This window comes from Aythya ferina (genome assembly GCF_964211825.1).
Source record: "Aythya ferina genome assembly, chromosome: 15".
Taxonomy (NCBI): Eukaryota; Metazoa; Chordata; class Aves; order Anseriformes; family Anatidae; genus Aythya; species Aythya ferina.
The window spans coordinates 5,429,624-5,548,284 of record NC_140314.1 but is presented as its reverse complement, the minus strand read 5'-3'; the positions used below and the strand labels follow the sequence as shown (position 1 = coordinate 5,548,284).

Here is a 118,661-nt window from a genome sequence, read left to right as displayed (position 1 = left end):
CTCCTCCAGCAAGCCCGGGGTGCACCTGGAGCAGCCAGAAGCAGAGCTCCTGGCTCTCATCCTGCTCCCTCCCTGAAGCCACGAGGCTTTCAGCTTCAAAGGAAGCAAGCTCAGGGCTTCCCAGGGAAGATTCAGAGGGAACATGTCCTCAGAGCAGGTTCTTTGGCTGCTGGAGGAGGTGCAGGGCTAATCCCAGTGCTGTCCCTTCCAAGGGTGAGAGCAGTCCCACGTGTCCTGCACACGATTCCTTCTGCTCCAGCCTGCCCCACTTTACCACCCTCGAAGAGGGCCAGGATGGGCACCACTCCTGGGGGATGCTCATGCACGATTCCCCTCGAGGACTAAGCTAACCAGCCACTGGATGTCATTATTGCTCCAAACAAATACATTGAAGAATCTATTCCAGACCTCCAAAAACACGACTTTCTCAGCATTCGGTGGGGAAAGCTTGAAACATGCTTCATAAGAGGTTTGGGCTGGTTTCTGACACAATAAACCAAGGGGGAAGAATTTGGGTCGGGTCACCCCCTTTCCTCTACCTTCATTGTTCAGCTGGAGACCACAGCTGTCAGAAATGTTTCCTGCCTTCTCTCTGCCTCACTTCTAAGGTGAGGTCTGGTTTTCAAAGAAAACCAAAACCACAGCAGAAAGCCTAAATGCAAGAGGGCAACGCTTCCCTGCTGCCTCCCTCCTGTAGGGATTTTCCTTGCAAGTTTGCCAAATTCAGCCTGATTTCCCCCACGATTTTGCTTCTTGGATTGTGGGTTTACTGGCTGGTTTGATATTTACTGGTCCCACTGTGCCCAGTGCAATGGCAGAGCTGCTAGAGGCAGGGGACCCAGGCACAGCCTGACCCTCCTGTCCCCGAGCTGCTCACAGGCTCTGTCCCAGTGCTCCCCGAGGTGGCTGTGCCACCACAGCCCCCGTGAGCTCTTCCTATCCCTCGGGGATGGGCTCTTCCCAACACACTGGTGAGTCTCAGGCATCCTCTTTTGCTGCTCAGGACAGTTTGGGGAGTGAAGAACAAGGTGGAAGAGGCAGCGGGGAGGAGAGCAGGCAGCCCTTTGGGAAGCGCTGGGCAGAGCTCCCATGCAGCCTCACTCATTGCTCCCCTTTCATCTTTGTGCTCCTTCTTCTAACTTAGCCCATTCTGCTTAAACCCCTTTCATCGGCTTTTCGCGTTCCACCCCAGCCATAAAAGCAGGCGGGGGAGCACCGGCTGCTGAGATCCTGCTGGAGAGGACTCATCCAGGACAGGCAGAGCTGCAGCTCCAGCACCACCTTGGCTCCCACGAACGGCTCCGGCCGGCACCAGCAGCTGCCAACACGTCCATTGCACAGCGCTGCAAGCAGCCACAGCCCAAGGCAAAATATATATATATATAAAATAATTAATTTTGCTCAGTCTTGCCTTTCAGCTCGTGCAAGGAGAGCTGGGGACAGGCCTCGGGTGCGCGGGGGCAGAAGGGAAGCACTCGGCATGTGCCTGTGCTCCCTGCTTGTTTTGCCTTGTGTGCGAACCTTTGCAATCACAACGATGCAGCAATCCCAATCAATCCCGTCGCTCCAGGCAGGTGTAATTCAAGCTCTGGCTGCAGACGGCTCTCATTTAATTAACGAGGAAGGAGCCAAAACTCTGTGTAAGGCTGAGGAAGGTGAAGGGAAGAGCCTAAGGGGGGCTTGTGATGATCACGAGCCGAGGATGCCAGCAGACTTGCTCAGAGTTCAGCTCTTCCTACAAATGGGTAACGCTGACATTTATTCCCTGCATCACAGGCAGGGATGTGTTGCTTGCTGAGCTGTGGTAGGCAGCACAGTTATCCCCTTATTTCAGTTCAGGGTGTGGGGAATGACTCGAGGACAGCACCAAGGGAAGCCCCACACCAATCTCCTCCTGGTGCTGGTACCAGCTCTAGGAATTCACAGGCTCTGAGCCCCCTTATCGCTGCTCTCTGCAGCTTTTCAGCTCTTCCCCAGCAGCTCCTGGCCCTCCCTGGCCCTGCTCAGCCCTGGTGTGAGCAGCCACAGCTCTCCTTGGTCCATGAGGCAGAACAACCCTTGGATGGGGCAGAATTTGGCCCCGTCACGCTCCCTGTGCAGCTGCTGCCTTGCCAACAGTAATATTTCTTTGCAGTTGGCTGTGCCCTGTGCATGCCTCTGCCTTCCCCCTTTCCAGCCCGGATTTTCAATTTTCTGAATCTAAAATGAAATTAAGAGGTCCTGTTACTGCAGCAGGGGAAGCGGTGCGCAGCAAAGGAAGTGCTTCGGTCCTGCCTATCGTGGGCAAACGGGCTGTGTTTGGGAACTGGTTTGGATAGCTCGTGCCCTGGCCTTGTGATGCTTCACCTCCTGAGGCTGCTGCCCTGCGAGGCTCTCCCTCTTCTTGCTCCTGCAGCAGAGAGGCCTCAGCACGTTGCTGTACCTGCACCCAGAGCTCCCCTCTGAGGAAGGGAAACTGAGGCACGCACCTGGAAATACCACCTGGGAAATCACTGCATCATGTCGGAGTTCTGGGCTCATCCAGCCTTTATGAAATAACTAAGCAAAGGGGGAAAATAAAGCTGCAAGCAGCTGGGTAAGCCCAGAGAAAGACTCAAAGAGTTTTGTGTCCCTGCTCCTGCTCGTATGGCACCATCCCTCTGCACACCACCACCATGCCTGAGCAGAACACACACTGCAGAGCCAAGGCCAGCTCCACCGAGCCACCCTCGGTGTCCCACCTGCTGTGTCCCCTCCTGCCTTCAGGCTCCAGAGCCACGGGGCCTCGTAGTCTTTTAATTTACTCCTGTCTCAGCAAATGGCTGGGAAGCTAAGAACCAAGTTTTGGAGAGAAGGGAGATGAAAATCCAGAGGAAATTGCTGGTTTCCTGCAGTGCTGACTCTGAGCTGTTTGATATTCTCTCTTTTTTAAGGTTTGCTTGTTTTAAAGCAACATTAATTGGAAAGATGCTGGAGTGTCAAATAGAAACCACTCCCTGAATAACCTTGCTAATGAGCATGTTATTAAAGCAGGGTTAGGAGCTCCCTAGAGGGCTCTCTCTGGATAGGATTAAATTAAAAAAAAAAAATCTAAAAAAATCATCTAAACTAAAGAGAAAATCTCTGTTAGTCTGCAGTGATGAATTTAGAGAAGTCCAATGAAAAATGGCTTTGAAAGGTTTAAGCATACGTCTTCCTATGTGGGACTAGTCTCCATCCCTCAGGGCGCACTCAGGCAGGAAAGAAGGTTTTAATGAAGCCGAGGGCGGAGGAGCTGCAGCTCAGAGCCCAGCAAGCAATTCTCCAGGTGGTCGGGTCTGTGTGTCCCTAGTGCTCAGCCCTGTAGGCTGGGAAGTGCAATCCCTGGGGCCACCTGGATGGGGAGCAGCTCCATCCACTTGTGGGGGGCACAGGTTGGCACAGAGGGGGCTGTGGAGCCCAGGAGGTATGGGTGTGCTGCTCTTTGACCACTTTAATCCTTTGTGGTGCTGAGCAGTGGCTCCCTGTTCATCCAGCTCCCCCGCAGGTCTGGAGGCACCTCTGGGAGCAAGGAGCCAGTGGCAGGTCGGGGGCGGATGGGGCTGTGGGATGGGGTCACTGATGGCAGCGTGAGCTTGGGCAGGGATGTTGGTGCCATCCCTGTGGGATGCTGCGCCCAACCTCACCTCTGTGGGATGCTGCTTCACATCCTGCCTCTGCCTCCGGGCAGCCACGAGCACTGGTTGCTGCAGCAGCTTCGTGGAGAGACTCAGAAGGAGCAGCTTCATGGCCCTTGGTCCCCTCCCTCCTCCTGGAGAGGATGTGGGAGGATTTAGGGCAGGGAAGCGGTTCTCATACCATCTGAAGACAGGCATGAAATCCTTTAGCAAAGCTTCCCTGCGGGCGATGATGACTTCCAGAGGAAGCCCAGCCTTGCCGTGCCCTGCCCCTGCCTCCCATGCGGAGAGGACGGGCAGCAGGGAGGGATGTCCAGGGCTGGCTGCGGGGCTGATTTACTGCTCCTGCAGCCCAGGAGCTCAGCAGCCCGAGGCCATCCTTTGCCTGCATTACGGTGGATCACATTCCCAGGGCAAGCTTGGCTGCCTGGCCCGCTCCTGCCCAGATATTTGGACTGTGCAGGCACGAGCATCTCCTCGGAGAGGATTTTGTCCGTGTGCAGAAGGAGGTGTGTTGCCTGCCTTTGCAAAGCACTGTCTGACAGCCTGATGTAAAACATGCCAGCACCAAGCTGTGACTCTAAACAAAGAGAGGGAAAACACTGTATTTTTATTTTCCCTTGCTGCAGTGAGTTGGATTTTTTTTTTCTGATTTTTTTTTTTTCTTTCTGCTTTCTCTTTGCCTGAGACAGGTATTTGAATGCTCTGTCCTCCCCAAACTCTTCCCCAGGCTGTCGCCAGCAATCAGACAGAGTGACAGCTCTGAAACTCTCCAAGTTAACAAGTTCAAGTGCTGATGATTAACTAGATTCACAAAGTTGATTGGAAAAAAATAGGGATATAAATAAATATTCCTGGAGATATTCCACCCCCTGTAGTCATGAACTTTGAATAATTGGAGGGAATTATGCTGAGTACTAATCAAAAGGTGTTTTTTTTTTTTTCTTTAATTTGCTAATTACTGCTGGGTTTCATCAGTGTCAGACTCTAATCATCTCAAGACATGTTAATTGACCCTTGGGAGTTGTTTATCTGATGCCGAAAGTTTTAGAGGGGGTCATACAAAGAAACGCAATCACCGAGGTTACTTCTTGCCTGCCTCGCCTGCCACTCAGCCGGAGGGAAGAGTTAAGGAGACGCGGGGCCACGTGGAGCTGTGCACTCCTTGCACCTCTCCTGCTGCTGGGACGCTTTTCTGTCTTGTCCTAGGCATTGTGTGCCCTCTCTTTTTGTTATATATGCAGATATCAGCCTCAGGGACCCCGTCCAGTGAGCACTGAGTGACGTCCCCCCGTCTGCAGGTGGGAATTAGTGGGGTATAAGGAGATGCAGTGTGCAGCAGGGAAGCACCAGGCAAAGGGCTGATGGTGCACCGAGATCCTCAAAGGCAGGTTTCGGGAACAGCAAGGTTTTCATCATATAATGTTTTAATTAATGACCTCAGTACAAAAATTAGTCTTATGCTAATGACATACTCTGGAGATGCAATGCTGGGAAGTATCCTCAACGCAGCGGCACGTAATATCATAGCCGAAGACCTGGGTGATCTCGACACGAGTAGAAGTGATTAAACCTCCGAGAGCCAGTGGAGCAAGGTCATACACGTAAGGACAGATAACACGGACTTCTGCTGCCGGCTGGGAACTGAGCAGCAGCTGAGGAAAATGTCCAAACGCCCCAGTTAATGATGGGTGACTACCACTGCGGTACTGCAGCCCGGCCCGTAGGTCAGCTCTGTTGTGTCCATCACAGCCCCGTGGCCAGGAGAGGATGCGATTCCACACAGGAGGCAGAGGAGTGTGCTACCCCCATGGCACGGCGGGGTGAAGTCCCTATCCTGGTGCTGTGCTGGGGACAATCAGCAAGATGCTTGGTTGGTATTCTGTAGTTAGAGTCCCACCATGGGTGAGATGATTTTACCTCCAGGGGCTTTATGCTGATCTGGTTCTTCTCTTTCCCTGTGGGAAGAGAAGAGTGGGTACAAAGCACCTCTGATGGCATCTCATATCCATGGAAGGAGAAGCTCTCAGGCAGGATCTTGTTCCTGGGAGAACAGAAATGGTGTTTCTGATCTACAATGGCTTGCTGGGGATGGTAGGAGGCCGAGGAGCAGGGCCAAGCAGCCCGCTGAAAGCTCCCACGTGGCCCTTTAACACACACGCTTGTGAAGCACAGGGGTCTGCCTTGGGGAACGGATGGGACTGTCAGAAAGATGCCACGGGGAGAGGGCGTGGAGACACTTGGAGGCCGGGCTCCACACATCTGCTGGAGCCGCCACTTCCCGGTGACAGTGATGGAAGGAGCCGCGCTCCCCTTCCTGACTGATAATATTTCACCACCTCTCTCTTGTCCCCATTTTCATTTTGATTCCGGGATAATTTGTATCAGCTTATGAAATGTGGCCATTCCCTCATCACAGAGAAACACAAACCCAGCCACGGCATCTAGGTGTTATTGACTTAAGGCATATATATCCGCGTGTTTTTATTCGATCAGCTTCATTATTCTAATTTTCTCCTCCCTGTTTTCTTTTCCCTCTTTATTACATTGTAGGGTGACAGAGGCCCTTGAAATAGGAAAACATTCTAGGTAATATTTCTTAATAAAAAACATCATCTATTACTCTTCCTCCCTACCAGCAAATGCCAGGCTCCCTCTCTCATTTGCTATAAGCCTGGTTTACCATCTCTGCTGCGAGGCTGGGGCAGGCAAGAAGACAATATAAGATAATATAAAACAAGGTGTGTAGGCCCTTCCCCTCCCCTTTGCTTAAACAGCTCATCTGCACGTAGAGGTGGAGATGTCTCCAGAAGACACCCGAGCTGTTGTTTACCGTATTGCTGTTCCGAGGAAAAGCCTTTTCAGATAAATACACAAAAATAACTAATGACATTAATATAAACACATACTTTACCTGCTGTTTAAAGCTGTCACTGGGTTAAGAAAAAAAAAAAAAAAAGAAAAAAAAAGAATGGTGCTGCATCCCAAACACAGGTAATTATGTGGCGGATCTCTTTATTACAGGCTGTCAATCAGGGGATGATGTAGCTGCAAGTGAAATCGCTTTGTGGCTCCACTGGTATTCCCAGCACGGAGCAGCGAGCTCTCTCCTCCCCGCGATGCTCCAGGGGGTTGGAGTGAGTGTGCCCGGTGCCTCTGGCTACGAAGTGGCCACAGGAGGAGAACTGGGCACAGCACCCACGGCTGGCTCTTCAGGAAGGAAATGGCAAAGTGTGTCTGTCTTCCTGTGCTGCAGGGAAAACAAAAATACTTCTCCTAATTGTGTGCATTGCCAGGTGATGCTCACTGTATCCTCATACTTCAGTGTCCAGGTGGTTCATGCAGGTGCTGGTTCTGCTTTTGCTGGCTCTCCAGCTGTAGCTGTCCTCATCCGCATTCCTGGGATTCAGCCCCACACATCCCAGCAAAGCCAGGGATGAAGTGAAGAGGATGCTGCCAGGAGGCAGGTCAGGGTGGCCCTGGTTAGTTCTGCAGAGCTAGGGTCTCTAGAGGGCGGATTATTTGGATTTTGGGTTTAGAGGCTACAGGGTTTGCTGCTCAGTCTCATGTCTGAACCCAAGAAAGAGTCTGTGTTTCCCATCAGAGGTGTGTACCCATCAATCCTCCTCGTTCTGGGCTGGGAGCTGGGGAACAGAGGCCAGCACCTGGGATTGAATGGGAGGGTGAGGAGCACAGGTATTTCCCCACCTGGTAAAAGGATTTCATTTTGTTTTCTCCTGCTCGTGCTGTGGTCTGCTAGGATCTGCCTGCAGGAGGGATCCTCAGGGAGAGACATCACCCATCCTCCACACGTGGTGCCCTGGTCAGTGGGACTCATTTCTCATTTGTGAGGGCCCGAGGAGTCAAGGACATGTTTTTTTTGGTCCAAATCGCCCCTTTCTCCCACCCAGAAGCGGGGTGGGGGCTGCCTCACCATTGCTTCCCATCAGGGCCTGAGTTTCAGTGGCTCTCAGAGGGCATGATAGCAAATCACTCTGGGAGCCGTTTGTGATAAAGCTACAATACAAACAGATAATATCATCATACTCCACTATTAACAGGCTTAAAGCCCAAGGATAGGGAGAAGCTCCTGTGGAGAGCAGAGCTATCTCTCAGACACTTCTGCTGCAATTTAAAAGCACTCCCTAGCCTGGCAAGGCTAATTTCACATCTCTTTTTTTTTATTTTTCTCCAGGGGATAGATCTGGGTTTCTCCCTGCATGAAGCCAGAGCCCTCTGTGGCTGATTGCATTGATCTGGGGGGTTGGGATCTCGCTGTGCGTGGGTCCCGATGGAGCAGGATGTGGGTGACCAGATGGACTGCGTCCCACACCCCGACCTGCCCGTGTCCCCTTGGTGGGGACAGAGCAGGAATATGGTGGCATTTTGCCTCCTGCCCTCAAGTCCCGCTCTGATGGGGTGATTTAAGCCACCTCTATGTGATGGGGTGGATGAGGCCAGCTGTGATGCCCAGAGTGGCATGGGGAGGAACAGCTCATGGGCTGTGCCTCTTGGAGCAGGCACTGTGACAGCTGGGTGATCCCTGCCTGTGGTTGTGTGTTACTGCTGCCATGGTCTTTGCCTGGGATAGATAGTGTCGTGGGCAAGGCAGGAGAGTCAGAAAATTAAAGTGGAAAAGGAGAAAAGGATGAAAGGCAGAAATCTTTCTCCTAATTAAGCCAAATGTCTCACCCTTTCATTTTGCTTTGAGTGCTGACGATTGCTTTCCCAAGTTATTTCTCTTTGCTGCAAAGGTGGCATTCATACCCAGGTGTTGCTGACAGGGATGGTGTAGCTGGCCTTTTTCATTTTGGTGGTGCTCCTGGAAAAGCCACATTTCCCACTTGAGTTTTGGTTTCTGCTTTGAACCCCCAAAACCTCAGGCTGGGACCCCACCGCGCAGCCGGGGAGGCAACGGGGATGCTGGGGACGGAGTGTGGGTATGGGCATATCCTAAGGGAGAAATAGGGGTGGAGAGGGCTGGGTAGCTACTGCTACAGCCCTGGAGAGCCTTCAGGACAGCAGGACCATCATTTGTCCTCACTGTTTGCTTTCCCACAGCCAGCAGATCAATGCATCAGCTGGGCCCTGTTCAGACCCTGCTTGGTTCTGGTTTTAAGTCACCACCTTTCCCTTCACCATTTCTTTCACAGTGGGGGCTTTTCCCCCACTCGGCGTCATTTCCCTGCTCATCTCCGGTGCAGACAAGGCAGGAAACGTATTTTCAATGTATTAATTAAAATGTCTTTGCAGCAGAACATCTGCATGGAGAGCGATAGATCACCGAAGTGTGTGTGCGCGCGCGTGTGCGCGCGGTGCAGGCTCCCAGATAACGCATTGCTTTGCATAATTTATTCCAGCCAGCACAGCAATAATTTTCATAGCCTGTGATCTTCAAGTGTGTGGTTATAAATCTGAGACCCGGCTCCGCGTGGCCCAAACATGAGATTATCAGCAGAGGAACCCCTCGGAGGTGCTGGACGCTCGGGTCCCCAGCAGTCCCTGCCGAATTGGCTGTGTGGGCTGAGATCAAACACGTTGTGTTCCATCCCCCCGTGCTGGAGCCATCGGTCTTCTCGGTTATTCGTCACTGTCAGCTATTTAGAGAGAGGATGGTCTTTGCCAATGATGCTATTCAATTTCCTGATTGTACAGTTCATATAGGTTTAGCTTGAAAGATAATAAGATAAAAAACAGAGACTTTCCAGTCAATAAAAGGAAACCTCAGAGGCTTTTTCCATCTTGCATCTGTCATAGTTTGTTGATATTTTAGCTGCAGAGCACTTGACAGCTGGTTGTAAAACTCATGTTGCCTCCTTTGAGAGAATTACATGACGAACATTTCATTTATCCCGTGGAGGTTTCCCCAGGTGACCACGAAAGAGGCCCCTTCCTGGCAGCTGGACCGAAACTGGAGGAATTTGGAGCTCTCTCCAGTTGGGGGGGATATAAGATCTCATTCCCTCTTCCCTTTCTCTTTTCACCTCCACACCAACTCTGTGCTCTTGTTGAGGGCCACAGGTTGCCTCTGGCACCACAGGACCAACGCTGGTGCTGCTGGGGGCAAACAAAATTGCCTAAGTGGAAGTCTCAGTGCAGGATTGCACTGGGGACCACCCATCCCTGGGCACTGGTGCGACTGGGAATGGCAACTGGGAGCAATTCCCTTGTGACAGGCACATGGTGTCTCCCTAGGGGCTGCTACCTGCTGCATCCCAGCCCTTTTAGCAGGTCAGGACATCAAGGGGCTAATGGTTAATGTTATTAACCAATATCAGGAAAAAGCTCCCATAGCTGTGCCAAGGGCAGGCTGCTGCTCAGAGCAGCACAATAATTATGTATAGCCCGAGTAATTATTTTTGTCACATCTTCCTGGCAGGAGAAGACCATTTGTGGGATGGGTTTAGCTACCTTCAGCAACACGCCTATGTCTTATTTATCCAGAACAATACACTCAGCAGGATTTTTCTGTCTCCTTTCTTCCTTTTAACGTCGTTCCCAGCCCACACTGCTTTTAATTCGGCGAGGCAAATCAAGATTTGGGAGGGAGGCTGCAGAAATCCTCTGAGCTCCCATTCGCTGAGAAAAAAAAGAAGAAAAAAAAAAAAAAAAAAAAACAAAAAAAAAAACAACAAAAACCATTCCCCTGGGGTCTGACAGCATCGCTAGCGGTGTGAATGGCAGGTCCTGCCCTTCCCCAAGTGGGGGCTCGGGGTCTCAGCGGAGGGAGAAAGATATTTGGGATGGTGGGCATCACGGCACAGCCGGGGCTCACCGTGGGATGCGCTTGCAGCCTCGCAGCCTCTCTCCTGCCTTACCTTGGTGCCTCTGAGTCAGCGGCCCCGCGTGCCCAGCAATTCCAAACGCCGTGCCAATAAAAAGGGAAAATTGCCCCAGAGCTGCCATCAGAGCCCCGTGGCCGTGGGTTTGTGGAGATGCAGAGAGGAGCTCCCCGTGCTCTCCTTCCGAGGCGGCGCTCAGCCTGCCTGGGGCCACGTGAAGAACGGGGATGGTGCGGAGGTCTCCGCTGCCTGCATCCTGGGGGGGAAATTGGGGAACGGAGGCGCAGCATGTGAGTCATTGCCAGCGCCTTCCTCGGTCTCCTCTGGAGTACGCTCGTGTTTGGCTCCTTCTCAGCCTTACAATAAGGGAGGAAGCTGAGATGATGTCACCAATCCCTGATTTAGTACAGGGGGTAGCTGGATTCCCAGCTGAACTTCCAGTTTGTCCATAGCTTCACCCAGCTTACAGGTTTTTTTTCTGCTTTTTGGAGTCAAAAAGTTTAAGTCCCAACAGCTGTGACCTAGCCTATCCTGCCTTGTTGCTTCACCTTCACATCTCAGTTATTCTCCCCTTTTTCCCCCTTTCTCCCTTTGGTCTGAAACACAAAAAAACCCTACAATAGTGGGGTGGCCATGCATAGGAACCTGCAGTCAGTCTCCACGGCGGCACTCAGGTCATCCCACTGCCATGTCCCCTGGCCTGTGCTCTTTGTAATCATCTTGGAAACACACCTTGGAGGTCCCATCGAGGTTTCCCATTCTGGATTTAGCAACCCTTATGCGTTGTACTCACGGTGGAGTTGCACAGCCTTGAAAAACACATGCTATTTTGCACAGGGACAACCTCCGAGGCTATTTAATACATGAGTGCTCACTCAAAGGTGTCCTTTCATTTACTGCTTCCACCATCAGCAATCTATAAAAGCTGAAGGTGCCTTAGGGAATTGCACAGGAACGTGTTTGCCTCGGCAGCAGAGCAGCTGCTCCTGGAGCCAGCCCGTGCCTCCGGCCGTGCCAGAGCATTGCCTGTCCTCCCAGCTTGGCTTCCTCCCTCCTCTTCCTCTTTCTCCTCCTCCTCCTCTGGGTCTACTTGCAAAGTGTTTGCTGTAACCACTGAAATGGAGATAGTGGCAGTTTGGGGAGAAGATGCTGTTTAAAGCTCTTTAATTTAAGGGATGCTAATTCGCGCTGCTCCAGCCTTGGATGAGTTATCCAGATACGTGGAACCTCCTCTTCCCCATGTGTCAAAGGGTGACCTACCTCAGTATTTAGAGACCTCACTGAGCCTGTTTGGGGTTGTGATGCTGGCTGCAGAAGGGGACAGTGCAATGGGAGAGGTGACAGCTGTGGAATCTGGAAGTTGGGCGCTGGAAGAAATGAAGGGGCGCTCAGGGCTGGGACTGGGATGGAGAGGGGGGAGCCAGCATGGTCCTCCAGCCACATCCCTCCTCAAGGACAGGCAGCATCGATGTCCCTGCTGCCTGGGACCTCAGCACGGCAGGAAACTGGAGCAGGGCTGTGTGACAGCAGAGGTGTTCAGGCAGCTCCGGGGAGCAACAAGAAACTTGGTTACAGATCCCCGCAGCACAGCCGCTGCCGGCTTGGCAGGCCGGGTACCAAAGGGCCGTGGCCAAACCACTTGAAAAATCGGCTGGAGACCTCACTGCAAACCAGCTGCTGACTCCAAGGCAAGATGGATAAATAACTCTCCGAGGCAGCTCCAGTGAGAAGCCAAAGGGTAATTCCTGGTGTTTAAAAGACCCCCCTGCCACCACCCCCAATTATTCTTGCACACAGCACAGCTCCACAGGATGGCCGCTGCCCCCACACAACCCCTCTGCAACCCCCCCATGCGATATCATGGGATATTCCACCGCATTAGCAAGTCGAATTTGTTTTTACTGCCCAGTGTCTCTCTGTGCAATATTTCACTGTCTCACTGGCTATTATCCTGGCGGCACAAAGTCCCATTGAAATTCATGGTGCAAGTCGCCCATTTGTTTCCTTTGAGCTTTGCAGGGCTGTTCTGTGCAGCTTTATGCATATCATTTTTGCTATGCAAAGTGAGGGTAATGACTTTACCTGCTCTCTTTCAAAGCACTGAACAAAGCCTGTCCCCACGCCGTAGACTGATTTTGGAGTTATTTGTTCTAGGGTTGGGGAAGGATGAATCAGAGCTCTTAGGGAGTGTGCAATCTGATGCTCTGTAAATAAAAAGAAAGTCATGCTGCATCTGCATGTCTCCGAGGCAGGCATGTGCTCCCTGCCAACCTTTCTTGCCAGGGTTTGGCTTCAGGGGCAGCTCTGGTGAAGCTGAGGAGCTCCAACTCAGTGACAGCCCTGGAGCAGCATCGCTTGGTCTGGCCAAAGCCACCAAGGAGCCTTGAACCAGCTCTGCCTCGTGAGGGGCAGATGAGGTCCCTCGTGATGAGGGGAGGCTCCTTGAGCAAAGGGGCACTGGAGAGGTGCTCAGGTGGACACCAGGAGTGGAAAAATTTTGCTGTGAAACTCTTCAGATCCAAGCTGACTAACCTTCACCACCATTCCCCAAAAGGCTAAACCTTGGCTACCGGCAGCATACTATGAACATCTCAAATGAGGCCCCGAGCTTGGCATCCACTTGTGAAGATGGGTGTCATACAGTCTGTTCTGGGGCCTCTGCAGTGCCAGAAAGGCAGAGAGAAGTGTTTTCTCTGCACCCACTGGTGCCTGGAGGTGGCGAGGTGGGCTGGGTGCCCTTGGTGCTTTGCCCTAGGACGCACAGTTTGAAACATGTGGCTGTTCTGGGCTGTGACTCAAATCACAACTTGGAGATCTGACGGCAGATTCGCCTTGTGGGTTTGAAAGTAACCACAAGCCAAGAGTTATTCACCAAAGAGGTTTGTGAATAACGCCACGCATGTGCACTGGGGAATTTCTCATTCTCCTCGTGGACAATGTGTGTATGAGAGGGGAAAAAAAAAAGAAAAAAAAAAAAAGACCAAACCAGTCCTGGATGTCTCTGCATCTGCAGGTAGGAGGCTCTAAGCAGAGCAATTCTTGAGCACAACCACACTGCCCCTGGGTGTGGGCTAGCACAAAGCCCCTGTCCCCACTGCTGATACCTTTTGCTGACACAAAATTGACTTTTTCAAAGTTTCAAAGGCAAAAATGAAAAAATAAAAGAAAATCAGAACAAATGGGAATCTGTAAAAACGCATCCAAGCTGCCAAGTCTATAGCATGTAGGATTTGCAATGGATGAGGTATTAACACCCTGAAAAATTGGGGTAATGATGTGCAGTAATATTTGTCATCACCAAGGCTGAGTAGGTTAAACAAAAATGTTCTAAAATACTGCCTGAGCCCGGTAGGTCGGTAACTCAATCCCAGATGTAAATCTTGCTGTTGTTTCCCCGTCATTCTTTAAATACCGTGAGGCCTTCGTCCACTCACGGCACTAACAGCCCGTAAAATGTCATTTTTTGTTTTCTAATTAGCCTGATGATTTTTAGATAGGATCTGACAACAACAGCTAAAAAGCATCTCGGCCTGCAAAAAAAAATGATCCTTTGGACAACATCACCCAGAGCTGCCCCAGTGCTTTGCTGGGAACCGGAGCAGCTCTGCTCCCCCCGTTTGCAGGGTGGAAAGTCTCACTCCCCCTTGGTGCTGTGGGGCCAGGCTGCAGGGACATGGTGGGAAGGGGGTCCTGCCCTTCCCACAGGGAGCACTTCTACCTTTTTTTTGGTCAGAGCTCCTGGTCACGGCTTGTTTTTGATGCACCAGTGGCGGGAGCAGAGAGCTGCAGGCAGGGCCCTCGCCGGAGCCCAGTTTGGCTTTCACCCGCTGTCCACAGGGGGTCGTGGCTGCGATGGGCTCACTGGGATGGTTCAGGAGCTTCTGATTTTTAAGGCATTTGAAACCACTTGGTTTGATGGGAAAATATGGTGTAACTGAGCAAAGGACCCCAAACCTCCATCCTTTGCCCTGCATGGGGTGCCATGAAGGTGTGATGGGGAGGCCTGCCCAGACCCTGCAGGAGGCAGTGTTGAGGATGTCACACTGCCACCTCTCCCTCCTGGACTAGCCTGTTTTGGGGAATGCCTTCCTCTCTTTGAAGACAGCAGGTTGCCACTATTGCAGGCTACTGTCACACTGACTGAATCCCCGTTTGAGCCTTGCTGCTGTGGGCACCTCCCTGGGGACAGCCCAGACCCTGCCCCGAGCAAGGCCAGGAGGGATCTCGCTTGCCCAAGGTCACACAGTTTGGAGTCATTTACATCCTTAATTAACTTAATACCTCATGTTTTACATGGACAAGCAGAGTGCTGCCCACTCTGTGCATTGCCCAGCGTTTCCCTTCCAGGTGATGCTACAACAGGCAGCAGAGGAGCCCTCGTTCCCATGCCTCCTCCTTGTCACCAGGAGAAGCAGACGGTCCTTTATTAACCATCCTCTCCCCCCTGTTACCGCTGGCTAAACTGGGTTAGGACTTCTTGAACCTGCTGTGCCGGTCATCTTCTGCTGCTGGTAGAGGGGAACAGCCACCCGAGGCTGTCCTGACCCGAGACACCTTTCTCACAGCATTCCTCCCGCGCCTGGCGTAAATAGAGCAGTCATCCGAGCACAGCTACATCTTCTTTTACTCCTTCCTGTCTTTAATAATATTATCAATGTCTGGTTTAGATTTTTACTAAATATAGGGCTAGAGGCTGGGGTGGCGTCACTTCCTCCCAGACGAATTGGAGCAGCTTGCCTAGAAGTACTTCTTTTATTCGTTTATCTGGGTTGGTAAAGTTTGACTGCACGAAGTCATTCCACCTCGGGTTGGCCTGGCAGCTCAGATGCTGCTGCTTTAAAGCTTGTTGTCTTTGATCCGTGGGTGAGTCTGGAGGTCTGGGGGGCTGCCTCCCCCCAGTCAGCCCCAGGGTGCTGAGCTAGGAGTTGCAAAGAGCCTTCTGCAAACCTTCCCTGCCCTCCCTGCTGGTGTCCATGGGTGACACCTGCAGCACAGCACAGCCTTGGTGGCATCCCTGTCCCCCACAGGTGATTCTTCCTCCAGCTGCCAGAGCCCCCTGGGTATAAAGCCCCCCAGGATCAGTGTCACTCCCTGCTCCCCAAGCACCCCCCTCCTGCAGCCAGGGGGCTGGCAGGTGCCGTGTCCCTGCCCAGGAAGGGAGGTGACAGCTTGGTGATGCTCGAGAGCCTTCTCCAGCACAGGCAGAGGAGGGTTGGGACCCGTTATCTCCAGCCTCACTGCTGGCAGCCTGCCCGTGTGTTTATTAATTCAGAGCAATTTCAAGAGGACCCCATGACTTCAGGGCAGCCCATGGGACATGGGAGAAAGGGGATGGAGGACCCCCTGTGCTTCGGGGACATGAGCCCAGCTGGTGGCAGGGAAGGGGAAGAGGAACCCCAGAGCACAGAGCTCACACAGAGACCGAGTCCTGCAGCCCCCCGGCGGGTCAGAGGCCAGGTGGGGGCTGCAGAGCAGGAGATGCTGGAGTGCTTCCCCCTGCCCCATCCCTCCCCATCCCGCAGGGTTTTCTCTTGCCTTTCGGCGAGTGCTTCCCCGGGGCTGTGTGCCCAAACACAGGCGAGCGCCGCGCCAGGTTGCCAGCTGCCGTTTGGAGAGGGGCCACGGCCTGCCTGTTCCCCAGCTGTCTCCCGGCTCCATCGCTCCACGCTTCAGGTTTTTTGGCTGCTTTGCTGTTGTTGTTGTTGCTATTAAGCTGAACATTTCGCTGCTGCACCCCACCTTCTGTGTCTCCCCTGCCACATCCCTGCAGGGCTGTGAAAGGGATTTGCAGGCTTGGGTTTGGACACCCCGGGACATCATGAGAAATGTCATGGCCAGCCCTTACCCCAGTGACAGCACTAGGAGGGAAAAGCACTTTTATTCCAGGGGCCAGCCACACTTTAGTCACTCTAAGTTTTGTGTTGTGTTGCTAAACAGCATCAAAAGAGGCCCCAGGGGGATGGAAGGGCAGCCTCTGGGGCAGGCAGGGGATGGTCTTGGGGCAGGATGGTGCCTGGGCAGGGCTGAACACGGGGTGCACTGGCTGCAGCCAGGACTGGGGCCACCCAGAGGGCTCCAGGAGATGTGGGCAGGGGTCCTGGAGCAGCCCCATTGCTGCTCAGCTCCCCACCTGCTTGCCCTCAACCCCGTGCTCCCCCCATTGCCTGGCTGGGCTGGGCCCAGTTTGACCCACAGAGCTTGGGGCCGGGTGACACATGGAGACATTCACACGTGCATGCACACACACGGGTGCACCTACAGCACCACACACACGGTCTCACTGTCACACACGTGCAGGTACCCCCGGCACACACATTTGTGCTCACACACCCTGAGACACGCACCCCCATCACACACGAGCACACACACATCCACACGGGTGCACACACACCATATAAAAGAGTGCACACCCAATATACACACACACACACCCCATATACATGCACACAGACCCCATATACACTAGTGCACACCCCATATGCACGCACACAGACCCCATATACACGCACACCCCCCCCTATACACGCACACTCACACACACACGCCATCCACACGCACCCCCCCAGCTCCCCCCTCTCTCCCCGCTACCAGCCCGGCTCTCCCGGCCAAGCCGCTTATCGCTCCGAGTCGTGACAACCCGGCCACGCCGAGCCGAGCCGTGCCGAGCCCAGCCGGGTCGCACCCAGCCCGGGCGAGCTGCGCTGAACCCAACCCGATCGGACCGAGCCGCGCCGTGCCAAACCGAGCCGAGCCGAGCCGAACCGGACCGTGCTAGGCCGAGCCGTGCCGAGCCGTGCCGCGCCCCCCGCCCTGCCCGCGTCTCCCTGCTTCTCTCCGAGCCGATCCGAGCCGATCCGAGCCGTGCCAGGCGGGGCCGAGCCGTGCCGAGCCGTGCCGATGGGAGCCCCCCGGGCCTGGCAGCGCTGCCCGGCGCCGCCTGCACGGGCAGGGCTCTCCGCCTGACGCAGTGAGGAGCTGCAGCCCTGCTCTTCTCGGAGGCCGGCTCCAGCGCTGGGATTTGCTCGGCTCCGGCTGCGTTTCCCTGCCCGCCTCCTGCCCCCGGCCCGCCCGCCTGGAGGGGGCTCGGGGAGCCGCAGCCAGGGCTGCGCCCATCACCGCGCCTCGGGGCTGCCGCTGCCGGGCGCCCGCAGCCGCCGCCGGAGCAGGTAGGTGCCCCCGCAGCATCCCCCCGATTCCGGCTCCCACCCTTCCCCAGCTGAGCCCCCCCTCCCGCTATTCCTGTGCCCCCCGGCCGGTGCCGGCTGCCGGGACCCCCCCGGTGGCCGCTCCGTGTCGCCAAACTTTTCGCCGCCGCAGCCCGGCGTGGGACTCGGATGGGGATGATGGGGATGCCGCGGGGCAGGCGGCGTGGGGGGGAGCCCGGAGCCCTCCCCGCCGCCACCCGGGGGTCCCCCGGTTTGGCTGGAGCCGCTCCCGGTCCCCTGTGCCCCCGGGGAAGTCGTGGCCGGAGCGGGTTGGGGGCGCGGGGGGGGGTCCCGGCAGCCGCCCCCGCCGCACGCCCCCTGCCCGTTGGGGTGCCCCACGTCGGGGCCGCCCCAGCGCTATGGGGTGAGGAGAGGTCCGGGGTGTGTGTGGGGTTCCTGCTGCAACCGGTGGCTCCGGGAAGCCCCCGTGTCCCGGGGGGGCAGCAGGTGCTAGCAGCATCCCCTGGGGTACGGGGGTGTCCGTTCGCATCCCGTCCCCGCAGCGCGCAGGGGGGGCTCTCCTCGAGCACCCCGAGTGACCCCATCCCCCGGGGGCTATGGGATGAGTGGGGTGGGGGCTGCGGAAGAGCCGCTCCCGGTCAGCATCCCCCCCCCCCCCCCCGCATTCCCACGCCGGTAATTTGGACGTGCCTCCCCCTCCCCACATGCTCTCCTTCGGCGGCTATTTCCGTCCTGGCGAAACGTGCCGCACTTAGTGCTTTAATTAAAAAAAAATAATGGGGGAGGGCGGTGGTGGCTGGGGGAGGTGGGGGGGGGGACGGGGACACCGCATCCAGCCGGGGGCTGCTCCCCGGGACGGCCCCGGCCCCAAGTCCCCGCCCGGTGCCGCTGCCGGAGGGCTCGGGGCGGGGATAGGGAGGGGGGGCAGGTGCCCACCTATGAGTTTGAGACCCCCCCAAAAATTAAAAATAAGGTGCCGACGGAGGAAGGGGAGCGTGATCCCGCTCGGTGGCCGCGGTGCGGCTTTGATGGCAGTGCCAGATGTTGCCGTAAAGTTCCGGCTCAGTTTCCAAATTCCGGCTGAGCCCGAAGGACGGGGGCACTTGCCGGGCGGGGAGCACGCGTGGAGCCGCGGCCGGAGCTGCCGAAGAAATTTCTTGCTTGCATTTTAATGAAGAGCAGATAACGACCTGGGGGGGCGGAGGGGCGTGAGGAGGGGATCCCCGGGGGGGTCCCTGCTGAGCCAAGCGCCTGCCATTGCGGGTGAGGAGCTGCCCTTGCGCCGGGGCTGTCAGGATAGGGGGGGAGCCCGGCCCCCGGGGGTCCTCAGCCTCATAGGGTGCCCCCCACCCATCCCTGGGCCCCCCGCATCCCTGCTCAGCCCTGCCGTCCCCGGTCCGAGGAGCCCAGGGGAAGCAGGTCCTGGCTGCGATTTGCAGCCCCAGGGATGCTCAGCGGATTGAGGGGGGCCCGGTATCAACAGGCCCCCCCGGAGCAGAGGCTTGGAGGCCGGAGGCAGCCCCGCGCCCCTTCCCCAGCCCTCTCGCAGCAGCTCCGGGCGTGCCGGGGCCGGTTTGCGCTGGATGAAATATTTACAAGTTTGCGGTGAATAAAAGCGGGCGCTGAGAGAGATCGATGGCAACGCTTCCAAGGGGGTGGCACCGCCCGTGCAAACGGCCCGGCTCCCCGGTGAGCGGGCGGGGCCCTTCGGGCAGCGTTTTAGGTGGTTTTATACCCCAAATTAAGGGGTTCGGCGCTCTGGCAGCGCCCAAATCTGCCCATTTCCCGCGGCGTCTAAAGGGGAAAAAGCAGCTCTGCCTGGCTGGGAAGTCGTTCCCCCCGTGCCTGTGCGGAGAGGAGGCAATCCGCCTGAAGTTTAGCACCTAAAAAAGCCCCCCCTGCACCCCCATACCCGCCCGGCCCCCTCCCCAAACTGCCCGGCATGGTCGGGGGCAGCGGGATGCCGTCGAGGGGGGGGCTGTGGGGGGCAGCCAGCCCCTTCCCCACCAAGTTGCAGCAGTGGGGAGGCAGCAATGAGCCCCCCCCTCCTCGTCCTGGGGAAGGCTGGGGCAATGGGAGGCTTTGCCGGGCACCCAGAGGTGCGAGGAGCAGCGGGTGGCACAGGGGGGTGACACGGGGGGGACACTTGGGGGGGGGGGAAGCTCCGCGTGGCTCCGGCAGCTCCGGGCTGCGATCGTGCAGCGGATCCCGAGGTGGGTGGGGGGGGACACCGAAAAGGTGAGGGGTCCCCGGGCGACCCGACACCGCGGTGATGGGCACCGGAGGAAACCTTTTTGTGTCGTCCCCCCCCCCCCCCCCACGAGGCCCACGCCCCTTAAACCTGCCCCTCCCGGCTCTGGGGGGAGGCTCCCACGGGCTGGGCTGCCCACGCGTGTCCGTGTCCCCCCCCTCACCCCCCCCCCCTCCGCCCCGGGGCTGGGGCGCTTTGTGCCAGCAGAAAGTGGCTGGAAAGGGGCGAGGCGTCACACGCTCTGCCTCCGGGAGGCAGGGAAACGCTGGGGGCCCGATGGGAAGGCATGAATGAATGAATCTCCATAAAGAGCCCCGAGCAGCAGGGAGAGGGAGAGAGGAGGAGGAGGAGGAGGAAGGAGGAGAGGAAGAGCCGGAGCAGGGCAGGCAGCAGACGGGAGAGCGGCAGGTAAGGGGGTGCCGGCAGCCGCACGGCTCCACGGTGCCAGGGATGCTCCGGGGGGGCTCAGCACGGGGAGGGGGGCACAGGAGCCGCCGGGACCCCACGGGGGTTTGGGGGCTTTCTTTTTTTTTTTTTTTTTTTTTTTAACGCCCCCCTCCCCCTGTGTTTTATTCCCGCTTCCCTCCAAAATCTGGGATTCCCTAAAGTTCCCCGGCACCACAAGGCGCTGAGGTTTTGGGGTGGGACCGGGGGGGCTCCGGGGCAGAGCCCCTTCCCCAGGGGAGCCGAGCTGGAGGCAGCTCCCCCCGCGGGGACCGGCACCAGTGGCCGGATCCTGCCCCGCAGCGCACCGGGGGGGAGCCCAGAGCTGCCCCGAGCAGGGCCCAGCACACCCAGTAGCCATCTAGATCCCCCCCTCTCCACCGAAGGGGGGCACCCAGCTTCTGCTCCAGGCCCCTTTTGGTTTTGGGGGGCTCGTCTCCCCCTGGTCTCGGTGCCCCTTCCCCACCACGGCCCTGCTGCGGTTACATAAGGAGCACGGAGCCAGCGCCGACGCGGGCCAAAAGCACCGGGAGCTCACCCAGAATCGAGCCCAGCCCCGGCCCGGTGCCCCGTCTCCTCTGCTGCCTTCTGCCCAGAGGGAGGCTGCTAGGGGGTCCTGCAGCTTGGTGCTGGGGGCACAGCATCACCCACGGACACACACACACCCCAATCCCCTGCCCTGCTCACGCACGGAGCTGCCCCACACCAGCACCGTGTAGATGTGTGCATCGCTGCCGTGCACACACTCGTTGTAGCAGCTCCGAGGCGATGCACGCTGCAAGGTGCCGCACACCAAGGCGCACGGCGGCAGGTGAGAAGCGAATGTAGCTCTCACCCACCCCTGGGTGCCCGCTGGTGCCAGCACAGGGCGATGAGTGCCTGCTCACCCGAGCCATGCGCACCCACCGGGGACTTGTGCTGGACCCAGCCCTGCTCTGTGGCTGCCCCTGATTTTCCCCTCCGTGGCCGAGGTGCCCCAAGCTGGGATTGATAACGCCTTCTTCATGGGCTTCGGGTCCCTGTTCAAAGTAGTCGCTGCGTTAGGACTTGATTTTTTTTCCCCCTTTGACTCCCGGCCAGATGAGATTGTGAATTTGGCTGATTTCAAGCAACTGGGGGAGGGAAGAGTCATACAGCGAGCGGGAGAGAACTGAAATATCCTACAGGATCCCCTGGAGGGGAGAGAAATCAGGTCTAGATAAGAGCTTGTTCTCCCTGTCTGGCGGATGCTTTCCCGTTTGATGATCAGAAAACACGAGATCTAACCTCTCACCAGGACAGCCTCGCTAGGAAAGGTCAGGCTTTTGGCTTATTCAAGGTGTAATGCTAATTATTACGAGCTATGGATTATTTATTTCGCTATCACACGCTAAATATAGGACCGCACAAGGCGTACAAACAGAAGGACGCGGACAGCGCTTCGGAGGTTTCCGAGCTGGGCTCCAGACCTAACGCTGGGCTCGGAGGGGTTGTGACAGGGATAGGACTCTGCTTGTAAATCCTCAGCCCCATCCTCGGGCAATATTTCCCAGGGCTTATTTTCCTTGTGCATGAGTTGGGGACCAGCAAGCGGCTGTGGGTTATGTTGGTGAAGCCCCGTGTCCCCACGGGACGCAGAGAGCAGCAGCCGGGCACAGTCCAGGGCTGGAATTTCACTGAAAAAAAAGGAGGAAAAAAAAAACACAAAACAGGATCACGGCAGCACCCAGTCCCAGCTGCTGGCACTTGGCCGTGAATTGGCGTTAGCCCCAGGTGTAAGGCAGCCTGGGATTACTCAGCAAAGGGCACCGTGGAGCAGAGGGGCTTGAAAAGAGCCGCTGCAGGGCAGGGTGAGGCCCTGGAGGAGAGGATGCTGGTGGTTTGCTGCAGGTAGGCTGTGCTGGGGTGTGGGGGGTATTTGAGGTGGATGGGGATGCTCCAGAGGGGATGTGGAGGGGTGTGAGCAGGGTGTACAGCCCTCCAGGGTGGCTGGTGTGGCTGCTGGGGAAAAATAAGCTTTTATTTTTATTTTATTTATTTTTTTAGTGTTACGATCCTAGGGTCTGAGACTGTGGATGGCACTGGGGCTTTGTGTGGTGGTGATTTCTGGCATGGTGTGAGGGAGGTGTGGGGTCAGCAGCAATGTGGGGCTGGTGGAGGGGAGAGGCTGGGGCTTGGTGAGGTGGCCCCAAAGCGCAGGTAAGAAGGGAGGCAGGGCTGTGAAGCAGGTCTGTGAAGACCTCAGGGAGAAGGGGCTGGAGCAGAGACCTTGAGTGGCCCTCTGTCTTCCATACCCTGAGGAGCACGGTGGTGTGGAAGGAAGAGGAGGAAGAACATAAAATAATACCTCAGGTACAACTTGGCCACTGAGGCAGTGACCATACGTATGGCCCCTAGCACAGGAGCCCTCTGGTTCTCTGAGACATGCCTGTAATAGAAATAAACAAGAAATATCCTAAAAAAAGGAGCTGCAAGGGGACCTGGAGCTTCCTCGCACCAAGAGGAGCTGGGGCAGGAGGGTCTGGGATGACAAGGGGGATATCAGCTTGTGTAAGGGGGCTGGAGGGACACTGGAGGACATGGATGTGGAGCTGGTGAAGTTATAACAGCAGAGAAAAAGCTGTGAGCTTTTTTAAACTCAAACAAAGTGAAGAGGAAAACTCCAATATTTTTTTCCTCCCCCATTACAGCATTTCTTTAGGAGCTGGACAAGAGCAGTCTGTGCAGCTCGCTCGTATTTTTAAATCAGGAGGAAGAAATGTATAGAAATGTGTGTTTTACTGTATCAGCTGCTATCAGCTTTTAGCTTTATTACAGTAAGTGCAGAGTTTTTTTTGTGGGCCAAACTCATTCATTGGATTTAATGGAGTTAAACTGCAGGCAGGTTTGTCGACGTGTTTCTCTGTAGATCTTTGTGAAACGGACAGGCAGAGATAATAAAATTTTACACTGTATACGGCATCTTTGGGGGAAAAGTCTTCCAGTATGTTTTATAAACAGCATGCATGTTTTGCTACAATATATGCTTACACCTAAGTGTCAGATGCTGTAATGCTGCTGCTTTCCCCCCTTCTTAGAGCTATGTGTGTGTGAGCTCAGCTATGCCTGTGTTACTTTTGCGTGATGCCTTCCTTGAAAGCGTCTTTAGACTTTTTTAAGCAATTTATTTCCTTTTGGTGTATTTGTCTGTATCTCTTCCTGGAAACCCAGGTGTAAAAAAAAAAAAACAAAAAAAAAAAAAACAAACAAAAAAAACCACACAACAAAAAAACAAAAAAAACTGTAAGCCTCACTGTGAAGGGCTCAGAAGGGGGGAGAATAACGTATGTAAAACCTATAACTAAATACCCAAAGCACTAGTGAACTGTCCCATTTGCAAATATAATTATCTCAGGACCTTCTGCAGGTATGGATATCTGCTGTGCAACCTTTGAGGGGCTGATATTTCCCCCTTTTCCCTGGGATGGTGCTTCCTCCACGTTTTCAGGCTGCGATGACACCGTTTGGCCGACCTGTTCTGGGTCAGGCTCAGATCCTGCTCGTGTGGGGCCCTTTGCAGTGAAGTGACACTTGAGGCTGCTGGAGGAAAACATTTCCAGAAACTGGGTTTGTTTGTTAATGAAGCATTTGACATTTTTCCAGGCTCTAGACAAATTAGACCCAGACCTCTGGCTACCGGGCAGAGAGAGGGAAAGTGGCTGAAGAGCTGAACTAATTCATTACACGGCTCTGACTTATCACACGGCCATCCACCGCCCCATATGTGTGGCTAAAACTGGGGGGAAAGAATATAGATATACAGGATAAATACCAAACAATGGTGAGTGACAAGGACATAAATAAATCTGGAGATTCTGGTGACATTAAAATAAATTGCGAGTAGTGAGGCGTGAGATATGGGATGTCAGAGGAGCCCTACGATGTATTTTTACCCCTTCTTGGTATTTTCTAGGGTTTCTAAATAATGCATTAATTCAATTACACATTCTTAATTAGTGTTTGCTCAAATTAGAGCAACATCATTAATTTACTTTTACTGCCTCTTATTTTTATTTTTGCTTGTTTTGTGGATTTAATTTTTCTGCTTCTTTCCCCTCTCTGAGAGTGGTAGCACGCAGCTGTGGTGCTCACACCACGAACTGCAGCCTCTTCGGTACAGCTTTATGTGCTGTGAATAGTTTTGTGCTCGCAAGCTGCACAGCGCTGACCCGGCCCCATAACTGGAGGAAAAAGGAGAAATAGGGGCCCAGATGTGAAGTGTCTCCTTCCCAGTGCTCAGCACCATCCCCTCCTAGGGGAGCAGGGCGCTTGGCAGCAGAGCAGGGTGAGATCTGGGGGATGTAACTTTAGGATGCCCCAAGCAGGGGGATTGCTGTGTGCATGGAATTGCTTTTTTCCCTCCCCTGCAGGGGGGAGAAGCAGCTAGTAGGGCTGATCTCCCCGGAGCAGCACCCCTGTAGGGGATGTGTCCCGTGTGTGTGGCAGGAGGTGGCTGTGACTTTTGGGGACAAGCAGTGGGGAGGTGTTGGGGTGAGGGCTGTGCTGGGCTTCCCGTGGAGGGGAGCAGCACCCATGGCAGCTGCAGGGATGGGTGCTGGTGCTCCCTGTCCTAATCCCACAGGTTTGGGATGAGTAAGGGGGTAATGCCTGCAGTGCTGTGCCCTTCCTTGACGTTTCTCGAAGGAACACATGCCTGTGGTACGAGGTGGTTGCTTTTTTTCCCCTCCTGGAAAGGGAAGCAGTGCCTCCCCTTGCTGGGTAAGGGCACACGTGCGGGGCAGAAGCTGGCAGCTTGGTCTCCACAAGGCAGATGTGGGGCTATTGATTACTAAATAAACTGTCCAATATTTTAATTACAAATATAAGATGACAAATATCAGATCAGGGAGACTAACACAAGCCAAGGCTGCTCCCTCAAAGCCATGCCTCCCGGCAGTGGGGAAACGCTTGTCCGAAGCTTGCAGTGAGCAGACTGGGCTTTTCCCTTCCCCTCCCTGTTTCTTCCTTTTAAATTCTTTTGCTTTTCCCTTCTCCACCCTCTGCCCACACTCTGCTCTTGCTCGGAGCTGAGCGATGCCATCTCGAAAGCCCCATTCATCACCGCCCGCTTGCGAGGCGCTAGCAGCCGCCGCTCAATTGATGGACTGTGGTGGTGAGTGAATTTAAAATCATTACGCTCCTGAGACAGCTTTTAAATATGACGAGATGAAAATCAAATCTGTAAGAAGCTCTGGGATGGGGTGTCTCCGGCCAGAGAATCCCGTGTGGCCTTGGGTGCTGTTTGGGTCCTGGGGAGACCCTGGTGCCTGTGGGATGGGAACGGGCAGGCAGCTGCTGGCAGGGGATTAGGCAGAAATATTTCACCTTGCAGAAAAGACTATTGTATAAAGCTGTCCATCTGCTGTCTACCTAATGCTCTGCATGAATTAATGAGCTGATTGATTAGGAAAAGCTTGCAACAGCTGGGGGAGGTAGGTGGTTCTTGTCCTTGTGTTACAGGTGGGGGGAGTTGGAGGCACAGAGGTTGGGATTCAGGCTTCCAAGTTTCTCATGTTAGTGAATGCTACGATTAAGACATTTGTTTGTGTCTTGTTTTGCTGATTGATCAGTTTGATTTTTTTGGATGCTTTTTGGCTCTGAGAGCAGCTGTGAGAGCTCAGTGTGGCTGAAAGTCAGCCCTGCAGAGCCTCAGCTGGGGATCCGATCTCTGCAACTTGCTCCGTCTTCCAGCCTGTTTGTGGCAAACCCGAGCAGTCTGCTGTGGCTCTTGGCTGTGAATGTTTATAACTGACAATCTGTGGATGAGATAAACTCACCATTTCTTACAACATTGGCTGTTTAATGCACCTTCCTCTCCATGCAGCCTTTCCCAGGCAGGGCTTTCTGTGAGCATCCCCACGTTCCTCGCAGCAACTCTCCCAATCACCTGTGGCTTGCAGAAAGTCTGGCTGCCGGATGCCTCTCTCCTCACTAAGACAAGCACGGCTTTTCAGGAACGGTGCATTGAGCAAATGTCACTCCGCAGCCCCAAAATCTATCACACAAAATGACAGCAGCCGTAAGCATTAATCATCTGGTATCATCAAAATAAAGTCATTGCAACAGCGCATTGTCAAAGGATAAGTGTCTCGACTTCAGAGCTGGCCGTGTTGTGATGCTGCTGGCTCACCAAGGTATTCCGGCAGGAGAGGATAACTGTGTGGCCTGAATGCTCACTTTCTGATGTTATTAATTAACTCTTTCCCCACCAGGCTGGGCAGTCTGAGCACAAGGCAGAAGCCTGGGATGGTTGAGGAGCTCAAGCAGTTTCTCTTTAGCTCCCTGCTCAGAGTCATGCTGAGGAGTTTGTGCTTGAGCAGCTAGTTTGGGGTATAAAAATGCCTGCTTCTGTTTTATCTGAACCAGCCCTGCCCTACAACATGGCTTGGAAACCAAAGCCATAACCCTTGTGCTCGTCTGGCCTCTGGTTAGGGCACAGGAGGTACAAGAGCAGATGTAGGAAGGGAGAGAGATGGGGCCTGTGGGATGAGAGATGTGATTGCTGGTATTGCTGCACCAATTAGCTCCTGCTAATTGTGGTGGGGACTGCAATTGTCACTCTCAGATGTCTTCTCTTGGGAAAGCCGTGCTGAGCAGTGAATTGCAGGGCCTGGTGTGTGGCCTGAGGGATGGAGAGCTACTGCCTGCTCTGCAACTCTGCAAGCAGCTTGCTGCCGAAAATCCAGGAGGTCAGCAGTGCCATAAAACACAAGGGATCATCAGTCTGAACTTTTACCCTGTCTGGGTTTCAGGCTGTCCCTGGAAGGTGTGGGAGGAGGCTGTGTGTTTTTTTTTTTTGTTTTCTTTTTTTTTGAAGAGCTGGGGATGTGTGGATGGGGACGACAGCTGAGGAGCCTGTCCTGCCCTGGTCCTGGTGTGCTGGAGGCTTCACTTTGTCCTCCCAGCTGGCCTCAGCCCTCTGGAGAGCTCCCTGGGGGCCTCAGAGCACACATCTCTTTGTGCATGTGGTTTCTGGATGGGGCTGTGCTGCTCACTTGGCCTGGGTCCTGGTCACCCTGCCTGGAGAGATGCTGGAGTGTGGGCGCAGGAATAACACGACTGCTTCTGGAGAACATCCTCCACAGGAGGAGTAAAAGGAAAGCTTCAATAAGCCAACATGTCTCAACAGCTGTCCCAATTCACAAAGGAGCAGCAATCCGGCTGTGGTGTTTGTGCAACAGCTTCACATTTAAGGGAAGGAGAAAAAAATCTGTGGGATGCGGCTCTTAGAGCTTCCCGACAAACACTCACAGTGAATGTCACCACCAGATCCATGTGGAGTTTGTTCATTCATTTGCTGTGTGGGTCAATCTGCTAATCTTAAACTTCACTTGTGGTTTAGCAGGAGAGTTTTCCTTTTTGTTAAAATCCTCTCCTACTGTGGACTCATTTTTAGGTTCTCTTAATCACATTTTGGCTATAAGAAAATCCAGACTTCCTGCATGGCTTCTCCAATCCCAGTGAAGAATTACTAGGTCCTGTTCTGATTTTATTTTTAATTTTCCTTATCTTTATAACAGAACAGCCCCAATGCAGTACTCTGTTGTATAGCCCTTGGGCCAACACCCCCTCTTTTTGCACTGGATCCCTGACTTGTGATGGTGGGCAGAGTAATTCCCTTTTCATTTCAATTAGCTCTGGCTGGGCTGGGAAATGAGTGCATTTCACTTATTGATCTTGCTTTGCTCCCCGTTTATTGTGAAGTGCTGTTGTCTTTATTTCCAGCAGGCAAAATCCTGGCTGCAAATCCTGAGTTTCTTCAGCGGGTGAGGCTCTGGGTGGCTCCTTAGGACCCCTGTAACCCCCTTGGAGCTGCTGAGTTGTGGTGCTCCCCTTGTCTGTAATTGTGCATAAATGGCTGTCCATGGGGACTGAATGGAAATCAGCCTCCAGCCCTGGTCCTCTCTTCTGTGGGCATCTGGGAGCCCCTTATGGCAGTCAGGGTATCCTGCCTGGGGAGCTGGTGGCTCCAGGAGACCTGGAGGTGAAGTGACATGCCCAGGGTTATCTGGTGCTGGAGCCTGTGCTGAGACTGGATCCTCCAACACCTGCTTCCGCTTCAACCATAGGACTTATTTCCCTTCTTTGTCCCCACTTTTTGCAGTGTGAGGAGATTTGAGCTTAATTTTAAATGTTCTCCTAAATCTTGGTGACGGCAGATTGACGTAAGCATGTGCTGGATCAGGGCCTGTTCTCTAATGCATATGGATGTGCACACAGCTGTAAGCGTTTTCCATCTTTAGGCTCCTGCAGCCCCAGTAAGATCTTTCTTTCCTGTCCATGAAAGTATCTTCTCCCCCTTTGTGCCATCAGCAGCAGAGTTGGATCTCCTGGCCTCCAGGGTGAGGACAAGGGGGAGAACTGAGTGTGGATCTGCTCTTCCTTGGCACATGGAGGACACCCATAACCCAGTCAGGTACCAGTGATATGCTTTCCTCTTCTGAGGAGCAGACATGAGAGCTAAAGGCTTGCTCATCACTGCTATGTTCATCCCAGGTCCTGGAAAAAAGAGGCATTACCCACTGGGGGTGGCTTTGCCATGCAGAATACTGGGTGTGAGGAGGTGGTGGAGGGCTGAGAGGTTTCCTCTTTGGGCAGGAGGGTGAGATGAAGAGAAGAGCTGAGATCAGAGCCTATGGCAAAGAGTTCTGGGGCTCTTCATATCAAAAGGATGTGATGGCCTGTGTGCCCTAAGTGTGCTGAGGCCAGAGCAATAAATTCAATCTGCAGCAAGTGAAGTTTGGGCAGTTTTTCTCATTGCTTTTTCATCCATCAAATAGTACAGAGCCTGTTTGCTGCAAAGCCTTTGCCCGTGGGCAGCCTCCAGGGATGCTGGGGAGCTGGGCATGGTGGTGGGCTGTATGCCCTCTGGCAGGTGATATCCCTTCAGCTGCACCTGGACCCAGATGCCTGCTCAGAAGACTAAAAGATGCTTCCTTAACACTCTGCAGGATTTTAGCTTTGCTGGAGCTCTCCCTTCCATTTCCCAGCCTGGGCTGTGCTTCTGAACCTCTCACATCCACCTGGGTGGTGGCCTGCAGTGATGAAACTGCAAGTGGAGGATTAAAAAAAAAAAAAAGCTGTGGGAAGATCAAGTCAGTTGATAGCAATTCCAACTTATTTAAATTAAAAGGGATGGTGATGTATAAATCACTTAATATTTAACTTGTGGAAGAGCTCTGAATGAGCAGGTACTGCACATGCATGTGTAATGAGTGAGTGGCGGAGGCTGAATGGGGCTGGATTATATCTGGGGGAAGTGGCCATGCCCTCTCCCACCCCCAGACTTTCTGGGGGGCAGTGTTTGAAGTGTTATATTTAAATGATTAATGCTACCTTCTAGCCAGTTGAAATTATTGGTGTCTGAGGATCCCAAGGTGAGGGTGACTCCAAAAGATGCTCAGAACAGCCCCATGTGAGAGCTGTGCCTGTACAATCCCTGTTCACAAGGTCACTGGTGTAACTGGCAGGAGAGTTTGTCCTTCCACCTTTATTTAAATAATAATTACATAAAAAACGGTGTTTTCTCCAGAAGAACCTTGCTCGGGTGGGATCATGTGGTCAAACCAGGGTCTTACCCAGTGGGACAGTGTGCTGGGACACCCTCACTCCCAGTTAATCCAATTTCTAAGCCACAATTTTCTCTAGAAATGAGCCAAAATGGGCAGATCTGTGTGGGTTTCTTCTTCCTCCTGAAATATTTAATTTCCTGACTTATAGCCAGGTGTTTAAGTAGATGTTCCCTCTGCAGAAAATGCTCTGATATCACTAAATAGGATTCTGCAATCTCCAGCAGCTAAAGTGCTTAGTTAGGGTCCGAGGGTGGTTTTTTATCCCGATTTGGTCCGTCCTTACCAAGTGCAGGGTTTGTAGCAGTGAGTGATTCAGGGCTTATCGCTGTGCTGTGGTAGGAACTGCCGTGAATGCCAGACCCGTGCTTACACGGGCAGGGAAATGCATGAATTTTTCCACATCAGTGGGAGCCGAAAATTTTGCTAGAGGTGCCTGCAGCTTCCAGGGGTGAGATACGGCTATGCCAAACAGCTTTGTGGGGCAGAAACCAGGATAGAAAACTTAAATGTGGATTTTATGCCATGGAAAGCTGTATATGAAAGGCATCCCAGGTGCTGGTCTGCTGTTGGTTGTGCAACAGGTGATGTTGGGCTCTCTGGCTGGTGGTCAGGCTGTGGCTCTCCCGAATTCTCCAATTTGATACTAGAGAGATGAATTGGAGAGCCCTGTGTGGGTTGTTGGCTGTGCTTGGAGGGCTGCAGCAAACCCTCAGCTGCTGGTAGGGCAGCATTAGCCTCTGTGGGTCAGTGTGGGGTCTGGATGAGGTGGCTGTCTACATCTCCTGTGCAAAATCCCCATTAAAAAATCCCCATTAAAGACTGGGATGCTATGGTAACGCCACCTGCAGAGGAACAGGAGTCATGATGACCGTGGTCGGGACAAAGTTACCTTCCCAATTACAGCCTCTGGCAGCATGTCCTAAAGGAGAAGGAAAGGCAATAAGGGAAACAAGCTTCTGTTTATCGTCCTGAAGGTCTGTCTGTTAGCTAACGAGGCAGATGGCTCAGCCTCTTATTAAATGATGCTACTTAGCACTTTTGTAGAGTTATAGGTAGTAACTCATTTAAACCGGGGCTCTGGGTCGACGAGGGGCTTGAAATAGCACCTCCTGCCTGGGATTTGGTTTCGGTGGAGGTTGGGCAGGTTGGTGCAGAGGACAGGAGCAAACCCAGCCTGCAGGAGCTGGGCTCAGCCCTCAGGTGGTGTGGATCTGTAAGGCAATACCTTGGCACTGCCTAGCCAAAAACCAGGCTGCATTGTACCACGGGCAGCAACAATGATGGAAGTGATATTTAATCCAGGAAAATACATGATACATAGTCTAGTATTCCTTGTTTATCCATCACATAATGCAGTTTGCAGGGATTAAATATCCCTCCTGTAAAGTTGTTTGAGATCAGTGTTATTTGTTTTGCAAATGATCCTGACAGGGATGCTGAGTGCTATTGATTACCAATGGCTCTTTAAAAATTACTATTATGCTGCAAATTATGAAGCTTGGGGGTATCCAGTTATATGATAATGGAAAGGCATTGGTGTGTAATGACATATGCATCATAATAAATTTGCTCTTCCTATGTAATGGAGATTGAAAGGGACAAGACTTAACTGATAGCGTTAGCTGTCTGCAATGGTGTGTCCAAGGGAACATGATGGAATTGCCTGGTTGTTCACTGTGGCAAAATGTAATAATGATTGGGAAAGCAATTTAGGAAAAAAATAATAATGAAGAAAGCCCTTGTTCTGAGCAAAATCTCCTCCATCTTCCTGTTAAAATATGTAAGACACTCCTCTAATTCATAAATACCTAAAATCCCTCATTGCTCTGCTCCAGGAGTACCTACAAAGCATTGGCCAGGTGACAGCCCTGCTGATGGTCCCAGGGAGCTGCTGGGCTTGCTTGGAAAGCCTTTGTTGGTGCCACAGCCGTGATAACAGGCCGAACAGGAGCCCTAAATCAATGGGAATTTCAGTGGGTCAGTGCCCTTGAAGCCAACAGAGGACACTTGTGTCAGGTTGTGCGCTCCCGTTCCTGATGATGGATGTGAGATAACACAACTGCTCATCGTCCAGGCTCTCCTGGCATTCCCCAGCTCCATTCCAAGGTCTTCAGCCCCTTGTGTCAGGGAGGAGCTGAAGGGCTGCTCTGCACCATGGTGGCTTGAGCAGTGTCACAGGGACCTTTCCACCTTGGGGACAGTGACAAGGACCTTGCCCTGGCTGCTCTCTGAGCAGCCACAAGCTGCTCCCGATGGCCTTTCCATCGCAGGATGGCACAGAGGGCAGGAGGGGAGGACTTGATGCTGGTCTGTGATGGGCAGTGTGTGGGGAAGGTGTGTGGTGTGAAGGTTAAATCAGACACCTCTTACCGTGGCTTTTCTGTGCTCCTGGCATCCTGCTTCAAACACCAAGTGACTGCAATGCAAATAAGTCTCTTCCTCATCATGCTGCTGATCTACAGGAGAGCCCCCAGACAGCAACCGCCTGAGTCTGTGCTTCTATATTATCACAGTCAGCAGCAGCTGAGCATGGAGAAATACATGTCCAGGAGCCAGTGCCAGCAGAAGAGTTTAAATCTAAAGGAAGAAGGGGAAAAAAAATCCCCTTCTTCCTCCGGCACCTTCTCAGCATTCTTTATGATAAAATCAGGTGTTCACCAAGCTGCTGGCATGGAGCCCCTGTGCTGTCCTTCTGGCCACCCAGCGAGGAGGTGTCCAGGGCAGGAGAGCATGGATCCTGATCAATTTTCCCTCCTGTCGTTTTGTTTTGCTGGGCTGCAGTGGGGATGCTCACACAGCAGCTCCAATTCCTTTAGAGACACTCCGCACCTGTTAATGTGGCACTTAGATGAGGGAAGGAGGAGGCGTGGGCTTATTTAGGTATTATTTTGTGAGCTGTGAGATACTTCCTAAAGATCCAGCACCAGCCTCCCACGAATCCTGCTTGAAAACGGGGTGGAGGAAGGCTGAAATCCCAAAAGGCTGGTGGGAGATCAGAGCTCAAATACACTGGAGGCTGGGTGCATGCTGACCACGAGCAGGACTGTCCCTTGGAAGGGGCTGGAGTGGCTGAATAGCCACAGGGACAGGGAGCAGGAGCTCCTCGAGGCAGCACTGTGGGAGCAGTGCTCAGTATGAACACCAGTGCGGAGTAAATAAACCCCCCTTCTCTCTCCCCTTGCAAGGATGCTATCAGTGGAAATGCTCTGCCCCTTGACTTGCAGTAATGTAATTATTTATCGTGATGTTCTTGGGCCAAGTCCTCTGCAGGTTGCCGTGTGCTCTACCCCGTCTTGTGACCTGTTTGTAGCTGTGCTGTGATCCAGGAGCAGGCGACAGCTGCAGAGATGCTGGTGGTTATTAGGGGAGGGCTAAGCACCAAGGAGAGGGACAGCAGCAGCATTGGTTTTGCAATACAAATAAAATCATGGGGGTTTTGTCAGTGCTTCAGGTGAGGCATTCTCTGCTTAAAGCATCAAGGGATTGAGAACTTTTTTGGATGAATTGCAGTCTCCAGATTGTAGAGGACGGTGATTCTGGGAGGGGGGAGTGCAGGAATGGGTACAGAGCCCAGGAGATGGGGGACAGGGTGGGGTGAATGGTGTCTGCATCCCAGGAATGACGTCTCAGTTCAAGGCAAATGGGGATGTCTGGGGTTTATTGCAAGCAGATCTCTGTTCATTGTCATTATTCCCAGCTGAAGCTGGGTCAATGTGCAGAGCTGCAGAGGAGGTGCCTGTATCAGGACACATGCTTGACTTCTGTGGAGATGTGTCCAGGTGTGAACATGCTGGAAAACAAGGTTTTCTCCAGCGTTACCTTTGTGGATGCCCTAACCTGATGTCTGAGATCCAAACCATCCCAGGGGAGAGAGCTCTCTTCTAAGAGCTCTTTGAGTAGCAAACACTTCACAGTGACCCAGAAGAGGCTGGGTGGGGAAGAAAAGAGTCCGTGTCTGTCCCTGTTGCTCATGTGGACCTAAAGGCAGCAGGCGAGTGCCACTGATGCTTTCATTGCCCTACTGCTTTATGGAACAGCCATAGATGATGTCATGTGTATAGGATCTTGGATGTCTCTTGATCCAACATTGCATTACATCTTATGATTTTAAAAAATAAAAATCAGCTGTTGTGATCGGAGCAGTGTCCTTTGGCTGAGCAAATAAGCCAGTCATTTTTCACAGGAGCAAAGGCAGTGAGGAGTTGAGGGGGATCTGAGTGGCACAGGGACCACACTTGTGCAAAGCAGGCTGGCTGGGGTGAGGGTGGGGAGGGCTCTTGACACTCCAGCTGACCACCCTCAGAGGGCTTGGGGTTGTTGCATGAAGGTCAGCCATGTGCTCACACAGGGTTTGCTTCTTTCTGGAAGGGTTTATCTGGAAAATGTAGATGCAAAAGTGTCACCACCTGAGCTGTTGCCAGTCCTGACGTGAGCCCTGTTGTGCCAAGTAACACCTGCCAGCCCCGTAGCATCCCCCTTGGTGGGGGAGAGCAAGATGAGCAAACGGCCATGGCTTAGAGATTTATCGGAGGTTTGATCCTGGCTTAGAAAAACTTTGTCTGTGCTAGTGTTGATTTTCAATTTGTTGTTTTTCCTGCTGTTGTTAATGGAAATCCAAGTGCAATGGTGCTGCAGAGATCCTGACATTGGGAAGCAGCAGCCCGTGTGTCCTGTTCCTCTGGAAAAAGGGATCTATCAAAAACAGTTTCTTTTTTTCATGCTCTAATTTTTGCCACTGTTGGTTTATTTTTGTTTTTGGCTTCTTTTTTCCCCACTGTATTCTTAAAACTTCCCTTTCAGGGCTTAACAGCTTAACCATTTCAAAGTCATGCCAAGCGGAAATGTAGCATACGATTTTCTCACTAAACATTGTGCTGATCTCTCAAATGTATTCTGGATTTGTAGAGAAGCTGCAAAAAAAGCTGGGCTGAAAGAGGGTGAGAATTAGCACTCAGCTGAGGAGCCAGGCCTTTGGATGCTTAGGGAAGATCTGGGTAAGCAAATGTAGCTCCTTGCTGCCTGGTTTGCAGTGCTGGCATGGCATGGGGCTGGTGGGCAGGAGGGTGCCCACATCTCCATCCTGAGGACAGCGGTGTTTAACCTGTCCTTACATGTGGGTCTTGGTCCCTGAGATCCGAGTTATGCTCCAGGCTTTGCAGCCAGATCCCTCTGGATTTCAGCAGCTCCTTAAGCCTCTTGTGCATCCCTCCTTTGCCCAAAAAGAAAGGGATGACTGTACCCAAAAGAGCCTATTTTCAAAGGAGAGGTGCTTTGAGTCTCTCCATAAAATGCCTTTTCCCCCTTATTTTGCCAAGTAAAGTACAACAGAAGTGATTCACCACCAATGCCATTTGTGCCAGATCTTGCAAGGAAATATTACTTGTGATGCACAAAGGATGCTCTGCCCTTCCGACACCCTGAGCTTTTGCTGGGGTTGTTGGCTGCCTGCTCTGCCTGTCCTGCTGAGATGCTGCTGGGTTTGGACCAGAAACGGCCTCTCTCCCAATTCATCCTCCCTGTGCTGATGGAGCACCTCTGATGGGAGCACGTGCTGCCTGTGGGAGCTGAGCTATCTGACTGCAGGGACAGCCCTGCGCTGTGGGAGCTTGTTGCTGAAGGGACTCCAGTGACTTTTGCTTGGCTCGTGCTCCCACGAGACTGAAAATAACTGGATTTTCCCTGGGAGGAAGAGAGCAATGAGCATTTTCAGGAAATGCAGGCCTTCCCTTACTGCTAAAATGGGTCATCACTGTCTAATGACTGCTGTGACAGAGGTCTCTGTGCAAACCTGGGCTCAGGGTGATACGGGTACAGCCCAGGATGCAAGGAAACAATTTGGTATAGCAGAGCTGGGAGGTTGGTGCAAGTCCTTCTTCCTGAAGCCATAGATCAGAGCTATTTTTCTGCTATCCTTGGCTTTTTATGATTGTTCACAGCAGAAGACCTTTGAGGTTCCTTACCAGCTGCAGAAAATGCCTGCGGCCATGAGCTGGGCTCCGGATCGCAGCAGCCTCCGTTCGAGATGCTCAGAGCTGGAATTTGCTCTTTCATTATAGCTTGCAGGGTGAAGTGAGAGACAGCTCATGATTATTAGTAGCTTTAAAATTAATAATGCTCTTTCTAATCTTCGTCTTTCATTATTAATAAACATACAGCATGCTGTGTTATAGCTAGACCAAGGAGTGCCCAGCATTCCCCGGTGTCGGTGCAGTTCAGAGAGCTCCACATGGCTGTGAGCAAAGGGTTCCCAAAACCAGGTGCCTTGTGGGTTTGGTCTGAGGTTGTGTGGGCAAAGGCTGTTTGATTTCTGAGAGTTTCACCTGTGTAGATCCTAGCAGGGGGGGACAGGCTGGATCCTGTGCCCTGCCAGGGCCATGTGCCTTTGAAGCTGCTTTGAGTCCCTGCTTGCATCGCTGAGACCAAGGGCAGAGTGTGGTCCTGGGACTTATTTATAACACTCCTAGGGCAAAGGGAGGGTGTGTGAAGGTGTCTGCGCTGCAGGCAGAGGTAAAGAGTGCTGCACTGAGCAAAACCATGCAATGGCAGTGCAGGCTGCAGGCACCAGAGGGGTGGAGGGAGTGTGTGCTTGCTGCTTGCTACACCTCTGGCTGTTTGGGTGCAGGTAAAGGGAGCTGGGAGAAGAGGGGTTCCCCAGATTTTTCCCTCTCCTAGGCAAATCGTGCTGGTGGATGGGGTCTGTGCGTGTGGAACAGTGTGCCTTGGTGCTTTAGGGGGTGGTCTGTGCCAATGGGAGACTCTGCCCAGAACTGGGAGCACTGAGGAAGCTGGGGGGCAAAATCCCTTGCTGCGAGATTTGGGGAAAAGATTTGGGGAACAGTGGTGAGGAGCTAAATAATATCACTGTGATATTGTTTATGCTGTAGGAAATCTCCTTTCTCTCCTTTTCAGTTAATAACTATCAGGAGGGAGATGCTTCCCTAGCTTGCAGGGGAACCAAACTAAAGAAGCCAGTTGCAGTCATGTCGCTGGAGAGTGCCTGGCTCCACTTGAGTTTGTTTTCCCACTATTTGGGTAAATAAAGTTAAGACAACGAGGAGGGCTGCTGAGATGGTTGGCAGTGCTCTGAATCCCCTGGGAGATCAGGGCAGCGTTGTTTATTGGGGGGAGCTGCCTGAGCATGAGGGGTCAGCCTTGCAGCAATGTAGAGAGAAGGGAAACAAACGCGCTCTGTTTTAGCACCGGATTCATTGCAAGGAGATGTGCCAAGGATCATTAGTGCCACAGCCATCATTATCTTTTTGCTCGGATTAGTTTTTTTCCATTTTTCTCTTTTTTTAAGGGCAAAAAAAAAAATATAATGGCTTGTTCCTGTTAGATCAGATAGAGACAAAATAATAGCAGTATCACAAAGATTGAGGTCTGTGAGATTAAATTTGAAAAGGGAAGAGAAATGAGAGCTTCGGCCCTGCTTGCTGTTACACCAGCCGCACAGATAAATGACTCCATATGCAGATAAGCAGGGTCAAAAGAAAAGGAAGGCTGAGGAAGAGACGGCAAGAAAAATAGGAACTAATCAGCAGATTCAACCACTGTAATGCAGTAAACATGGAAAATTGCATTATATTAGCTCCTCGGCTTCTCATTGTATGTATTAGCCACAAAGTCATCGATAGGCAATTTACCGTGGAGATGCAGTGCTGCAGACCGGTATCGGAGCTCTGCCCTCACAGGAAAAGGCGTTTGCAGTGCGAAAAGGGAAAAGTTGTCTTCTAAACTGCATAAGGAAGAAGTGGCTGATGTTGAGCATGAGAAATGCCCGCAGTTCTCAGTTAGAAATGTGCTCTCAGGACGAGTACAGCAGCTCTATTTGTCCCCGGTGCCTGGGCAGCAGTTGCTTGCTGAGGCGAGGTTTCATTGCAGTCCTGGGACATTCCCCTCGAGCAGGAGGAAATTGGTCTGCTGCGAATTTCTCTTGATTTTTTTTTTCTATATATTATTTTTACCATTGAACTCAATTTCTCTGTTGTTCAATTTCTCACGACGAATGGCAAGTAGCCACTGCCTCTCCCCTCAGGTTCGGGTGAAATCGGCACAGCACATTATTTGCAAATCAGCTTCATCCTCCTGACTGCTGGTTAAACTCAGGATGGCTTGAACCTGGGTCCTTCCCAAAATATCCACTTAGGCCACGTAATGATTCTAGCTATCTCATGCATAGTAGATAAAATAAATTGCAGATCTTTTTAAAGCTTTGAACCAAAAACTTGGGCAATCATAGAAAAAGGATTTAAAAACAACCTCCTGATGATACAAAGCTGGGAGAGATGTAGCCCTAAACCTCGCAGTAAAACCCTGTTTCTCTGCATTTCTATCAACAGCTCCACCCATGATTGGTGCATAAATCCACCTTCAGCACAGGATGCTGGAAAACTACCAAGGGACAGGAATGTCATCACGGCTGCTTGGTGACAAGGGAAGGATGCACCTCCAGGTAGGGCTGGGACCTGGTGTTCATCCTCTGTCCCCATCCATCATTTGAATTGTGCTAAACCTGCTTGTTGCATGGATTGGAGGGGGAGAAATAAGATTTTTGCAACAGGAGGACCTCAGAATAGTTTCTTTAAACTTGTCTCAAGCCATGAATAAGTTGTTTGGGACCTGCTGTGCACCCAGTGGCTCTGGGATCTGTCTGACCAGGCAGATGGTGGCATTTTTTCCTACTTTTGCTGTTGGTTTTCATCTACCTTGTGGAAGTTTGTTACATGAGTTTGGCAGAGCTAGGGCAGCTCTGCCCCCACTCCCTGCAGCAGCGCTCTAACATTACCCCTCCCAGGGTCAACCCTAACATCATCTGTGACACTGCCCCTTCCTAAATGCTGTGGCTGCTTCTCAGGGCTTGCAGGAATGGCTGAGCAGGATGAAGCTGTGTTGGCTGCTGCTGCCGAGCAGCCTTTTCTGCGTGGGAGCAGAGCTAGGCACTCCTACCAGACTCTGCTAATCCAGCCTTGATCCACGCACTTCAAACAGGAGCCTTGATTTAGGGATGTGCTGAGCACTTGTCTCTCCCAATAGGCTGCTGCAGTGCCTGTGAGGACAGCAGTGCGCCCATAACCCTGCTGGTTTTACTTTGTGCTGAAGGGACTGGGATTGTTCCCTGGGCAGCTGCTGAGCAGGGGCAGGCTGGAGAGGAGCAGCGATGCTGGTGGGAGGCTGGTGGCTTTCTGAATTTGGGGTTTGTGGCTGTCTGACACCATTGAGCTGAGCCCTGACAAAGCCGCTGTCCCCAGAAGGCCAGCCCAGTGTGGTAACTGGATTACAGTCCTTACAGCCATCTTCTTAGGGAGAAAAAAGGGGTTTTCAGTCACACAGGATAGCTTTAAACTCTGTTTAAAGTGCTGCTGGACTTTCCTAAATAAGTGATGTGGTCCCAGAGCAAACAAGGCTCTAGAAGCTGGGTAATTCTTGGCAACAGCTGTGGTGCAGGTGGGGAGTTCTCTCTGACACCCATTTCTGTGTTGATGGCTTTTGTGTTTTGTCTCCTGAGCAAGTGGTTAGAGGCAATATCATCAATTAGCCTTCTTATCCCCAAGTGCTAATACCAGTGAGCAGTCAGACTTGTTGCCTCCACTGCAGCCCTTTCTTTTCATGGTGTCGGTCATCCCAATCTGCACTTCTCCCTCAGCATACTTAACGTTTGTTTCCTGCTTGTGGTGGACAGATTGCTCTTGCTGGGGCTGGTTTCCAACTGGGGTTTCCTGAGAGATGGCTGTGTGGAAGGGTTGGGGTCTCTGGTGTGCAATGTGGGGAGGAAAGCTGTGGTGGGAGCTGTGGGACCTGGTATCCTGACATCTGTGCTGGAGTGTGGCCATGCCAATGGCTAAACTGGGCAGAGTGAGGTGTGCTGGGGGCTGGAAGGAGCTGTGTATTTCACTGTTCGAGTAGGTCTTTCATGAACATGTGTTGGCACCAGGGCTTCCTCACCCCCAGGAGGAGCTGGGTATCTTGGTGAGGCAGCTTAGGTTGAGTTGAGACCACTGAGGTCTCTTGGAGCTGGAGCAGTGGCACAAGTACTTGTGTTTTCCAATGGGAAAAATCAGGAGGTAAAAGGGAGGGGGGGGCAGGCATTATAAGAGGGGTGGGTGGCAGAGCTGCTCTCCTGACCCTTGGTAACTTGTGCTGATGCTTCCCAGCTCCCTGCCACTTGTCTGCAGAACCCTGTGAAGTGGCTGGTGGCACCTGCTGCCTGTGCTGGTGCTCCATCAGCACGTTTCTCTATGGCAAGAGTTCCTCCATGGCCAGATCTGACTTCAGCTTTCCCCTCTACTTAAACACTCATGCAGACCTGTTGGAGCCTGGCACCACAAGCCCAGTGATGTGCAGCCGTGGGCTTTGCTCCCTGCAGCCTGTGCGCCCTGGGAGAGCTCCAGCACCCTGCTGAGCCCTGGGGAGATGTGTTCCACCCCCTTCCTTCCAATTTTATACATGACTGCTTGTTCTGCAGCACAACCCATGGGCTGTGTGCCCCCTCGTGCTGGGGAGCCCCCGTGTTAAGGTTGGGAAGCGTCGGGCACTGCTGTGTGTTCAGTAGCTCAGTCCTTCAGAGCAAGGCAAGGGCTGAGTGTAACGCCTTCTAATGTTCCCACTTCCAATTATCCTCTTAATTACTCAATGAAATGCCCAATAAAACAAATCACTATAATTTCTATTTTATTCTCTGCCTTTCTCCATTTACTTAAGAGCACAGGACCCATTAAGGAGGCCCCCTCTCATCAGGGAATACTTTCCGATAGATCATACTTACCAAATGGCTTTATGTTCCTATCCTGCCTCTCGTCCTCGCTTCCTGTGCCAGTTTGCTAATTGCCAGAGACACCAGAGGCTGGGAAGCGCTGCCTCCCTCGCTGCCCATCCTGCTGAAGTCACAGTGCTGAGTTAGTGACATCCCCATGGCAATAAGTTTGTGACATCCCCATGACAACGGCCTGTGATGTCACTGCCCGAGATTACAACTTTTTGGAGCATTCAGGCAGCAGGGCTGAAATTCCTGGGCTCTCTCATGTCTTTAAATAGAGAGGGAGGGATTAAAATGCAGGGAAGCCTTTAAAATTGCTTTAGATTTCCCTTTTTATTTTTTGTTTTTCCCAAGGGAGTGGGGATGGGGATTGCAGGGCTGCCACGAGCAGTCCCTTTCCCTGTCCTGCAGCAAGCCCAGCTCCATCCCACAAATCTGGGAGCTTGCTTATGAGGAGCTGAGCCTATGCCAAAGGCAACTCCTGTGTGGGGGTCATCCCTCCAGTGTCCCTGGGGGCTGCAGGTGTCCCCTGCCCTGTGCATCTCCCTCTGGCTCTGCTTTGTGATGCTGTGAACCCAAAGCAAACCTGGGGTCTGCAGCCTCTGCTCTGCCCCAGACTGGTGTCTGCACTGGCTTCCTTTAGTGCTGTTGTCTAATATTCATAACATAATGTGGTGCTGCTCAGACATAGCTGGGGAGGGAGGGAGATTTGGGTGCACGCTTCTCTAGCAGCAGGGAAATCACCTTAAAAATCCAGCTCACGCAGTGAGGATGCACAAACCACATCCATGCTGGCAGCCCCAAAACTTGCCTGGGGAAGCCACCTCACTGGTATTTCACTAACTCATTTAGCCAGCAAAGCAAATCAAGCAGCGGAAGAATCAATCTCTTTTTATTTTAGTTTTTGTAAGGTGGGAATAAAAATGATGTTTCAAAGGCTGGCGTGTCTCGGCTGAGTGGCAGTGGGGAGCAGCCAGCACCGCAGAACATACTGTCCTGTCTCCCAGCTTCTCACATCGTAACTTCTAAGCTGGGTTCAATAGAAATAAATGTTCAGTAGTTCCAGTGGTGGCCTTTGGAAATGGAGCTAATGGAACAAGGCAAAAAAAAAAATCATTACACCGTTTTGACAAGCACTTAAATATTTAATACTGTGCACGGCCTCATTGCAGGGAGCTTGGGGCGCACCTGCAGGAAGTGGTGCCCCTCATTAGCGAGGGGGAGTCCTCCTGCAAATTAAGCAAATGAGATCTGAGCTGTGTGCTGGTAAACGAGCTGAGGGCGGCTCTGCTGGTGCTTCCCGGGATGGGAGCGTGGCAGCCGGCCAGTTCTTGGATAGAGCCGGGAGGAGAAGGCAGACTGCTGCCCCAAGCCGAGGAGGCTGCGGTGATTAAATAGGATCTGCTGAAATCCTTCCAAAGCGGGCTTAGGAATTAAGAGCTGTCAATGTCATGTTGAGGGTCACTCGCTGCAGGACACCTCCGGCCTCCCCCTGTGCTTCTGTTTAGCCCTGTCTGGGCATTAGGAAAGGCATCCTTCGTTTTGGAGCTCTTCCCCTCTGCCGTGGTAAGGTGAAATCTTGCCAAGGAGAGCTTCTGAAAAAGTTGCTTGGTGGAGGGTGAGGATGGGACCATTCACACCGGGCCTGGAGTTGCCTGAATTCAGGCACCGTGAGGAAGGTACCCTGCCAGAGGAGGGTGTTTTCCCCTCTGCCTTCCTCCTCATTTTTCTCAGCCAGGAAGCGCTGGTTGCAGCAGGGAGATTTTCACACCTAATTAAAGCAGAGTGTCCAGCTCCAGGCAGCCATCAACCCCAATCAGAGCGATTTAAAAGGCTGCACTTCCTTTAATCATCCGGAGATGCTCGGGTTTGGTGGTGGGAACAGAAGGCTCCCGTATGAAGGGGATGGAGCCGCTGAAATGATGCTGACGTGAGACCCGTGGCATCAAAAAGCAGCAGCTCCTCACCTGTTTGCTGGCCCAAGAGCAGACCTGGAGGTTTAAATCTGTCCTTCATTTGCTGTCTCATTTCCCTCTGTGAGAAGTGCATGGTCGTGGACCTGTGACTGCATGAGCAGCTCTGAGATGTACAGGCACAAAATACCTCAGAAATAACAATAGCTGCAGCCAGAGCCCCATGTGCTGAGCCATGTAAGCACTTTGTGACCATGTTCATGCTGTACGTTCTCCTAACCATCTACAACCATAACGCCTCCCTTGGCCACCTTCTAGCCCTGCATCAGACCCACATGCTGCAGACATCACATGTGGGGAGGGCAAACACATGAGAAACAAACATCCCAAAGTCACACACGTGTTGTCTGCAGAAGGCGTCTCCTTCTCAAACATCCTGCACATACAGAGGTGCTTTCACGGTGCCCACAGCTCAGCTTCCAAGGGTATGACTTTTCCGGGGCAGCTTCATAAAGTGTCATTGTTTCTTATCAGAATCTCCTATGGTGGACTTCAGGTTTTAATTGAAGGAACTTATTTTAAAAAATAAAGTTTTTTTTCTAAGAAAGCAATTTTTTTTTTTTTTTTCCTGGGCAGGAGGAGCCCACCCCCATTTTTCAGTACCCCGTCACGTCTTTTGGCTGCCAGGTTGCTGGGCACAGGCTGTACCCCCAGGGCTGGTGTGCCCCACATGTGTTTGTGCCGGCAGCCGTGCCATGGGACCCATGTGTGCAAAGCCCCTACAGCCCTCACCAGCACCCGCCAGGCAGCGTTGGCCACAGTTCTGCTAAAGGTTTCCAAAACCAGGGGCAATGTAGGCAAAGGATCTCAGCAATTTTGTCATTCAAGTCTGAGAGCTACAGACCTTATGCTTGCGAAGCAATTAGGTTGGTGTTCTGCCCTAACTGCTGCTCATTAGAGATCAATGGGGCCAAAGGCAACAGAGTAAGTGGCAGCCAGGACGTCCTTCTGGGCTTCGATTTGATCTCTGCCTTTCATGGTCGTCCCTTTTGTTCTTGATCATTGGTTTTAAAAGTGGATCTTTGACTGGAACGTGACAAAAATTTCACTTAAGCAGAGGGGATTTTGGCAAAAAGAGTTGGCATTTTGGAGCTGCCCTCATCTGTTGGGCGAATGTGAAATGATTGTCCCTGACTGGAACGGATCCTCTGGAGCCGTGTTATTCCACCGGGAGGAGGTATTTTCACCCTTTTTCAACATGGATTATTTCTGTGACTGACTGTAATAGTTTCTTTGGCGGTATTAGGACTTGTTATGTCAGGATTTATTTCGGCATGAAGTGATTGTGCGGGCTGTAGGCCCGTAACTTGTCTTTGTGTGCTGAAACCCGGGAGGCCATCGCCTCCTGCGTCCTCCACGGATGTGGTGGAAGCAGCCTCTGCACAGCTGGGCCCGTGTCCCCAGGCCAGCTGTCACCCAATGCCTCTAACAGAGCAAATTTAAGGGAAAAAAGTTACTATGAAAAGTTACTATGAAAGACATGGAAAAAAAAAAAGTCCTGTAGGTCAAATTTTATATAGAGAAGCCTCTTAGGAAGAGCAGAGGACCACAAAGAGAGTTTGCACCTTCTGAGGAGTGGAGCAAGCACTGGGATCTCCCTGGTGTTAACAGCAGAAAATGCACATGTGGTTTGTACTGCCGTGATCCTGAGGTATCTAAGAAAGGGCTTTATTTGTCCTAAAACAAATGGTGTTGCTTGTGATGAAGCAGCGAAGCAGTAAGTTGATTAGCTAAGGCAATGTGTTGTGGCAGCTGGTACCTCTGGGAGCCTTCGGAGTTATGAATTGGTAGACCTGCTCCTCAATGCTGCAAGTGACGGGGATTTTGGCAGCCACTCCCCCATCAAACACTCCTTGTGCTCCACCAGATTTTGGAGGAAAAGGTTCACTTAAAGCCCTGTGGTGCTGTCCCATGCCAGTTAAAAATAAATTCATAATACTGGCATTAAACCAGTTGCAGTTCTTCCAGGTCTGTGAATATCTTGCCAGTCATCCAGGACCTCTGGTTTGTGGTGTTCCTGTCTTACTGGGGTTCAGAAAGGATTCATTTCATGAATTTTGGTCTGTTCTGAGCAGGGGCTCCTCCAGCCTATACAGTCAGCCAGTCTTGAGGCCTTCTTGGTTTTCCACTCTTAGCTGATGATCTCCATGGGGCAAAGACCAAAGATGGTAGAGGTGATCGGAGCAGCTTGCATCAACTGAGATGTCCAAGGCATGGAAAATAGGATGTTGTGCGTCCTAAAATCCTGTCATGCTCAGTGTAGGGTGACAGGCAGCTCTGAACTCCTGAATCTGAAGTCTGGATCACGTCCTTAGGAATGTGACACGACAAGCAAGGCAGTCCTTTCATCCCACGTGTGACAACAGGGCTCCTGGAGGACCACGAGCAAAGGTCTGAGATAGGAGGCAGGCTGGCAGTCCATCCTTGTCTACTGCACGAGCCCAAGTTAGCCTCAGCTACTTTTTGGCAGCCAGATTCCCTGCTCCGGCAAGTGCTGGGCAGCTTGGGAGGTGGTAGGGAGAGGAACGCTCTGTTCAGCAGCTGCACATTCCATTAATTTAATGAGTTTTTTCCTTTTTTTTTTTTTTTTTTTTTTTTTTACAAGGCAGATGGTAAAATAGCTATTTTCTGTTGTCTAATAAATACCATCAGCAAGGCAGAAAATGTGCAATCTCGCCAAGTCTTTTCTGATTCTTTGCCCTCCTGTACCGATGCATTCCCCATTCTCTGATGGGAGCCAATGGGGGTGGCTGGTGGGATGGGAGGGAGATGGGACGCTCAAGACAAGTCCGAAATTGCTGGCAGGACCCGCACAATAAAACTGCAGCTCGGCCTGATTGGGCAGAGCCTCTGTGTCCTGCTGGGAGAGCTGCACTCTGGCAGCCTTTGCCGATCCAATTCTCACTTCATCTGATTGCAGTAATAACAACTCACACAAATTTCCTGCCTCAACCTGAAATCTTCCAGCTCTGCAATGCAAATAATATAATGTGTGATGAGGAGCCCGATGACGGGGATAATAATAATAATAGTGATGATGCCTTTATTCAATGAATGAGTGAATCAAGCAAGCAAAAATAAATGGTATTCAGAGCTTGAAAATCAATAGGAAGAGAAATCAGGAGGAAATGCAGGGGGAATTGCATCTCTGGGGGAGTGCTGTCTTTAGGAATGGCATGAAGAAGCGATGAGCAAAGCCCTTTTGGGCTGGGTACTCCTTTTCAGCCTGTATTGCTCCTGGGCTCTCTCTTCTCCTGTGATTATGTTGCATTTGCTGAGCTTGCTGCTGCTCCGTGCCTGGTCCTAGGCTCCCTGTGATCTCTTTGGCCCCTTTGATTTATGGCTCTCGTGGGCTCTCTGATTGTGTCTAAGCAGTTGGCAGGCTACAGACCTGACCCAGGGTTGGTTAATAACTTGTCTTTTGTCCCATGCCCAGGAGGTTGGTCTTTAAAAAAAAAAAAAAAAAAAAAAAAAAAAAAAAAAAAAGCTCCAGACATCAATTTTCCTCTCCACCAGGATGGAATTGCAAAATGATGAGATGGTCTTTGCCCTCATTTATCTCCTCTTTCCCTTTCTCTTCCTCTTTTCATCTTTTTTTTTCTCCTTACCCTACTCTCATTGCTTTCTTCTTCACCCCCTTCTACTATCTGTTCCATCATTTATCAATCTCCCTTCCCTCTGTACATCTCTGCTTCTCCTCTCTCCCCTTCTTGCTCTCTTCTGCCTCATTTTTCTATGCATTTCTGTCCCATCTCAGATGCGCCATGCTTTTTCTTGCTGTGCATAGCAGTTTGATATCCTCACCTGTAATAGCTTGCTAATGCAGTAACTCTACAAGAGACCCTTTAAAAACCCAAAGCCTTGACAAGCAGTGAAACTCACCTTTTAACTTGGCTTCCTCTTTATCGGGGATTCATTTCAGGCAGGATTTCCATGTGCACAGTTCTGTCTCTCTGTTAGTTTTTTATTTCTTTTTAAAAAGGCTTAATTCCTGCAACAGGTGAATATGTTTCACAGCTCCGATGAGGCGGATATATTTCCCACTTCCTGCAGGTTTATGGGAGATTTAATCAGCTAACACTTCTCTTTGCTGAGTGTGTGTTTAAAGGGTTGTGTTACATACCTGTGTGCACGCAGATCTCCTGTGGAATGCCCTCATTCACCAGTGGGGTATTCCCAGGAAACCTTTGCAGTATCCAAGGGATTTTTCCTCTCTGGAGGGAGGCTGCGTAGGATTGGAGCTGATATCCTGCTCTCTCAGGTGGTGCTGGCATGGTTGAGGTGACTAAATAATCTATCCTAGTGTCACCAGTGCCAGTCCCTGCCCCAGGTATCTCAGATGTTTGTGCCTGGCTCGTGGACTCTCCCAGCCCTCCTGTCTGCTCCTCCAAGCAGAGCTTGCTCAGGCAGTGCCCCTTCTCTGGGCTCTGAGTGGTGTCTTCCATAATCATAAAGAAAAAGTGCCACTTCCAGCACCTCCAGCAAGACCTGCTGTAAGGAAACACCAACCTCCTAAAGCACTCCCTATCCCCACTGCCATAAGGGCCTGGGGATGGGGAGAATGAAGAAACCAGGCTATTCTACCAGACTGCAAGTGTTGCAGAAGGACAAACCTTCCTTGGGCCCTTCCATCATCACCCTGCTGGTCTCCAGGTGTGGTTGGGATGGGCAGTGCTGGATGTGGTGTGCAGTGTCTGCAGGAAGAGCAGGGGTGGTGTGGTGCCTCGGGGGGGACGTGCAGTGGGGTGCAATAGGCAGCGATCAGCCCTCAAAGCCAGTCCAAGGAGAGCAAGCAGCAAGAAACGGGCTGCCAGCTCCTGGTTTGGGATTGCCAGCTAATCCCAGGATGGAGAGCCCAAGTTTCATCCTTGCTGAGCAATGGCAGGGAGCGGGGAGATGTGACTTGCAAATCTTCCTGGCAGGCTCTTTTCTGGGCAGCGGTAATCTGGAATAATTCCCCTTGACAGGTCGCCAGGTTTAGTCTCAGAGGATGGGGCAGGGGATAATACAGCATGGCCAGTGCCAGGTATTGAAGGAACTCTAAACACATTGCAAGCATGGAGCTCTTTCCATTTCACACACAGGAAGGCTGTGGCCCTGAGAAGTGAAGTTTCTATACAAATCACCCCAGGGACCATAGTTCAGGTTTATATTTACAAAGCTCTGAGGCAATGGTTAGCTCCACTTCCGTGGTAAAGCAGTAGAAATTGTCTTTTCTAAGAGAATGATCCAAAAAGCAATGAGGTCAAGGGCCAGCCCTTGCCGTGATTGCAGTAGTTTTGGCATTCTGCTTGTGAAAGAACAAAAATACTTGATTTAGGAATTTAGTATTCAGATGCTGCAGAACCCTTTAGGAGCAAACAGAATCCATAGGGCCTGAACTTCAGCCCTTCAGCTTCCTTGAGACTCTTGGCCAGGCTCTTGATCCAACAGAGATTTTGCTCAGGACCAGGTAAACCTCAACACGATGGCATTTTTCAACAGCAAAAGCTAGCCAGCTCTGTGTAAATCAAGGTCTTCAGCAAAAAAAGATGGCCAGAGGAAGAGGAGAGAGTCTGCAGATAGAAAGAAAAAGGTATCAAAAGATTGTGGTGAGACGTATTACCTTGCTCGCTGAGTTGTGGGGTGTCCTTCATGCGTTGCCGAGTGCAGCAGTAGTTGCCATCTGGCCCATCTTCATCATCTTAATGATCCTCACCAAAACAGGTATGAAGGGTCAGAGATCCCTGTTAGAGGGACAGGTTTCTGGGCAGAAAATGGCCCAAGGAAGTCTGCAGCCTGCTTTGTAGTTTAGTGTGGTGTCCAAATTCCCTTCACCAGCAGTGTCAGACCAGAATTCAGGGCATTCAGAAGCTCTGCATCCTGTTGACCAGCAGGATCCAGGTGTGGATGCCAGCATTAAATAACTACAGCTGCTTGGACAGACCTTGCAAAAACAATAGAGCCAAACTCTTTGCAATAGTGGCAGCCAGCCTAATGGGGGGCAGTGGGCATGAGAGCAGCTTGGGAGGTTCAGGATGGTCCTGCACAAAGAAATATGCACTAGGAGTGTGGTGCAGCAGAAGATGCCGAAGAGATGGTGAGATCTCCCACTCTGGGGATCTCCAGGACTCATCCACACTAAGCTGTGGTTGGTCTAATGTTAGAGATGATCATGGAGATAACTCAGAAGGGAGCTCGCTCTCACATCTGAAGGACAAGGAGGTGACTTTTCCTGCCCTGGTCCCCAGCGGCATGGCTGGATCAGACTTGCCAGCCCAAGCCGTTGTGTGCCTGAGTGTTGAGAAGAGAGCCAGGCTTGAAATGTCACCTGATTATAGCTGATAAGTGAGGTTTGTTGCAGCAAAGCAGGTCTGTCTGTCTCTTTGTTCCCCAGAGAGACAAGTTCTTCAGCAAAAATGAGCAGGTATGGCTAGGGGAATGGAGTTAACCGAAACGTCCGCCAGGGAGCCAAGGTGTTGGCATTTAGCTGGAGAGGAGGAAACATCTAGTTTTCTTCTGGGAGAAAACATACACACACAAGAAAACAGTACTTTCTCAGGCTGGAAGCCAGAAGCTCCTGCAACACTGGATTCTGTTGGTCAGGGCTGTGGCAGATGGGCTGGTGCTTTCCTTTCGAGGAGGATAGCCTGGAAAATTTGAGGATGTGACATCAGTTCCCTATTAGCAGGGAATATATTTTATTCCAGAGATGATGAGGGCTGATGTGTGAGGTGGTGGTGGCTGCTCTCCCTCGAGCAAGAGGAATGGGTGGCTCTCAATAAATACAGCTGGGGAGTCCCACTAGTGTCTATCAGAAATGGCACTGCCTTTAGCTCCCTGCTGGGAGAGGGACTCCCGTGTTTTGGTTAGCTGGCTGTGGCCCATTTTACGGAGGCAGCAGGCAGTGCTAGCGCAGCAAACCCCAATTAGTTCTGGAAGCAGCGTGCACAGCATTAAACTCGCTGCTGTTTCCCTCCCCAAGGCAACAGCAGGGAAACCAGGCTTGAAAATGGGCTGATTCCCTGGGCGGGCACCGAGCACACAGTCCTTCGGCTGGTGTCTGTGGATTTCTGGAGAGGAGCAGAGGCTCCATCCTGCCCTGGGAGGATGTTTCATTGCTAGTTCAAGAGCCCAGAGCTGGCAGCACTGGGCTGCGATAACTCCACGGTGGTGCTGTGGATGCCAGCCACTTCTGGAGCTTGAAACCCCAGTCAGGTCCTAAACTGTCTCTAGCAAGCTCCGTCCTCTTCCAGATGCAAGCACTAAAGTCCTCATTCCCAACTGCATTCCCACCTTTACCAGCTTTCTTCTAGATGGGTTGATAGCAGCTGGGTAGCACATCCGTATTGGCCAAAAAGCCATTTTAAAGCAGGTTTTACTGTGGATACCGAGGTGCTCACCTGCTTCACTTGCTGCTGGGTTATCCAGGATTGTGCTGGACCTGTCCATGAGAGCTGCATGGCTTCAGGACTGGCACTTTCCTCCACCCTTAGCCATCAGTCTTCCCCTTCTGTTGCCTGGATGTGAAACCCTTCCTCCAAATCAGCTTCTGGGCTGCAATGAGGAACGGATGGAGCAGAGGGGATGCTTAGCTATCAAAGGAATCCTTTACTGGGAGGCAGATTCAGGCGTGAGTGAGATTTCAGCAAATTGCACCACATTTCTGTATAGAGCAGCATCACCCGATGAGGGATGTTTTGCTGCAGATGCTCCTTCCCTGCAGCAGTGGGGCCCCCTGAGCAAAGTGCTGGCCCAGCAGCGTCCCTGCCTTCCAGCTCCCTGCTCTGGGGATTTGCCTCATTAGCTTCCTGATAAGTTGAGAGTCCATCGCTGACTCTTAAGAAATCAGCAGCAATGCCAACCCTTCATACAAGAGTAAAAATAGCCCTAATAATTTAGGCAATTAGTTAATTAGCCTCATTTACTTGAAAGCACAGTGTGGCGTGGGAAGATTTTGCCACTGTTTTTGTTAAGCTTTTTCCCGTTCGCTTTGTTTGCTTTTCCCTTGCCATTTTTTTCCTGCTCCCTGACATAGATATAGGGACCCGAGATGATGTGATGTGGTGTGCGCAGGGAGGTGAATGCAGGCCGGGGCAGGATGCTGCCCGGAGCTGGGGCAGGGCTGGTCCTGGTCCCCAGGCTCAGTGTGGTCTTGTCTCATATTGGAAGCACTTTTTAGGGCTTTTTACATCTCAAAGAGGAATGTTACCAAGAAAAGGCAGTCACTGCTAGGGTTGTGGTCCTAGAGGAGCACTGACTGATTTGGCTGCCACTTTTTGACCGTTGCCTTTCGTGCTATAGCTGAGTGTCTCTGCTCCTCCTGTTGTTAGCCGTGTTTTGGCACACCCTGTCCCTTTCCCATTGAATACAATTTTTAGCCTCCCACTTGGCTAAACCAGCATGGGGTCTCCAGAGCAGGCTGGAGCTCCCATCCTCTGCCTGAGGCCACACTCTGCACTGAGCCATTCGTAGCACCCCCTGCTTGCTCCCAGCTTGACCGGTCCGTATTGGTCCTTGTTTAGTCCTTAGACTAGAACCGACAGGGAAAAGAGGCAAGAAAAAGAAGGCATTTTTCGGGGGGAACAAAGATGCTACAGTAGCAGAGAGGTCAAGGCAGGGGGACCAGAACGATCCCTGCACAAGCAATCCCTGTGCCAGTCCTCCCTCTCCCAGGCAAGCGCCTGCCACCAGAGCAGGACGGAGTGGTAATGCTCTCCCAGGTAACTGTCACGCTTAATCCCAGGAACAAGCACAAGCAGATGCTTGAAAAGAGCTTGACAGCCTGAATGGCTCAGAATTCATTTTTTAAGGCAGGGGACTCTGTGTTAAGCAGGGAAGAAGAGAGATTTGTGCTGCTGAAGGAGCAAGAGGCAGGGAAGTGTGGAAATCAGCCCTGCGAGCCAGTCCCTGAGAGCCATGGGAGCGATGTGCCATGCTTGCTAGCAGAGGAGAGGATTTTGGTTAGCTTACTGTTGGGTGGAGGACACTGAGGAAGATTTTACATCTCCAGATCCTGTAACCTGCACAAGTCTTGTCCCCTGGCAGCTCTCTGGGGCTGCCAGCACCAAGTTCCCCAGGGTGAGCAGGACGTTGCTGCTGTGCACAGAAGGCGGTGGCATCCATCTCTGTCCTGGCAGGGGCAGGTGACTGCAGATCCTTGTTCATTGCCAAATATTTGAAGCCTCTGGAGGCATTCAGAAAATGGCCATTTCATTCTGATTTAGCAGGTCGAGACATCATTAGGGATGAAAACTGTCCTGGTGATTAGGGGAGATGGGGCAGGGCGATAGAAGGCTATCTGCCAGCTCTGTGGTGACCACGTCTCTGCATCCTCATTGCCCCCACCCAGCCCCTGTGGACCACATGTGGTCTCCAGGAAGAGCTGCTGGAAACCTTCATCTTTGCCCCTTGCTTGGCCACAGCAGGTTTGGGGAGAGCTGGTGGTCAGATCCCCGCTGTCCTCCCCTGCCTCTGCCTCACGCGAGTCGCGTCTGCTCTCGTTATCCACAGGGGGAGCTGAATGAAATGTCTTCCTGAATTATTTCTGAAGATATTAGATCTCCTCAGATTGTTCATCTTCCCCAGAAATGACAGCTCCCAGGCACCTGGGAATAAATGGTGCCTTGGAACAATTTCATTGTTTCTATTCCGGGCAACAGGAATTCCTCAGATCTCGACATCAGTCCTCAAACCCTGGTGTGTTAGCATAACCTCCAGACAGCTACGAGTTTCTTGACCCAGAAAAAGGCTGGGATTTATTGTGAACCCTGGGAGACCAGTGTGCCTGCAGCCCGTGTGCCCTACCGGTGTGCGGCGTTTTGTGTGCTCCTCCAGCGGAACCGGCTGGAGTTCCCTTGTCAAAGCCGCTCTCCGTCAGCAAATGCCACTTCCACGGAAGGGGCTTTTGTGTGTGAAATCAAATCAGCGTTGATTAATTTTCGTTTTGGAAAAGAGGACAAAAAAGACCTGTTAAAAATGTCAAGATGCCTTCTTTTTCATTCTTGCAAGAAGAGCTTCGTTTTTTTTCTCTTAATGACCTTTTGTTTAAAGCCTTTGTGTTTTATAAGAAGTATTCAAAAAGAGATGAAGCAAAATGAAGTGTTAAGTATCTTTTGAAGCAAAATTTGTCCATTTCCATGATTTTATTTTGCACTTAATGAGAGGAATTGCATTTCATTTCTCTCTGAATTTTTGTCCTAAGCCAAGCCTGCTTCCCAAACTCTGCCCTGGCTGACACATGCCAGCCTCTCCCCCTACATCGTGAGCTGCAGGGACAGCTCTGACTGCTGCCTTGACCCTGCTCACATTGCCCAAACCCCCTCCAGCTGATGGGGCTGGAGCCGAGAGCGGGGTCAACCCTTTTAGCCCTGCTCAGGGCCAACGCTGCTCTTGTCAGGGTCAGAGCCATAGTGGTGACCTGCAGTCGAATCCCTTCTCTTCTTCTGGAGGTGCTACGTGTGTGTTTTCTCAGCTTTTTTATTTTCCTTGCCACGCTGAGGAGCTGTGTTGAGCTGTGATGCCGGCATCTCCTCCCTCCCGCTGCCACCTTCACGAGGACGTTGTCTCACGCTGAGCGCTGCATTCCCCGGCAAGTCGACCTCATCACAAAACTTACAAAAAACTGCCTTGGCTGCTCATTACTTTTTTTTAATGAGTGTCTCGTATGGCTGGCTAAATTGGACCAGAGTCTGGCGTAAAGGATGCTCTGCCCTGCAAGCCAGGGGTGGTGCAGCAGCAGGGGGGTACAACACAGAGCATTCCTTGTTAGGTGATGCAGGAGCATGGGATCACATGGTGAGGGATGTCCTCATGGAGAGAAGGCATCAGCCTTCAACCCCACAACAGTTTCACTGTATGCAGTTGTGCAAAGTGAGTGTAAATCATCCCCGACCCTCGTGTAGCCCTGGTTGTGCAGCACAGTGTGCCCTGTGCACTCTTTAGCTGCGGGGTGGAAGCAGGAGAAGGGGGCAGCGATGTGCAGGCCACTGGGGCAAAGCTTTCACCACCTATTTTTAGAGCTGTTCCACATTGTTTCACACACATTAAGTTTCTTTTTTCTTTTTTTTTTCTTTTTTTTTTCTTTTTTTTTTTTAATCCTGGCAAAAAGGTTTTTTGACCCACATAAAAGGGTTTGCATAAAGCTTTTGCATCCTTCAAAATCGTTCATAAAACATAAAAAAAAAATAATAAAAAAAATTGTCTCCAGTTACTTGTTACTCAAATCTAATGGAAAAAAAAAAAAAAGTTCCCTCTCTTTTTGTTAGTTTTCCTCCCCTCATTTCCCTTTTTTCTCACTCTGAGTAAAAAGCATGGTAGTGGGAGGGAAAGGAGAGAGCAGTCATTAAAGAAAGCCGAATATTTCTCCTTTCCACTTGAAAGAACCAGAGCTGAACTGGATGATGTTCTTTCAACGTTAAAAAGAAATCAGGAGAAAGTTTTGTCTGAAGAGGAAAACACAAGCGTTTCCAGTGAAACTGCTTTGAGGGAAGAGCATCATTTCTCTTCCCCATCCCCAAAGGATGCTCTCAGTGGTACAATGGTAGCACGAGCAGCACAGGTCGCAGCAGCGAGTGTCTGGGCACCTCCCTGGGGCTGTGACTTCCCTGCCGGTGCTCGGGGAATCACACAGCACACAGGGGATATGGAGCTGAACTTGGAATCAGGCACGTCTGTGCTGCTGGAGTAACGAACCCACACGGACAGCGTTACCCTCTGGAGCTGGAACTGTGCCCATCAGCGGGGCGTGAGCACTTGCTCCCCCGGTTAATGAAATCTCCTGCCTTAATTGAGGTTACGAGGGACAGTTTCAAAGTCATCAAGCCTCGATTAACGCTGTCTCTCTTCCCCTTGCACGGAGCAGAGCTCTCTGGTTTTGGTTTCCCTGGCAGTGTGTCCCTCTCTGCCTTCTCCCACGTATGTCTCTGGCTGGGATTCCTCCTCCCAGCGCTCGGGGGGCTGAGCAGGGCTCGTCTGCCTCCAACAAGTCACTGCCGAGCCCGAGGAAGGCATTAGCTGCCTGACCTGGTTCCAGCCAGGTGTGAAAAGATCCGGTGGCTCTGGCTCCGCTCCACCTTCCCCGGCCGTGTGAGGAGAGGCAGAAGGCTTCTCTTCTCTCCACCAGTTCGCGTCATCCAGGTCTATTAAAAAAAAAAAAAAAAAAAGAGGGGAGAGGAGAGGATAGACAGGAGAGAACCATTCATGGGGAAAGCTGGGCAGATTAAAAGGCATTTGCAGGGCTGCAAGAAAGTAAAACCCTTCAATTAGCTGTCTGCCCGAGGAGCTGAGCAGGAAGGGATAAAAGCTGAGATGCTCTTGCAGATGCAAGAGGAAATTCTTCTGCTTCTTGGGGACTTCTGCAGTCCTAAATTAGCGCTCGGAGCATGGGAGCTTTGCCATGGCGAGGGCTGGTGCTCATCATGGAGCACGTCCTGGGGAGGTGATGGGGCTGTGGGGCAGCTCAGGAGGGCTCATACCCCAATCCTCGTCCTCCAGAGCCCATCCCATACCTGCACCTCCCATCTATCAGCACACAGTCCCCCCACACCAGTGCTTTGGGGTGCTTGTCACCTTTTTGTGCAACAAATGGGGCACCTGGGAAGGGAAGGAGCAGCTGCTCTGCCTCCCCGGGGCTGCAAGCATCCGCTCCTCACGCACACGCACACAGGCTCCTTTTACCTAACAAACAATTATTTAACAAAGTATGCAAATAATATAATTACTGTTATTTGTTTAGCTGTTATGAGTGTTTGAAATGTAAATGTCAACTTTGGGATTTTTGCAGGGTACGTGTGTGTTGTTGTTGGCTTTCTCTCTCTCTCTCTCTCTCGTGTGTTCTCCCTGGGTTGCAATTTGATGAATTTCTCCTTGTCCTAGGAAAAAAAAAAAAAAGCTAATGTGATTTCTCTGCGATTACAGCAGAAGACGCCAAAGCGGGGATTACTCACAGTAACTTCTCTTACTTAGCAGCTCTGAGTGGGAGGCAGGATTCATTACACCGAGCAGAGAGACAAAGAGGAAGCGTCGCGCAGCCGGCTGCTTGTGTCTGCCGCGGCGACGTCCTCGCCGGTGCCAGGGCTTCCCTCCTGGGCAGGCACGGGGTCAGCAGGCAGCAGCGGCGATGCCAGGACCTTTGCAGAAGGTTTTCAGGGTCCTCCTGTCTTGCTGCAACCCTGCTGTGCGGTCTGAAACATGGTTTTTGAGGAGGTGATGTTTTCTGTGCAGGAGGCTGGAGGAGCAGGTATCACCTACAGCTGCCCCCGTATGGATTTACCTCGAGCATGTTTTGCTAGGCTGTTTTCCTAGGATATATCCCACCATCTGGGCTGGGGTTTTGGTGTAAGTCGAATGCTGAGGTGGTCATCCATAGGTCACTGCCTGCAGTTCGGGCAATCGATCCAAGGCTTGTTACCGTCACCGGCACAGGGCTCGGGGAACCCGTCAATGCTGTCGATGCTATCGAGCAGTTTTTGCAGCCCAGGCTCAGCTGCTGGTCTGTTCCAGGAAGGCTGCTCCAGACAGGGCAGGGCCCCTGGGACTGCAGCACCTCTGCTGCTGGCTCGCAGCATCCCAAAAACGCCAGCAGGGACCGGATCATCCCTGGGCTTGTGACCTCTCCCAGCTGCACAGCTCCAGGAGGAATCCAGTTGGATGCATCAGCCGGCAGCAGGCCTGGCTCCAGCTCTCTGCTCGCTTGGCTCAGATAACAACCTGGATGCTTGGAATAAAACAGAAAGGCTGCGGTGCTGCCCTGTGTGCCACCCAGCATCCCCTTCAGGGTGATCGTGGGTTTTGTGTGAACCCCACAGCAGGAGAGGGATGAGGGGCTTCCATCCCTGGTGTAATCCAGGGGAACTGGGTGGAACATGAGAGTGGGGCCGTGGGGTGGAGCCAGCATAGCTGCTTGTTTCTTAATTGCAAAGACAGGAATCCAGTGACCTTCGGCGAATTTCATAGCCCAGCAGGCTCGTGTAATTGAAGCCGGTGATAATTTGTCATGGCTCTAGGCTCTCCCTATCTATTCCACTCCCGCTCGCTCCCTCTGTCTCCTACTCCCCATTTCTCTTTCCTTCCCCAGGATCTTATTACCTCTGTGCCTCTCTTTTACTCTCAGCTATAGCCCTTCCTGGCACGAGGAGGCACCCTGGGATCTATTCATCTTTGAGGGATTTAGGTTTGGCCTGTTGCGGTACTGTCCCCACATCCATTATCCAAGACAATCTCTTTCCTCCTGTGGCCAGGAGTCCTGCACCCACCAGAAGATTCTAGCTCCAAAAGCGATCATAAATAATGCATTGCTGCTGTCAATAAATACCCCCAGAGCAGCACTGAGCTCCCAAACCCGACTTCCCACCCCCGTCAGGTGAAGGTTGAAGCAACATTATCATTTTTATTTAAATTCCCTCGTAGGTGGCAGGTTCAATGCTATTAACATATTTCAATTCAAGCCATTCTTATTTTAATTAGCCTTAAGTAATTAGTTCTAATTCATCGCCATTTTTTGCTCTGCATATTTTGGGTTATTTACTTCCCTTGCTAAGTAACAATTTGATGTAATTATGTGCTACTCATTCTTTCTATTTACATATGCTCGCTCACTCAGATTTCCTCGTTGAAATTTCAACAGATCCTTTGAATTCCCTCTTGAATTGTTTTCTGAGTTGTCAGCGGTGTGGAAATTGTGGGGTGGCGAGAGAATCGATCCTCTTCTGTGGACATCCCCGGTGCCAAAGGCAGTGACAGCGCGTGGGAGCACCTGGGCTGGCAGCAGGCTGCTCTTGGCAGGGGAGGTTCATTGCCAGGCTTTGTTTCTGGGAGTCTGGATTCACATAGGAGAGGACTTTGGGCACCGTATCCAGCACTCTCTGTCTTCCTCTTCGGCTGCTTTAGCCCTAATGCCAAGGGGACCAGTCGCTGCTGCTGCTTCCCTTCATTTTCTCTGCACAGCCAAATATGCTTGCAAATGGCCTGGTTTCCAGCAGCACCGTGCCTCCATCCCCCAAAACTACACCTTATAAAATGCTGCATTTTTTAGATATTTTGAGTACTTTGAGCAAATTTGCCATGTTTTTATACATCACTTTCTTATCTGGAATGTACTTTTATCTCGGAAGCCATTTTCCTGAGTCCTCCCAAGGACCGCACTCTTGTCTACATCCTCTCTCCTCAAGGGTTGCCCTTCTCTTAGCACCTTCTCCATAGCCGAGACTCTCAGAGGATCACAGTTCATCCATCTGAGGCTTTTTGCTGCTCAGCTGGTCTGAAATCACCTCCTTTACTTCTTCTGAGATTGATTCTGAGAGGCCTTAATGTGGCTTCCTGCAAAAATGTGGATTTTTTGCTCAGGGAGTGTGTGCATACATGTGTGTGCACCCCTAGCAGCTTTTAAGTGCTTTGCCCAATTCCAGCCGAATTTGATGGAGTTTGGCGGGCTCGCAAACAGCAAGTTCCCTCAAGGTTTGAGCAGACGGGCAGAGGTAGAAGAGAGATGCCCTACTTCTGCTGAGGAAAAAACTGCCATGTTGTACAGAGCCTTTATGGGATGCTGGTGAATCCATTCGGGAGACAGCTCACATCTTAGCACCCCACCCAGAGGACTTCAATCAGCACACACACCTGCTCTGGTGCCCGTGTCAGTCAAGCTGAAGGAAAGCTGGATTTCCTAGTTCTGGTGCTCGTGGAGCTGCTTGTTTTTTCAACTAGCTTTCCCACGAAAGTCTTATCAGCCCCTGGAATCCATGTCCCATTAGCGAACGCTGCTTGCTTCATGAATATGCACGATCACGACGTGTAGCATCGGCTTAACCACTCCCATAGAAGTTGATAATAAAACTCCTGCTGACTTCAAAGAGAATCGAGGCAGGCAGTGCCGAGCGCTTTGGAAAATCCCACCCCTGGTTGTTATTTTATTTTTAACACATTTACTCAGGAGCTGTGGGATGGAACTAAATACTCAAGAATGAGGAATGAGGAGAAAAAAAAAGATCAAACAGCTGAAAATGAAAACTCGGATTCCGAAGTAAATATTTAACAGCCTGTCCTTGGATCTAAGGTTCACAGTGGGAGCAATTCTGCTCTTGTGTGAGGGATGGTCACCGGCTGCTGCCATCAGGTATGAGAGGTTCGCACACCTCAGCCCGGCCTCTATCCGTGATCTGCTCACAGAGGCCACCAGTGGATGTGGAGGTCTGAAAAACACAAAGCCTGGGACCTTCAAACTTCTAATCCATGTCCACAGATTGCAGTGGAATTGCTCCCTTGATTTCTGCCTCCACACTTGGGTTTTCCAAGTCTAGAAAGTTTCAGAGATGGATTTGTCCCCTCTGCAGGCACCAGGACAAGGCTAAGAATCAAAGCATCCAACGAGCTCTCAACTCTGCGAACCATCAGGCCACAAATCTCTTCGATCCCATCTTCAATGCTCCATTCTTCCACTCCTCTCTCATTTTGTGCTTTGCAGGAAAAAGACAACGCTGAGTTTTACAGCTCTTCAGCTTTTTTTTCAGATTAATTCTGCTCTTGGGTCCCCATTTGCCCCATGCCTGGTGCCACAACTTCTGAAGTGCCATGGGGAGGTGGCAGGATCCCCACTGCCAGCCAAGGCAGAAGGGCACTAAAACCACATGCATCCAGCTGCCTCCAGGGAGGTGTAAGCACGTGCTTAAAACCCTAACACGTGTGCGTGATTTCACCTGGGAGAGCTCCCGTGTATTTACCTGGTCTGCTGAATCAGGGCATGTTCTCCTTGCAGGGACTTTGTGTTTTAGTGCTAGCTATTTTGGTATCTTCTTCTCCTAAGATTATTTCCAGTGGAGAGAACACAATATTTTTCATTCCAGCAGTATTTTTGGTAACAGTTACTATTTCCTGACAATATGTCTGTATTTTAGGACAAAACCAAATTACATGTTGGAAGCTCCTCTCCCCACTGCAGTTTCTCCAGCGCTACTCACGAGTCAGTAACATCAAGACCATAATCTGGAAAAAGCACAATAGAAGCTATATTAAGTTTTATACAGCCTTGCCATCAAATTACATGCAATAGCTACTTGATCAAGTTATTTTACCAATCCATTTTTGCCAGTGTGAAGGCAGTTGCTTCTTTCTTGATGGCTAATTTTTTTAACTCAGACTTTGCAGGGGTTTTACCTATAGTTTTTGCCTGATAATAGCAAAATTCCCCAGCTCAGATATGTTACAATGCAACATGATTTTGTAGTTGTAAAGTTGCATAATAAGGGGTATAGGCAAAGAGGGCCCTCTCACTGTTACTCATTTTAATTGCTTTTTTTTTTTTTTTTTTTTTTTTTCCTTTTATTATCTGTTCCTTGAAATTAAGTCTATAAAAATCTTGACAGCAGTTAGGTCTCGATGCTGTCACGAAGTCATGCTAAATGCACTGACAAATATTTTCTTCTTTTGCTCTCCTGCCTGTCACCACGCTCCACAAGTCTGTAAATTTACAATCCAACTTCTGCGGAGTTAAAACCTGTCTTTTCAGCTCAGTAGATCGCAGCTAAAATCTGACTCTGTGACTACACCATGTAATCATTATTAGAGCACAAATCCTATGTACTTTGTGTAATGTCTTCTTCTAGGCTGTTTTCCTGATGATCAAGTGCTTTAGGAGAAAATAGGAGGATCATAATTGTGGAAAATTGTATTATCTTGTATCTTGTGACCTTTTTTTTTTTTTAGAAAAGAGTTCATTTTCCCTTGCTTTATACCTTGTACAAACTTTGCACTGATATAATTAACTCCATTTGGTATAGGTCAGCACAAGCCTAGTGTTGTCTTATATGACAGATTTTTCTTGTGGACAGATTCCTTACAGTTGGTCATGAGAAGACCTAGAGAGATGGAAGGTTTCTCCAGTTGCATTTGATATGAATTATTCCTAACTTCCATCCCACATATCCATTGTTCTTCTGGCCAGTACTTTTATTTGAAGCATGATATATTTGATTTAATATGTTTTATTAATTAAAAATAAAGCATAATTATATTTGCACATTTTTCATAGTGTCAAAGAGATCTTGCGTAGTTGTTGAAGTAACTAACGGAATAAATAGAAACCAGGAATAAAGGAGTTCATACAAATGATGCATTATCTACCTAGTTGGAAACTGCATACTTCATTCTAGATTACAGTTTAATTCTGAAACTTATAAACAAGCACCCTATGGGATAAAATTTTTCAATGAATTAAATCTCTCCCATAAGTATTTACTTGTTTGTTTGTTTGTTTATTTTTATATATGGACAGGAAATTACAGCTTTTGTTTTGAGCTTCAAAAGTCATCATCACATGCAGTCGTTACTTTTTTGAGTACTTATTTTTGAACCTTTTATCTGTTGTACACTAGTTAATTCATGTAACTCTGAAGAAATATTTGGAAGCAGGATGGCATCAGAAATATGGAAATATAGCATCTGGGTTGAAAGGGCTGGTTTTTCAAATTATTTTGGTCTGCCAGATGAACAGATGCAGTGAAAACAGACAGCCTTATCTGCAGCCTTCCTTTTGGGGAGATTAAATGAGTGAATCATCTATCAAAACATTATTTTATTTGATTAAATATAAGATATTTATAGCATTTCTAAATATACACCAAATCCAGACAAAAAAGGGTATGTTCACAAGGAATGACCACTCTACACTGTCAGATGCTTTTAGTGTACCCCAAAATATTTTTAAATCCCTTTTTCTAAACTGAGGTTGAGTGGGTGCAGTTCACTGTTCATTGAGGATGTTTAACAGATGACATTCCTGGTGCTAATATCTTGGTCTGGTTCTGTGGGCAGAAGGCATGTTTGCTGATAGGTTTCCCTTTGTTTCATATCAGAATAATGACAACATAACTTACAGTTTTCAAGAGTCTACCTTTTTCTTATGTTTTGGTACAAATTCTCAAATGGATACCTGCCTAAAAATTTAGCAATGAAATGATACACGAATTTGTAGCTTACAGGAAATTATAAGATTTTGTCATCTGTTTGCATTCTGAGTAGAATGAAATTAAGTTAATTTGAAAGCATATTTCACGTTAATTTCAATGTCATTTAGATATGAATGTTTGAAGATTTAATTTTGTGTTAAAAATAGAAATGAAAAATTCCCCAGAAGTCTCAAAATGAAAAATTTGATTTATTCAAATATTTCTTTTAATATTATTGTTTTAAAATGTGATTTTGACAGTACTAATTTGTGTCAGGAGAAATTTTACTTTTGTTCAAATGTGACTTTCTGGTTGGAAAGTATCCTAGCATAAGACCAGCATTGCCTGGCTGCGAAGCCAACTGGTCACAAGCCTTGCCAGGAACTGAAAAAACTTTTAGCCCTTTGAGCATTGGTTTGATAGCATAGTGTTGCGGCTTTTTTGTCTTTTCCCCGACTGAGTTGCATACTCTTATTTAAATAGTTTTGCATTTGTTCTGAAAAATTTCCATATTTTTGTTCATATATATAAGCTCCCTTGTAAGAAGGCATATGAAATTCTTTTATCTTACTACCCCTTTCATGGAAATCTCATTTGGCCAGTTTTATTTGTGATTTTTCCTTTTCCCTTGATTATGTATAGAGATTTCTGTTAGACTTTTTAGTATTCTGTCTTGCTTGTGGTTTACAGTGTTCCTATTTGGAGCTTGAAGGCTTTGTATTTCTTTATCAAGGGAGGAAGCTTTTTGTAACTATATTTTCTTTACATTGTTATCAATTCCAAGAATTTTCCTGAAATAAGAGCTTTCACTGCTTCTTGTAAGATAACATCATGAGTAATCCTGAGTCATTTAATTTTACATATTCTAAAATATCTTTTCTATGATGGTCATACTGACATTTGGGTTTTCTGTCAACATAGTATTTAATACTGAGTCTAATGCTGTGTTTTTGCCGCTTTCCAGAGAACAATCTGAACCAAAAATATTCTGTTATATGAACGTTTTTGATCAAATATTTAAATGCTGGTATGTAAGATGATTATTGACTTTTCAGTTAAATAATGTAGTCTTCTGCAGAAATCGATTCCTTATATATTCACCAGCTGTATTTAAGAACTAGCGTTTGGCTAGCACTTTTCAGTATTTAAAATAGAAAAATCTCTCATGTGGTGTCTTTCCTTAGGAGATCTCCAACACTTCACAGTAACGTTAGCCTGTATTTATATTTGGGGAAATTGAGGCACAGCTGTAGAAACTTGTTCCAGGTCACTCAATGGCTGAAGCAGGCAGAAAAAGAGAAACCAAGCTGAAAAGGAGAAACCAAGCCATTAGTGCTGAATCTGTCGTCCTGGGCTGTCTTTAAGTAAATCTGTTCCACTTACAGGAACCTAATTTATATCACTAGGCTGTGAGAAGTGTGTGTGTCGTTCACGTGTATGTATCTAGATAGATAGCTGCACAGTCCCACACGTCTACATTACTTTGACTGCCAGACAATGAGCCAAAGTCTTGCTCAGCCCTCTCTTGAACACATTCCCATGAGTACCATGAACAGCCCCTTAAATAATCATGATCCATCTTGATTTTCCAGATAAGACAGGGAAAAGCACTGTTTCTTCAGACTGGTCCAAGCCAGTTGGTATAGAGAACCAAAGTCCCCAAGGTGTTTCCCTGGCTCCTAAGGGACCCCTAGGCTTCCAGCTGCCAGCTCTTTGTCATCAGCTGCATTCTGAACCTCTCTGGCAGTAGTACAACCAAGGAAAGAACATAAATCTTCCTCCTTGTGAATCAAACCCACTACTCTGTATAGTGAAGAAAAAACACTCCACCTCTGTCTGTAGCCTCTTGAATTTTACTTGCCCTCCTCTTGCATGTTTGTTGGACTCAGAGAAGGGCTCTGATGTGCTTCTCATAGTTTAACTGCTTCCTCAGAACCACCTGCAAGCATTTCCTTTAGAAAGCTATTTATGAATGGCAGTCTGGCCTTCCTCTGGTAACCGCTCCATCCATTTATTCCCCTATTTCTATTTCATTTTCTCATATTGATCTTTGAAGTAGCAATGTCTGGTTTTCCTATGGGGTTCCTGCAGTCCTGTGCAATTCTGGGCTTTGCACAGATAGCCTGCCCATGCTACACTGGAGCGATGGAAGCTGGAGAAGTTTGGGCACAATGGCTCTGAGAGGTGTATAGATTTTTCTGAAAGGACTGAAATTGTCAGCCACTACAGTCATGGCAACAATAATCTCACTGGTTTCTGGAAGATTCATAGTGAGAAGCCCTCTCAAGGATAGTGGGATTACTTTTAGGGTTGGATTAGCAATAGCAATTGGACAGCTAACACCACTCGTTTCCATATTCTGTTTTGATGTGTTAAAAGGTGTCTTTCAACTACAGTGGTTATACCACGTCCACCTCATCCACATAGCTCCATCTCCTTTGTAGGTTATTATCATTGATCCCAGCCTACAGCAAAGCTGAGAATGGAGACATTTCTGTACAAAATAGCTCTCAAGGTTGTAACCAAACCCTTAAAATTGCAAGACATGGCTGCTCAAAACTGGGAAGATAAGTACAAAAATACACCTCATTTTTCAGAACTAAACCATTGATTTTTGGATACTTGGGAGTGCTAATCTCAGGAAAGCTCAAACTCAGTAAAAGGTTTGACGTTTTTGAAAGGCCACACTCAGATGAGAGGCCAGTCCCTCCTTACTTTCCTCCCAGGACTGCAAAATTCCAACTTTCAGGCAATGCTTTGGAAAGGATTGGATCTGATCTGTAACTTTAATATGACATAAATGATTTAGATGAGATGGTCAGGCACCAGAGCATCCCCAGGTCCCAGTGAAATATTGAGATCACCACAGTGTGTGCCCATCAGGAGGAGAGGGGATTCCTGCTTGTCCATCTCTAGCCTGCAGAGAGCTCTGCTTCCCTCGAATCCTCTCCCTGTAGGCACTGGTCAAGTGCTCCCAACCTACCATTGCTGTGACACCGCACTGCCACAACTCGGGTTGCTCTCACTAGTCAAGCACTGCCTAATTTAGCAATCCAAAGGTTAAGTGTCTAGGCTAAGTTCATCATCTAGACTCCTCCATAGTGGTAGAGAAAGTTCAACACCTCCAGAATGTAATTCATCCCATCCAAAAATAGATGTCTAAGACAGGAAGAATGAATCACTCTCTGGGGGTTGGTGTGCCTCTCTGTTCACCGATGATAAAAGAAGTCTAGACAATTACCTTAACCTAGACATCCAGCTGCAAGACACCTTCAGCTGTGTGAGATCTAGCTATGCTTTCAGGTCCCTAAAGACAGATTTCAAAACCCCCATTGAAATGCGAAGCAGCTTTCCGATTTCCCTGCAGCTTTCAAGATGAAGTCACTTTTGACAACCAGACTTCTTCTGTCTCAGTGAGACACATATGGCAGTTTTACCATAACTGGATAGCTTTTTAATGAAAGGGTTTTCACCCTCAGTCTCACCTGGGAATTGTCCATGGGAAGTTGATGATGTTTTAAGGACTATTTCTTTCTATTACTTGCTGAATCATTGCCATCATTAAATATTGCTGCATAATTTCCTCACAAGGAGCCTGTTCCACGTAGATAATATTCAAACTGTGGTCCCCATTGGTTACTTTGATTGAATACATGCCACACAGCATGTCCTCCATGAGCAGGAGGACAACTCTTCAGCTGGTCGGTTGCGAAGCTCCCATTTGTGAGTTCATTTCTCATGGTCCAAAGTCCATCTCTCATCCTCACTTCCGATGTCATATTTGCCTCCCTGTGCGCTCATTTTTTTAAAGCATTTGGGGAAAGTCAGACAGGGAAAGTCAAGGGATAATTGCAGAAGGAAAGGGAAAAAGGAACAAGAGCATAAGGCAGAGAAGAGCATCCACTGAGCCCTGAGGAGGCTGCGGTGGAGGCAGCCGCGAGGAGGCACAGCCTCTCACACTGGACGAGCACAGAGCTGCCATTTCTGTTTGCCATTGCCTGTTTTAAAGATTCAATTGAACATGAAAACATAGTCTTGCAAGGTAAACATTGATATGGATTCACTATTATGGTTAACAAAAAACATGCCCTTTTTCATGATTTCTTCTGTCCCCCTCTTTGGGGAGCAGGCAATAAGTTGAGTCCCGAAAAGGATTTTTTTTTTTTTTTTTGGCATGAGTATGTGAATTTTCTAGTTGCCAGAAAAAATAATTTGCCCAGTGATGTTACAGGTGTCTCTTGGCCTCCCCTGCCAAGACATCTGCCCACTGCTGCCTGCGGGAGCCTGCTGTGCCATCCGAGCCGAAGCGATGGATGCCTTTCACTCTGGGAGATCCCTGCTTCAGCCCTCGCTGTGTCAGCTCTGAGCGCAGCCTGCCAAGATTCAAGCAAACATTCAAGAAAAGGTTGAGGTATTCACTGAGCTTGAACTATTGTACAAGAAATACCCTGAAGCAAAAACAGAGCTATGAGACACCATCACACGGAGTCGCTTCCCCCACCCCGGCAGGCACCATGCCGTACCAGACAAACTCCCCCAGATAGGATCCAGGCAGAGATGTTTGCTTAACACAGCAGCTCTTTGAAAAGGCAAATAAATGGACAGTGAAGCTACACAGACATGTCACTGTGCAGCGATTTCCGTTTAGCATTTATGTTTAGTGCCAGGAAAGCCTGACTCATGAATATGAAATCAGAAGGAAGGGAAGAAAGCAGTTGTTCATTATTAGAGCTTCGAATTGGGCATGTGCTGGAAATTAGCATTGAAAACCTCATAGGTTAAAAAGAAAGGGGCTGGCTTTGACAGTCCAGGAGGCTCCAAGACCCCAGCTTTGTGGCTGAGGGATGTGGTTAATGGAGCTTTGCCCCAGCAGCAGGCCCTGCCCGTGGGATGTTACTGCTGGAGAAGGATCCTGAAGCTCGGTGCTCCCCGTGGTGAGGCTCTTGCTCACACAGAGGTGGGGGAAGGCAGGTCATGAATATGCTTGGAAGTCCTCCAAATTTATATCAAGGCGATGGTGAGCAAAGGCAAGGCAGAAGAGCCATTTAATAATTGTCAGAAATAAGAGAAATAAATGAGAGCGACCTCCAAGGGAAAGGAGCAACCAGATGTCTTCTTCCAGCCATGTCGGTGGGACGTCCTTCTTCCTGCAGCTATTTCTCCCTGCAAAAAAACGAGCATGTTCTGCCTTATGGCCCTGGCACCAGGGCCCAGGGAAAGATTGGCCCCCTGCAGTCTGTGGGTCAGAAGTGCCTCAGAGCGGATGCTGTCACAGCAAGTATTGTTGATGGTGCCAGGAAGGAAGAAGCAGGTAGAGATGCTGCTGCGGGGTGGGGAGGGCTTGATTTCCATAGCAGCTCTTTGCACATAACCCTGGGAGCAGCTCAAGGCAGCAAGGAAGCATGCCATCCTCGCTATTGTCTTCGTCTGAAGCCGCCCAGCTGTGCTCCATAAGTACCAATCTATTTCCTTGCATCTTGGTAATTCCAGCGCCCTTAAAATATTACAAGAGCCAATCTACCAGCATGGGGCAGAGCAGCTCGCAGCACTGGCAAACCTTCAGCGGATGCTCCGGGTCCAGAGCACCAGAGATGCCATAACAGCAGCCACACGAGGGACGTGGGACCAGGCAGATCTGCCAGGGTGCTCCTCACCCACGTGTCCCTGTGTCACCTCCGTTGTCACCTCAGGTGACAACACCCGGTCACAGCTGTTTTGCAGACTCAAGCTTTCCCCAGGGCTGGCCTACGGGAAGCTGCCTGGCAGGGCTCTTCTCCACCCCCACGCCGGCTAGGACAGCTTCAGAGGGTGGTTAGCAAGCAAGGCGTGCTTGATGTGAATAATTAAAATGCCTGCTGTGCTTTTAAACAGTCCAGAGCCAGCCGTGGAGCCGCGTGTGTGAGTGATGGCTGTTGTCTTTGGAGGAGTCCTAAGGAAAGAGGAGGGAAGGGGACGGATACCCAGTGGGATGCTCCATCAGGAGGGAGGCAGGATGGTGCTGGCAGCTCCCACAGGGGTGTGGGTCATCCCTACTCAGACAGAGGGTGGGTGAACAGACATCTCGTGGTGCCAGACTCTCCCCACTGGTCCTGCTAGCAAAAAGAGGGGGGTGAAGGATGAGATGAGGTCCTGGAGGAACGCAGAGCCTTGCTAAGGAGCCTCTGGCTTTGCGTTTGAAATGCAGTTCTCTTGGAGATGGCCTCAGTGGGGAAAGCTTGCCAGGGGTGATGAGGAGGCAGAAGTCGAGGGAAGAAGGAGAGGCAGATTTCCTCCTCGCTGTCTGGCAACACCACCAAGAGGTTTAAGGTTTGAGAGGCAGCCAAGCTCAGCACCCACCCTGCCATCCTCTGGTTCATCTCTCCCATCCTGCAGCACTAGGACATGGGGCAGGGGATGGGGACAGCACGGCTGCTCTGGGGACATCGAGCTGCCCCTCAGCACGGGCAGCACAGGGACCCTCACCTGGGCATAGCCAGGGAGGACGTTGCCTTTTTGGAAGACGTCATTTTCCCGAGATATCAATTAGGCACCGAAATGAAAACAGTTTCTGCATGAACAATTAACAAAGAGCTTCCCACAGCCTCGCAGCAGCCGGGCTCTCTCCGTTCCTATGATGCTGTCGCTACCCCCAGCTGCCTCTGAGTTTTTATTACAATAGCACTGAAACCCACTGCCGAGGGGGCTTCATGCAGCAGGGAGAGATATCAAACGCCCTGTTAGTGTCAGTGCTGCTGGAGCGTGGAGCTGGGAAGCTGTAAATCATCTCTTCTTGTGAAAGAAATGGATTTCTAGGCAGGGGATGGAGGGAAAATGAAGCATTTCCCATGAGTTGGTTTCATATTGAATTAAACAATTGGTTGACCATATATATATATATTTGCCACAGAGAACCTGGGCAATTCTAATTTGGGGTCACTGTATAGTGATTTTTTTTTCCTCCATTTTTTTTCGTTCCAGCCAATGATCCAAAAAATCGGTTCTTTTCACAGCTTTGCCATAAATACCTCCAGGGCAAGCAAAAGCAGGATTTCAAGGAGAAGGAAGAAAAAAAGGCTGTTGGGGGTCCAGGGCATGGCAGGGTGGGTGAGAAGGGAGATGTGGATGCAGGTGCGATGCGAGGAACAGGAGCTGCCGGCTGTCCCTCGCCTGCGGTCCTTCTCCCCAGCTGAAGCTCAGCAAATGAGTCTGCCTCTCCCGCTATCGCAGAATGCTATCCGTCTAAAGATTTCCTTTAATTTAGAGCTGTGTAGAGTTTGAAAAGCCCTTCAAGTTCACTTGGGCTGATGAATTGGTAATTGAGTGTACCTGGATGTCGGTGCCGTCGGTGCCTCTCTCTGCATTTGTATCAGTCCGTGTTTGTTTTCCCGAGCTGTAAATCACTCGGAGCTTGGAGAGGCTTTTATCAAATCCTGCTAGGAGCCAGTTGCTTTCCCTTTCACAAACACATTGCTAATGCCACGTGGAACCCACTGGCTTTGCTGCTCATTTAAAAACAATGAGGATGTTATTAAATGGGGAAAAAAATTCCTTAGCAACAGGGGGAAGGAGGAGGAACAGAATTGCTCCCATCTCTTTGGAGCTTGCTCCTTCAGTCTAATATCTGTCCCATTGATCTCCTAATATGCTCTGCTTTGAAAACCTGATTTATTGCCCCGTGCTCTCTTATCTCCCTGCATGTCTCAGTCTGTTGGAGCACACGTTGTTCTCAGCTTCACTGCCAGCCAGGGCGAGTTGTCACCTCCTCGGCTGCCAACCATTGCCCTTCTCTCAGCAGGATCTGGCCCAGCCCATGGTGGGCACAGAGAGCCAAGCACCCAGATTAAGGGAATCAGCCGGGTTCTCCAGCGTAAGTTCTCCAGGTTCTCTATCTCCTTGGCGTCCACCACTCCAGGGGCTACTGGAGATACCCAGCCCTCTCCATGAGCTGTAGAGGAAGCAAAAACAAATAGCCTTAGGATGGTGTTTCTCGTGTAAATGCCCATTTAAAGGGCAGAGTGCTCAGTGGGGCCATTCCACCTGCCCAGGCTGGCCGAGGATGCTCCACATGTGGGACCGACTCAGCTCTTCAGGCTGTACTCGGTGGCTCTGTTCCCATCTCACCCATGCCCCTGGCTGGTACTCAGTCCACGTGCTAACGCTGACAGATTTGGCAAAAAGAAAATTTCGGAGGAAAGAAACAGCAGTCCTGATGTGCAGTCCTGGGAGCCACTCAAGTCCTTCACCCAGAGCAGGAGCTGAACAGCACCACGTGGCCGGCACAGCCCGTGAGCACAGCTTGTGTGCTGAATACAGATCATTTTCGATGGGCTGCCACGGTGCTGTTTGCTCAGGGGAAAAAATGGCAAGTTATTTCCATTAACAAACAAATGCGTGAACCTTGCAATGTGTGTGTGAACATTTCACGAGCCTAAAATGAGGTGGAGTTTGCCAAAGAGATTATTCATTATTAATTGTTCATTCAGTTCTAATTGCTTGGGTCTAGCTGTTGTTAGAGGGACTGTGTGACACCTTTGTAGTACATGGGTAAGGTCAGAGAAGTGTCAGTAGAAATGACTTCATGCTAAGTCAAACTTTTGCTGGGTGTGATGGGAACCTACCTGCTCAGCTTAGCAAGCAGAGTGGATGATGCTGCCCGAGCTCTTGCTGTCACTACGCAGCCCAGAGAGCTAATGGAGAGTGAGTTGTGCTTTATTAACTCCCACTTTCTTCGTAGAAGAAATAATTAAATTCACCTGCAGAATCCCCATCTGTCTTGCATAGTAGCGTGCAGCTTTCCTGCATCTTAGCTAACTAGATTAGAGATTACTCATGCCAGGATCACTGATGAGAAAGCACAAGCTAGAAGGGATCTGGCTTGACTTCCAGATCCCAGGTGGCATTTGCAGGACTTATGCTTAGGAAAAGCATCACTTCTTTTCTTTCCGACCTGACAAAATTTGCCCAAAAACCCAGAGGAACAAGCAACAGGGAATCCCACCATCTGTCTTTCTAACAGCGTTTTCCAAAATGGAGCTGCACTTTCAAGTCTCACCAGCTCTGCCTCTCCCTGTACAGAATACATCCCCACCTCAGACATGTGAGGTTGGTTGTTCTTACCGCCACAATATTCTCATCCGACACTCGCTCTCCTGGAAATCAATCCAGCGTTCGCCTACCTGCATTCAAATACCTGTCATTGTTCTTGTGCTATTGTCCTTCTCTCTCCAATTTAGAGATTATATTTCATAACTGACCTCCAACTACCTATTGCCTCTCTGTGACTCTTCTCACCCTTTGTCTACCTGATTGATTAGTCTATTATGTTTTCCACTCTCCAGATGACTTACGGATTGCCTGGTATCTGTCACGGGCTTGCTTTCCTTCTGTAATATTTATTCTTGGAGTTTTGCAATGCCCTCCGGCTGCCATTCTTTCTCCCCGTTCGCTGTCCTCTGCCTGCCTCTCTTGCAAATGTCTAGTTCAGAAAAAGGAGAAGAAATCTTTTGCAAAAATAAAATTAAAAAAAAAAAAAAATCCTACCTGCTGTGAGTTCACACGCATGCTGGTTAAAAAATATTGTCATGTGGGGCTCTTTATTTTCTCTGCATCATTTGGAGGTAATAAAAAGTCACCAAATAAGATGACGATCAGTAGTGCAGCTTGGAAGGTGGCTTTCTCCAGGAAAATTTTGACAAAGCAGGGAGCAATGCTGAGTTTAAAGATCTGGGTAGGTAGCAGGGCTCTGCCTTTGCTGAGGGAGAGGTCTGGGACTTGTCCCAGATCCATCCATCTCTCATCCACCTTGTCAGAGGTTGTCCAGCTCTGATAGCCTTCTAGGCTTGTCCCAGCTCTGTCCATCACTCTGACGTTTAATTAACTGCCCTGTTCGCCTGGATCTTATGCTGAATTCAAGCTGTCTTTCTGAAATACTTCCTAGGTCATGTCCAAATAATAAAAACAGGAGAAATAATAAAATGCTTGTCACTAATATTGCTCTTATTGTTATTATGTTGATGATAATAAAACAAGACGCTGAGTGTTGTGGAGATGAGGACTGTTATGGTCAGTGTCACTTCTTGCTGTGCTGGTTGTCTCGTGTCACAGGTGGGCAGGAGCTTGGCAGCAGCAGTGAGGACAGAGCCCTGGCCAGCCAGACAAACGAAACTAAAAGAGGAACAGAGAGGAGGCTAGAAGTGAGCAGTGAGGACAATAAAAGTACAATTAAGACTTAAAAATGTGATAATGAGACTGATCCCCATGTGAAAGGATGACTAAGCTTATTAAAATCTGTCTGTGCTGGATGGCTGGTGCTGCTGGTGGCTCCTCGCTTCTCCAGGAGCTCTGCCCCAGTACCTGCCAGTGCCATCTCCCTGTGCATCCCAGTGCTATCCATCCTGTCCCATCCCTTTCAGTCCCCATCTGCCATTTGTCCCATTCTTCTTACTTCAATCCCAGGTCTCCTTCCAACATTTCTTACAGTCCCTGCTCTGCCAGCGGGTGGATTTCTTTTCCCTTTGACTTCTGAGTTGAGCAGCTGATCTCACTGTGGTACCTCTCCTTGCTCCTCTTCCCATACTTGTCTGGTCCCTGTGTCTCTGCGACTGTAGCTGTGCTGTTCCTGGGACAGCTTCATGTAACCAGCACTTTTATACCCCTGATGAAGCTCCCTCTTACGTTTTCATTTCTTTCCTTGCAGTTCATGTGCTGGGTGTGGTGACCATCTTGCAGGACCCCAATGCTGTGCCCAGTGTGCCTCCAGCCCCGACAGACAACAGCTAGGAGACATTCATGACTTCAGCAGGAGCCAGTAGTGACGCCCGGGCACGAAGGTAAGGGGCAACCTTTCCAATTGCATCTCCAGAGGGAGAAAAATGGGCTGGTGGGAGGCATTTGGGCATGGGAGAGAGAGGTGGGGGTTGTACAGACAGGGCATGTCCCCCTGGGAAGGGCTCAAGTGCCTGGAAATCCCCCCCAGGAGCCAAGCAAAAAGGGGACCCTCGTGGCATTCGTTTCCCAGAGGAAGGAGCTGGTGCAGACGGGCAGCAATCCAGGGCTGTGCTGCTCACATTGCTTCTCACAGCCCTAATGAACTTGAATGGATGAGCTGTGGCTGCTGCACTCCTGAAAGAGAAGTGGCAGTGGAAGTTATCGTGGTTATGCATATATGTGTACATTTATATAAATATAACACTATTTTTTTCAAGCTTAAACTCACATTCTCCAGTTAAGATTTGAGCAATATGGCATTTTTTCCCCCTAGATGAGAAGTGCAGTGTGTACCTCCACCCAAACTTGTACAAAATTGTGTTTTACAAAGCAGGAAAAGAACATCAGGTTCACATTAGTGCTGTTATTTATTTTTCTAAGCCCAGAGTTTGCCATGTGTTTCCTGTTGAAATGACTATCTGTGCTGGGCACTGAGAAATTTTCTCCCTCTTTCTCATCTCTACCTTGACATTATGAAAAGGGTTTTCATCAATCCGTCGAAAGAAAGAGATAACTTTTGTATAAAAGTGCACAGTCGACAGGGTTGAGGTTTTTTGGATAGTGTATAATTTTTTTTTTGCACTGTTATTATTTAAAATATGCTTTTTAAGAGGACAAAAGGGAATAGTTTAATGGAAACAAATTTCTACAGCAAAATGTGCAGCTGGATAAAAAAAGATTATTTCTGTTATTGCTTGGGTAGACAGGTGAATTTGGAATTTGAGTACAAAAGGTGTTAAAAAGTGTGCTTAAACTTCTCTTCAGTGTGCTGTTGAGATTGAAAAGAATAATTTCAGGAGAAAAACTTTTCTCCGAGCCTCCATTTCCAGCGTTGTCAAGTCTATAGCAGCTGCCTTTTCCCACAGCTATTATCATGTTTTCACCTTTTCTTCTTCTACCTCATTTGTCCTTTTTTGAAGAAAAGGTAGTGCCAGCCAAAAGCTTGCGGGTCTAAAGGCTCGAGCCAGCGTGGAGGGGAGGAAGGGTTGTGCAGGAGGTGCATGGGCACCTCCAAGGGCCAGATGGGCTGGCGAGGATGCAGTCGCTGCTGGGAGGGCGAGACAGATGAACAGGCAGGCCTGGGGACAGTCATCTGAAAGCACCTGCAAGTCTACAGCTCCTAAGACCTGCTTTCAACAATATCTTTTAGCCAATTAGGAGCCCAAGCATCGCCAAAGATAAGCAGAGCTTAGGTGCTCGGGTCCCTCCGGGCAGCCACAAAAATCCCAGCGATGCAGACAGACAGACAGCAGCGTGCGTCCTGCTGGAGCCAGACCCAGAGTCAGGCGACGAATTACAAATATGAGTGCCAAAACAGCAGGCTTGGGACACAAAGGATAAAAGACAGTTGTGTTATTTGAGCTGATAAGCCCCGTTTGCATCAAAGGCTCCTGCAGGGTTTTCACAATTGAGTGTTATACCATCCAGCTCTGAGCTACCAAAGATGTAAAATGGGACTTGCAGAGAAAGCCTCATGCCTGCCACAGTGCAGCAGAATAAGAGTTTGTTTTGAAAACTGTTGGGCTGAATAATTTGGGATTGGTCTCCGTGGACGCGGTGAGATATTGCTCCTGCAGAGCAGTGATTGCAGCTACTGGTCTCAGCTCCCTGCCTCCTTCCTTCTTTCTTCTCCCAGTCTCTGCAAGGGCTTGGTCAAATGCTGCCAAGCCAGCACGAGCGATGTTCCCCCCCTTCTTGGCAGTTATTTTCCCTTGTCTTCCTTTCTCAGAAGACTTTTCACAAACAAGAGGCTATTTTCAAGGGCTGCAAGCATTTGTCTCAATGTACAAGAGCTAGAGAGATAATTTACTTTATTGGCCCAAATGAAAGGAGTCAATGCAGGTAGCCTGTGCAGTATTGTCCAGAGGGTCAGAGGGATAGAGACGAGAGCTTCTTGCAGAAGCAGACAAATAGGTGTTGCTGTTTTGTTTGCCTTTGTTCTGCTGCATGTCGGTAGGCTCCCTTTCAAACAGCCAACACTGAGATCCTCAGCACGCAAACATCACTGGTCTAGCTGCAGAGGCAGAAGAGCAGCAGGACCTGTAGGAAAGCGGAGTACCTTTGGTGAGAAGAAGCAGGCAGGCCCGGAGGTGGCCATGCTCATGCCACTGGGCTGCTCATTTGGGGAGCAGGTGCCCAGGAGGGGTCCAGAGACGGGGCCAGCCTGTGCCTGACACGGGCAGCTGGTGGCACCCGATGGCACGGACCCTTCTCCAGGCGGCTTCACGCAACGAGCAGATGACTGAAAACCATCTTCTGGGCAATCCACTTCATTCATCAATTAAATTGTTTGCTGTGAACAGTTTGGCCCCATCCAGCTCCAGGATTTCAGCCTTGTAATTTTGCTGGCAGGGGACGCCAGCGCCATGTCCGCGAAATCTGCCTGCCAACTGCTTCCCCTGCTAAGCGTTTTCTAGGCTAACGATCCCGAAAATCTTGCCAGCAGCCCCAGCTCTGTCCCTTTCAGGGCAAGCCGCTCATTTAAACGTGAGCACCTCTAAATGACTCCATCTGCTAAGTGACGTTAGGAAAGAAAAGATTATAGCAGGAGTTATCGCCGCGTCCTCGGGTCGTAACCCTGCTATAAAATGGGCTGGAGGAACAAGGGGACCGTGAGGAGCCGGCAGAGGCTCAGAACCACCTGGGTGACTGTCAGCTTGATTTATTTTCTTGCTCATTAGATAAATTAGAAAACTGGCAAAAGAAAGCGTTGTCCTCTCCCAGCTGCTTGGGAACCTGCCACGTGGCTCAAGGCGCCAGGCGTGGGGACATGCGGCTCCTTCCCAGCTCCTCGTCCCCGCTCACCGTGCCCCAGGGGTGCTGGGCAGCAGGGCAAGGACATGGCCAGGGCCTTGGGCTGACAGTGCCACAGCTTTCCTTGGGGGTCCTCTCATCCTAACCCAGCTCAGTGACCCCTCTGACAAACCACGGGCAATCACCTGGGTTTTGCTTTTCTACAACAGTGCTGATTTTTGATTTATTTTTTTTTTATTGGTGGAAACAGTGGTGACAATATTGCTTTTGAGTAACAGCTTTGACCTCAGAACCGTTCATTACCTTCACAATTCAGACACAGTAAAGCAAAATACCCCAGGCTGGGGATGTGTCGCCAGCCAGGACCTGCTGCGATGCCTTCAGAGATGCCATCAATGTTTTGGTCCTCGGTATTTGGGCAAGTTGTGATCCATCTGCCTCCAGCAGCCGCTGCTCTTGCTTATCAACTGGACCAAATTTTGTGCACCAGAAGGATGGAGCTGAACAGTCAAATTGCTTATAATCCATGGGTAAAATTCGGTAGCCGGGAGGTCAGACTGCAGTCACGGTGCCGCCTAACCTAAAAACTCAATGAAAGCTTCAGCCTGCATAACCACACGTTAAATTCGGATCATTTATGCCATCCACGCTGCAGACAAAGCATGCTTAGCTGCTTCCGATGCACTTCTGTAGTATGAAATGAGGCCGCTGATGTACACTCGGTATTTACACAGAGGAAGAGCTTCCAGCCAGGATGAGCTATTGCAGACTGCAACACATTTCTCAGCCAACGTGGAGGAATCCCCGCTGCCAGCAGAGGCTGCAGGTGGGGCAGAAACAGGGCAGAGGTGTCGGGGATGGGGGGACAGGGGCATGGCACCGGGGTCCCCTGCTTCCCACCCTGCTTCTCCTGCCCATGGGACTTATGTATGGGGCTCTAATCACCCTGTGATGAGGCAAGGATTGGGAAGCCTGTGTCCCGTGAGATGTGCAAGTGCTGTGAGGTGGTGTGGGGTGGAGGAGATGGGGCTAATTCCTTCCTGAGACTCACCAGGAATCGGCTTATGGCCCGAAGCTCCGATTACTCTTATCTGAGCCTCTGTGAGGGTAACCACACATACATCCTAAAATTACCCGGATTTTTTGCAAAATCCGGGGGCTGGCCTGGACTCACCTGACCCTGAGGAGCAGGGGGAAGAGGTCTGAAGCCCCACATGTGCCAGATGGGCAGCATCTCGCTCTGCTGCCCGGCCCCACCTGCCCACCCCGAGGGAGCCTTGTACCGAGCAGCACCATCAGCCCCTTCCCAGCACCAGGCAGACTCTCCTTCTGGGATGCTGGCAGCTAACATGCCTCTGGAACCATCGGTGAGGGACAAACACTGCCAAATACAACACCAAGGGAGATGTTGGACTGGTGGGATTAAACCGTGACGCCCACCTGCCGCCCTCCCCATCTCCCACCCCACCTGGGAAATTAAAGCGGGGAAGTAAAAGCCCTTCTACCCCCTCCTGCTGTGCCTCTCAGCCACTGACATTAACACTGGAAAGCCTGACATTAGCTCTGAATGGATTTTAATAACCCCCTTGTGAGCCTGAATTACCCACACAGCGTGAAGTCCTGCATGTCCTTGGAGGCTTGGCCAGGAGCAGTGCATCGGGGTTGGTATCAGTGCTCCAGGCTGGGGACACAGGGCTGGGACCACCCGAGGGGCTGAATTTACTTCTGCCAGTGCTGCCTGGAGAGCCACTGCTCAGCCACCCGCTGCCTGCAGTTTTCTGGCCACCAGCAGGTCTGCAAGGGGACTGGGACTGCTGGGCCAGCCCGTGGTGACATCTCCATTGCCCCTCCATGGGATGCTTTCTCCTGGGGGACAGAACCTGGGCTGTCGTGGGGAAATGGGATGCCGTGCGTGAGGGCAGTCCCAACCCCTTCCAGAATGTGGCACAAAATTTGTGCCTTGGGTGCGCTGTGGGTTTGATGAGAAATGAGATCATGCCTGGCCCAGCTGAGACTCCGGACAAGCGCATGGAAATCTGGCAAGAAGATTAAAAGGTGTCCCCAGGCAGAAGAGGGTATTTGTTGCTTTATTTGTGGCCGAGATGCATGTGGTGTGGGAGTCACAGGGCTGCTGACCTCCCCAGAGCACCTGCACGTGGGCAGCGCCGTGTCCCCACGGAGGCTGATCCTGGGGACATGACAGTGGCCAGAAAAGCCTCTTCCAAGCTGCAGGAGGACACGAGATTTCCCCTCCCCACGGGCTGTAGGGCAGACATTGCCCAGCACCTTCGCTGCCAGCCCTGCAGCTCCCCTGCAAAGGGCACAGCCACGTTTTCCTCGTCTTTAACGAGAGAGAAAATGAAGAAAGATGGCCAGATGCTTCTCACTTCTTCTGGAAAATGAGGGGCCTGAAAACATGTTCCAAGTCACTTTTCCTCTCAAAAGTCCCCAAGATGTCACCGGGAGATACGGCCCCCCCAGTCAGTCACAAAATCTCAGTGTATTTTGGGTGAAGAACGATGTTTTCTGACTGCCATCAAAATCCACACGTATTTTCAGCATGAGAACAGGAATATCCACAGGGATACAGGCATCAGATCACGGCTGGGGTGGGCCAGCAGCTCTTCCAAGTCAGGCTCAATTGGAGACGAGACATCATCAGACACTTTAAAGTATTTAGGACCAAAACCAACCCCTTAAAAAAGAGTCTGTGGTAATGACTGAATTATATTTAAGAGGCTCATTCCTACTAAGTAAATGCAAATAGTTTACATGGAAAACATTTCCCATTAAGCTCGTTTATACATAAAATGCTAACAGATTGAGATTATGACTCTAATGATTATTTTTATTGCCGGTTTGCATTTAAATGGCATAAATTTCCCCCTACTGTTCTCTCTTTGGGTTAAATCAATAAAACCTATTAAGAAGGTTAGTCTTCCTCCAAGATTCCTCCCTCTCTTCTTTCTGTCTCATCTCCACTGGTGCCCTTTCCATCCACCCACCAGCAGAGATTTTGCAGAGCTGCCTCCACGACGTCGGTGCCGAGGATTTCAAAATCCCCTTTGACGGAGCAGAGCGAGGCTGGTCCTTGCTGAGATGGGGGATTACAGAGCAGCTCCAGTGCTGCTAGGCCAATCCTTCACCCAGTGTGGGCCACATTGGTCAGAGATTTTGGAGCTGGCTTTTCTCTCCTCTTGGCATCTCCCCTCCCTTTTTACCAGCGGTGCTGTGCCTCCACCTCCTCGGCGAGCGATGCTCCTGTCGTGGCTCACCAAGCGGCTGCGGCATTTCTCTTTGGAGAGGAGTTCTCCTGGTACACACGCAGCGAAAGCCGATAAGATTCTGACCTTTAAATTGGGCTTCTTCCTGCTTGTGGAAGGAGGAGGAGGAGGGTTGGGTGCCCAAATCTTATTTATTTTAATGACGAATCCCTCATGTGGAGGCTCTGAAATGCTCAGCCTTCCTGCAGCTCCCCTCCCTGTGCTGGAACTTGGCTGTACCATGCAGGGGGTGTCTCTGCTTCCCCTCCAGTGCCAGGATCTTTAGCTGTGCACTCTCGGCCCACAGTTACCTGTGAGCAGCTCCATGCCAGGAGCAGAAGCACCCAGCCTGGCCCAGAAAAACTCTACAACCTCTGTACCCAGGTACTAGCACAGGGATCTCCATGCTCCTTAAGCAGTGTTGCTGACCTTTCTTTTCTCCACTACTCTCAGCATCACTTTTTTTTTTTTTTCTCGCTTAATTTGCATAGGTTTCATGTTATCCATGTTTTTGCTTTGTCCCTGTTATCCCATTACCCTGGATAATCAAAGTTGGCTGTAATAGAAACAGCAGAAACAATTTGCTTACCGTCCTATTACAAGATATTCCCTCTACTATGTCTGAGAATACCTGCAGTTCCCTGGTAATGCTAATTAACTGTGCATACATATAGAAAGTAAGGCAAATGGTGCTGGGATCCTTTGGGATGGTGAGGATTAAAGGAAGATAAGATATTATTCTCCTCTTTCTCTGTGCTTCAGTGTCCCTAACCTCAATGGAAATTGCTTTGCACTTATAGAATAAAATGTAATGTGGGGTGATGAAGGGGGAGAGCTGCTGACTCTGCAGAGAGGTGGAGTTGGAAGGAGCAGATTTTCCCGCTTGCAAACCTACTATGAAGTGAATGATGTCTTGCTCCTTGTCCCTATTCCCAGAATAGGGTGGGATGGGGCAGTCCTCACCCCATGCTGCTTCCCAGGCAGCAGAGCCCAGTGGTGCTGGGCAGCGCTGTACCCGGGCACTGGTTCCTTGCATTTATCCCCCTGGGTTGGGGCTGAACAGGTGGAAAAGCTCCAGTCCAGCCTCAAGGACTGGTGGAAATGGTGGCTGTAAGAGTGAATGCCCTCTGAAGTGCTGGGTGCCTGCTGCTGGAAGTGGCTGTTGTGTCCATCAGGATGCTCCTGCTCACCTCTAGGACAGATGGTGCAGTGGCAGGTTCAGAGCAGGTAAAAGTCCTGGGGGAAACAAGGAGGATGGCAGTGAGAGAAGGGAGATAATCAGGAGGGGTTGATGTGGTGGCAGGACAGGCTGCTGGTACTGTCCCAGTGACCCCTCTTCATTTTGCCTGGCATAAGGTGGTGCGCTCAGGCTTGACGCAGCCCATACATGAGGATACACGTGGCGATTTCCCCTCCCTTTGGATGCAGCATTCTCTGCAAGTCTCGCATGAGGATCTTGAGTGCCAGCCAAATGAAGAGTGACTTACGCAGCTGGGCATGCGTGGAGAATTGTCAGAGCTCTTCTTGCAGGAGAAATCCCACTCAAGTCCACCCACCGGCTCCTCGCCGAGCTCCCCAGCTCCTTGGCAAGCAGCAAACTCAGACACCCAAAATGCAGCCCCACAAAGCAGGGGCCATGGACACGCACAGACACATGGTATCTGTGGGTCTGGACCCCATATCCCTGCCACCCTCTGGGGTGAGAGCTGCAGGAGCGGGGTTGGAGCAGCCCCAGCTCTCCCTCCACCCCCGGATCCAAAAGGGAGAGGAAGCTGTTATCTGGTAATCGCTGCACCGTTGATGAAATCCCCGTGTTGGGGGTTTTACCACGTCTCTCATCCCCCAGGTCTGTCAAGGAGTGTTACGCAGCCATGACTCAGAGAGAGGCGTCACTGGAGGGAGTCTGTAGATGCAGCCAGCAGCTGTCATGTGGGGTATAAATAATGTATGTGCACCATATAGGCATGACCTAGGAGCTCAGGACCTTCCCTTTACAACTCCTTTAAATGGTCCCTGCATCACATCACGGGGCTGGCCACGCAGGAGGGCAGGATTACACAGGTGTCCCCCCATTTATCCGAGTTACATGGGTTAGGGCAGTAAAAGGGCCAGGGATCTAAGGGCTGGGGTGCTGCAGCTACCTCCTTGCCAGGAGTGGAGCAGGGGGCACTTGTCAGCCCCGAAATCAAGCCCCTGGTCTTATTAACAGCCACCTGAGACATTTTGGTTCTGATCAGGCAGTGTAAGCTTTAAATGCAAGAGCGGGTTTAAAAATATAACAAGAGCTTGCCTTGCAGGAAGGGATGCTTGGCGTGGGAAAAGGGAAAGTGTTTCAATGGGAAAGTGTATCACTATGGGCAGTGGGGAATTTCTTGTTGGTTTTACATAGCTGAGGCAAAGGTAAACTTCCTATTAACTTCTCTGAGAGAGTTTGTAATGATTTGACCCTTTAAATTAAAGATCTGGAGCTAAACAGCTGTGCTACCGAATCCAGCACAGCCTCCACTAGTGCAGTTCAAGCAGCGTGCCAAAAGAGCCAGCAGCTTTCAACAGCGACTGCACTCAGTGCTGTTCTGTCTCTTCTACTCCTGACACCATTTCAGGGAAAAAAAAAAAAAAAAGTCAAAGGTTGAATTCACAGGCTTTGTTTCTCTGCAGTTCAAAGGAAAAACATCCTGCCTTTTAATTGGCACTGAGTTCTCTGACAAGTACCTGTGCTGTCCTAAAAGCTGACACCCAGACAGGCAGGCAGAGCCCAGCAGACCAGGAGGGAAGGCTGTTTGAAGTGCTCGGGTGCCTGCCACCCATCTGCAGGTGTTCCGAGGTATCCTTGGCAGCATAATGCTGTTCCAGGAGCAGAGAGGGGCTTCATTTCTGATCATTAATGCAACAGTCTCTTCCCAGCACTGCACTTCCTTCCACTGATCTTCTCTGTGCACAGTCCAGGGGGAGCCACATATCGAGTGGTTTGCATTGGAGGTCACAGCCCGGAGATAATGAAGTTGTTTTCTTATCCTTTGTATTTTCTGGTGTGTCTCAGCCTGCTCTCATGCCTCTGCTCCAGTCCGGAGCTCACAGGAGGTGGTAAGAGGCAGATGCTCTGCAAGCTGCCCACAGCATGGGCTGTGTGCCCCAGGGAGGAGCAGCGACATCTCGTGCTGTGCTCACCCCTGGTTTAACCCCAATGTCTTGGCCAAATGGAAGTCATCGGTGGGACTGGCATGTGCAGGGATTATCCTGCTGGGGGTACAGGAGGCCCATCTGATCCTCTCTGCAGGTTCAGCATCACTCCCATCGTCTCTCCTTCCAGTGCTTGCTCTGCATCCCCCAGGCTTCCTGGGACCTCCATATTGCCTTGGCCACTGTGACTTGACCCCAGAAAAGCACTTCTACATGTGCTCATTTACTCTGTGCTCATTTTCCTCCATGGAAGTACCGCCTTTGCCCCAGGAGCCCTCATCATTGCCACCAGCACAGTCTCAACAAGTCCCCTGCAAGACAAAAGCCCCAGCAGAGCATTGTCAGCCTGCCTGTCCCACGCCAAGCCACAGCCAGCAGTCCCCAAAGCCCGGTGGGGTGGATATAGTTATTGCTAGGAAGCTTTTTATTTACCATGACCTTTCTGACATTACAGTAAATGCATTTCAGAGCACGAGAAGTGTAAAAATAAACTGCAAGGAAATCAAGACAGCTAATTAGCCAAAGGTTACTGCTGGGCTCGGTGGCTGTCAGCCCTTTTGAAGTTCTCCTTCACGCAGGCAGACGTGTGTGCGGTGCTGCTGTTCCTTTGAATAAATGTCTTGGTTTCCAGAGTGGTTTCGTAGCTCGATGTGACTAAGCACATGCGAGGCCTGTCACAGCAAGGCTGGGCAGGATGCTCATGTCCTTTAACCTCGCATTTCCCAGCACTGAAGAGCAGCTGGACTTGCAGGGCGGCTGATCTGCCTGGCCCTCAGCTTTCCTCACAGCCCGGGCTGCGTGTAAGCAGTATCAAGAAATGAAGCAGTGCTCCCCAGGTGGGCTGGGACAGGGTCCTGTGTCCTGAGGGTTTTTTTGCTCATCTTCAGGAGCCCAGGCTGCAGGGAGATGTGACAGCAGGATGCCCAGGAGCAGAGCTGTGCCCCTCCACCCCAGCCTCCTACCTTTCCCTCTGCCCTCCCTGCAGGTTTCTCCTCCTGCCTCTCTCCTCCTGTCTGCTCCTCTCCCTCCTCGTTAACTTGCTGCTCGTCTCCTTGCGGAGTTTGCACCACGAGTCAGGGCTTTGTGTGCATGTGTGTGTGTGATTCAATTAAACAAAACACAATAAAATCAGGGAAAACAGGGAGAGACGCAGACAGACAGCAATTCCCAGCTCTCTGAGCACTAAGCCTGTCTGCCTGCGAGCTCAGCCCCGGCACAGCTCACTCATGTCACTGCGTGGGTTTGCTCAGAGCAGCCCCAGGGATCTCTTTCTTGGGGTTCCCATCCCACAGCACCTCTTCTGCCCCACTACTGGGCCTTCGGGCTGCTCCGCTGGCCAAAGGGAGAGCCTCGGAGGAGCTGCTTGCTCACTGCCAATATGCCCCAAAATGCTGAGGCATCTCTGAATGCTCAGCCTCCTCCATGCCTCCTTTTTCCCTCTTGGCAGCTCAAAGAAACCCCCTGAAAAACAGCAGCGGTGCTGCAGCGTGGGTCATTTGCTCAGCTCCCCAGCGGTTTTCCTTCTGCTGCCTTCCTTCATCTCCTTCTTTCTCCCTTTCCCCTCTAATCCTCTCGTACCGTGAACACATGCTTGTTTAGCATCCCTTGCTGCCAGCCCTCTCCCTGGCAGCTTTCTCGCCTCTCCCCATGCGTGAACGTGTGCGTGGCCGTGGGGGCTGCTCCTGCTCGCTCCTCCCCGGCTTTCTCCGTGGTGCTGCACATTTCTTCTGTGAATCTGGCCTCTTCCCCTCGGCTGGCAATCCAGCGGCTTAAAGTGGGTCAGTGCGAGGGGAAGGCAGGGCCCAGGGGGAACGCAGGCACCATAAGACGTGGGTGCCAGCTTATGGGGCAGGATGGAGAGGGGAAGGCGAGGGCGGTGTTCTTAAAAAGAGGGGATTTTCTAGGATTTTGAAAATGTGTGCAAAATGTGATTAATGAAATCCCAGTGCTCAGTACCCTCTCCTTAGCAAGCCATGCTGTGAGCAGAGGTTCTCCCTTCTCAGCAGCAGCCCCGGCCATACAAAGCCCTACATGGGGACATGAGAGGTTGTGTTGGGCTATCTCAGCACAGCTTCATGTCCCTGAGAAATGCTGGTAGGATCTTGTCCTGCCTGGGCCTTACAATCCGTGAAGCAATTGTCTCTTGCACATGTGGTGGGCTCCAGGAGTGTTTTGGAGAGCTGCTACTCTACGCTTCAAGCGTGTGTCCTCAAGCCCTTCTGTGTAACCTCAGAGCCACGTCTTTCACATTTGGAGGGCTCCTTCTGGTACCTGGGGCCTGTCCTTGCCTCTGGCTGACATGGTGCTTATTGGGAGAAGTGCTGCTCTCCTTACTCAGGGTCACAACTTAGTGGGGACCTTCTTGTTGATAAAAGTCAAAAAATGAGGCCTGGTGCACAAGGCCAGGCCCGGAGGCAGGAAGGCCGGCAGCTCCCTGTGGAGCTGATCACCAAGGAGCCGTCCACCATCATCCAGAGCCTGACCAAGGCCTGCACATGTCCCCCGTGGTCCCCACACTTGTCCCCTCGGACCACGTGTGTCCATAGCACAGGGATACATTTTAGCTGACACCAGTTCTGCAGAATTTCCCGTGCATGCAGCCAATGCACCTGGAGCCGTTCCCAGATGTCTCTCCTTATTAATGCCCCCTTAGCAATTTTCTAAGGACCAGCCTCCATCTCCAGCATTAAAAACAGTCCCTTCCTCTTTGATTTATGGATATTAATCCATGCCAGCAGGCAAGGGGCATGACATGTCTACATAATATATTCATTATTAAATTGTTTTTGTTCCTTTCCTTTCTCCTCCACCTCTAAGGCTGCACCTTTCTTATCTCTCTGCAACATTTGCAACTGCGTGCTGCACTCAGAAAGACGTCTTCCAACACAGAGCAGTCAGCAACCTTTGTTAGGTCAAACTTAGAGGTCCCTGCTTCCTTCCTAAAGGCTGTGTTCAGACTCTGGCACAGAGCAGACCCTCTCGGCCCCATTTCCCCTCACGTCCCCACTGCAGTGCCGTGCTCGGGATAAGTGTTGGTGTGGCCAGGACAGCGGGACACCCGCAGCCCTGCATTGTTTGCTCTGATCATAACATGGGGCAGGCCAACTGCGTGAGCCTGCTGGCAGCTGGGCCTGACACAGCGCCCAGGCGAGGATCCAGCAAGTGAGAGTTGCTTCTGCAGGCGTTCAGATGCTGGCTCTGGATCAGTAATGGCTAATGCTGCCCAGCGCTCTGACTCAGGCACCAAAACCCAGGGAAAATAGCGTGAGCTCCACCGCTCCGCTCCCCCACCTGCTCAAGGTGCCTGGCTCTGGGCAGTGCCCTGCTGCTTAGGGCAGACTGGATTTTAGCACTGGGTTCCCAGTGAGATCCCCATGTGATGGACTGGGAGGAGAGGAAGCAAAGATTTCAGGACTTCAGCATGCGGCTGCTTTCATTTCCCTTTCACGTGTCTGTGCTCTATGAGTTCTCAGCCTGCTCAGCACTCTCTGGACTCCTCATGATGTTCCTGCAAGGGGTAATTCCCCACCACAGCTTTGAGTGGGACCTAGTTCGGAGCAGCCCATGCACTGGGATAACCCAACACTCTCTCCCAGCCCTGACGCCTGGTAGTGATGCTCTTCATCCTGCTGAGGCGCACCTTGCTCCACAGGGCAGTTTCTGCAGCCCCATCTCCCTGCTCCAGCCACTTGTCTGGTCAGGGAGTGGAGGACAGGACATTTTGGGGATCCCGTTCCTCCACTCCCAACCTTTTCAGGCCTCTCAGCACACTCAGTGCCCATCTCTGGACCTCGCCAGCAGCAGTGTGGCAGCTGTGATGGGAAGGAGAAGCAGAGTTATCTCAGATGACCCCCCTCAATAACCCAAATCTAAGAAGTCCCTGCAACTTGGGTGCCTGCCCACCGGGCTGCTGGGGACCACATCTCTTAGCACAGCATCTTTTCAGTGGCAGGTGCCCACAGTGAGCAGAGGAGCTCTGTACACACCAGCTCCTCTCTGGAAATTGTGCTTTTCCCTTTTGACAGAACTAGAAAGCCAAGCTATCCCGACTGGCTGTGCCCATCACAACACAGCCTGTCCCATCCCTGCTCCCCAGCTCCACCAGGGCACAACACTGGTTTCTCCAGCCCTCCCATCGCCCTGCTGCACTACAGCGGCTAGAGGGGAAGAGTGCAGCTGGAAACTGATGGCAGAGCTGATGTGAAGCAGCAGGACATTAGCAACTTCGGGAGCTCGAGAGCAGTTTGAAAAATATTTTTGTTTCTGTTGGTGAAAATGAATCTGTCCCAGTGGCAATAAGGCTGCTTTTGTTCAGCGGGCTCTTAGCAGTGATTATTGTTGTTTTTCAATTTAAAAACCAGACGGTCTATTTATAAAGTATAGCATGTGGATTGAGATTTTTTGTTTGTTTGTTTTCTTTAACCAAGTCTTTAAGACGTGCTCTCGGTTCCACTGCTGATGACCCAGGGAAGCAGGAGGGGACCTGCAGACCCCTCAGTGAAATGAGAAGCAAAGCTCAGTTCAATCAGCGAGGCTGCAGCAATGCTTTGGAGCATCTGTGGAAGATCCCAGGTGGGAAAGGTGTGGGGCTGTAGCCGGGTTGTTCTCTTGGTGGTGTTGGAAGGGCCCTGCACACAGATGCAGAGTCCCTGGGGGCACCTATGGCCGCCCTGCTGCCTGCCGTGCTCTCCCTTGTCCAGAGTGGAGGCTGATCAGAGCTGCCTGCAGCACCATCTGCAGCACTCTGCATGGAGACCAGCAGGAAAGCCAGACTCCGTCTTCGGCCTGGCGCTGCTCCCACGTTGGCAGAGACCTCTGAAATGTAGCTGGTGCCCATGGTGCTGAGGTGATGGGAGAAGGAAAGCTGTCCCTGGGGGCATGAGGGAATCCGGCAAAGCGTTGCTGTGGGTTCTGGACGGGGCTGACAAGCTCTTGCAGCCATAACATGAACATCTCTACATGCTTTGGGCATTGGCCCAGCATTGGCCTGGCAGGGCCCCTTCCTGTGCAGCAGCATGGATCATGCTCACATGCCAGTCCAGGGTGCCAGTCAGCTAGGAGGGCTTGCTTTCTTCTCCCAGTGCAAGGCATTCAGAGCATCCTGGCTTTGGAAACTTTATCATATAAACTTTGTAAGGTGCAGGTGCCAAACAGCTTGCTGCACTAGTACTGGAGGCTCTGGTCTGGGTGCTCTTGAATGCTCCCATGTAGATTATAAGCTGCTTTGGCACATCAGAGAATCGCTTTCCATGCACGGTTCGCCATCACCACCAGGACTGAATAGGAGAGAAAACAGAGTCCTGCTTGCACACGAATGACCCAGTTGCCCAACCTTCAGCCCTCCTGTTGACCCAAGCTGCTTGTGGCAGACTTTGCAGTAGACACATCTTCTGCAAGCTGCCTCAAGTCCATGACCAGCCCAGCAGCCTCGGCTCTGCTGCCACAGCCATGCTAAGCTTTTGTTCCCCTTCTTACTGCTGCTTATCTCACAGTGCTTCTGTCTCCGTTTCCCCACATAGCCCCTTTTACTCCCACCGTTTAGTTATTTTCTTAATTAAATATAGATTATGGCACTGGGAATAGGGATTATTACTTATTCATAAGCTACTTAGATTTTAAAGTGTGTGCAGAGCAAGGCTTATCACACGTCTGTGTCTGCATCATTACCATGTCAAGGGCCAGGGTGAGCTCGTACGGCTTTACCCATCCCCTGCTCCTCTCCTCTTCCCAAGCTCTCCCCACCCAGAGGAGCTCGCCCATCTCTCCCTTGCCACCCGTTTTCCAGTTGAGACCTGCCAGCTTTTTCCCAAGGAACCAATTTTCACTCCCAAGCTTTTCTGCCCCCCCCCCATTACGCCTCTGCTTTGCCCCCTCCCCGGGGTTGTTTGCCTCTCCCTCCCGGCGCTTTCCCCAGCCCTCCCGCAGTGCTCACAGCTGAAGCTTGCCCGTTTTGCCTGCCCCCCATGGAAGAACAGGGGCTTCTTAGGAGGAAGCTCTGCAGGAGGTGCTTTCCTGCATGGTTTTCTAGGAATTTCCTCCTGGTACCCGGGTTTTTGTTGCCTGAGCTGCAGCCTGCCTTGGGAGACAGGAGGAGGCAGGGGAAGGTGCTGTTGGCATGCCAGTGGGAGAATGCAGGGCAGGAGGGGGTTCTGTGGGTGGGTGCTCCCCAAAAATCTCATAGTTTTGTAGTGTGCCCAAACAGAAGGGTCATGAGCTGTTTCCTATACTGTAGGACAAGCACCTGCTTCCCAGGCCCCTTCCTCTGCAGTGGAGCAATTATAACAATAAAACCTCTAACGTGGTTGGTGCACACCAGGGTGGACTCCAGTCTCTGTCTTAGACCAGTTTTTGCTGTCCCCAAATAGTGCCATTAACATCTGATGCTGCAGGGCTTCCCATGGCCCACTGGTGAGCCCCAAAGAGGGAAGCGGGCAGCTCACCACACATCAGCCCCAAAAGAAAGAGAAAACCTTAAATCCCAGGCTCATCTCCCCTCCACCTTCCCACCACCAAGGCTGTCCCCAGGGTTGCAGCAGGGTCCCAGCATCTTACAGCGGGTAAAACCTCTATCCTCTGCTGTCCCCATGCCCCTTGTGTGGTTCTTTCTGACTCTTTTAAGGCCTTCTTCAAAGTCCTGGCTTGATAGCCCCAAGGACTAAAGACCTTTTGTCAACAGAGCAGATGCAAGACAAGCTGCTGCAAGATTTCTCAGAGAAAAATGATCTTGATAAATTGGAGAAATGGCCTGAAATCAATACACTGAAATTCAATAAAGTCAAGTGCAAAGTGCTTCACTTAGGAAGGCGATATCAAAATCGCAGATATAAGATGGGGAAGAACTGGTAAGCCAGCAGGAGAGCGGCCAAGGCTCAGGCAGCAGAGTAGCCCTCAAACTGAGCAGCAGACAATAACCTGATGCTTTAGGAAAGGAAAGAAAAGGCACATCTTGCCCGGAGATGTATTAATAGTTTCGGGTGGAAGACAGCAAGGTAATTTATTTGGCTCTATTCAGCGCTGGTGAGGCATCAGCAGGAGACATATATCTCCGGGTTTGGCCATCACAACTTTCAGCGATTCAGACAAATTGAGAGAGTTCAGAGAGTTTGGAAAACATGCTCCAGGAAGATGGACTGCAGGTGTTGGGTTTGTGCTCCGGGACAGAAACAGCTGAAGGCGGGAGAATATGTAACATTCATCCAGCATGGAAGAGGCAGTTATAAAGATGATGGTGATCAATTGGTAGATGGTTGGATAGGATGTAATGGGTTTAAAGTACAGCCAGGAGGTCATGGGTTAGATGTCTGGGGAAAGCTTCCTAAGAGTAAGATTGGCCACGAGATGGTGCAAGCTGTAAAGGGTGCATGGGAGCCCTGTCCCTGGACGGCTTCAAAATCCTAAAGAGCCTACCGGGGTCTAAGACTGGGGGAGAAGTTGGCGATGGGAATGGCTTTGCCATGAGAAACTGGAGATTACTTTGCCATGAACAAGCTGCCCATGGTAACATCTGAGAAAGGTCTGCACCACCCATCCCACTGATGTGCCTGTGGTGATTCCGTGACTGATTGTGCAGAAACCTTTAGGGCCAGGGCACCCTGACCCAACAGCAGGGCCGAGGGGTGATGGGGTGCTCACATGTGGCTCACGCAGAGGGAGTGACCTGGGGGCACCCCAAGCTCTGGGCAGGGTGGCATGGCTGCTGGTGGGACATGCCCACCAGGAAGCTCCTCCATCCACATGGGGCTCATACCCATCCCTGTGCCTGCAATAAAACAAATCAGAAACCAAAACCATCCAGCCAGGTGTCTCCAGGGATGCTTTGCTGTTACATCCCTGTGGCTTCACTGAGCTGATTTTCAGCAGTTTGGTGGCTGGCTGCAGCCTGGTGCTCTTCTCCAAATCAATCCCTCTCAGTTGCATTTTTGATCATAATTAATGTTTGCTGTGTAATTACATTGATTTTTAATGTACTCTGAGAGATGAGGGGAATTCAGAGCCTGAATGCGTCAGCTGAGCCAAAGGGGAGAGCGGCAGGGGCTGCGGCAGGGATGTGCAAGGTGCGGGGAGCTGCTTAAATACCCTGGGTTACCTGGGGCTTTGCAGAGCTGCACAGACACAGGGCTGCACGTGGAAATGGTTGAGCTGCTGCTCCTTTTTTTTTTTCTCTGGCCAAAACCGCTCCCCTGGCTGGAGGTGCTGTAAGGAGGCAGCCCGTGGTGGGAGCCTTGGCACCCAGCGCTGCCAAAATCCTGAGGATTTAGGTGGCAACACCAGCAACAAGCTTAGGGATCCTGTTACTCTCCCTGGGGGTGCTGGGGCTCTAGGTGTTGTGGTGAAGGAGGTGGGTGTCCAGGGAGGTCTGGGGTGTGAACATCACCAGCAAAGAAGAAGAAGAAGCCAAATCCCTGGGCTGGGGAGGCATCCGACACTCCACACAACTACCGGCAGGCATTGGGGCCAAAGAGACAGTGCAAACTCATCACCTGCACATCTCTGAGCTTTCCCCTTGTTAGAAGGGATGTCGCTCAGATTTTTTTTAACGGTGTCTCGTTTTGCATCGCCTGTTAATTACATGCCCTCTGAGGATCGCTCCTGCCTGAGCAGTTCAACAGAGGCCACACAGCACCAGCTCGGCATTGCCCAGACGGGAACGCTGTGACAATCGCTGCTGAAAAGCAGCCTTGTCTCACACAGGTGTTATTAAGCAGCCGCAGATGTTATACATTTTTTTTTTCAATTAAAACCCAGAAATTAAAAAATAAATAATAATAATAACGAGGCAAGCGCTGCGCTCGGCAGAGACAAAGGAGCCAAGCCGCCAGCAGCATTGTGTGCTGGGCTCGAATCGCCATGCCGGGGGGGTGAAAACACTCAGCTGGCCGAACAATGCGGCGGGCGAACATCTGCGGGGACTTTGTGTGAGAGCGCTGGTGCGCAAAACGTTGGAGTTGTGCATCGGCCAGGGGCCGCGGGCCCTGCTGCTCCCCCCTTGTTGCGGAGGTAGGACTGGGCGTGGAGCCGCGGGCGCTGGCGGCCGCTCCTCGCATTTGGGTGGACGTCGCGGGAATTGGAAATGAGCCCTCTGAGTAGTGCTGCCAGCCCGTTGGTATAACAAGTTGTCTTTGGAGCTGGAGAGGTGTGGTGCACGGAGGTGGCTCTCCGTTCTGTGTGGCGTGCGTGCCCTAAATGCAATTATTTGGCTCCTACCATGTCTGATATTATTATTGTTCTTGCTATCTTCGGTACTTTTATGGCCCCATCACCATAGTAACTGAGCATCTCGAAACCCTGTAAGGAGGGAATAATATTATTCCCAGTGTAGAGTTGGGGGAAGCGAGCAACAGCGAGGCGCAGAGCTGGGGCCATAGGAGGGCTTGGACAGGCCTGACCATGGCCAGGCACTTGGGGACTGTTCTCCAGCTCCTTCTAATGTGCCCTAACTTTTCCTGGGCACCCCCAGGCCATGTTTCCATTCAATTTTCTTCCTCCCCTCTTGCATTAGCTAGGTAACAACCTCCCAGGTGGAGCTGCTCCCTCCATGGCTCCCCTTTGCTGTCCCTTGCCACCATCCAACGAGCACCCTTGGAGGTGGGGTGGGCATGGGAGGCGTTGCTTTGCTCTGCTGAAGACCTTCCACTTTGCAGAGGCTATTTGAATGCATCTCAGGCCAGCCCCTGCTCCAACGCATCTTTAAAAGCAGTGTCAGAGAGAGACATGTCAGATTTTCTTCATCCCTGACATATTCCAGACTAATTTCTACCCTAGGGGTTTAGCTGCTTTTCCTGAGAGACAGCTCATAGGGACTCAGAAAGAAGGGCTTGAACCAAGGTCTTCTGCAGCACGGGCAAATGATTCAACAGGTAGGGAAGGAAGGCCAGCGTGGTGGCCAGACCCCTGAGATGGAAGCCCACCGACCTGCTGTGGCTGCTCCCTGCCCGCTCTTCCCATGCAGCTGTCCCGGCTCACGGCGTTGCCATCACGTTCCCCGACACGCCAGCTCCTCGCTGCCTTTCCTGCCTCAGGTCATTCTGGAATAAAACAATCTTCAATTATTCCCTTCTGTTTTTTTCCCTTTTGTGCAATATATCATTTTTTAATTAAAAAAATGCCTCGTGGAAGTGTAACGGGCTATTAAATGTTTTGGTCCATAATTAACATCAAACCCCTGACTTAAAATCTTTATGGATTGAATGAGCTCCATTAGCTGCTACATGAGTAACACAGCACAGTGCTCCAAGGCTCACTGGGTTCAGATCACCCCATTTCCCTTATAAACTAGCTGGGGAAAAGGTCCTCACTGGGGACTCACTGCTCTAGTCCCCGCAGCCACCACCATGGGGATAAAACCCGCCTGCACACAGCTTTTTCCCCCCAGGAAAGGAGCTTGGAGCTGTGGCAGGATGCAATGCTTGAGGGGAGGTCTCTGTTCCTGCAGCACAAACCCCATGGGCACCATGTTTTGGCTCAGGCTGGAGCCTGTCCAGGTGTAGGGCACCCAACACGTAGGTTTGGGGCTGCCCACCTCCTCCATGGGTTGTCATTGATGCGTGTCGCCAGCACGTGCTCGCTGCCTTCTGCAGAGGACTTGGTGGTGGAAGAGGTTTGAGTCGCCTAGCAATTCTCAGCTTCTGCTCCAGCAAATTAATTCCACTTTATACCCCTTTGTGCAGCCTTCCAGTGCTGGCTCTCACTGCAGGGACACATCTGCTGGGGCTGCTGGCAGAGTTCGAGTGTTTCCACCTATACTTTCAGGTGGAAATAACACTGGAGCTGCTGGACTGGCCTTTGATACTGCTGGATTATGGATGACCAGCTCTTGTTTGGGCTGATGAATGGAGCTGCCACCTTGCCAATTTATGGCATTATTCCTTCTGGGCATCTCCAGTGGCATGTTCGTTATGGCCGTCAGACACAAATTGACTCACTGCTGTATTCTTGGCTTTCTGAACAAAGCTGGACTTAGGAGATATGGGTGTTCTCATTAGGGTTTCACTGTGTACTTTGCTATTAGCCCGCTCTTGTTATGCGGCTCTGAACTGTCTTTCAGGCTCTGCTTGTATGTGGAATGAGCTGTCAGGCCAAAAAGCTTTGGCTGCGCCTCATAGCCTGGCCACCACTCAAATGCCTTATAACAGGGATCAGAAGCAGGCCCTCCCTGAGGTACAAGATGGTCAACGTCCAGTGCTCTTCTAGTTTTCTCTTGATCCTACAATTATTTTTTCCTTTAAGTAAAGGAAGCTTGGTCCACCTGGGACAGGATCCCGCTGGGCTCTGCAGTGCCACACTGGCATGGTGGCTGGCCCTGGCCATCCTCGGTGACCCCTCTTCTCCTTCCAGCCCAGGAGAGCCCAAGGATGAAGGCCAGGCTCTAGCACTGCAGAGGAGACCTCATCTGCCCTGTGAGGGCAGCTTGGGACAGCACCGCCCTGCAAACACGAACAAGAGCGACTTGCTGCCATCATGCCCAGGAGCCACAGGCACAACTAGGGCAATCGGCAACCTGGGAAAAGAAAAGCTGAAGCAAGCTCGGCACCAGGGGCTACGTTAAAATTAGTCCAAGCCCCAGTGTGCTCCCGTTGTGGTGTGGGAGGAAGCTGGGAGCATCTCACCCCAGGCAGGGCTCACCAGTCCCACAGCATCCCGGGTAGAACCAGGGGGCTGATTTAATAAGCTGGGTATTAATTGCATCCCAAAGCCCCCTCCTTGAGGCTGATGCTGGGCACTGAGGCTGAAAATAAATCACTTTACAGGGTTTTAATCTTTTTGCTGTTGTTGTTTTTATTTCTTATTTTTCTTCATTCTTTTGATTCTCATCTCAGATGTACTAAACTTTAAGTGAGCAGAAGTTGGGATATGCAGCAGGGGGGAAGCAAGCAGGGAGTCTTCTGCTCTCCTCCACTTCGCCAGCCCCTCTTCCCAGCTCTGAAGGTCAGCAGCAAGGTTTGCTTCACATAGCAGAGAGCCCACAGAGAAAACAAAGCCAGGTGAGGGTCCAGCTCCTCTGTTTCCATCCCTGCCCAGGGGTGGCATAAACTCACAGAGGCACTGCTTCAATCAGGAGAGCTTCTGCTGAGTCAGCTCCTTTGGAAACTTGGCCTTTCCGAGAGACCGCAGCTCTCAGAAACCCCGGCCAAGATTTTATGGGTAAATATAAAATGAATTAGGAGGCAGGTTTTAAAATAAAGGATTGCTTTTGGAATCCGGGGGGTAATAATCATTTCTCCCAAGAACACAGCATCTCTCAGTCTTCAGCCAGTGGTGCGCACTCAGCACCGCAGCGCTGCCGCTGGAAGCAGCTCGAGCAGTGCTGCTCCCAGACACGTGGCTGCCTGGTTTTTCTTCTTCTTGCCTCTCCGGTGGCAAGAATCCTCTGAGCCGGTTCAAAAACATCTCAGGGCAAGTCTGTTTGCTCAGAAAGCTGTGGTTCAACTCCACCTAATTGTTTGGAGGGAAGAGCTCGATTGCATTGATGTTTTGAGCAAGGAGCTTATCAAGCAGGTGCAGTTTGGACTGTGTTATTTTGGCTTGTCTGCGTGGTATGGCTGGGTGCTCGGCTCCGTATTGCAACAGGGTGACTGAAATAGAAGGAGGAGAAAAAATCCATTTTGAAATATTTCTTTACTGCAAGGAAATAACCCAAAATGTTGACTTGTGCCCCCACAAAAATCAATTGTTGCTGTCTTGAAAGTTCTTACAAGCCAAGGTGGCTGGGATTCACCCACCCTGCGGTAGCAATCACTGCAGAACAACCTCACTTTGGGCCACCCAGTAGCACCAAACCTCCTGTTTATCTCACCATAGGACATGCAGAGGATGCAGTCCTGCCCCAGCACATCGGCCTCTCCCCATGGTGATCCCAAGAGGTGTTTGCCAACCTGTCCCAACCCTGCGGGTGACAGCCCCCCCTCTAGCTCCCAGGTGAACCACTGCCATGCTCTGCCAAGCCTTGGCCTCGCTGCTTTTGTCCCGGTGTCTAACCTGATTTCTCTCGCTGTAATTTAAGCCGATTATTTCTTGTCCTGTCCACCATGGACATAAAGAACAGATTATTCTCTTCCTCTTGGCAGCCGCCTTTTAAGCACTTGAAGACTGTTATCACATCTCTTCTTCCATCATCTCTTTTAGGCTAAATAACCCAGTTCTTTCAATCTTTCTTTGTAGGTCATGTCTCCTAGACCTCTGATCATTCTCAGTGTTTCCCCCGTGCTGTCTGCAGCAGCGCTGCCTCCCTTTTGATATGAGCTCAGACCCTGCTCCAGCACAGACCTCACCAGCTCTGAACGGGACAGAAAGATGATCTAGAGAGCCTTGTAGGCTGCGCTGCTGCTCGCACACCCCAGGCACTGTCTGCCTCTTGATGCGGCACTGATAACTCATGCCCAGCCCTAACCCGATAAAATTCCTAGACCTTTTTCTGAGAAACTGCCACCAGTCACCAGTAGGCCTGGTGGCTCCCATGGGGTTTGGAGGTGAACTGAAAATGGCAACAGTGAAGTGTCCTGAGTGTAGGTTGTGTCTTGTCAGTCTCCTCCCAGTCCTCATTTTGGTGGGTTCATGTACTCGAAGTACACCCTCGGTCAGGCTTTTGACAAGGCTGTGTGATACATGGGTTGGATGCCATTTGGTCTGCGCTGAAGAGGGCTTTTCAATGATCCTTTAAGTTTCTGGCTCCCAATGCCTCTTAAGTTTTTAGTGTTTTATCTCTTTCATGCACATCATTTCACAGTCTAAGACACATTTGTGTTTAACACTGGATAATCATCATTTCATGAAAAAAAAAAAAAAAAGGAAAGGAAAGGAAAAAAAGATGAGAATTAGTAATTTTCTGCAGTCCACAGGGTACTGAAAAGCAGACCAGCATGGCCTGGCCCCATCCCTAGGAGCTATGTTTGGGTGAGGTGGGCATTTTTCCATGCCTAGATTTTTTTTTGTTAAAAACAGGAGGTTTCTGTCCAGAAGGACTTACTGGCGGAAAGCTGAAGGCTGGCTCCTGGGGCTCAGATCTAAAGGGACTTGATGCATCCTGGGGGAAGCACTTCCACCACCCTGCCATGGAGTCAGCCTCTTGCTCCCAGTGAACATTTGTCATTTACTCGAAGTGGAGAAGCCCCAGCCCCAGAGGTGCTGCTGCTCAGGGAGACCCAGGGAGGGGGCAAAGGAAACCCCCATGCTCCAGGTGAGCCTCTGAGCCTGGACCAGAGCTGACCATTCTGCCTTTCCTCCTACCTCTCCTCTTCCCCGGGGGCTACCCCAGCACCAGCCTTGTTCTCGTGCCTGCAGCAGCTCTGGAAATCCCAGCCATGGGCAAGGTCTCAAGGGGAACAAAATGCAGGTCACTGCTGGGACAGACTCTGCAGGCGAGGCAGCGCACACAAAAGTACTCGGGCTATGATAGTAATTAATGTGGACATTGCTGGTAATGGCAGAGCTGGTGCTTTAAGTGCACAGAGGCAGGAAATGAACCCCCATCAATTTTTAAGATGTTGGCTGTTTCCTGTAGAGACAGGAGCTGCTGGACCTTGGTATTCCTTAGGCAGCCCCTGCCCACAGCCAGCAGCTGGCAGAGGGGTGAATCGCTGTCCTCCTGCTCCGTGGGATGGACCTGCCCCATCATGAACAAGAGAGAGCCTTGGAAAGCTGCAAATTCACCTTCAGAGCAAGTGCTAGCAATGCTCTGGGTGACAGTGGGGTCTTCAGCCACTCAATCAGGTGTGTGTGCATGAGGATGGGTTAGATGAGGCTCACTCTGCTGCTGGTTGCAGTTATTCAATAGATGCTTGCAACGGGTCCCAGCTTGGCAAAACATGTTCAACTGTGTGTGAGATCATTTCCACACCAAGCCCTTCCCACGCAGAGGAAGAATTCCTTTTTGGCTGGGACCTGAGGGGGATTCCCATTGTTTGGGAAACTGCCCTGTTCCCACTGAGACCCAGGAGTCTTTTGTCCCCGGTTCCCACGGGGTCAGGACAGAGACTGTCGCAGAGCGGGTGTTTTTATGAACTGTCTGCTCTCTCCCTTTGCAGTTCTAATTACACTGTATATTTTGGAAATAAAAATGTCCTTTTCGATAATATCAGGCAGGAAGGCTCTCCAGCATTTCCAAGTGCAGAGAGGGGGAGAGACGAGTGATCAAAGGCAGGCTGTAATGAGCTGTGAGAGGCAAGCCCAAGGTCGCTGGGGGCAGAGGGGCCATCATGATGCTCAGCCAGCTCCTGCACCTTCCCCCATCCTCATCATTTGGGAATGCACACCCCAAACACACAGTGCTGGAGAGACAGCTGTCCCATGGGCACCGTGGTTTAAATGTACACAACAGAGGGCAGAAATGTTTGCATTACTTTACAGATGGGACAGGCGCTCACCACAGCCAAATCCCAGGGGGAAGGCATCCAGTTGCTGTCAAAGAGCTGGAAGCAGTGCAGGAGCCATCCGCTGGGAGAGGCACGGTCTTTGCAGCAAGCAGAGAGAGATCTGGGGCACTGATAAATGTAAATCTAGGGCAGAGATCTAGATAATCAAGGAACAGAGAGCCAGGATGTGGGCACGGAGCTGAGATGTAGGGCACGGAGGAACAGAGATGATGGCAGTCGAGGAGCCATGATGTAGGTAAGCAAGAAGCAGAGATTGAGGGCATGGAGGAGCAGGGGGCTAGGTGACCAAGGAGCTAGGATATAGGGCATCAAGAAGGGCTGTTTTAGGGCATAGAAGAACAGAGATCTGGGGCACTGAGGAGCAGGACATTATCTGACAGGCATGCTGCCAGCACCACTCCCAGGCTCACAGCCTGATGCCAAGTGTTGTGCAGGAAGGTGAAGGTGGGACTGATGCCCAGCCCCATGCTGGGAGCAGCCCTGCCCAACCTTTCACAGCCCAGGGGAGAAGAGGACAAACCTCCACAAGAAACCACACAGCATGCAGTGAGCTCATGGGTTGTTCACGACAGCTGAGCCACAACTGGAAGCGCAGGATGCTCCAAAGGGGACCACGAAGTCGCTTCAGCCCGTGGGAAGGAGCCTGCCTCCACATCACCAGCAGCAGTAAACACGATCCATCTGAAAAATAGAGTCACGTTAACAGTTATTGATCTATAACTTTTAACCAATTTCTTTTTTTACAATATTGGATTGAGTCCTAATTTTAGCTTTTTATGTTCAGCACTAGGCAAACTCTATTCCATCAGCAAAAAACAGCCCCTATGGGCCAATCTGCATCTTCCATTGAGCTGAATGATAGAGGGCTGGAACAATATTTTTCGACAGATCAGTTCCTGTTCAGGGTAGCAGTGGCCATTATGCAAATCAAGCTATAAGAAGTTTAAAAGTCTGGAACCATCATATTTCTTTATTTCATTAACATCAATGCGAGCGGGAGAGTTAATACGACAGAATGAGCCCATTCCAGGGCTTACACAAAACGCTGCCCCTATCAGTTAACAAGATTGGTGATTTCCCCTCATGGGTGCTCCCAGCAGCTGCGCTGGGGGCACCGAGGCTTTCCTGGCAGCACAGCTGAGCGCGGGGTGGGTGACAAATGTCTCCGGGCAGATCTGTGAGCAGGAATCCTCTGCCTGAGCTGGCAGATGGCTGGGAAGGCCCCGCTCGGTACAGCAGGGGGGAGCCAGGATGCTGGGGGACATGCAAAGCATCAATTGCAAGGGCCCTATTTCCCCCTGGGGATTTAGCTTTTTGCTCCCAAGAGAAGCTGCACAAAATCTCATACATGGTGTCTTCAGCCCCTAATTCAATACATTGGCCAGGAGAAGTTGTTTGGGCAAAGACATGTTGCACGCACACTGGATTGAGATGTACAGCAGGCATGGAGCACAGAGAGAGCGGTGGTAACCTCATCTCCTCCTGCCCTGGTGCTGGATGCGCACATTCTCCCAGCATGGCAGTGATATAAGGAGCTGAGGTCTGATACAACACAGGCAATGATGTTACCAAGTGCAGAGACCTGTGCTCCAGCACATGCCCTGATGCCCTGGCAGTGACCATCCCTCCTCCTCCTCCATCACATCAGTGTTGTGTCAGCACCACAAGCATAAACCTTCACAGTTCTGTGCATCCCTCACCTCCACTCCAACAAGGCACAGCCAATCACTAAAACAGCAATTCAGAAAGATGCACACCCCTCTTTGTGGCCCCTTTCAGCTGAGGGCGTTAGCAGCCAGCTCCCCTTTACACATTAGGAAGATAAGGTACAGCACAAGGAACTTATGGGATCCCAAGGCTCAGCCCTTGCATTCATGCCTTAGGAAGGGAGGTGGTGATACCTGGCTAGCCAAAAAAAGTCAACCCAATCTATGTGGTCCAGCAAACCTGTGAAAAGCTGCCTCCCTTTCCCCAGCCGTACACCCTTTTCCAACTAAATAACTCCCAGAAAAAAAGTCACAGATGTATGCACACACACATACACGTACGTATTTGCAGAGATCTGGACAATAAAGATCACAGCATGCCATGCTAATGGATCCCAGCACTGTAATAGCTCCATTACAAATGGCAACGTCTCTGTGCATTACTGCTAAAGACTCTACCTTTTAGCGTTGAAACTTTTAATTGATTTTAAAATACACAATCAATCACAGTTAATCAAGGAATCATGAAGAAGCTATTGTACACAAATACACAAAGACAGCATATAAACCACAATTAATGACCACTTAAACAACAGTAGGAATGAAAATAGGATTATTTATTAGTGTTCATGAACAGTAATGGATGAAGTAATGAAGCAGTAACATGGGGGTGTGCTGGAAGCCAAAGTTTGCAATATTTTACACCAAGTGGTCATAAGCAACTTTTCCATGGGCAGGTCAATGACACAATGGCTCTCTCCCCATACACCAGTGCAGCTGGACAACTTTGGCCTTAATTTTCAGGAGAGCGATTAAAATAGCTACCTTACCCCATCCCTGAGCTGAGGACAGCAAGCTGGGGCAGTGCAAAGGAGGTGACTTGCGTGGAGGCAGCTTGGAGGCTCTCAGATCTCCCCCTGGCCACAGCTCCAGGTGGTCTGACCAGGATTTAGCACAAAAGACTATTTGGCCTAAGCTGGCTTTATTCACACCCACGTGGCAAGCCCAGAGCCGTGCCCTCCCAAGGCACAGACACCACCCAACCTGCTCCTGCATGCACACCCGCTTTGTGCCCAGCTGCACACATGGCCACCATTTTGCAAACACTCCAAGTTGCTTCACCAGCCATGCAAATGCATTCTTGCATCAGCATCAGAAACCCCAGACACTTCAGCACACATCCACAAAGCCACCCATGAGGATGCAAACATACACTGCCCCCCAGGGACAAGCAGAGGCAAGGGGCAAGGGAGCCCAGCCAGCAAGAGGTGGCAGGTCCTGCTGTCCCCTACAAAAGGATGCTCATCCTGCTGCCATTCACTCAAAATTTGCAGCTTTGCACCAGATTAATTTAATTCATCTAAATTAAAAAGCAAGACCCCACTCCCAGCTGCCTAGTGCAAAGGAGATGCCATGATGAAGTGATCTCTGGGAAGGAGAAAGGGGTAGTGCAGAGGAAACCTCACCCCATCTCACTGTTCCTTAGAAGACAAGTGCCATCTAACCCCAAAACTTGTCCTGGGCAGAAGTATGGGGACACACTGGGCGTGCAGGCATTTCTGTAGTGAGACAGAGGTGGCAAGTTTGACCAGCTTTCAGCACAAGATATTAGCTCCTAGTATTCATACCTCAACCCACAGCCTTATTGCACTCCTGAAGCTTAGTGTTGAAGGCCTCTGAAGGTGCTGATGGCAGGCCAGACCCATAAACACATCTTTCTTGGCATTTCATTGCAGGGCTGAGGGTGCTGCAGCCCCTTGCTCCAAGGCCAGCCCGCCAGCAGCTCCCCTCCCTGCTCACACAGATCAGCACCTTCCTCTCCTTCATCGTCTCTTTTATTGGCTTGCAAGTTAGCCCCAGGATGTTTTATCACACCACAGCACATAATACAAATGAAAAACAAAGGGGAAAAGTTTGAATCATTTTTTTTTTTTTTTTAATATATTCATCCCTGTGCAGGGAACAATGATCCATCTGATTAAATCTGCATGATGGAGTTTATTAAACCGGGTTGGCCTCTCGCTTTCTCTCTCCTTTAGGCATGGACAAGCTCATTAAAATGAACACGCTCCGCTCCCTCCCCATGGCAATCCCGCTTCTCCCTGCCTGTGCTGCTGCTATCTTGTAGGCATCACCAAAAGCTGATGAACAGGGCTCTGCAGCTCAGCAGCCGAGCCTTGGTGTGACTTTTTGGCAAAGGGCAGGAGATGCCTTCAGATTACACCAGGGCCTCTTGGCTACAGTGAGCATGCAACCAAGGTGTAGGACAAGAGCTATTAAAAACAGAGGCAAGGGAGCTAGGTGGTGGGAGGTCAGGGACTGAGCACCCCACTCCAGCCCTGATGTGCCATTTACCCCTTCAGGGGCTGTTTCTCATCTGTAAAGTGGGTCTGATGGGCACTGCTCCTCCTGTCAGAATAATTAATGGGTGTAAAGTGCTTTGAATAAAGCACTAAGAATAAACTTATCAATAATGCCAAGGTGATGGGTGGGCGTAAAAGACTCTCCTCACTGTTGGAGGAACCTGGGACCAGGTCCCTATAGGGGCTTCTGAGCCCGCTGGCAGCCACCTGCCCTGCAGCCCAGCTCTCCTGGGGACACCCCAGGAGGTCCCCTGCCCCCCCAGCCACCCTCCCTCCTGGCATTTCCAGCAGGCCAACATTTGCTGCACCTCCTCCTTCTCCTCGGCAGCCCTGTAGATGCAACCTAAGTCTGTTACACCCCGGTGATAACAGTGGCTTAGGGCATATAATCCCTCCTTTACTTGACTTTGGGTTATTTTGAGCAGGAGATTAAAGGAGATTATCTGCATCACCTGAGATGCTGCACTTTCTATCTCTACCCCCTTCCCTCCATCCCTGGGGCTCACCCAGGCAGCAGAAACCCTCTTTCCTTCCCCCATCTTCCCATCTCAGGGCACCTGTATGGCCACAGAGCACTGGGCTGGGCCTGGGGATGCTCCTTCAACACAGGAAAGGGAAGGCAGGACACCCCAGCACGCTGTGGCACTAACTGGGATCAGCTCCTCAAGGCTTCTCCTTGTGAAGGAGGTGGTGGGAGGTTAAAAGGCCCCTTTGGGCACTAGGAGATTGCAGAACGGACCACTGGGTTCAACAGCAGCCACTCATCTCCACATTCAGAGAGCAGAGATGGACTCCCTGCTTGCCATATCTCACACCATAAAAACCTCTGAAGTTGGTGTTTCTTTCCCAACAAGGAATCCCCATCCCTGAGCAGCACCAGTCTCAGGCATCACCTGGCCAAGGCAGCAAACTCCTTCCCATGTTTTGGGGACTGCATGCTGCTCTGCAGCTCACTTCAGCTTGGATTTAGCAAAGCACTCAAGTGCTGGTTTGAATTCCTCCCAAAGCCTTGCTGAAATCAGCAGCTTTGATGAATCAAGGCCTAAACCAGCAGAGCTGCTAGCAGTGACCAAGACAGTCAATTCTCTCTCCTATCCGAGGGAAAGGGAGGGATGCTTTAGCATCCCGGGGGTGGGGAGCAGCTACCAAGCAGCAATAGTTCTCCTGGAAAGCAAACACCCACACGTGGCATCCCACCGAGACACGTGTGACCCATGCTCACGCTCATGGCATGCTCACACCTTCATGGGCTGTTTTTCCTCATTTCAGACTACACCAGGCTAGAATCCATCTGCCACCCTGGAAATTAATAGCAATCATTAAACAAAAAGAGCTGGCAAAAAGAAGCCCGAGGTGAAAAGCAGCTATTTCTGCCAGAAAAAAAATTAAAACTATTTAGACATACAGAAAGTCATTTATTATTGTGAAGTCCTCCCTCCACCTGGGGTTTAAATCTCATTACAGTTTGTCCAAAACAGATGTTACCCTTTTAGCAGTAGATTATTAACGATAAACTCAATTCCTCCAGAGATGGTGGGTGTTCTGGGTTCACTTGTTTTTTCAACTTGGGTAACCTCTGCATGAAATGTTTATGAAAAGGACAGGCAATCCGAGTCCTGGCACCGTTCCCTGCTTCTATTGTTTGGGCCCTCTGAAGTTTTCCATTCCACTCTCCACATCTTTTGTGGGCCTGTGAAAGAGAAGGGAAAACACAGGGGCCCAGATGGTGACCGCAGACGCTTTTGAGGATCAGGTATGATGTTGAGGAAGGGCTTTCATGTACCACAAAACCATGCCAATGCACAGACACCTCCTGCTGCTGCCCTTCCCCAGCAACCCGGCATTAACCGTGATCAAAAAAAAAGCAGGACCTCTTGGATGGACCTTGGCATGTACACGACCCATTTTTCCAAACTTCTCTGCTTCTACCCCCAGAGTTTTGCGTGAGGCCACTTGGTTGGGTTTTAGGCCTGCTGGCACCATGCAGGAGCCCCAGTGGTCCTCATCTATGGCTGAGCATCCCCCATGGACAGAGGTGGGCTCTGCTTATTCCCACAAGGGAGGGGGCACACTTCAGTGGGAGAGCAGCTGACACCCAGTTTAACCAGCTAAGCCCACGGTATAGCTGAATCCTTGTTCTGTTTAGATCTAACATAACAAAGACACAAGCTCAGGAACCTAGAGGCCCCATTAACCATGCTGTAAACATGATCAGATGAAACATTAATATCAGCTCCACACGAATACGGCCATCTGGCTGCCCAGCCATCTTCCTGACCACTTTGGGTAGGAGGAATTGCATTCCTAGCACTCTCCAGAGACCCTGTTAAATAGATGTTCTCATGATGCCTCTCACAGCATGCCTGGGAAGCTGACAGGTGCCAGCTATTTTTTCCACTATTGATGGTGAAGTCAGTGCCAGCATCCCAGGGCTCCCTCAGAAAACACCTTTTGTGACCCATACTTTTTTTTTTGTTACCCATATCCACCTCCCTGAAGGTGCGGGGTATCCCTGGGATGAGCCCATTGCCTGTCTGCTTGAATTGTGCCAAAGGCATGGCTGAATAACTGCAGGGGCTGTGCTGAAGGAAGGAAAAGACTCTTATAGATGAACTTAACTGCTTTCAGCTGCCTCAGACTGAGCTGTAACGTGGATGACAACACCATGCCTCTAAGCCATTCCTGTCCCCTGGAAGCACTGATTCCAGTCTGAATCCCACCCACAGCATGTGCACATCCAGGTGCAACATCTGGTAGCAGTGCCCTGGAGGCACAGGCTGTTCTAGAGCTATTGTATTTGCTCCAGAACAGGATGTATTCGCGGTCTGCTAGGGATTCCTGGCCAAAGGGAGCATTGTGTGAAATTTTTATCAGGGGATTGAATGTGTATTTCCACCACTGAAGTATCATAGACCTGCAGCCAGTTACAATATTGTCTAAAAACAAAACATCTGTTCAAGATAAGAGGTGAGGAGATAGGCAGGGCTGGAAATCTCACATAGGACCTATTTTGACCTAGGGAAGGAGAAGAGGGCCCCTGCTCCCAGTGCCCCCAGAGCCAACAAACCCAAACTCCTCCATGTGCAGCAGCAGGGCCATGCTGGGTAAGATGTGCGTGGCAAGTGATCACGCTTGGTTTTCTCTGCAATGCTGTTACCCTGAATAAACATTACATTGGATTTGGAGAGCTGCCCAGATGATCATTAACCTTCTCCTGGCCCGTGACAGGAAGCCAGCCTGCAGCACTGAGCTAAAATTAGGCCTGTAGGGCACTGGGTCTTGCCAGATATTGCTATATCTGGGCACAACCCCCCTCCAAAAACAGCCAGAGGAGCCCTAGGCTGGGCTCCTTGGCTGCAGAGAAGTGGATCATTAAATCACAGAATAATTTTGGGTGGAAGAGACATCTGGAAAGCTTCTCCAGCACCATCAGGAGAAGCAGAACTGACTCAAAAGGTGAACAAGAGGTTAGCAGATGTGTTTGCTTACAGCAAGCCATAGCAATCCCTGGGTGCAGAAGGACACTTGCAGATAGAAAGGTGAGGTCCCACTTACCTACCAGAGGATCAGGGCAGGCCATTGCCATGAAGTCCTGCACGTGCTGCATGTTTTCATGTCCGTCTGCCAATATGCAGTAGTACAATCCACCCAGAAACTGCCACTGAGCTCAGCACTGCCCAAACACCCACAGCTTCTGGCTCAAGGCTCCCTCACAGGGAAAGGGAAGGACAGAGAGGGAAAAGTGCTTCTGAAAGCAAGACCCTACAACCAAAAATATCAGAGCAAACAAAACACTGTGCTATAGCATAAAAGGGCAAGCTGTAGTACTTGCACCTCTAAAAGTAATTTCTTACAAGCTAATCATTTCATGGATTCACCACCAGACTTTATTCCTTATAGAAGTGGCTATTCCTGCCTGGGATGCAAAGGGTTATGCAGGCTTCCTGGAACAATACACTAACAAAAGAAAGCAGTAAAACCCCCTTTCAATTAGCACTGAGGATCTGAGCAGGGATGACAATGCAGAGACAAGGCTCAGCTCAGTTCGTCAGCGCTGAGGAACACCAGCAGCTTTGCTTCCAGCACGGGGCGGTTCCCTCCATTGTATCAGTGCTGAAAAAACACTTTGATCTCCAGCAGTATTTACTGGGGGGGGGGGGGGAAGGGAGTCCTGCTTCTGCACCAGACCTCTGCTTCCCCCCAGCCTAACATGGCCATGACTATCCCATAATGAAGCTGTGATTCAGGCTGATTATCTCTAAGGAAGAGCACCACGAAGTAAATACTAGAGAGGCTCTCATGGAAACACACTTTTCTTATTACTACTGTTCTACCTGATTAGAGCTCTCAGTTCTCCACATCCCCAAAAATCTTTGTCCTCTTCACCTCCCTCTAACTCTTCCCCTCTAATTGCACTCCTCAGCTCTTTGAGGGCTCAGCTGCACCGTCACAGGCTGGAGCTGACATTTTGTCCGCTCGTGCTGATATTTCAGAAAGCTGGTTTAATGCACAGGTAACCAGCTGGGCTTAAGAGGTTGTTCACCAGGAAGATCATTTATGCATTTACTTAAACTCAGCAGAGAATTTTGCTCAGTGGCCCACAGCAGCACGAGATAGGGTTGTCATCTCAATAGACCCTGGATGCTAAGCAGCCTGAGACAGATGTAAATGACTTCAGACTGCAGCTGAATGAAAAGCAGAATATCTGTATTTTCTGAAGTCCCTTTTCTGAAGTCCCCAGAGCTGACCTGGCTTGAAAACATTATTTTAACCCAGAATTTATTTCACCACAGAACAAAAAAGGGTGCCTAGAAATGTTTACGTGAACAGGCTCCTTTTGACCATTCCCAAATTGCAGTGCTGGCCTCAGCATGGCCAGTGGAGAAGGTGAAGGAATGATAGCTCTGAACTGTGGCTCTCATCAGACTCCGCATCACCCACAGCTTACAGCTAAATTGGCCTGGAATCAAGTATTGCGATGGAAGCTTTCAAGAAAGACCACTGTTTTTCAGCCAAGGGTTTAATTTTGCAGAAATCACATTTTCCACCAGAAATCCATTTTGCTGAGGAATTCCACACACAACCAGCTGCAGAAAAAGCTGTCCCCTGTTGCAGCCCATGTCAGGCAGCAGCAGGAGTTGGCTTCCCAAAGGAAAGGCACAGCAGGAACTGGGGTGAGCCCAGCAGAGGGGATTCCTTCCCCAGCCACGGTTACATGGACACAGCAGGCAGGGAAGGTGCTGGTAACAAGGTCCATTGATAGCCATGAGAAAGACAAGAGATGAACCAAGTACAGCCCATCCAGCCAGGAGCAGAAGGAGATGGGGTGAGATACAGCACCAGACACCAGTTATAATCCAGTCAGGAGCCACCTAACACAAAGGCTTGAGGTCTATCCTAGAGACAGGACCAGAATCAGGACTGGAGACAGGCAGAAAGCAGCCACAGGCCCAGGGCTGAGCTTAAATGGAGCTCCTGAGGCTATGGGAAGAGGGTGGAGGTGGAGGCCCCAGGTGAGGCTGGTCAGGACCATTAAGGCCTATTGGTGCCTTCAGGGCCTTAGCACCCTATAACATCCATAAGTGTCAATGCAACTGTCAGTAATGCCCCTGTATGGACACCACGTGTGTGATTTCTGTTTGTTTCTCCCTACCTATGCTCAGAAAGTACTCTTTTCACCATCCTTCCCACCTGGCTACTTGCCATCTATTCGCAAGGTCTCAGTAGGAGCTGTCCTGTGTATGGTGCTGGGCACCTGTCTCTCAGCCCACTTTTACCTCTTTGCTTCATTCCCTCTTCATCTCTCTTCAAAACTCAGTGGAAAACCTCTCTCTTCTCCTTTGCTGATTGTTTCTTAAATAATAAATACCAGCAGGAGAGTAGAATTGACTGGAGAGCTCTATTATCTAACTCTGCGAGTTATTTGGGAATAAGGCTGGGATGCACAAAGTGCTGCCTAAACCCTATCTGTGGAGACTATATAAGCACTGGGATCTCTGGATGGAAAACGAACTTGGGTTTTACAGGGCTGGGCATTTTTATTATTCAGCATGGTAGTGATGCTAACCAACACGGCCCAGAAGAAGGTGTGTAGCAAACACCAGGAATACGAATGAGCAGAAAAACCTGCCTGGAAGCCTCAATTCCACACCTGACGTCTACAGAATGGACGTCAAGCCATTTAGGAGAGCGTTCATCACTAATACATGTAAATGTTTTCTCTGCCATCCTAAAGCTGTAGCCTCAGATTATTTTACACATAATGAAGAGCCAAGGTTCATTTTAACATTTGGTGCCTGTTAGCCAAATTTTCCGTCCCCACCTCTTTGGGTGATTAAACATTTATTGTCTGTAATGTATTGTTCTCGTTTTGCTACGTCCCTCTTTGTAGTGGAGCTCCTTTGTTTATTGATAAAATGACCTGAGTGGATGTGAAAGAGGATCTAAGAGAAGCTGAAACGTGGACAGATGGAGATGGAGCAGCTAGGGAGGATGAAGGTCTGGGGATGCAGGGATGCCGAGAGGGAAGCATCGTTGTGTGTGTGTATGCGCACGCACACAAATGCACCCATGTTAATCTGGCTCCTTGCCTTCGCTCAGCAAATCTAATCCACAGTTTGAAAGAACTCATTCAGTAGAATAACAAAATTAGGAACTGAGTACCAAGACGGCATATTCTGTGTGCTGCCCATCTTGCTCCCCCTCAACCCACCCAGCCCCCATGGCTGCTTTGTTTGCTTCCTTGCAGCTGCTGCTCTGGTTTAATTTACTGGGATGCCATTAGCTGGGAGATGGAGGCAAAAACTTCCAACCAGCCTGCACTGGTGTGAGCAGCCAGAGTTTTGCCTTTTCCTTACCACCTCTGCTGCCGGAGGACAAGGCTGGTGTTGTTCATCCAGTGCAGGCTGCAGCCTCATGGAGATCACAAAATCGATTTGCTGCTGGGTTGTTGGCAAGAAGCAGGGCTGGAGAAGCAGGGACAGGTAGGAGGGGAGAGCATCAGTATCAGTGCTGAGGATCAGCAGGGCAAGGCATGGATCTGGGCTCCCGCAGGGACACTGAAGATCAGAGGCAGTGCGTAGCAGCAGCAAGCAGCAAGGAAGTTGTCACTGCCCATTTACTGGTCTCTGCGAGCCATGTAAGCCTGACATCTTCTCAGCTGGCCAGGGCCACCTTGCTGCCTTAAGAAAACAAAAGGAAAGGGAAGCACAGTGATATCCACAGTGCACAGGTGACTCTCACAAGGAATATTTCCTGCCCCATGGCCTCCCCATGGCCACAGCCTGTTGTCATCGTCAGCCAGGGTTCAACATATTTCCAGTTTAGTTTAATAATTTCAAAGCACTGTTGTTTTCATTCCTCGCCTTTGCTTCTTTCACAATCAATGAAAAAGAACCCCATATCTCCACTTTCCTGGTAGTTTTTCACTTTAGAGTTGTAGGTGGTTTGTCCCCAGGTTTTCCCTGGCAGTTCTGTGAAGGGTCAGAGGACTGGGAACAGTGGTGTGCAATTGGGTTACCGGGAGCACAAAGCCAGAACAGCTGGGCAAAGATGAATTGGTCAGGTAGGAGTGTTAAAACCCTAGGTTTTCCTCATGATTTTTCTGCAGTCTGTGGGGAGAAGAAAGGGGGGGGCCTTTCCCTCACTCTCTGGAGCCATGTCCCAGCCACCGGAGGTCAGGAACAGCACAAGCTGCTCATCCAACCAGCTGCTCTGTGTCTAACCTGCAAGAATCCCAACCAGGATTTCAGAAGCAGAAAAGGAAGATTAGATGGGAGATAAAATCAAAGGAGAAACCTCCTGGATCTCTGTTATCTGCTGTTAGGGGGATATGTGCTGGAACCATTGTGAGTGCCCCCGCTCCCATCCCGCCTCGGTGCCTGGCTGGTGCTGCACACCCACACGCACCCGCGTTGGCATGATGCTGGAAGGAGGCTTTCAGAAGCCAACGAGATAACAGTTATCTCCTCCATGCAAAGCAACAAGACCACTTCTCCACTCCCCAGTCATGTCCCGGCAATCTAATAAAAGGGGAGATTAGCCCCTCTTACATCTCCTTAATGCTGTCGTTTTATTCACACTTTGCAAAGCAAATAAACCAGCAAATTGCTTGCTTTAATGAGCTGAAATTAAACTCGGGCTGCTGATAAAATGCCTTTTCTCCTTTCTGTTGTTGGAAAGGACTCGTCTGATAGGCAAAGAAGAGAAAACACACAGCGGGAACCTACTGAATATGTCTGAGTCGCTTACGGTCACTCTTCCTCACCCCAGACACCCCCAATTAGATGAGGGAGGCACATGGGTGATGAGGAGGATACGGGGGCCAGCCTGGCAAGGTCCTTGGAGGGTCTTGTCTCTGCTCTTTGCTCACAGGATGGTCCTGCTCCATTAGCTAATGCCCTCTGATGTGGGCTGCAGGCTGTGGCTTCCCCAGGGACGTGGCAACAGGAAGCTTTCCCCTGCAAGAAGAAGGCTGGTGTGGCTTTGCAGGAGATGCTTGCAGCAAAGGGAAGGGGTGTGGGCAAGGAATGTGATCTGCACAGCTGGGGCAACCCATTGGTGATGGCTCCGCAGGCCAGGACTACTCATCTCTACCCTTCTCCAACATCCTTACGGGCAGTGTGCACCCCACAGGAGGCCATCAGAGGGGCTGGGGACCAGGCTGATCTCTGTGGCAGAGGAGAACGGGCACATCCAGAGCCCAGCTCCCAGCTGGAGGGAGCGAAAGTCTCCACCTGCAGCTCAACACATCTGACTTGACTTTCATCTCAATGAGAGGAGCTCGGGGCAGTGTCATTCAGTCTCCCACAGCCCCGTGATGCACTGTCATTATCTCACGGAACTGGAGAGGAGACTGGAGAGCAGGGAGGTTAATTGAGTTGCCCAGTGCCGGGAGGGATGTGACGGCAGACAGCTCTCAGCCCAGCACTGCAGCCCATGCCTCCCCATTAATGGGGGAGTGTGTGTGGGGACATGGTCCCTGTCCCTTCCTCGCCAGATCCAAGGACTAAGATGTGCCAAAATGAACTACCAGGTCCTGACAAAGCACCCCAGAGAGGTGCTGTCGCATGTCCTTGTAAATGTGCTCCAGCTGGTGCCACAGGTACTGGTCCCAGAAATGGGGTTTACCCTCAATACCAGTATTTCTGCAGTGATATGAGGGCTTCAACTCGAATAGCAGTGTAAAAGCACACCAAAGTCCAGGTTTCTACCCCCTGGTGGGAGAGCTGCTGGAGGACAAGGTGGCTGGAGAGCCTCGTATGCCACAGAGCTGATGCGAAAGCAGATCTTGTTATGTACGTAATGGAAACCCAGCCATCCCACCAGGGAACAGACTCACTGTTCGCGATCCAGAAAGAACAAATAAACTGTTTCACTGTTTGTTATTACCAGCCTGTTTACTGGAGTATAAGCTGTGAATGGTTAACAGAGCTCTCTGCAGCGAAACATGGTCTGCTTCACCACCTGGTATCATAGCTGGAAAACAGGGATCTGGTTTCTCCAGGATGAGGGTGATGGTATGGTGTCTGAACACCTCCCATGGTTTGCAAGAGGGCAGCACCAGCACATCCATCCGCTGCCTGGGCACTGGGAAATGGACTGGAAGCCACTTTCTGGATTTACACTATGCAGATCTAATGAAACACAGCTCAGGTGTATGACGTGTCCCTCCTCTTTCATGGATGCTCAAGAAGCCTCAGTTTCCTACCAGCTGTGTTTTCAAGAAGTGCTGGTGGTATCTTTCCTGCTTCCTACAGTCTGTCTGGGGACAAGGGAGACAACCAGAGCTGCTGTTACTGTAGAAGGAATTTCTAGATAAGCCATGATGTTTCTCCCAGCTGTGGGCAACTCCCTCTCTGGTAGGGGGTTTGTTTCCCCAACCACAGACAAGGAAAACAGATGGTGGACAATCGAGCTAGCGTGCCTTGTAGCCAAGCACTGCCCTGAAACTACTGCTCAGGTTCCCAGAAGCAGGCCAGGTGCTTGGGGCTGGGCTTTATCCTAGCCCCCACACAGCAATGCAGTCAGGAAGACACGGCGTCCTCAGCCAGCATCCCCCTCCGTGGGCACTGTTGCTGCACGCACCAGCACGCAAGACAGTTAGGATTCCCCTCAGCAAAACGTTGCAGCATCAAATCTACATCAGAGTGAGTTGTCTAGACTTCATGTGCTCTCCGCAGAGAGGAACAGACACTTCTGGGGCAGCACTCCTCTCCTCTGAAGGTAGACACCTAAATAGGTCAGACGAACGGTGCACTGGATGTGCGTTGTTCTCCCTCCTGCCTATAACGTGATGCTGGTCGATGCACTTAGAGGCTGACGTCTGCAGGCAGTGACCACCTGCCCTAGTGATGCCAAACAGCACTGGCTGTGCCCGAATTAACCAAAGGCCCTGGAGAGGTGGCAGCTGGATTTAGAAGGCAAACGGCTAGCAGTAAGAGGGTAGCTGGGTGCGTCTCTGACGCTGCTGAACTTAAATTGTCTGCCCTTTGTGTTGAGCTTGTGCTTTTGTTTTGTTTTGCGCAGGTGAGCTGAGGAACCAAGCCAGGACAGCCAGCCAGGAGGCACGTAGAGATGGGGACCGGCGCCACGATGGGCAGCAAAAAGAAAACGAGGAGATGTACTATTAAAAACCAGAGGAAGGCTGGTCTCTGAGCCAGAGAGGCTCCTCCGCACAGGCACCTAACTTCATGACTCCCTCCCCGAGATGCCGGAGACCTGGTGATGCGGGACCAGCCCCAGCCTCCCAGGCCTTGACAGCAGCCCCCGGCCGGCGGCTGCCGAGCCCCTTGGGCACCGAGGTCCCCGTTCGCCACGGCCGCTTCCCCCCGGGCTTCAAGCCATGAGGAGAAGGGAGAGGAGAGTGAAGAAGCACTAACCCAAGTCTTCCCGGCCCCCGTCCCGCTCCCCGCTTCCAGCAGCCCCTTCTCCGTGCCGCCCTTCCAGATGGCAGGTCGCCGGTGGGCCGCGACGCCAGCCCTCTGCGTGTGCGTGGCAGCCGTCTCCCTCCTGCACGCCGGCGGGGTGCGGGCGGACTGCTGGCTCATCGAGGGGGACAAGGGTTTCGTCTGGCTGGCCATCTGCAGCCAAAACCAGCCCCCCTACGAGTCCATCCCCCAGCAGATCAACAGCACCATCGTGGACTTGCGGCTGAACGACAACAAGATCAAGAGCGTGCAGTACGCCTCGCTCAGCCGCTTCGGCAACCTGACATACCTCAACCTGACGAAGAACGAGATCTCCTACATCGAGGACGGTGCCTTTTCGGGACAGTTCAACCTCCAGGTGCTGCAGCTGGGTTACAACCGCCTGAGGAACCTCACTGAGGGCATCCTGCGGGGCCTGGGGAAGCTGGAGTACCTCTATCTCCAGGCCAACCTCATCGAGTCCGTCACCCCCAACGCCTTCTGGGAGTGCCCCAACATAGTGAACATTGACCTGTCCATGAACAGGATCCAGAGACTTGACAGCAACACTTTTAGGGGCTTAAACAAGCTCTCTGTCTGTGAACTCTACAGTAACCCCTTCTACTGCTCCTGTGAGCTCCTCGGCTTCCTGCAATGGCTGGAGGCGTTCACCAACATGACGCGCACTTACGACCGGATGCAGTGCGACTCCCCACCGGACTACACGGGCTACTACTTGTTGGGCCAAGGCCGGACTGGCTACCGCAATGCTCTGAGCATGCTCTCGTCCCTTTGCACCGGTGGCTCCTACACTGTGATCCCTCGTTTTATCCCTCCCCGGTACCAAGTGACCACGGCGCCCTCCGAGAGCCCATGCTCCGAGGAGGAGTGCTCCTCCGGTGACGGCACCACCCCACAGTTCTCCCTCTTCACGCCCATTGGCGAGACGGAGGTGCGCCCCAACATCCAGGTGAAGCACCTCAACCACAACTCGGCCGTCCTCACCGTGCAGATCCCCTACCCCTTCAGCAAGATGTACATCCTCTCCCAGTTTGAAAACGGCTTCTCCTCCATGATCACCAAGCTCAGGAAGAAGGAGGAGAACATCACCGTGAGCAACCTAGTAGCACAAAGAGATTACACCTACTGTGTGGTCTCTGTCCACCAATACTCCAAGTACAACCACACCTGTGTCACCATCACGCCCACCAGACCCAACCGCAAGGAGCCGGTGCCCACCCCTTCCACTGCCACCCATTATATCATGACAATCCTGGGCTGTCTCTTTGGCATGGTGATCGTCTTGGGCGTCGTGTATTACTGTCTCCGAAAGAGGCGCCAGCAAGAGGAGAAGCACAAAAAGGCTGCCGGCAGCATGAAGAAGACCATCATTGAGCTGAAATACGGGCCAGAAATGGAGACCACCAGCATCACCCAGCTGTCCCAAGGACAGATGCTGGGCGGGGAGACGGTGACCCGCATCCCCTACCTGCCTTCCGCTGGAGAGGTCGAGCAGTACAAGCTGATCGACAGCAGTGAGACCCCCAAGGCCACCAAGGGCAACTACATGGAGGTGAGGACGGGGGAGCAGCCTGAGAGGCGAGACTGTGAGCTGTCCCTGCCACCGGACACCCAGAGCTCCGTGGCCGAGATCTCCACCATTGCCAAGGAGGTGGACAAGGTGAACCAGATCATCAACAACTGCATCGATGCCTTGAAATCCGAGTCCACCTCCTTCCAAGGGGTGAAGTCGGGGGCAGTCTCCACTGTGGAGCCTCAGCTGGTGCTCTTATCAGAGCAGATCCCCAGCAAGCACGGGTTCCTCTCCCCTGTCTACAAGGAAAGCTACAACCACCCCCTCCAGCGGCACCACAGCATGGAGGCCGCCCCCAAACGCTCCAGCACCTCTTCCAGCGGCTCCATACGGAGCCCCAGGTCCTACCGCTCCGAGGGATCGGGCCACAAATCAGAAGCCAAATACATCGAGAAGACGTCCCCCACCACTGACACCATCCTCACTGTGACACCGGCCGCGGCCATCCTGCGGGCGGAGGCGGAGAAGATCCGGCAGTACAGCGAACACCGGCACTCCTACCCGGGCTCACACCAAGGGGAGCAGCACGACAGCATGGCAGGGCGAAAGCCCTCCATCCTGGAGCCTCTGACCCGTCCTCGCCCCAGAGACCTGGCCTATTCCCAGCTCTCGCCCCAATACCACAACCTGAGCTACACCTCCAGCCCCGAGTACACCTGCAAACCTTCGCACAGCATCTGGGAGCGCTTCAAACTCAACCGCAAGCGGCACAAAGACGAGGAGGAGTACATGGCAGCCGGCCATGCCCTACGCAAAAAGGTCCAGTTTGCCAAAGACGAGGATCTTCACGACATCTTAGACTACTGGAAGGGCGTCTCCGCCCAGCAAAAGTCCTGAGTCCTCACACAACTCGTGACTTAACACACTAACTGGACCAAAAGAAATCCGCAGCAGCTATTTTTATTCAGACTGTCTTTGAAACAAAAAAATAAATATATAATAATAATAATAAATGAATCAATAAAAATAAAAGAGAGAACAAATTATGGAAATCTATAAATATTCTATATAATATATAAAGTGAGATATTAAAATGGCCTCACTTTGGTGAGACGCGCACCAAATTTGAACACATACTTTACAAAACAAACTGTCGAGTGAAAAGAAAAAAAAAAAAAGAAAAAAAGTTTTGTTTCATTCTGATTTTTCTAAAAAAGAAAAAAAGAAAAAAAAAAGAAAAAAATTGAATATAAAAAGAAAGTGAAAGAGCAGGCAGAGAGCTCTGGCGTTTCCCAGTACTGCATTGCATGAGTCCCTACTCCGTGATTTTGTGGATTCTTTGTGAACAGTTTGTGTTCTTCCTTCCTTCCCTTCCAAAAACCAACAGCAACAAAAACAGCAACAAAAACCAAAAAGAGACCAGAAGGAGATCCATCCTTTGGGCTGTTTTTGCAAACGGAGTCTTCCAGTTTAGACTTTTACCCGGTTGAAGGCCCGTTCACATTTTCACTCACTGAGAGGTTTTACCACACATTGCATTGTAAACCGACGTCGTTAATTGTACAGAGAAAATTTCTATATTTGCAATGTTTGCTGTATAATGAGAAAGAGAGAGGAGAAAAAAATCAATACTACATCTACTAAAAATATATATATATATCTATATTCACCTGTTTGTACCAGGTTTTAATCATGGATTTTAGAGAAAGAGATGGAGTTTGGTTTGAAGGAGTTTTTTTCTTGTTTGGTTGGTTGGTTGAGGAGGTATTTTGGAGGTGGGAGGGAACATTTGGGTTTCCTCTTTGTTTTTGATTTCTCCCAGTGATTGTCTCTGTCCAAGCTCTGATCACTTGCAAGCGCACTAAGAAAAAAGGTGCGTGCCCAGAAAAGCAAATCACCAGCACAGTTCCAGGTGGAACCCCGTCCCTGCTGGGAACAGGAAAGGGGATGAGAAGTGGAGGGCTCCTGGTTGAGTGGGTGCCACCCAGCAATGGGACTTCTCCTGAAAATCAAAAGGTACCAAAAGGATGGGGAGCTGCTGATGAATTAGCACAGAAACCTTCCTGCTGCTCGCCAGGCAGGAACATCACCGAGGGTGATTTTACTGAGGGAGAAGACACAGAGTGCTTACAGCTTGCCCAGACTGAGAGCAATTACAGCAGATCCTGCCCCTCGCTGCTGGGACTCCCACCGCCCCACACCCATGGGATTCCCCAGGGATAACCCCAAATTACTGGAGCACCAGGTGAGGAGTGCAGCAACTCCTGCCTGCAGCCCTGGCGCTGCCCACGGGCCTGCTGGGCTCCCATTTCCCAGCAGTGGCTTCGGAGATGGGCATCCTGGGGACCCCTGGGGCTCCAAAGCTAAAAGGAAAGAGGATGGTTCTGGGGTATGGTATCCAGCACAGCAACCACATGCCCTTCAGCCGTTGCTGTACAATGCCTATTTAGGTCTCAGCAGCATTTTGCCCCATCTCTAAAACACACGTGGATGATGCCCTACTCGTGGGGTGAGCTGTAGGATGGCGGAATTCAGACCGGGAAGCCAATCCCATGCTGCTGAGGGACACAATTTTGCCCAGATTAGCTCCAGCTGAGTTGCAAACCCCCATGCCTCATCCCACAACCAACAAAGAGGGCACACATTAGGCTTAGGGAGCTGCTCTGCTCCCCCAGCAGTGTGTGGGATCCCTGCAAGCCAGCCCAGTGACACAACGAGCTCCCCCAGGGCAGCCCTTTGGGACCCTGCTGCTTTCCAGAGTCCTTCCACTGCCTCCTGCTCACAAATCTCTTTGGTGCATCCTTACTCCTGACAGAGGAGCACTAGGGCCCAGCAGCAAACCACATCCCATCCTGTTATTTCAATATTTCAAAGTGATTTTGACAGGTATGCTTGCAAAAGGTTATGTTTGCTCAGAAAGGAGCTGAGCCAGGAAGACACGGAGCAGGCTGGGAAGTGCACGAGTTCATTCCCCACGGTTATTTGTGTAGACAACAAACCATTAGCAGGATTTCATAATAAAAGCAATTTCCCCAGGAACGTATTCACTCTGCATAAGCGCAGGCACATCTCTCCACCTCCTCCAGGTGCCCCAGAGCCTCCCCACGGTGCTCAGCTTCGTGGGGCCATGCCTTGCCCACTTGGTCAGAGAGCAGGACCTGGAGGATGGAGCTGAGGATCAGACCTTGCCAGCACCCTTTGGCCTGAACCCCCTTCCCTTGGAAGCCCTGAGTGCCCCCTGGAGAAGCAGGACTTGGCAGCAAGGATGGGTGGTAGAAAAGGCGGCAGGGCCTGGCACCCTCTGAAGGTCTTGGGGAATTCCTCAGCAAGGGGCTGGGATGGGCAGAGGCAGTTCCTGAGTCAACCTGGGCTCAGGTGATCCAATAATGGTCCTCCCAAAAAAACAACCTTCCTCGGTCACTCCAGACCAGTCCCACACCAGTCTGGACCATCACAACCATCTCCCCATCAGCAGCGAGCTCACCCCTGTGCTCAAGGAGTTGTTTTGCTCCTCTCAGCCTCTGTTTCCTCCTCTTCAAAACTCGTCCTCGTGGCACAGAGGGCATAGGCTGGTCGGGGAGGCTCAATTAATTAATCGCCTGTCTGTGAAGCCCGTTTAGCTCCTAGAATAAAAGCCGCTATAGAAAAGCAAAGTTGTTAGTGGCATAAAACAGCAGGGGCAGATGAAATCAAAGCCCAATTTTGTTTTCACACCAGGATTTCACTGGTCATAAACCAACAGAGACCAGAGCAGGAAATGTGATACAGCAGCACTGGCCTTTCAAAATTAAACACTTCCCAGATGCAAACCCTGCAGTTAGAGACCAGGAGGATTAGGAAAGGTCTGGGTCCCTCTGGCTCCAAGGAGAGGGATGTCCACGTGCAGAATCCACAGTCAGTGGGGCACGCCGTGGAGGTCAGAGGGCTCCGGGTGATGATGCAGTGGCCGTGCTGCTGCCTCCTGGTCCTTCCTCCATGGTGGGTCACATTCCTGGCAGCCATGGTCCACGTCCCTCCAAGTGAGATGCCACAAGAAGAGCTGAGAAAAAAGCCGGACAAGAAGAGGGAAGAAGTCCCACTATCCCCCACACCACTGCTCAACCCAGGAACCGGCTTGGATGTCTCAGGACAGGGCCTGGGGAGCTCTGTGCTTGGCATCCTTCATCCCCCAGAGGCAGCTATTTTTCAGAAACAGAGGAAAGGACAGCAGGGATCCGTTGCTGTTTCTGCCCTGAGCTGCCCCTAGAAATTTCCTCGCTGTCCAGAGTTCACTTTTTCATCACCACTTCCCAAGGTTTCTGCTCCCCTAAAGCTCTTCTGGGGTCCACATGCCCTTCACTTGCTCTCTGCTATCACCAGCGTCCCCTTCAGCTATCCCCATCCTACTGCTCCCTTTCAGCCCTGCCCACCCCCTGTAGCTGCTGTATGGAAATCCCACTCCCCAAGGGCTCTGCTGTAGGACGACGCCGATCGCCTCAGGGCCATCAATAAATGTATTCACTGATGCCCTTCCCAAGCTCACAGAATGCCTGTTGTTTAAAACATCATTCCTCAAGGGCAAAAACAAGGTGAGGACTAAACATGACCACCCCAACCCCTTCCCCATCATCTCAGCAAAGCCAGCTTCTTGTTGGCTAGCAAACCAGAGCCCACAGCACCCACAGCTCAACGCTCGCTCCAGCCCGGGGCCAGCAAAAGAGCCCGCCATGTGAAGGCTGGGACATCTCCAGCCTGGGTAGCTTTTAAAAGCCTTATCCCCCTCCTGATGCTCTGCCCTGCCCCTGTTTCCAGATCTGACTTTTCCTGAACTGGGGCTGGGTCGTGGCAAACCAAGACCTGCATCGCCCAAGGCCTCCCCAGCTCATCGCAGCGATGGAGAGCACAACGCCCCGCTGCTGCAGCCTGCCTGCCTGTCGTGCTCTGCAGCAATAAATCGTCACGACTGCAGGAGATGTAGGTTAGCAGGGGTAGGGGGTACCGAGGTGGGGGGTTCCGGCCCCATCACCCCACTAATTTGGGTGAGGAAAGGTGCAGGGGACGACTGGGGGCCACGGCGGGGTGTGCTGCTGTGCTGCTGGGCTGGATCGATGAGGGGCTCGCAGCCAGCGCG

At 51.0% G+C, this 118,661-nt stretch overlaps 1 protein-coding gene across 7 annotated transcripts; it reads left to right on the top strand.

Moving 5' to 3' along the window:
* Window positions 1-17,449: 17,449 nt before the first annotated feature.
* Window positions 17,450-115,220, top strand: ELFN1 (extracellular leucine rich repeat and fibronectin type III domain containing 1). Of its 7 annotated transcripts, none has more exons than XM_084537422.1 (4): window positions 17,450-17,583; window positions 38,208-38,320; window positions 72,187-72,319; window positions 111,638-115,220. In XM_084537422.1, the coding sequence occupies exon 4, from the start codon at window positions 112,058-112,060 to the stop codon at window positions 114,446-114,448; it is 2,391 nt and encodes a 796-aa protein (XP_084393548.1). In that variant the 5' UTR covers window positions 17,450-17,583; window positions 38,208-38,320; window positions 72,187-72,319; window positions 111,638-112,057; the 3' UTR covers window positions 114,449-115,220. The 7 variants fall into 7 exon arrangements, 5 of the variants coding, with proteins under 5 accessions (XP_084393548.1, XP_084393547.1, XP_084393550.1 ...); XM_084537421.1 differs by lacking the exon at window positions 17,450-17,583 and adding an exon at window positions 20,120-20,242; XR_014698375.1 differs by lacking the exons at window positions 17,450-17,583; window positions 111,638-115,220 and adding exons at window positions 22,084-22,147; window positions 84,491-86,068.
* Window positions 115,221-118,661: the final 3,441 nt, after the last annotated feature.

Bases quoted from the DNA above. Each gene is read 5' to 3' on its own strand.
- ELFN1 (XM_084537422.1), top strand. From the start codon at position 112,058: ATGGCAGGTCGCCGGTGGGCCGCGACGCCAGCCCTCTGCGTGTGCGTG.